At 49.8% G+C, this 102,797-nt stretch overlaps 4 protein-coding genes, 1 long non-coding RNA gene and 1 pseudogene across 5 annotated transcripts; 1 reads left to right on the top strand and 5 right to left on the bottom strand.

Moving 5' to 3' along the window:
- The first annotated feature begins 534 nt into the window (after nucleotides 1-534).
- On the top strand, nucleotides 535-5,673 carry LOC132244906 (uncharacterized). The gene is made up of 2 exons (XR_009456735.1): nucleotides 535-4,485; nucleotides 5,011-5,673. It is a non-coding gene; the product is annotated as an uncharacterized LOC132244906 (long non-coding RNA).
- Nucleotides 5,674-24,014: 18,341 nt separating this feature from the next.
- Nucleotides 24,015-40,852, bottom strand: LOC102559090 (complement receptor type 1). Its single transcript, XM_059717690.1, has 15 exons — nucleotides 40,743-40,852; nucleotides 38,750-38,941; nucleotides 38,376-38,475; nucleotides 37,658-37,743; nucleotides 36,350-36,544; nucleotides 35,319-35,501; nucleotides 34,912-35,103; nucleotides 34,584-34,683; nucleotides 34,172-34,257; nucleotides 32,281-32,475; nucleotides 30,739-30,921; nucleotides 29,096-29,281; nucleotides 28,104-28,286; nucleotides 27,538-27,717; nucleotides 24,015-25,098 (listed from the first exon to the last, which is right to left on the bottom strand). Exons 1-15 carry the CDS (start codon nucleotides 40,795-40,797, stop codon nucleotides 25,070-25,072), a joined length of 2,145 nt encoding a protein of 714 aa, XP_059573673.1. The 5' UTR covers nucleotides 40,798-40,852; the 3' UTR covers nucleotides 24,015-25,069.
- Nucleotides 40,853-42,489: 1,637 nt separating this feature from the next.
- Nucleotides 42,490-54,760, bottom strand: LOC132243168 (complement component receptor 1-like protein). The gene is made up of 9 exons (XM_059717707.1): nucleotides 54,453-54,760; nucleotides 53,948-54,136; nucleotides 49,615-49,711; nucleotides 48,373-48,458; nucleotides 47,313-47,504; nucleotides 47,048-47,230; nucleotides 46,386-46,445; nucleotides 45,426-45,458; nucleotides 42,490-43,568 (listed from the first exon to the last, which is right to left on the bottom strand). The coding sequence occupies exons 1-9, from the start codon at nucleotides 54,529-54,531 to the stop codon at nucleotides 43,507-43,509; spliced, it is 981 nt and encodes a 326-aa protein (XP_059573690.1). The 5' UTR covers nucleotides 54,532-54,760; the 3' UTR covers nucleotides 42,490-43,506.
- A 6,177-nt stretch (nucleotides 54,761-60,937) lies between these two features.
- Nucleotides 60,938-80,421, bottom strand: LOC109285471 (complement component receptor 1-like protein). The gene is made up of 19 exons (XM_059717687.1): nucleotides 80,303-80,421; nucleotides 79,572-79,757; nucleotides 76,194-76,287; nucleotides 75,004-75,089; nucleotides 74,158-74,343; nucleotides 73,849-73,945; nucleotides 73,485-73,570; nucleotides 72,678-72,869; nucleotides 71,489-71,671; nucleotides 70,415-70,600; nucleotides 70,106-70,202; nucleotides 69,742-69,827; nucleotides 68,929-69,120; nucleotides 68,440-68,622; nucleotides 67,450-67,635; nucleotides 66,147-66,243; nucleotides 65,025-65,110; nucleotides 63,823-63,855; nucleotides 60,938-62,026 (listed from the first exon to the last, which is right to left on the bottom strand). The coding sequence occupies exons 1-19, from the start codon at nucleotides 80,358-80,360 to the stop codon at nucleotides 61,983-61,985; spliced, it is 2,358 nt and encodes a 785-aa protein (XP_059573670.1). The 5' UTR covers nucleotides 80,361-80,421; the 3' UTR covers nucleotides 60,938-61,982.
- A 172-nt stretch (nucleotides 80,422-80,593) lies between these two features.
- Nucleotides 80,594-81,448, bottom strand: LOC106739058 (histone H2A type 2-B-like; annotated as a pseudogene).
- Nucleotides 81,449-84,701: 3,253 nt separating this feature from the next.
- LOC106740144 (C4b-binding protein alpha chain-like) lies at nucleotides 84,702-102,082 on the bottom strand. The gene is made up of 11 exons (XM_059717706.1): nucleotides 101,765-102,082; nucleotides 99,397-99,579; nucleotides 98,872-98,965; nucleotides 96,816-96,904; nucleotides 94,926-95,114; nucleotides 94,342-94,530; nucleotides 91,480-91,524; nucleotides 90,070-90,096; nucleotides 88,970-89,042; nucleotides 88,026-88,129; nucleotides 84,702-85,875 (listed from the first exon to the last, which is right to left on the bottom strand). Exons 1-10 carry the CDS (start codon nucleotides 101,823-101,825, stop codon nucleotides 88,039-88,041), a joined length of 1,041 nt encoding a protein of 346 aa, XP_059573689.1. The 5' UTR covers nucleotides 101,826-102,082; the 3' UTR covers nucleotides 84,702-85,875; nucleotides 88,026-88,038.
- Nucleotides 102,083-102,797: the final 715 nt, after the last annotated feature.

Genomic DNA, 102,797 nt, shown 5'->3' with positions numbered 1-102,797 from the left:
CAGGCATGTGGCACAAGTGGGAGGGGGGAAGCTGGGGTTGGTGGCTGAGGGAGAGGGGGTTGGAGCAGGAGGAGAAGTGGGGAAGGGGGTAGTGCAGGAAGAGGAAAGGAAGAGGAGACCCAAAAAAAAAGATTTTTGTTTCTTGTCAAAAAAGTGCTGGGTCAACTGGTTGTCGAAGTGCAAAAAGAACTCTTCAAGGTCTTTTTTAACTCTTTCATCTTTCCCTCTTTGTCCCAACCTCACATCTCCCCACTGTCCCAGGATTCCACCCCCAACCTCCCTCAGCCCCCATCCCAGCTTACTTACCCCCACTTAACATCCGACAACCCTGCAGAGCCTTCTTGGGTGCACCAGGCCACACACACCAGGGAACCAGGAACTCACTGTCCAGTCAGGGGCACGACAGCTCCAGCTTAGGTGGGGCTTGAACCCACCACCTTTGCCACCTAGGGTAGCACCCTTACCTCCAGACTACTGGGGAAGGCTGAAAGATGTTCCGGGCCTGGTCCCTTTGACACGCACCTTCCAGGCCCCTCCATTGAAGGAGGAAGGCACCTGCCCACAGAAGTGGGGGGAGACCTGGACTTGCACCCCTGCCCTGGCTGCTGTGGTGGGCTACATCACACTCGTGGGCTGCCCTCTCCTCTCCTCTCCTCTCCTCACCTCCCTGCCTGGGCAGGGCCCCTCTTCTCTGCTGCTCCCTAAAACCTGCAGCAACAACCAGCGCAGCCCATGTGCACCCCGGGCCCTGAGCCTGGCTGGGGGCTACAGGAGGGGCTCCCAGGGCAGGCGGCTGCCCCGCGCTCACCCGCTCCACTGTGTCCCGGGGTAGACAGTGATGTACCGGGGCATGGCCACCCTCTGCACATTCACCGCCCCCGAAACAGCTGCCGGGTGCAAGGGCCCCTAGCTGAAGTCCAGCCCAACCAAGAGTTTGCCGTCTCCGGACTCCGCACCCTCCTGCCTCGGGGCCTCCCCAAGGGGCAGGGGTTTCGGTTGAAGCGCAGGGAGGGCGGCACGGAGCCGGCTTCGTCCCGGGTCGGCATCTCCGCGCTCCCAGCCCCGCTCCAGCCCCAGGCGGCAGCGCGGAGCCGGCTTGGGTGCCCGCCCGCGTGTTCCCGCCGCAATGCGCCCACGCGGCCACAGGAGGGCAGCCCCGAGCAGCCGGTTTGTCTCCCCTCCGCGGCGCCGCTCCAAGTGGCTGCAGTGCTGGGAGCGCACCACAGGAGGGCAGCACTGAGCCGGGTTCCCTCCATGCTGGGTGCGGATGCCCCGTGACACGTGTGATACCCGCACTAACGACACACACTCGTGTGCGGAGCTGTGCAAGGGTGAGAGATGAACACCTACATCACTATCGCCATGGACAGAGACAGAGAGATCATTGTGTTAATGATGGTGTTTATTACACACCCACACACCCACACACCCACACACACAAATGCATATCAGTATCCACACACAGCCGTACTGGATACATCTCTGTACCATGTAAGATTTCCAAAGTACGCACGCACTGAATAACAACGTCCCTTCAGCTCCCTGTTCTCAGTTTTAAAGTATTTTTGTGTATCTGACATGCTACATTAATCAGAAGTCAAATCAAACACATTTTTGTTTCAATGGTTAAAAAAATATTCATTCCCTCCTTCCATCCAAATGCCCTGGAAGTGCACTACGTGTTTTCCCCAATATTTAAAATAAGAAATACATTTGAAAAGGTATTTTTTTTTAGAAATAAAAATATATTAAAACCAATTATATAATAGTGCTGAGAATACGAGTTTGGCTCCCCCCAAACTGAGAAGCCCCTCAGGGATGACATGGGTAGATCTGGCTGAAAGCCTGCGGACATTACATTAAGCAGGCAAGGGGGGCAGGACCACACCCGGGCTTACAGGACTCACAAAAACCTGGAGACAACTGGGGATCCACACAGTCCTTCTCCTTGCAACAATGCAATGCAGCTTTCCCATCGCAGGGACCCAGCCCTTAGAGAAAAAGCCCGCAACCTATTAGAAATAGCAAGACTTGTACTAAAGGCAGCCAGAGAAGATCTGAAACACCTGAACTAAAAAAAACCCACCAAGAAACTCATAAATCTCCAGAGCATTTTATTTTTATTGGGACCATTTTTTCTTTTGAGACGAGGGACAGCTGAACTTCAACAGATTATACCAAAGCACCACAACTTCACTGGGCCTTTTTTTTCAGTTCCTCAAAGAAATCAGGACTGATGTCCTGTAGTGCATTAACCATTGGAAACTAGGAACCATGTGTTGCACACTCCTTTACCACTGGTCCATCAGAAGGGGAAATATTTGCATTGCACAAGTAAGAACACAGATTGGATCGGCACACTGAATGAAAAAGTTCATCCTTCAGCCAGCTCGCAACAGGAAAGGCCCGCGGGCAAATCTTCTCAGCGTAGAAAAGCACCAGCCATGAGGTGAAGTTTCTTAGACTGTTTATTATTAGACTGTGCGCATCTTAGGCCCGCTTGCTCCTACCGTTTTCACACTGAGCACACCAACTCCCTTTAGGATCCTTTGCACACAGGATGAGTCCTTCATCCTCACAGGTCATGGAGCTGGAGATTAAATGCTTTCAAACACCCACGGAGCCTTAACTACCAGACACAAACAAACTGCACCACAAACAGCCTGAAATCGGCCCCGCAACCTGCAGCCTAAGCAAGCTACAGCCACGCCACAAACAGAAACGAGCACAAACCTGCACTTCTACGCTGACACTGAGAACCGCTCAACAACCCAACCAAGGAAATCCTACACACTGCCTTCAACTGCATCTGTTCTGATCCACTGCTTAACTAACCAAGCCAGACAACCTGCAAAACCCTTCACTGCTGCATATCAATACGCACAACTAGCACAAAGCCTCAACCTCCCTGCACAAAATTGGGGTCAACCCAAGACTGAGTGCACGGTGCAGCTTGAAGCGTGCGGCTGCTTGCCCCTAGCACTTACCCGTGTATGACAACAGCAGGACCTAAGACACAAATCCTGTGTGCGCCTGCCCCAGGGCTCCCACCTTCCACAAGGCGCTCATCACAAGGTCGACAACTTGGGGATGCAACTTGCAGAGGACAGACACCGTGTCCAAACTCCCTTACCTTTCCATCCCTCTGGGCAGGCAGGGGTTTCTTCCCTCCATAGTGGCCAATGCCTGCCCATCTGCCATCCTGTGTGCTTCTCCTTCTGAGGGTTAAAAAACAGACAGACACTGCATTTAAGTCACCACGTCAGAGGACCAGACTACAGACCCCAACTTCTCAGCCCTCTTTTACTCTCACCTGGACCCACGATCACTCTGCCCTCAGAAAGCAGTGAGGGCAGACATCTGCAGGCTCGACTGCTGCCGACATCCAGGCCAGCCAAAAGCTGAGTGCGACGGGCTAGGACTCTGGACAGAACTGCTAGGGCGGCACCATGAACGGTGACCACAAACACTGGAAACCCTGCTGACAGGGTGGTGGTCCCTGCACACAGCTGGCAGCTGGGGCACAAAGCCCAGACACAACCTGCAAAGTCCTGAATGCCAGCTGACAGGTGCCCCAGGCGGTCTTGATCAGGGGTCAAAGCTGCCCCGTGGACAGAAGGGCCAGACAGGACAGAAGGCCCATAATTTCAGTCTCCTGCCACGGAAGCCACAGAGCTCAAAGGGCTAAAGGAGGTCTCGTCCCCCAAGGTCAGAGGGGTGGGGGTGCAGCCCTGTTTACAGGGTGCAGGGGGCATCTCATAGTGCCAGGAGCAGCAGAACAGAGGAGCAGAGACCCCGACCTGAGTTACAGGAAGGTCACTAAGGCTCGGGGTCCCAACGCACTCAGTGTCCCCCAGAAGCCTGCAACCTCCCATGTAGTCTGTGGGTATGGTCTCTGGCCAACCTCAACAAGTGGAACGAGACCCAACCCAACCCGAATCAAGGGGCCCTGGACCCTGCTTACAGGCTACAGGCCGGGGGCGGGGGCGCAGAAGAACGGCTGGCCTAGGGCAGGGCACTCGTCTCCAGGGCCTCGGGCAGGGAATACAATGCCTGCCCCGGGAAGGAGGGCAGGAACCCCGCGTGCGAGGGACCGAGCGGCCGAAAAGACATGCCAGCGTCCCAAAAAGAGGGGGTCTCCCCGCCGCAATGCCCGGCGCGGCCACAGGAGGGCGGCTCTGAGCAGGGCTTTGTCTTCAACTTCACCTGCTGCGGCAATGCCGCGACGCGGCCACAGGAGGGCAGCACCGAGCAGCCGGTTCGCCTCCCCTTCCGTGGCGCCACTCGTCGTGGCCGCAGTGCTGGGAGCGCACCACACGAGGGCAGCACTGAGCCGGAGTTCGTGCGGGGAGTGGCGGCGCAGTGCGCAAGTGGAGCCGGCGGGGACTTGCCGCGGGGAGGAGCGGCCCCGGCCCCGGCCCCGGCCCCGCACACGGGCGCGTCCTTCCCTCGCGGCGGCGGCGGCGGCAACAGGAGCGGCCGGGTGTGAGTGGGGCTTGCGGCGCGGCTCGGGGCGGGCTCGGGCGGCGGCTCCGGCGCGGCCGGGCTGGGGCGCAGGGGAGACGGCGGGAGGCGGCAGCGGTCCGGGCTGCTCCAGCGGCGGCTGCTCCGAGGGCGGGAGCTGCAGCGTCCTGCGCGCTGATTGGCCGCCCGTGCGCTCTCTGCCCCGATTGGTCCGCCTCGGGTCCGGAGCGCGCTGCAAGGTGCTGGCTGCGGGAGCGGTGCGGGCGGGCGGGCCAGTGCGGTGGGCCAGTGCCGGGGCTGCTTTGGGCAGACAAGGGCTTATGTCAGCACGTCAGCAAGGTGACGCTGTGCTGTGACCCTGCCCTAGCCCCTGGCCGGGATAGTGAGAGCTGACGAGTGATCAGGCCCTCTCAGAGGTCGAAAGAGACCCCAGGCTACTTCCATTTCTTGAGGCTCAAAATACAATGCAATCATTTGTAATAATTGTTCCTTTTTTATTTAACAATTGGCTTTCTAGCTTTTTTCTTCTTCTTTCAATCCTGTCAGTGTATCTCTGTGTCTGTATGTAGAACCTCATTTGGAGACAACAACAAAAGTCTAAATTTGAGGCCCTCCGTGGCTGAGAGGCCCTGGCCAAATGGTCCTCCTGGCCCCCCATGTGATAGGCCCTGGTGGTGATGTTGGGTGCCTAAGCGCGGGACGTGGAAGAGCCCCGATTTTCAGAAAATGTGGAAAACCCTGCACCCGTGAGACGACTGTCACAGCTCTTCATGGTGCTTAATGGCAGGCACTCAAACCCACCAGCCCGCGGGGAAAGCTCTGCCCCTGCCCCCGGTGCGAAGATGAAGATGAAGATGTGAACTTCCCGGTGAGAGCACAAGCGACGGGCAGGGGAGCGCAGGGAGCAGAGCGGCGTGTGACCCACAGCTCCTCGGGGCTGCAGGGAACGGGGACGCAGCAAGAGCACCTGTCCCTGCCGGGGCTGCAGCCAGCACTGGGCCGAGCCCCTTGGAGCTGTGTGCGCGGGCACGAGGACGAGAGGCGTCCGCGATGGGGCTTGGGCTCAAGAAGGCTCAACAGCTAACCTGATGTGAACCAGCCAAAGGCAAGAGGGGACATGTATCTTATATGTTACATTAATCAGAAGGCTCTACTTAATCAAATGCATTTTTGTTTCTATGGTTAAAAAATATTCATTTCCTCCTTCCAGCCAAATGCCCTGGAAATGCGATGCGTTTTCCCCAATATTTAAAATAAGTAATACGTTTGAAAAAAGAATTCACTGCTTAACCCGGGGCACAGATGTCCAGAGGGGGTCCAGCTAGGCCGGGGTTTGAACTCCCCACCTTTGCCACCTTGGGCAGCATCCTAACCACCATAAAAAAAGGAAGGCTGAAAGCTCCTGCTGCCGTAGGCCCCTTGAGACGCAACAGCCAGGCCCCTCCATTGAAAGGGGAAGGCGCCTCCCCACAAAATGGGGCAAGGCCAGGACCTGAACTCAGGACCTCAGCACTCACAGGGAGCAGCCCAGCACTGTGCACCACAGGCCCCAGCTGGCTCAGGACCTCACTTCTGGGCCCCTTGACTCTTTACCTGTGGACACACACCAGTTTCCCCAATATAAGCTGATGACTTTTCACCTAATTAGCAGGGGTTGACCTGCAGTTGATCTCAAATGTGACCTCAGGTGACCCCAAGTTGAACTCTCTGTGACCCCTGGTTTCCCCAAAAATAAGTTGGTGACCTTTCACCTAATTAGGGAGGATTTGACCTGTAGTAACCCCATGTTGACCTCTCTGTGACCCTGCTTGCCCTGAAAATTGGGCTGTGACTTGAACCCTCTGTGCCCCCCCACCCACCCAGGTAGGCTGGGGTTGACCCTGCGTTGGCCTCACAGCGCCCCCTCCTCCTGCCGTGACCCCAAGGTGCCAGCCCTCAGCCTCAGCCGGTCACCAGGGAAGGGGATGTCATGCGCTCATGAATGCGCCGCTCCGGTTGCCATGGACTTGTGAACTGGAGGAGGGAGGAGCCGACTCCAAGGATAGAGCAGGGTCCTTCTTTGACTCCGGTCATGTGAGCAGCGAGAAGCCGTGGAAAGGCCATTTTAATTCTTCTCTACCGTCCAGATGAAAAATGCCTCCCCCTCTGAACCTTCATCACTAGGAATAATGAGCCCAGGAGGAAAAGACCCAAAAATGAAGGGGGAAGAGCCCAGGAGGAGGAAAAGACCCAAGAATAAGGAGGAAAGACCTGGAAGAAAAGAGGGAGTCTGAAGAATAAGGGGAGAAAAGAGTGAGGAAGAAAAGGAGGGTGGGAAAGACCCACCAAGGGGAAGGAAGAAGACCCCCGAGACGCCCCCCACACCGCGCAGAAAGGAGAACAGGCCAGAGGCAGAGCAAAGGAAGAAAAAGGAAGCCCCCCCAACCCAATCCCCGCGCTCATGTGGACCCGGGCCCGGCGGCTCCAGCAGGCCATGTCCGGAGCGGCTGCGAGCGAGCAGAGGGGCAGCAGCAGCGGGAGAAGGGGGCAAAGGGATGGGGGGTGGGGAGCACAGGGGGCCCGAGTGGGGCCAGAAGGGACCCAAGGCCAAGGCGAAAGACACAAATACAAAGGGAGGAGAAGACCCCAGAACAAGGAGGAAAACCCCCAAAAGAAAAGGGGGAAAAGCAATGACTAAGGTGGAAAGACCCAAGAAGAAAAAGGGAGAAGACTCAGAATAAAGGGCAGGGAAGAGCCACGAAGGGGGTGTAAAAAGCCCCAAGAATGGGGGCAGCCCAAAGAAGAAGGAGAGAAAGGGGGGAGAGGCCCAGGGAAAAGACAGAAGAAGACAGAGGAATGAAGGGGGACCCCAGGGGAAGCTCCAAGAATGAGGGGGTGAGAAGAGGCTGAAGGGTAAGGAGGAAAGACCTCCCCCCAGAACAGTGGTGGTGGGTGGAAGACACCCACGAATGAAGGGAGAGCCCAGGAGGAGCAAAAGACCCAAGAATGAGGAGAAAAGACCCTGAAGAAAAGAGGGAGACTGAAGAATAAGGGGAGAAAAGGCTCAAGAGGAAAAGTGGGTGGGAAAGACCCACCAAGAAGGGGGCAGGAAGAAGACCCAAGAATAAGTGGGGGCAGCCCCAAGACTGGAGGGGAAACGAGCCGAGGAGGAGGGAAGGAAACACGGAGGTATGAAGAGGGGAAGCCCCAACGATAAGCGGGGGGAAGAGCCCGGAAGAAGGGGGAAAGACCCAAGAAGGACGGAGGGGAGAGAGCCCAGGCGAAGATGGGGAGAAAGAGCCCAGAATGGACGGGGGGAGCCAGGAAAGAGGAAAAAGCCCCAAAATGAAAGTGGGGAAGAGACCCGAGAAGAAAAGGGGAGAGCAGGGATAGGGGGTGGGGGGACAGAAAGACCCCAGGAGAGGGAGATGAGCGCACTGTGACGGGGGGAAGAGCCACGAAGTCACTGGAGCGGGGAGCGGACTGAGGCATGGCGGGGCAGGGGAGAAGAGCCGCAAGCACGAAGTGGGGAAAGAGCCAGGAAGGAGGAACAAGCCCCGGAGCCAGAGGAAGAAGGGCCCCAAGGAGAAACAGGGGAAGGATGGGGGGGAGGGAAAAAGGGAGGAAAAAGATTGAAGCATCAGGAGGAAAAGACCCAAGAAAAAGGGGTGGAGGGAGGCAGGAAGAAGGTGGAAAAAGCCCCAAGGAGAACGGGCAAATGAGCCGGGAATAAAGGGGAAAGCACCTAAAAATGAAGGGAGGAAGAGCCGGAAAGTGAGGGGGAAGAGGCCCAAGAACGAGGGGGGAAGGGCCCCAAGAAGCAGCAGAGACACATGCCAAAAATGAGGTGGGGGATGTGAAAAGGGAGGGGGAAAACCCAAGAAGGAAGCGGGGAAGAGACTGAAGAACAAGGAGGAAAAGACCGAGGAACAAAGAGAAACGAAACCCAGGAAAGGGGGAGACTGAAGAATTGGGGGAGAGACCCAAGGGGAACGGGGCGGCGAGCCCAGGAGAAGGGAGGGGAACACCCAGGAATCAAGGTGGTGGTGGGAGGAGATCTGCAGGAGGAGGAAAGACCCCAAAAAGGGGGAAGAGACTGACTAGAGAAGAAAAGCGCAAGGAGGAAGAGGGAAGAGTCCAAGAAGGAAGCAGGGGGAAGACCCGAGAAGGGGAGGAAGAGCCCAGGCGGGAGGACAAGAGCCCAGAAGAGGGACAGCCCGCAGGGAAGGGAAGGGGCCGAGAGGAAAGCGGGCAGAGAGCAGAGCCCGAGGAGGAAGAGCGCGAAGGAAGGGGGACCCGGCCGGGGCGGGAGCAGAAACGGGGCAGGAGCCAGGAGCGAAGCCGGGGAGAGACGCGGAGCGGGGAGCAAGAGCCGGGCGCGGGGGACGAGCCCAGGAAGAGGGGATTGCCGGGAAGAAACGGGCAGAGCAGAGAAGGGAGAGAGAAAAGCGGGGAAAGAGCCGAGAAGAAAGGAGGGACGTGACCGCAGCGGGGAGGAGAAGGAGCCCGGGGCAGAGCGGACTGACGAGGCGGGAAAGAGGGAGGGGAAGCACTGGGCACAATTGGGGGAAACACCCGGTCTGGCAGGTCATCCCTGCCCCCAACGACCCCGACCCCGGGGGTGCGGGAGACAAACGGACACGGGGTCAAACACCTTTATTGAAACGAGCCACACGGACACGGGGGAGCTTTACTGGGGTAAGGGGCGGGCAGCAGCGGGTCCCAGCTCCGGCTCCGGCGGGTCCCGGCTCGGCAGCGGCCCCGGCCCAGGCTCCTGCGGGGAGAGACGTGGAGCGAGTCAGCCCCGGCGGAGGCACCGCCCGGCCCGGCCGCCCCATCCCCGTCCCCTCCCCGGCCCGGCGCCCCGCGCTCCAGCCGGCACCCCCGCACCCAGCACACGCCCCGCGCCGCTAGACCCGTCTCCACGCACCGCGCGGCGGGCGCACCACGAAGGACACTGTCGCTCCCGCCCGCTCGCGGACATTTCCCATTGCTGCGGCCGCCCTGGGCCAACGTTGTGTCCCGGCCCAGGCGGCCGCGCGGAGCCGGCCTGGGTGCCCGCCCGGGTCTCCCCGCCGCAATGTCCCTTCATGGGACACAGGAAATCCCACCATCCCAAACGCCCGAGGCTCATGAATCCTGGGGTGTACAACTTAGTGGTGGAACCCGAGGAGAGGGCACTTCCTGGGTCAAAATTATCTTACTTTTGCCTCCTGTTAGGATGGCCTTTTTTCTTCCCTCCCGGTCAGCTCACTCCTACTCGCCTGCCGTCTTGTCTGCTTGTCCTTCCAGGGGCGATGTGCATGGACCCCCAAAGGGGACCGGTTTCGCGGGATTGAGGGCTGCAGCCTCAGGTGGCCAGTCCAATCTCCGACACTTGACCCCCAGCGAGCCAAGTCAAGCGACGTCTGCCACTAATCCCTTTTCAGCAAGGGATTCAGCGCCCTGGCTGACCAGCTTGTAGGCACTTCGCACGCAGTGGCCACAAGGGAACCACTGCAGAAATGAAAGAGGGCAGCGGGCGGGGAAACTTGGAGGTGAAATGACAGGAAAGGAGAGTTCCCAATTTACCACAAAAAAATCACCACAATTGTCCTCACAAAACACTCACCACAGTCCCACACAGCTACCAAAGCACCACACTATTTTCCAACTGAAAAGAGATTGTTTCTGGGGATTATTTCATGATTAGAGGTAGTGTTTAGTGAAGCGTTAGTGTTTGCATTCTTCAAGCTCTCTCCACGCCAGCAGGGGAGTCTCCTCGCGCCCTCCCTGCCGCTCCCCTCGGCCCCCCCGGCCTGCGCAGGCCTGTGCCCAGGGACTCGGGCAGGGAATACAGTGCCTGCCCCCAAGGAGGAGGGCAGTAACCCCGCGTGCCTGGGACCAAGTGACGGAAAGAACAGCCCAGCCACCAAGAGCGGCTCTCCCTGCCGCAATGCTCAGACGTGGCCACCGGAGGGCAGCACCGAGCAGCCAGTTCGTCGGCGCTCCGCGGCGCCGTTCTCGTGGCTGCAGCGCTCGGAGCGCACCACACGAGGGCAGCACTGAGTCGGGTTTGCCTTCATGCTTAGGAGAAGACAACTCCCTGCTCAGAGCCGCCCTCCTGTGGCCGCGCCGGGCATTGCGGCGGGGAGACACGGGCGGGCACCCAGGCTGACTCAGCGCCTGGGGCTGGAGCGGGGCGTGGAGCCCGGAGATACCGACCCGGAACGAAGCCGGCTCCGTGCCGCCCTCCCTGCGCGGAGCAGGCGGGGTTTAAAGACAGAGAAAATCACATGGAGGAGACAGGGAGGCTGCCCAGGCGGCAGGCGGAGAGAAAAGGAGCACCAGGACGGACAGACAGCTTCACGCTTCAACACCTGCCGCAGAACAGAGCCCCACAGGCCCCGCGCCCTGGGAACGCGGCGTCCCGCACGACCCAGAGGTCGCCAGAACATGCCGCCGCAGCTCTCCGGCACCGCCCGCGTGTGCGGGGCTGCAGCGGGACGTGGGCTCCGGGCACAGCACACCCGGAAACCGAGACACCGCGAGCCGGCCGGGGCCGCTGCGGATCGGAGTCGGACCAATCGGCGCACAGATGCCTGCACACACCCACCATACCCTGGCAGCCAATCAGAATGCAACGGGGGGGTGGGGAGCCTTGGCCCCGCCCCCTCCTGGCCAAAGCCAATGAGAGAGAAGGGCGGGGCGACTCTAAACCCGCCCATGCGGCTACTCCACCCAATCGCCTCATGTCTCAAGGTGGCCAATGAAAACGCGAGCCTCCGATCCCGGCCCGGCATGAAGGTCCGTGACTCGTGTGTCAGTCCCGGCCGCGGTCACTGCTCTAGTGGCGCCCCGAGCGAGCGAGCGAGGCCGTTTTTCCTCCTCTCTCTCCGCCTTTCTCGCCCGGCTGCAAGACCCACAGCCCGGCCGCACCGATCTGCTTGCTCCGTCTCGGCCCCTTGTCGCCCGGCTGCAATGCCGCTGTGCAGCACGGGGCGGCAGCACCGGGCCTGGTTTTATTTCTCCGGCTGAATTTCCTGGCTGCCGTGCCCAGCGCAAAGCTCCGGACCGCGGCACTGGGCCCGTTTTGTGACGTGCCAGGATCCCCAGCCGCGAAGCCCCGACCGAAACGCGCCGGCGGCCCCGACCCTTTCCCTCCTTCTCCGCCCTCCTCTCCTGGCTGCAATGCGGAGCGCGACCCACAGGAGGGCAGCACTGAGGCATTCCTTTCATACACGGCACCACAGGAGGGCAGCACCGAGCAGCGGGGTCATCTCCCCTGCGCGGCGCCGCTCCTCGTGGCTGCAGTGCTGGGAGCGCACCACGGGAGGGCAGCACTGAGCCAGGTTGCCCTCCTACTGCGGGTGGATGATCATGACGTCACTGCGTGTCTGCCCAGACGGTCCTGGAGCGCTCCGGCACCTCTTGCGGCGACCGCGGCGGGTCCTTGCGCTGCCCGCGGGCCCAGGGGCGAGGGGGAACTAGCTGCCCCAGGGCTCCTTTGTAGCGGGCCCAGGGCACGGTGCCCCCGGAGGGTCGAGGGGCCACCCCCGTTTAGCAGCCAGAGGGAGTTTGGAGCTGTAGCCCACTTGGATCTGTCCCGAAACACCCAGCAGTGGTCTGCCTTCCTGTTTGGCACCGTTTGTGTGTGCCGTGGCAGAGAACTGATGTGCAGGGTGGAAGCTAAAATGCCACTGCTTAACTCAGAGCACAGACAGGCAGGGGGCTGGCCTTCCCAGAACAGCCTCCTTGCACACCCCTAGCAAGCAGTGCCACCAACTCACTAAAACAGAGAGGGCTCCACCTAGGCCAGGACTTGAACCCATCCCCTTTGCCACTGAAGGCAGCACCCTTACCACCAGACTACAGAAGAAGACTGAAACCTTTTACGGCCCTGGGCCCCTTGAGGCACAGCGCCCAGACCTCCATTGAAAGAGGAAGGCGCTTCTCCACAAGACAGAGAGAGGCCAGAACCTGAACTCAGGCCCTGAGCACCCACACGGAGAGCCCCTGCACTGTGCACCACAGCACCTGGTTGGATGAGACTCACTTCCAGGCCCCTTAACTCTTTCCCTGCGGATACGCACTGGTTCCACTACAAGGGGCACCCCAGGAAGGCCACAGCCTTTGCCTGCCTCTTGGCCTGGTGGTCAAGGCCCCGTGCACTCAGGCAGAGCCTGTGGGTTTGACTACACAGGGCCAGCATCCTCTGGGCCTGGCTTTCACTCTTGCTTTCCCCAGCGGCGCTTGCCCAGCCGCTGCAGGCCAAGGGCCATCATATTTGACATGCCAGAGAAGACTTGTTCCAGCCATTCATGTTAAAGTCCAGAGACACTGGGCTGGAGGCCGGGAGGTCTGCCTTTATCTTCCTTTGTTTGCAGCCATGGGAGCTGCCTGGGAAAAGTGAATCCGCACGGCACGTCCCCTAGGCTGCGGGGAACGGTCTTCTCTGGCGGCTCAGCAGGGACCACTGCGGGGTCCCAGCTCCTGTGCAACCCCAGCTAAGGGGGTGCAGAGAAGCGGGGCTCAGAGGCCTCCAGCCACAAGGGAATCCAGACCCCCAGCCCTCACTTTGCAGCACTGTGCCCCAGCCCCCTGGCTCTTGGGGACACCTGGGGCTGGGGGGCAGCTGCGACCTCGGGCTGCCCTTGGAGAGCTGGACAGCCGTGTCCCGCAGAGCGCAGATATGTGGGGACCCAGGGAAGGCCGTCTGCCCAAATACTCTCACTGGGTCCTGGTTAAGACCAAGGTCCAGCTGCCTCTGGGCCCCAAAAGGCAAAGGGCCACGAGCCGGGCGGCTGCTGGGCAAAACCCAGACCAGCACCCCAGGGCGGCTGTCCTCGTACAGGGGTCACCGCGCTGCGCCCAGGACACCGCTCACCGCCACAATGAGCTTGTGCGTGCGAAGGCGCACAGGAGCGGCGCGAGGGGCAGGCCAGCGGCCCCCGCTGTGGGACGCCCTCCTCCGCCCTGCGCTGGGGCAGAGCCGTGCTCCGGCCGGGGGGGCCTCTGAGCCCGGGGACCGGTGCCCCCCGCCCCCAGGACTGCACACGAGCTCCTCTGCCCTCCTGGCAGGGCCCTGCCCGGTGCTGCATCACGACCCCCCGGACACGGGCTGGAGACAGACCCACCTGCAGCCCCCTCCTCCAGCCCCGTCCGAGGCAGGAGCCTGCTCTCCTGGGCATGGCCCCGGTGCCCCTACCCTGCCCTGCCCTGCCCTGCCCTCCCGCCCGGCACTGCCCACACCCCGGGGCGGCAGCACCTGGCTCGGGACTGGGACGAGCTCCCGGCCCGGCGAGACAGGCGGCTCCTCCCGGCCTCCCCGCACGAGCTGCGGCCCCGGGGCACCCACGCGCAGGGTGGAGGAAACCCGGCTCAGTGCTGCCCTCCCGTGGTGCGCTCCCAGCACTGCAGCCCCGAGGAGCGGCGCCGCCGAGGGGGGACGACCCAGCTGCTCAGAGCCGCCCTCCTGTGGCCGCGCCGGGCATTGCGGCGGGGAGACCCCGGCCGGCACCCAAGCCGGCTCCGCGCTGCCGCCCGGCCCCGAGTGCGGAGACGGGGTCCCGCGAGGTGCTGCCGCCCCGGGGTGCGCGCAGTGCCCGGGCGGGAGGGCAGGGCAAGGCAGGGAAGGGCAGGGGCACCTCGTGCCCGGGGCAAGCACTCCTGGGCACAGCGCGGTGACCCCTGTACGAGGACAGCCGCCCTGGGGTGCTGGTCTGGGTTTTGCCCAGTGGCCGCCCGGCTCGTAGCCCTTTGCCTTTTGGGGCCCCAGAGGCAGCTCCGCAGCTGGACCTTGGTCTGAACCAGGCCCCAGGGGAGGGTATTTGGGCAGGCGGCCTTCCCTGGGTCCCCACATATCCGCTCTCTGCAGGACACGGCTGTCCAGCTCTCCAAGGGCAGCCCAAGGTCGCTGCTGCCCCCCAGCCCCAGGTCTCCCCGAGAGCCGGGGGCCAGGGCACGGTGCTGTGAAGCACAGGCTGGGGGTCCAGACTCCCTTGTGGCTGGAGGCCTCTGAAATTGTTGAGCGGGAGCAATAAGAAAGAGGGAAAAAATGAGAGACTGGAGAAAATAAAAATGAATGAGAATGAAAAGAATGAAAATGAAAAAGAAATAAAAATGATTTTTTAAAATTATATAATGGCACTGGTAAAATGGGTTTGGCTCCCCCAAACTCAGCAGCCCCTCAGGGGTGACAGGGGTAGAGCTGGCTGAAAGCCTGCGGACAATACATTAAGCAGGCAAGGGGGGCAGGACCACAGCTGGACCTAAGGGACTCACAAAACCTGGAGGGAACCGGGGATCCACACAGTTGTTCTCCTTGCAACAATGCAATGCAGCTTCCCACTGCCGGGATCCAGCTCTTAGAAAAGAAGACCCCACTATTGCTATTAGAAATAGCAAGACTTGTACTAAAGGCAGTCAGAGAAGAAAGTCTGAAACACCTCAACTAAAAAAAACACCAAGTAGCTCATAAGTTCCCTGAGCATTTTATTTTTATTGGGACCATTTTTTCTTCTGAGACAAGGGACAGCTGAACTTCAACAGATTATACCGAAGCACCACAGCTTCACTGGGCCTTATTTTTCAGTTCCTCAAATAAATCAGGACTGATTTCCAGAGTGCATTAGCCATTGTAAACTGAAGACCAGGAACCATGTGTTGCACACTCGTTTCCCACTGGTCCATCAGAAGGGGAAATATTTGCACTGCACAAGTAAGAACACAGATCGGATCGGCAGACTGAATGAAAAAGTTCATCCTTCAGACAGCTTGCAACAGGAAAGGCCCGCGGCCAAATCTTCTCAGCATAGAAAAGCCCCAGCCACAAGGTGACTTTTTTTAGACCATTCATTGTGTGACTGTGCACATCTTAGGCCCTCCTCTTCCTACCGATTTGACGTCGGCCACGCCAACTACCTTTATGATTGTTTGGACTCAGGACAAGATCTTTGTCCCTGTGGAGCTGGAGGTTAAACACTTTCAAACACTCACAGAGCCTTAACTTACAGACACAAAGACATTACACCACAAACAGCCTCAAAGTGGCCCCATAAGCTACGGCCTAAGCAAGCTACAGCCAAGCCAGAAACAGAACTGAGCACAAACCTACATTTCTACACTGACACTGAGAACTGTTCAACCCTACACACTGCCTTCAATCACATCTATTTTGATCCACTGCTTAACTAGCCAAGCCAGACAACCTGCAAAACCCTTGACTGCTCTATATCAAAATGCACAACTAGCACAAAGCCTCAACCTCCTTGTACCGCCCTAGCAGTTACCCGTGTATGGCAACAGCAGGACCTAAGACACAAATCCTGTGTGCGCCTGCCCCAGTGCTCCCACCTTCCACAAGGCGCTAATCACAAGGTCGACAACTTGGGGATGCAACTTGCAGAGAGGCCAGACACCGTGTCCAAACTCCCTTACCGTTCCCTCCTGCTGGGCGGGCGGGGATTTCTTCCCTCCTTAGTGGCTAACACCTGCCCTCTGCCGTCTTGTCTGCTTCTCTTTCCAGGGCTTAAAAAACAGACAGACATTGGATTTAAGTCAGCACGTCAGAGGACGAGACTACAGGCCCCAACTTCTCTCCCTCTTTTACTCTCACCTGGACCCACAGCCACTCTGTCCTCTGTCTGCGGAAAGTGGGGAGGGCAGACATATGCAGGTTCGGCTGCCGACATCTGGGCCAGCCAGAAGGAGAGTGCGACGGGCCAGGACTCTGGACAGAACTGCTAGGGCGGCACCACGAACGCTGACCACAAACACCAGAAACCCTGCTGACAGGGCAGTGCTCCCTGCACACAGCTGGCGGCTGGGGCATGAAGCCCGGAGACAACCTGCAAAGTCCTGAATGCCAGCGGACAGGTGCCGCAGGCGGTCTCGATCAAGGGTCAAAGCTGCCCTGTGGACAGAAGGGCAGACAGGACAGAAGTGCCACGACTTCAGTCTCCCGCCATGGAAGCCACCGAGCCCAAAGGGCTAGTAGAGACCTCCTCCCCCAAGGTCAGAGGGGTGGGGGTGCAGCCCTGTTTACAGGGTGCAGAAGGGCATCTCATAGTGCCAGGAGCTGCAGAACAGAGGAGCAGAGACCTGGACCTGAGTTACAGGAAGGTCACTAAGCCTCGGGGTCCCAGTGCACTCAGTATCCTCCAGAAGCCTGCAGCCTTCCCTGTAGCCTGTGTGTATCATCTCTGACCAACCTCCGCAAGTGGGACGAGACCCGACCCGGAGAAGCAAGGGCACCTGGACCCTCCTTACAGGCTGCAGGCCAGGGGCGGGGGCGAAGAACAGCTGGCCAAGTGCCAGGGTACTCGTCTCCAGGGACTCGGCTGGGGAATACATGGGCTGCCCCAAGAAGGAGGGCAGGAACCCCGCGTGCGAGCTACCGAGTGCCCGAAAGAACATGCCAGCCACTCAAAAAGTGGGGGTCTCCCCGCCGCAATGCCCCGCCGCGGCCACAGGAGGGCAGCACCGAGCAGCCGGTTCGCCTCCCCTCCTCGGCGCCGCTCGTCGTGGCCGCAGTGCTGGGAGCGCACCACACGAGGGCAGCACTGAGCCGAAGCTCGTCCGGGGAGTGGCGGCGCCCGGGACCGCTCAGTGCGCACGCAGAGCCGGCGGGGACGTGCCGCGGGGAGGAGCGGCCCCGGCCCCGCACACGGGCGCGTCCTTCCCTTGCGGCGCCGGCGGCGGGAGCGGCCGGGTGTGAGCGGGGCTTGCGGCGCGGCTCGGGGCGGGCTCGGGGCGGCCGGGCTGGGGCGCAGGGGAGGCGGCGGGAGCCGGCGGTTGTGCGGGCTGCTCCAGCGGCGCCTGCTCCGAGGGAGGGAGCTGCAGCGTCCTGCGCGCTGATTGGCCGCGAGTGCGCTCTCTGCCCCGATTGGTCCGTCTCGGGTCCGGAGCGCGCTGCAAGGTGCTGGCTGCGGGAGCGGTGCTGACCAGTGCGGTGGGCCAGTGCCGGGGCTGCTTTGGGCAGACAAGGGCTTATGTCAGCACGTCAGCAAGGTGACACTGTGCTGTGACCCTGCCCTAGCCCCTGGCCGGGATAGTGAGAGCTGACTAGTGATGTTGGGTGCCTAAGCGCGGGACGTGGAAGAGCCCTGATTTTCAGAAAATGTGGAAAACCCTGCCCCCGTGAGACGACTGTCACAGCTCTTCATGGTGCTTAATGGCAGGCACTCAAACCCACTGGCCCGCGGGGAAAGCTCTGCCCCTGCCCCCGGTGCGAAGATGAAGATGAAGATGTGAACTTCCCGGTGAGAGCACAAGCGACGGGCAGGGGAGCGCAGGGAGCAGAGCGGCGTGTGACCCACGGCTCCTCGGGGCTGCAGGGAACGGGGACGCAGCAAGAGCACCCGTCCCTGCCGGGGCTGCAGCCAGCACTGGGCCGAGCCCCTCGGAGCTGCGTTTGCGGGCACGAGGATGAGAGGCGTCCGCGATGGGGCTTGGGCTCAAGAAGGCTCAACAGCTAACCTGATGTGAACCAGCCAAAGGCAAGAGGGGACATGTATTTTATATGCTACATTAATCAGAAGCCTCTACTTAATCAAATGCATTTTTGTTTCAATGGTTAAAAAATATTAATTCCCTCCTTCCAGCCAAATGCCCTGGAAATGCGATGCGTTTTCCCCAATATTTAAAATAAGTAATACGTTTGAAAAAAGAATTCAGTGCTTAACCTGGGGCACAGATGTCCAGAGGGGGTCCGGTTAGGCCGGGGCTTGAACTCACGACTTCTGCCACCTCGGGTAGTGCCCTAACCACCATGAAAAAGGGAAAGGCTTAAAGCTCCTGCTGCCGTAGGCCCCTTGAGACGCAACAGCCAGGCCCCTCCATTGAAAGGGGAAGGCGCCTCCCCACAAAATGGGAAGAGGCCGGGACCTGAACCCAGGACCTCAGCACTCACAGGGAGCAGCCCAGCACTGTGCACCACAAGACCCAGCTGGCTCAGGGCCTCACTTCTGGGCCCCTTGACTCTTTACCTGTGGACACACACCAGTTTCCCCAATATAAGTTGATGACCTTTCACCTAATTAGGGGGGGTTGACCTGCAGTTGACCCCAAATGTGACCTCAGGTGACCCCAAGTTGAACTCTCTGTGACCCCTGGTTTCCCCAAAAATAAGTTGGTGACCTTTCACCTAATTAGGGAGGATTTGACCTGTAGTAACCCCATGTTGACCTCTCTGTGACCCTGCTTGCCCTGAAAATTGGGCTGTGACTTGAACCCTCTGTGCCCCCCCACCCACCCAGGTAGGCTGGGGTTGACCCTGCGTTGGCCTCACAGCGCCCCCTCCTCCTGCCGTGACCCCAAGGTGCCAGCCCTCAGCCTCAGCCGGTCACCAGGGAAGGGGATGTCATGCGCTCATGAATGCGCCGCTCCGGTTGCCATGGGCTTGTGAACTGGAGGAGGGAGGAGCCGACTCCAAGGATAGAGCAGGGTCCTTCTTTGACTCCGGTCATGTGAGCAGCGAGAAGCCGTGGAAAGGCCATTTTAATTCTTCTCTACCGTCCAGATGAAAAATGCCTCCCCCTCTGAACCTTCATCACTAGGAATAATGAGCCCAGGAGGAAAAGACCCAAAAATGAAGGGGGAAGAGCCCAGGAGGAGGAAAAGACCCAAGAATAAGGAGGAAAGACCTGGAAGAAAAGAGGGAGTCTGAAGAATAAGGGGAGAAAGAGTGAGGAAGAAAAGGAGGGTGGGAAAGACCCACCAAGGGGAAGGAAGAAGACCCCCGAGACGCCCCCCACACCGCGCAGAAAGGAGAACAGGCCGGAGGCAGAGCAAAGGAAGAAAGAGGAAGCCCCCCCAACCCAATCCCCGCGCTCATGTGGACCCGGGCCCGGCGGCTCCAGCAGGCCATGTCCAGAGCGGCTGCGAGCGAGCAGAGGGGCAGCAGCAGCGGGAGAAGGGGGCAAAGGGATGGGGAGTGGGGAGCACAGGGGGCCCGAGTGGGGCCAGAAGGGACCCAAGGCCAAGGCGAAAGACACAAATAGAAAGGGAGGAGAAGACCCCAGAACAAGGAGGAAAACCCCCAAAAGAAAAGGGGGAAGAGCAATGACTAAGGTGGAAAGACCCAAGAAGAAAAGGGGAGAAGACCCAGAATAAAGGGCGGGGAAGAGCCACAAAGGGGGTGACAAAAGCCCCAAGAGTGGGGGCAGCCCAAAGAAGAAGGAGAGAAAGGGGGGAGAGGCCCAGGGGAAAGACAGAAGAAGACAGAGGAATGAAGGGGGACCCCAGGGGAAGATCCAAGAATGAGGGGGTGAGAAGAGGCTGAAGAGTAAGGAGGAAAGACCTCCCCCCAGAACAGTGGTGGTGGGTGGAAGACACCCAGGAATGAAGGGGGAAGAGCCCAGGAGGAGCAAAAGACCCAAGAATGAGGAGAAAAGACCCTGAAGAAAAGAGGGAGACTGAAGAATAAGGGGAGAAAAGGCTCAAGAGGAAAAGTGGGTGGGAAAGACCCACCAAGAAGGGGGCAGGAAGAAGACCCAAGATTAAGTGGGGGCAGCCCCAGGACTGGAGGGGAAACGAGCTGAGGAGGAGGGAAGGAAACACGGACGTCTGAAGAGGGGAAGCCCCAAGGATAAGCGGGGGAAGAGCCCAGAACAAGGGGAAAAGATCGAAGAAGGACGGGGGGGAGAGAGCCCAGGAAAAGAGGGGGAGAAAGAGCCCAGAATGGACGGGGGGAGCCAGGAAAGAGGGAAAAAGCCCCAAAACGAAAGTGGGGAAGAGACCCGAGAAGAAAAGGGAAGAGCAGGGATAGGGGGTGGGGGACAGAAAGACCCCAGGAGAGGGAGATGAGCGCACTGTGACGGGGGGAAGAGCCACGAAGTCACTGGAGCGGGGAGCGGACTGAGGCATGGCGGGGCAGGGGAGAAGAGCCGCAAGCACGAAGTGGGGAAAGAGCCAGGAAGGAGGAACAAGCCCCGGAGCCAGAGGGAGAAGGGCCCCAAGGAGAAACAGGGAAAGGATGCGGGGGAGGAGGAGGGAAAAAGGGAGGAAAGAGATTGAAGCATCAGGAGGAAAAGACCCAAGAAAAAAGGGTGGGGGGAGGCAGGAAGAAGGTGGGAAAAGCCCCAAGGAGAACGGGGCAAATGAGCCAGGAATAAAGGGGAAAGCACCTAAATATGAAGGGAGGAAGAGCCAGGGGGGAGCCCCAAGAACGAGGGGGGAAGGGCCCCAAGAAGCGGCAGAGACACATGCCAAATATGAAATGGGGGATGTGAAAAGGGAGGGGGAAACCCAAGAAGGAAGCGGGGAAGAGACTGAAGAACAAGGAGGAAAAGACCGAGGAACAAAGAGAAACGAAACCCAGGAAAGGGGGAGACTGAAGAATTGGGGGAGAGACCCAAGGGGAACGGGGCGGTTGGGACAAGGGAAAAAGAGCCAAGAATAAGGGGAGAAAGCCCCAGGAATAGCGGGGGGAAACACCCAGGAATCAAGGCGGGGCGGGGGGAGATCTTTAGGAGGAGGAAAGACCCCGAAAAGGGGGAAGAGGCTGACTGGAGAGGAAAAGCGCAAGGAGGAAGAGGGAAGAGTCCAAGAAGGAAGCAGGGGGAAGACCCGAGAAAGGGAGGAAGAGCCCAGGCGGGAGAACAAGAGCCCAGAAGAGGGACAGCCCGCAGGGAAGGGAAGAGAAGGGAAGGGGCCGAGAGGAAAGCGGGCAGAGAGCAGAGCCCGAGGAGGAAGAGCGCGAAGGAAGGGGGACCCGCCCGGGGCGGGCGCAGAAACGGGGCAGGAGCCAGGAGCGAAGCCGGGGAGAGACCCGGAGCGGGGAGCAAGAGCCGGGAGCGGAGGACGAGCCCGGGAAGGGGGGATTGCCGGGAAGAAACGGGCAGAGCAGAGAAGGGAGGGAGAAAAGCGGGGAAAGAGCCGAGAAGAAAGGCGGGACGTGACCGCAGGGGAGAGGAGAAGGAGCCCGGGGCAGAGCGGACTGACGAGGCGGGAAGAGGGAGGGGAAGCCCCGGGCACAAGCGGGGGAAGCGCCGGGGCTGGCAGGTCACCACTGCCCCCAGCGACCCCGACCCCGACCCCGACCCCGGGGGTGCGGGAGACACACGGACACGGGGTCAAACACCTTTACTGAAACGAGCCACACGGGCACGGGGGAGCTTTATTGAGGCAAGGGGGGGGGGGGGGGCAGCAGCGGGTTCCGGCTCCGGCGGGTCGCGGCTGGGCAGCGGCCCCGGCCCGGGCTCCTGCGAGGAGAGACACGGAGCGAGTCAGCCCCGGCGGAGGCACCGCCCGGCCCGGCCCGGCCGCCCCCTCCCCTCCCCTCCCCTCCCCTCCGCCGGCCCCGCCCACTCGGGGTCCCAGGGTCTCGGGGAAGCCAAGTCAAGTGATGAGCACAAGTCGGAATATCTAACTAAACAACCCACCTCTTCCCATCGGGTGTGAACAGGGGAATCCTCCGCACCAGCAGGCAAGTGGCTCCTACCAGCTTCCTCCCCCCAGCCAGCAAAGGTGAGAGAGACTCTGTGCAGAGAAGCTGGACTGGCACAGAGATGAGCGCTGCTTCGCATGCCTTGGGCGTCAATACTACCAGGCTGGGCTCAAGACTGGTCTCTTGTCTCTTTATCCAGCTCGGGTGGTAGCAATCCCTCAGCTGTACAGAGGGAATGGAGGATCTCTGCGAAACGTGGTTGTATCTGGACGTGGTGTACAGAAGGGGTCATCAGGAAAGGGACTGTCACCACCCCTGAGTTCTGGGTCTCGACTTGCAGACAATCCTGATCCAGCAGGAGATATACGCACTTGTACACCGAGGATAAGGTAGACTCCAGGTTCCTGACTCTGTGCAATGGATGCAGCCCCTTCCCAGCAGGGATCACAGCTGTAGCTGACAGACATCCCAGTGTGGAAGGCTTCTAGGCCCTGGGCGGTGTGCTTCCTATTGTCTAGGGCTGGAGGTGGAGGGCACGGCCCCACTGAGCCAGGGGAGAGAGGAAGGAGAGCGGGTCAGTGAACAACTCACCTTAAAAGTGAAGAGCAGCCGGATTCACAAAGAGGAGGAAAATCCCCCTCCAGGCAGACTTGTTACATCAAACTTTGTTGAGCTAGCAACTCAAGACATGCTAGGATGATGTGGGCACACCTACCTAAATATCGCTCCAGCCCAGAAATGGAAGGACCCCATTGGGCTACTTTCCTACCCCCGGATATGCCCTTCAGTGTCTTTGATATGTATAAAATGTACATGTCTTCATTAACAGCAGGGATTATCCATCATTGGGACACTTATAGAGCTCTGTGTCAGGGGTCGCCTACCACAGGGACTGGTGCAGGAGAGGCAGGGGGAAGTCCAGGCAGAAGTTTGCATTTTCCATGTTGGCCGCTGAAAGCCGATGCAAGCCGATGCCAGGATTCCCAGCAAGTTCACTTACCCGTCCATGCACGGCCCTGCCAGGTATCACCCATCCCAGTGACCAGCCGGCAACTGTGAGTCGTGCTTACCTAGACTGCAGGTTGGGGCAGGAGGAGCCCAGGTGCCATCGTCCCGGCACTGGATCTCATAGCTGCCCTTCAGGACATAGCCATCGTTGCATTCAAAGCTCACTTTATCGCCACGGTCATACACAGAGCCGTGCCCCTCGAGTTTCCTTCCATTCCGGATCTCTGGGTTTGGGCAGCAGGTCACTAAAAATGAAATCATGGTTGACAAAGGGTGTTTCACCTGACTTGCCTCTTCTCCACGCACGTACGGGCAAATCTGCTTGCAAAGGGTGGAGCACAGAGAGCGGGGAAGCAGGAGAAAGACAAGGGAGTGAAACAAAACAGAGGTGCTGGTCCCCTTTGACTCAGGCCACAACATGTCCTGCCCCGCTGTGGCTGGTCCTAGATTGGACCATCAGACCACACAGAACACCAACTGCACACTCAAAAGCTCTTTCATTCCTGAAAACCTACCTATTCTACCTGAGCAGTCAGGTCAAAGAGGCAGCAGCATCACCAAGCACGAGGAACCACGAACACCTGAGAACAGCAGTAATTACCAGGGGACACCTGAAAGGTGAGGCATCTCCTCCCCCGTGTCGTTGCCTTAAGGCCTGTTCTTTCCGCATGCTGGACGCTGCTGCCAAGTCTGACGGAGAGCTCTTCCTAAGGATGTATTTCTGTACAAGAAGTCACCCAACCCCAAAATCCCCCTCAGGGAGTTTTTATCCCTCTCCTCCCCATCCAAACATAACTCAATTTATATGCTGTGAAATACGGTACTCCAGTTCTAAGGTCATTGGAATTACATGCCAAGGTGAGACCAGAGTGAAACCCGTTACGCTTCAGTGTCGATCATAACACCATTAAGGTCAGCTTCCATTCACAGAATGGAAACCTATTTGGTCTACCAACAGCAGTTCCTACAGTCCAACCTGGGCCACGATATACCCGGATTAATTGGTACTTAAGGGAAGAAAATAAAGGGTTGACTTTCTTATACAAGTAAGAAAAGAACTGAGCAACAGTTTAGAAAAAATGGCTTTATTCTGTCAATGAGTGAAGCTATGCCACCAAGCAAAGCCATCCCTGCTATGCAAGGTGACCTGGTCAATGCCAGAAGGATCAAGAAGACATACAAAAACCTAGAGCTCTTGGTTCCAAAATTATACCTTTTATTAGACCAACTGGGAAATCACAAGAACATCGTTCTTTTTTGCAAGCTTTCAGGATCAAAATCCCTTCATCAGGTGGTGGGGAAAGTATACATGGTATAAGATGGTAAAATGTCTCCATAGGGAGGAAATAAACTTCATTTTTGCAGAGAGAGAGCTGAAGATGAAGACAGATCAAGAAGTGCTAACCATTTCTGATAACTTTTAACAACATGTTAACAACTTATTTTATATCAGTTGCATTTCAGGTTTTACAAGCAAGTCTGTGATTTGAGCAATGGTGAGCAGGCTGGGTGCGAAAAAAGCCATCCTCAAGAACCTTGTGTCATTTCTTCACCATATGGTCCCCTTCCAAGGTTGATGTTTTGAAGGTCTGCTACTTGAGACATCCAATCTAGTTCTACTGATATGTTGTGGACTACTAGTTGAATAAAGGCCTGGGTTGTTATGGTGATGAACACTAAGCTGCAGTCTGAACTTGATCACCATGTGCCCAGGACGAAGAATAATCCCGTGGGTTCCCACCTCAGTGCAGTCACAAAGGAAAGGTTGGTTGTCTGAAAAAGATGAAAACAAACTCTTCCCTTTCCCACATTAAAAAAAAATCCAGTTATGGGTAACATTAAATTTACCAGTCAAGGTCATGAACAAGGAATATTATATTCAAGATCAGCTATCCATGGTTTCCTGAAAATAAGCTTCTTGCTCCATTTTGTGGGTGTGTTGGGCTTAGTTAGTTATTTGACGTACCCCTCTATGCTCCAGTTTCTTCAAGTTAATTTGCATTTTCACATAACAGGGCTCTCCCATTTGAAGGGAAAAGGAACGCTTTTTACTGTCTTTTCTTTCTGTCATCGCTCGACTTCCAAGGTTGATGGTATCTAAAGTTAGCTGTGCCAAATGCCGGTTTCAGCTTCTGTCCACTTGGCCAGTTTTATTTGCAGCTGCTAAATACATTGCTTCCAGGTTAATAAAGTTCCTTAGAAATCTGCTGCGGCAATTATTGCTTCTCATTTTGCTGGCACATCCATGGGTCACATTTCGGGAAGTCTCATTTCTCTTTCTGTCATCAATTGAAAAGAGACTGAAATTAGTCATTTCTTGTGGATGGATTTTTTTGGTGGTATCTTTTATTGGACCAAGTGAGAGATGTTAGACAAGGTTTCAGACACAAAGTGCCTTCTTCAAGTAATCCTTTGAGAACTAGGGGTGGTTTTACATCCCGAGCTATCTGATTTTTTGTTCACTTGACTAAAGAACCTTTGAGGGCTCAAGTAATTTTTTCAGCTTGTTCAGAAGCTGAAGCTAGTTATGGCATATGAAATCTTTGTTTCACACCCATCCCTTGATGTGATAGTTTCATTACAGATCCAGTGAAATCAAGTCCTTGATCAGTTCCCTGTAGGGCTTATTTTTAGTAGGGAAAGTCTCTATCCCTTTAGTAATAGTGGTTTTATTCACCAAAAGATGCCTAGCTGCCTGGGATAGTGGGTAGAGTCCTGGATGATTCATTTCATTACCAAGATCCCACAAAATGTTGCCTTAGAATTGGTCATTTCTCCCCATTTTTAGCATTTACAGCAACACAGTCGAAACACCCTTGAACATCTCATGGAATATCTTTGCAATCTCGCCCCTAAGCTGTTCGAGTTCATTTGTCACAGGTGACCTTAATTCCCAAATTTCTTCTCTTCGTTTAGCCGAGACAGCCCAAACCCAGTGGTTTTCAGGTTTGAGAAAAGGATACATTTCTTTACAAGATTTTTCTACCTACTTGTCACCACCTTTGACCTCAGACACAACACCTTTCTTGTGACAAGCTTTTAATTCCTTTAAATCTAGCTATCCCTGCTAAATGCTGGATTTCTCTCTGGCTAGTTGCTATAACCATTTCAACACTTAATTTCCATCCTTCCCCTTTCAGAGAAGCTGATGTGGTTTCTTAATCTGTGCTGTAATTCCAGTGTGATGACTCTGGGCTTTTCAAGTGCTTTTACTGTTTTTATAAAAGTTTTTTTTTTTTCTGTTTGGGATTTTAAAGGCTTTAAAATAGCTGCACATCGTCCATAGTGACTAATGAGCTGCATGGGGAAGCTTCCTCTTTGCCCACTCTCCTATCCAGTAAGCTAAGGCAGAAACTACCTATTTGGGGTCAGAAAAATAAATACGAATGTTTGCCTCGGGGTGTCATTTTTTCATGCATGTACAGCTCCAGCCATTTCTGCAGACCGTGCTAAATTTACTGAACAACTTTTTTACGCAGTGTTTGAAGCTGGACCAGGGAGCTGAGCTTGCTCTACCCTTGACACCCAATCTTTAAGTAGCTTTTTTCTGTGGTCGACCCCTGATAATATTCTCATACTTCCCCAAGACAAAACATAGTTTCTAGTAAGGCCAGCTGTTGCAACCTTCTTGAGCCATTTTATAAGCTTCTTGTCATGACTGGGTCCTTTAGGCCTTGAAGGCTGGAATACGGTTTAGGGGTTTACTGCTTTTGTTAGTGGCTACTGCAAACTTTTCCTTCTCCTTCCCCCCAAGGTTTATTTCCATCTCATCCTAGTCCCCGAGCCTTTTCCACTGCCTCTTGCACTACAGAGATACAGGTGACCTAAACAATACAACTTTTGCTTTAATTTTGGGTGCATCTTTTCAAATAAAAGCTGTTTATAGACCCCTACATAGTTTCTTCTCCCTTCTTTCCCACCACCTGTGGATTTATAGATGTTATACTAATCACAGCACTTATATTAATCAGTAATTCATCAGGAAGTAAAGGGATTCTTTAATTTCCCCCTAATAGGCAACTCCAGCTTCCGATCTTATGAGACAGTGTTAGCTAAAGTTGCCCCAGTTAAGAGGTTGTGTTATTCTGTATGTAGACTATTTTTTTCAAGTTGGATCTATTGCTCAATGTAATATTCAGTGTTGGTCAGTTATCCATCACTCTCTATTTCCAGAAAAGGAAAAGGACATTGCCACAATATTTCCTTGGTCAATATACCCATTTCTCCTACCATTAATTTACCCTTCAGGGTGAGGAGAACATTCCTCTTTCTCAGTTTCATATAACCGGCCATTATACCACCGAGGGCCCTTCTTAACCACCTACTTATAAGTTAACAGCAGCTGTGGGGTCAGGTATGTAATGTATTGTCATGGGGATAAACATGGCCCCAGGTCATCTGGACACTTACATCATCCGATCCCAATCCATTTTCAAGATCAGGCTGGTTACTTGCAAGTTGTCCGCTTTTAGCGGAAAGAGGAAATGTTGTGGTTACAGCTCCTACAATGCCTTGCTCAGAGTTGGGCTTTTGAGGGGGAAATTTAGAGTGGTCTGGGCAGAGAGTGTAGCATTGCACGGCACTAAAAGAGCCCAAGCAGCTTCGCACTGAAACTCCACCTCTCAGGGTGCTCTTGTAAGCAACCGAGGTGCTCCTGCCGTGTCATTCGCAGGGGACGAGAACAGGACTTGGCTGTCAAGAGATGCAGGCACACCTACCACTTTCACAGCTGGGGACTGGAGGGTCCCATCTGCCCCCAAATTGGCACTGAGACTTCTGGGTGCTGGTGGGGATGTAACCATCATCACAGCCCACTTCAACAATGTCTCCGGGTCTGTAAACAGGCTGGAACTCTATTACTCCTCCATTCTCAATTTCTGGACTTTCGCAGCTAACAACTGAAAGCAAAAGTGTAAAGCGGTCTTAAGAGAATCTAAAAGACTCTCCTTGAAGTTTCCCCCTGAATTCTTCTTCTTGGAGCTGGTCACTTCATACCCATTCATACTTCAAGTGCATTTCTACACTATTGCACCTTCTTGCCACCTTTACAGATGGCTGCAGCACCTGCATCGTCCACCTGCACTGGGGGATAAGGGAGGTGGTTTCCTGGAGGCAGGTGGAGCGCCCCTTCCCGGGAGGGACCTCCGCCCTTGCACATCTCACTGGGAGTTGAATCGTTACAGTCATGCAGCTGGTGGCTCGTCTCAGGTTCTCTTCCCTGTTGTGTGTCCAACCCACCCAGAGGCTCAGTGGGCATTAGTTAGCGAAAAGAGCACATACACACCTGTACATCGAGGGAGGGGGCGGCTCCAGGCTCCGGACACGGTACAATAAATGGACGCCACTCCAACCAGGGCGTAACCAGGTTTACAGGTGTACAGAATAGACGTTCCTGAGTTAAAGGTGTCTGTGGGCTTGGCACTGTGCTTCCCATTCGCTATGGCTGGAGGTGGAAGACACTGCATTGCTAAAAAGAGGGGAGAGGAGAAGCAAATAATTCAGTAACAACCATGTATAGGCACAATTACTGCAGCCTGTGTGGCCAGGCCCTAACTAGACTTAAGCAAGGAAGCTGAGGCTCCGATAGCAGTGTATACCTTAAAAAGAGAGGAAAAAAACAAAACCCCCCAAACCTCAAGACGCTTACAACTCTGATTGAAAAGAAGCAGGGTAAAACGGGTCCACTGAGCAGACCAAGTATTCTCCAGAGCTCAGTATGGGGTGCTGGAAAGTGTGCATGGGTTCATTTCCCCTTTGATGACCACATTATAGGTACAGAGCTCTCAAGAGACCTCAGGGCTGGGGTCAAACCTCCAACCCAATTCCCACAGATCTCTGCATTTCAGGGAGGGGGACAGGGGGTCACCTATCAGAGATCAGTGCACTAAGGAGGCAGGGGTTTCTTGGCCAGGGATCACTTGCAAGCAAAGGCAGTATTTTTACAACTGTCCACCAGGAAAAGCCTCACTGGCTCATGCAAGCTGTACAGTCCTTCCTGTACTTTGGGTTTCCCCAGGTGAGCCCCAGGTTGGGAGTGACATTAAACCCATGCGCAAGATGGGCTGGGCCACAATTCATCAGGGCTCTTCTGAAATGTTCACCTCTCAAGAAACCAAAGATGAGAACAGAGGTTGGGGAAACTTCACAGACTGGCAAATCTCAATATTTCCTTCTTCAGCATTTAAAGCTGGTCTTGCAGTGTGGGCTTTTCCAGTCCCCACATACTTGCAACAATGGGATCTCAGCGGACCGGGCAGCCAACTTCAGTTCACTTACTGGTTGCACAGCTGGGGACTGGAGGGTCCCATGTGCCCCCAGCTTGGCACTGGGATACATGGGTGCCCTTCAAGATGTAACCAGGATCACACTCCACAGTCACGGTGTCTCCAGGTCTGTAGCTGAGCTTTCTTACGGCTACTCTTCCGTTCTGAACCACGGGGGCTACACAGCCGATAGCTGAAACTAAAGCATAAGGAAACCTGTAGCTGTCGAAGTGTGTGGCACAGTCAGGAGCTTGTCCACAGAGCCATACCCTTTACCCAGCTTCTAGCTTCATTCCCATACACATTTCCACATCACTACCTCTTGCTGCAGTCTAACGAATCCTGCATCACCCACACAACGCAGCTGCACTCAGGAGGCCTCTAAAAGTCTCAGCTCCAGCTGTGACATGCGTTGGGCAGGAGGCTTACCTTGAGGTTCTCAGTCAAATTCTGTGGTTTAACACACCCAGAAACTTCCCCCCACAAAAGAAATAGCGATGAGCAGAAAAACACAATTTTGCATCAAGGAACAGGGTACCACCAAGTCCCAGACATCATACAATGAATGGTAAAGCAGTAGTGCAGTTCAAAGCTGTAAGCAACAGCTGTTCCAGTGGAGGAGGAGATTGAGATCTGCCTACTACAGTTCCTTTGGTGATGGAGAGAGGTAAGGGATGTGTCAACAGTGAGAAAGGGCAGGGGGAAAATTGCAGGAAATCCCTAACATAAAAATCCCAACCATGGGAAAAGGCATACGGCCACCTGAATCAAATCATTACAGGAATGACGCAGCCCCCCCACCTTGATGTCTCTCTGCCCCAGCAACTCCTTAACCACAGCATGCTGCTCCCTCACTCCCCCTGTTCTTCTCCCCATCCAATATTAGACTCTAAACCTAAATGTGAACAAGGAAAAAAAAAGAAAGACTTGCATAGATTTTGCCCACATTTTTTAGATATTCTTTCTATGTTTCCAGCAGCAACTTCATTCTTTTTACTGCTCGTGAAGGCGGCCAGGAATGGATGGCCCCACTGGGATTAAGAACAGAGGAGGAGGAGAAGGAAGAAAAGTGTCCATGCAAGGACTGGAAAGGGAATCAAAACTTGTGGCAGAGGTGATGTCTTTTATTAGACCAACTAGATACTTGCAAGAAAATTTCGCTGGCAAAGAAGAATTTTTTTGCCAGTATCTAATTGGTCTAATAAAAGACATCACGTCTGCCATGAGGTTTGATTTCTTTTTCCTCTAGACCAATATAACTACAGCCTGGATAGCATGCAAGAACTGTGCACACATTTAACTGAGACATGCTGGGGAGATGGGTCTGCCTGGACATCCATTACCTTCAGAGCCTTTCACACGCTCTCCATAAACATTTCCCACCCCACTCCTCTTCCTGTAACTTCGATCCATTTGCACCCTGGGACTGCAACCCCAAGGATGAGAGTGCATTGGTCCACTGTAGGAACCGGCCCTGCCTCTGCCACTGCGAAGGTGCCACCTCCCGCAGTCACAGGAGGGCTCATCCTCAGGGTGAATATTGCTGCATCTACAAGTCCTTTTGCTCTCGTTACCCCTCTGTGTGGAATAAACCGTATCATGGACCAGCCTCAAGCCTGAAGGAAGAATGAAGAAGCTGAGAGCACCCAAACATACCTTTGCATTGAGGGGCAGGGTGGCTCCAGGCTCCAGACTCTGTACAATGAAGCTGTGCTTCCCCGATCAGAGAGTAGCCAGGGTCACACCGGTAGCGGACAGACATCCCGCTGGTGAACGCTTCCATGGCCTGGCCGTTGTGCTTCCCATTGGTGATGGTTGGAGCAGGGAGGCACTGCACCTCTACAGGGAAAGGGAAATAATACACGGACAAAAGCCTCAGTAGAAAGCAAGCCTCAAACAAAGCACCCCCAGAACGTCCGCCAGCAAACCATGCAGCAAACACATAAAACCCAACACCTGTAGCAGATGTACACTTTTCAGGTAAGTATTTTTAGCAGTTTCTCTTGCTCATGGTCTATGATCAAGGCAGACCTTAGAGTTACCCGCAGCTGGAAACAAGCAGATCTGTCCCCTGTCCCTTCTCCCCCCCGATATATACTGGGTGCCAAAGTGTATTTTCTAGTGGCCACAAGGCACAAGACAGTGACACATCTTAATTTTTCAAACTGCTTCTCATTTACAGCACGTTCACCCCACCCAATCCCAGCTCAGAAGTGCAGGACCAGTAGCTATCGCAGCCAAAAACTAATCCAGTTTGACAATTATTAGACCTGCAGCAGGCAGACAAGAACATGTCTAATTCCAGGGAAATTTGTTGAGAGTTCACGGGATGGCCAGATGAACGGCAGGATTCAACAGAAGAAGCCGAAGAACCGGCAAAAGTCAACGAGAGACGCTGGGAATTTGAGCAGAGGAAAGTGGAAGTGCCCTGCTCTCAGCTGTAAGGAAAGAGCAACAAACCCCGAGCGCGGAGGAAGGGAGGAACCCATTTACTCCAGTTCTCCGCAGAGCAGAGAGGTGCGTGTGTGAGAAATCGCGGCCTCTCGCTATGTTGTGGAAAAACACAAGGATCACAGCAAGCAGCAGGGAAAGGGAATCCTGCAAAAATGAGAGACCCGTGCAACGCAGCTGCGTGTAACCACAGCAAGGTACATCCCTGACCTTTGGGACCATTCTTCTTCTGTGCGAACAAGCAAGCAATGTCAGTCAGTCTGAGCAGATGAACAAGCAGGAAAGGTCCAGCCCAGTTTAGTTTTGGGCAAGTACATGGAGAGAACCCCTGGATCTACCTGAATGCTGTATCCACAGGGAAAATTTTTTCTTCTGTGAATTCACTTGGTTTGGAACAGGATTCCTGACACGCGTGGGCAGAGGAGCACTATCAAACTGCTCACAGGCCCATCCGCTTGTGGGTCAGCACCATCTTTAATGGCCACGTCACACAGCCCTCTCCCAGCCCTGCAGAGATGCCTTTATGGGTGCATCAAATGCATGGCCCCCCCACTCGTAATCTATATCTTCTGCCCCAGTGCTGCTCAGTCCGTCCGCCATAAACCACGGGAAATTCTTCAGAAGGTCTGAGTTGGAATGAGAAGCAAAAACAATGCAACTCTCCTATATGCTGGTTTGTCAAAGCCTGGCCTTTCAGTATGGCAAACAACAGGAAGGGCTGGATTGCAGACAGACGCACACGCCTACCTGTGCACTGCGGGGGAGGCCCGCTCCACACTCCAGTTTGCCCATCCTTGGTGGTGCAGTAAATAAAGTCCTCTTCAATGAGCTGATAACCTTCGCTGCATGTGTAAGTCACGGATGACCCATACGAGAATTCTTCCTTGAGGTGGTGGTTGCGCTTCCCATGGAGGATGGATGGAGGTGGAGGACACAGAATAACTGGACAGACACAGAAGGAGAATTCCAGAAATCAACGATAGCATCAAAGCGTTTTCACTTGACAAGTCTGATGCATGTCCTAGCTTTGAAACACATGGACTGATCTAGACCGCACAATACTGCCCCTGAGTAAATAGCCCCATAGTTTCTTGCTCACTAATGACACATATATCAGCAAGATGAGACGGTCTTAAGAGAAAAATGGACTACAACAACCTTTTCTCTCCAACATACTCTTTAAAGTCTATTTGTTTTATCCCTATGCACTCTAAGGAAAAAAAACAAGAACAAACAAACCACAATTTCCTTTGTGCATCCTGAGATGATGGACAAACTGCAAGGATAAATACAGCAATTAGCTCCATGTTCACGAGGAATATATTAGACAAAGCTGTTATGCGACTTGAAAATCCACAAGCCGGGGTGGGAAGTGACCAGAATAACAAATATAGTGGTGGCTGGCAATATCCCTTCAGATCTGCTGGTGTGCAGACTGAATGCACAGTAAAAGAAGTTTTCTTTGTGTTGAATGTAAGGCTGCTTCTTTAATGAAAGATAGAATGAAAGATATCCTCCTTCTTAGCTGCTAGACTATATTATATAGCGTTCAAAGCGTGGAAGGAATCACGTCCCCCTCCCTAAGATACATGCAAAAATATGGGACACCCTGGGAAAAGGGAAAATGTCTCATGAGGTTAGACTATTAGAAAAGATGAGAGAGAGAGAAATACAGAACACATTCCTGCCCTAGGCAGAGGATAAAAGTTCATCAGACAGCCAACCAGAGACTCTAGACCAATGTTAATGAATGTCATCCTTATGAATATATCAATCAGCACAGGGATAACAGCAGCATAGCGATGGGGCCAGGTGCCCGGGGCTGTGGCAACTTTCCATTGTCCCCATGCCACAGGCGCCAATGCAATCTCGACCGCACGGTAGTAAAGATGTAATAGCTTCAACTGTGTGAAGTCCTGTGCATTTCTCCTCAGTTGGGATTTGCCCCAAATGAAATAAAAATCTACAACAGGCAGTCACCATCCTGGTGGTTCATTTTTCCTCCACCTTTTAATGTTACTTATTCTTAAAAGAAAGAACAAATTCCAGCTGCCAAGAATCTGGCACTACTCCCTGCTGTCCCAACTCCAGAGGACAGTCCTCATTTTAACACCCAGGTCCCAGGGCCTGGGTGATGTGGGTACAATCCCTGGCTCTAATGTGGACACACCAAGTGACCTTCCCACAGATGAGGGAAATTCATCTGTGTGGGTCTCATTACCTAGCTTGAGTGAAAATGACAATTCATGTCTCTCTGCTTACTATCATTTGTGGGACTTTCAGTTCAGGAAGGCATGGGGCCATATCACACCCAGACAGGGAGGTGTGACCAGGGCTGGATGAAAAACATGTTTTCCAGCCCAAACAAAGATTTTGCAACCTGTGTAAAGAATCCAACCAAGACATTTTATATGGTTTTGCAAATAAATAAATAAATTAATAAATAATCGTCATCATCATAAAACTGCCAACCCTCCCCTCCCCTCCCCTCCCACCCAAGAGATTCCACCCTGAAGAAGGGGAAACTCTTCTGGATTAAAGCCACCATTTATTCCATTTCAGTGAACTGGCAATTTCTAGAGGCAAAAAAATGTTTCATGGAACAATTTCTGACCAGCTCCAGTCATGACCCACTTACTCTGGCAGATGGGAGCATCGCCACTCCATGCAACATGCTTAGCAGAAAGCTCACATTGCCTCTGAGGCTGTCCGATCAACACGTACCTGGAGGCAGACAGAAGGAGTCAACAGACAACACCAAGTCAAGTAAATCCGCACCTCCCTCCCAGCCATGGGAGCCTCAGGCAGCACTCCTGACTTTTGAGCTGTTCCCTTTAGGTTATAAGATCCTTTCCGGGCCAGACAAGCTCAGCCATGCCTAGCAGCCAGCTCCTGCTACAGAGCCCTGCAGAGGTCCAATGTACTGGTATTCTTTGAGGCAGGTGGGCTCCCAAAGTAGGTTTCAAACCTAAACAACTTCAAGGTTTTCCCTGCTAATGGCCAGCAAGATTCTTAGCTCCAGACAAAGACTAAGTTGCTTAAAAACTCACCCCTCTTCACATATGTAGTTCACTGTTGAACCAAAGAGAAGATCCGTTCCGACAATGACTCTGCCATTCTCTGGTTCTTCTAGGTGAGCGCACGATTTCCCTTGGAAAGAACAGGGCTCATGTGAGGCTTTTCTCCTCCCATGTCACGTGCATAAAATGTGCAACATGGACGAAACGATCACAAGAGTCTGCCCACGTTTCAAACCTCCCCAAAACAGGAAGTATTCAAGGAAGAGAATGTACCGAGTTGCATGGCTTTCCTGGTCGCGCACTAACTACGCAACCAGATTAGCAACTAACATTTTGTGTAGCATTGACAAAAACCTACTTTTACAGAACTCAGGTGCTTCTGACCACGTTCGATTCTGGAGGCATGTAATGATGTGGGATAGTCTCGGGACTTTAAAATATCCAGGCAGGCAAGCGAAGCTTACGGACTTCCCAACAGGAAAACCATTCTGGGTTTCACTCTCATTTCTTAGCTTAGCAAAGCTTAACTTGGGTGGGTCGCCACAGCCATCTAGCCAAAAAGGAGATGCACACAAGAAATTAGAACCATTTCTAACTGTGTTGGCATGTGAAATATGAGGGTGGCAGGTCCAGGTACATAAGGCAGACTGCCACAAGGAAAGAACTGTTCAGTTCAGCAGGTTTGTTGCAATATTCTCATTGCCTTGATTGAAATCCTGCTCTGTGACTGATGCACCTACAAGCATGAGGAGGAAATCAAGGCACCTGTGCATTGAGGATAAGGCAGACTCCAGGTTCCAGACTCTGTGCAATGGATGAAGCCCCTTCGAAACAGGGAGTAGCCAGGATCACAGCTGTAGTGGACAGACGTCCCACTGGGGAAGGCTTCCAGGGCCTGGGCGCTGTGCTTCCCATTGGCGATGGCTGGAGGTGGAGGGCACTGCACGACTAATGGGGGAGAGGGTTATTTCATGAAAATTCACGCAGAAGCTATATTGCAATGGGAGTTATCACAGTCAGCTGGAGGACTCTGACCTTACTTTCATCTCAAACCACTCCCCAGACCCATCCTTTCCTGGCTAGCCCACAGGTCTTTAACAGGTGATAATCCAACCTGCTCTGAGGGCAGAGTTCCTCAATAGGAGCATCACACAGAACCAGTTGCAAAGCAAACCTCCCTTACACCATTCAGGTCCACTATAGGCTCCCAGTCCTTGCACCTCCTAGGCTATGGGCTCCTTGGCCCCCTCGGGGTCCAGCTTTGAACCCCAGTCCTCAGCTCCTTTCTCTGGCCCTGGCCCTCCTAGGCTTCTCTGGCTCTGTCAGCCTCTGCCTGTGACCCTGCTTGGCCTTTCATCCCCCTCTGGGCCCTGGTCCTGCTCCTGGGCCACTGAGACCTTGGGCTCCTGGGCCTTGCTGACAACCACCCACCCTGGGCTACAGACCTCTGGGCTATAGGATCACCTGTCCCTGTTCCTAGGTCCCTCTCTTCCAAGGCCTGGCCGCTCCAAGCTATGGGCTCACCTGTGTTCCCAGCCCTTTTGCAGCTTACCCCAGCTCAGCTGTTCTGCTAGGAGCCCTGGGATCTCCTCTTTCTCTGCCTAATGGGGATAGACTCCCTGACCAGCTCCAGCCCTGGACTTATACATCACAAGCCTGGCCCCTTTCTGACCAGGGGTCTCCTTAATTGGCCCCTTCCATACCTGCAGGCTGCTTCTCCCACAGCCTTTCCTCTTAGCGATAGGTGTGCCAAGCACCCTGTCACACATGTACACATGCATATGCACAGACCCCACCTGCACACTCAGGAAGTGGCCCGCTCCACACTCCAGTTTGCCCATCTTCCGTTGTGCAGTAAATAGAGGCCTCTCCGGTGAGCTGATAACCAAGGTCACATACATAAATCACAGCTGAGCCATAATAAAAGCCTTCCTTAAGTGGCTGACTGTGCCCCCCATGGCTGATCTCTGGTGGTGGAGGGCATGGGATACCTGGAGAGACACAGAATATTTTAAAATCACCTCACAGAGAAGCAGGTCCAGTTACTTGCTGGAGGAAAAGAAGGACAAAAATAATTTGTCTCAACTATGAGACAACTGGAAGAAGCTGGGATGACAGATGATGCCCCCTTCCTAACCGAACCTCATTTTCCAGGGCACAAATTCTATGTGAGCCACCACGCTGACGTATTAAAGCAAGGTCCTTATCGGGAAGGAGCAGCTCTCTCCCTTTTTTTTAAAACATTAGTTTCCCCACTACAGCACGAAGCTGTGTGCATACTGCAACGGTAAGGCAGGTTATAAGCATTACGTGTATCTTTACATGAATTCATTGGAGGCAACTGTGCTCAGCGAATTAAAAATCCAGAAGTCAAGACTGACTCTGCAGATGTTGATGCGGGTGAAGGGAGCAGTACTGACGGAAGGTTAATCTCTGTCTTTGTATATGGCTTGGTGAATTGGATGCATCTTCAAATGTTACATTTGCTAATTTGAATTAGTTAATAATGTTATTAAAATCCTGAGGGGGCAGGCCACAAAGCATCCTGGTGGTTCATTTCCCCTGTACCCAGTGTCTCCTTTAAATGGCCTCAGATTCAGAGAGAGAACAAATTCTAATTGCCAAGACCCCAGCACAGCTCACCTGCTCCTGGGGTACCAAACCCCCAGGCTACTCTTGTAACTACAACTTTAACTTTTATCCCTTACACAGCTATCGTGTGATCTCTGTAAGCAGCTCCACCTCACTTCCCCATCTACAGGGACTGTGGGGCGAAGGTAGAGAGGGTAATATATCTTCTTCCCCTTTTCTTAAACTTCTGAGATGCACAGAGATCAGAGCACAATGGGCCACACAGCCATAAGACAGGCAGCCAGGACAAGACCCGAAGGGAAAAATCCGTTTCCAAAAAACTTTGAGGTTTTAAACCTTTCCCTTTTCCAGACAGGGGTAATAACAGGACATTGTCACATTTTCTGCTGGAAAAGAAACACAACAATAGGCCTGAGATGCCTCTCTCTGGGTCAGGTTATTTAAATGGTACGTCCCAGTGAGCTGTTATTTCAGGGAACGATTGCTGACCACCTCTACCTGTGACTACTTACGCTGACAAACAGGAACCTCTCCGCTCCATGCAACCCTCTGCTGAGAAAGCTGACAGTGCCTCTGAGGCTGTCCAACCAACCTGTGCCTGAAGTGAGAAAAGGGGTTATTGCTTGACCCCACATCACTTGATTTGAGCCCCCACTTCCTCCCAGGCACAAGAGGTAGCCACCAACCCTCCTGACTTCCGATCCAGGGCCTCAAGGAAAAAGCATCCTTGACATTTCAGACGTGCTAACTAACTGCAAGCCCCAAATATAAAATTCTGGAATCAGACCCCAGAAGTTTGAGAGCTGGGATGTTCAGGATGTAGATCCCCTCGCCACACCCCCATGAGGACAGACAAGGATCTCAAATGACTCAGGGCTGCAATGCCAAAGCAGGTTTCAAACAACTAATACTATAGCTTCCCCTGCTCACTTGGATCCACCTCCTGCAGGACCTTGGCTCCTGTTCCCTCAGCACCTGCAGGCGGGCGCTGAGCTGGACACAGCACCCCTCACCTTGCAAAAGCCACTGCAGAGGGCAGGCAAGGAAAAGAGTGAGATTGTGCTCAGGCAGCTTTCTCTGCAGGGAACAGCGCTACAACTGAGACCAAAACACCTGTCTTGGCTTCCTGTGCAAAAGTAAGCTGCACGTGGGAGCAGGGGGACAAAGCAGGAATGCACTGCAGAGCTCCAAGCTAAGCGTAAGCAGTGCGCTCAGACAGCCCAGACTCACCCTTCCTCGCAGGTGTAGTTCACGGTGGCCCCAAACAGGATATCTGATTGGACGATGACTCTGCCGTTCTGCGGCTCTTCCGGGTGACCGCACGATTTCCCTGGGAAAGATAAAGGTGAGTGTGAGGTTTTTCCCTTTCTGGGTCACTGTGCAGTAAGTACAACAATCTGGCCATGTTTCAAACTGCCCACGGAGACGGTATCCTCAGGAGCAGAGAGCAGGATGAGCTGCCTGGCTTTGCTAGTCACACACTGACCCATTTAACCACAAAACATAAACCCAGCAAACAACCATTACCGTTATGTTTTTGCAGTGTGGGCAAGACCTAGTGCCCGGAGGGCCTTTTCGGACACCAAAGCAATGGAGCTACTCACTTTTACAGATGTCAGGGGCTTCTGTCCACTCCCCACTCTCAAGGCAAGTAATGGAAAATGGGACTCCTGGATGCTTAAGGTACCCAGGCTGGCACGCGTATTTCACAACGTCCCCAACCGAAAAGTTGTTCTGATCCTTATACTCGCTCCTTAGTTCACCCAAGCTTAATTCTGGTGGGGAACCACAGCCATCTGAGAAGAAAGAAGGTACAGATGAACAGTTAGTGCCATAATTTAGAATCAGACAAAAGTAGGGCTGGACAGGATCTCAAGAGGCTGTCTAGTCCAAACCCCTGCTGCAAATGTTAAAATACCCTGGAGAGACCCAAGGAAGAGGACCTAAGGAAGAAAAACTTTGCAAAACTCATGACAGAGCACAAACAAGGAAAAGAGAGAGAGAGAGAGAGACAGATTGTGCTGATACATCTCTCTCTGCAGGACATCATGCCATAACTGGAACCAAGAAACACTATCTTGGCTTCCTATGAAGACTACGTAGGTGCTGGCACTTGGGCCAGCTGAGTGCTCAGCCTGTAGATGTCGAGGGAAGAGAGGCAAGGTCCAGCTGAGGCATGGATCCAAATGAATAGGGGAAACTTTGGTGTTGCTTGGCTATGAAACCTGCTCCAACACCACAGTCCTGAGTACTTTGACACCATTGTCGTTGCTCATGGGACTGAAGAGAGGAGATCTACATCTCAAGCCTTCCAGCTGCTTAATTAAACATCCCTAGGACTCCGCAGTCAGGTCTTGTGGGTTAGTTAGCACATCTGAAATGGCAAGAAACCTTCTCCCTCAGACCCTAGATCAGAAGTTGGGAGGGTTGGTAGCTACCTACTGTGGCTGGGAGGAAATGCAGGCTTGGTGTCAAGCAATAACCCTTTCTTCTGAATTTCAAGCACAGATTGATCAGACAGGCTCAGAGGCAGTGCAAGATTTCCCAGGGCTGCATGGAACGGAGGCGTTCAATTTGTCAGCCTAAACCGGTTTCAATTAGAGGTCTCCAGAAATGACTTGGTGAAATAGATTTGATTTTATTTCAGTTTAACTTTGGTGCTTTTCCTTACACCTAATTATTATTATACGGGGGTCCTCTCTCCAACCGTTACACTTCCTTAGCTTCTTTTCATTCTACCACTGTTTCCATTAGTCTGCTACTTTCTGCTTTAGGGTTTACATTAGCGCTCCTCATCACCTGCCTTCTCAGGAGAGAAAAACCAGCAGAGTGAGCAAGATGTTTTGTGAGCAGGAAAGACTCTTTCCCACTCCCGCCTTCCCCGATTACCGGCCTCTGTTTCTGGAGTGGGAGCTCAGAAGTCATTTAACTAAAGTTACCCACCTGCGTGGCACTTTTCCCCACGCCAACACCTGCAATACGCTGCTGATGGCACAAAGTGATATTCCTTAGTTTGGAGAAAACCAGTGTATATGGAAATGAACACAACTCGAGCCCGAGGGACTGTTTTGCGTCCTTCTAACAGCCACGCAGCTAAAGTTGCGAACAGCCGCGGCTAGCCTACGGGGGGTGGGAAGGGAAAGCACCATCTGGAGAAAGTGAAGAGAGGAGAAACCTGAACCGCTTGCAGTTTCTGAGCAGCGTGAATTCAAGAGGGGAAAGATCCTTGGAAAACAAACCCCTGAAAACCATCACTGCCCCCCCGCAGGTAATTGCTGCGGTGCTTACCCAGCGGCTGGCAACAAGAGGAGAAGATTTTGGCTAACAGACATCCCCCCCAGCCCCCTTACACTGCAGCTGCTGCCAGGGCTTCCCCAAGGAGCTTCCTGCTGCTTGGTACCCACCCAGCCCTTGGCTCAGGGGCTGGGAGGGAAGCCCCAAGCCCATCTCCCCCCAGCCCTTTCCCCTGGGGCTCCCTGCCCTTCTCGAGGCAGAGCTCCCCGCACAGGGGCAGGAGGCAGAGGCTGGGCTGGGTTGGGCTGGCCCGGGGGCTCTTTCCCTGCCAGGGAAGAGCCTGGAGGCTGCTGCAATGCTCACCTGTTGCCTGAACAGCGGCGGCGGCGGCCAGGAGCAGCGCGGCGGTGGGCAGCATCCTGCAGCGCAGCGCCGAGCACCCGGGATCCCTGCGGCTCCGTGCCCGGCGAGGGGCGGGGAGGAGGAGGAGGAGGAGCCGGGGCTTTCCGGGAACTGTAGCCCGTGCGGGAAGCCCCTGCCCAGAGCTGAACCCTGGGGCACTTGCTTGCACCCCTTGGGCTCCAGCTTCACCCCAGCTGCAGGGTGGCACTTGACCTACATGAGAGAGTCGGGGCTGGTCCAGATGTGACCTCCCGAGGTCCCTTCCAGCCCCCCTCTTCTGTGACCCCCTGGCTCCTTGTCATCCACCCCATTCCTATTAAACTCGTCACTCCACAGCGGTTCACCGTCACGGGCTTTATGCTTCACCCCTCCAGAGCGCCGGCTTTCTGCCCCCAGTCACCAAGCGTCTCTTTGCCAGCCCTGCTGACTGGTTGGAGCTCATTCCAGTGATGCTATATCACGCTGTGCTTCCATCTTCAACTCAGGCAGGCCCCTTAGTAAAAGCTCCTAGTTTATTTTTAACTGGAGGGAAAATAGGTGCTGGGCCCTCTGGGATGATGCGCCTCACCGTCTGTACAATCCTAGATCTGTCCGTGTTCCCGTCTCTGACTGCTGTTGCTGCGCTGCCCCGAGCATGCAATCCCAGGGGCCATTCTCCTTCCCCACCTTACGCTGTTCAGAAAAGTCCCTCTGTGCCACCCCTCTGATATCACTGCCGACCCTGAGCTAGTGCCAAGCCACGCTGAACGGCCATCCTGCTTCCAGCTGATGAGGACCAGATGCCAGCAAAGCTTCTCCGTCCAGGCCTCTTCTAAACACCGGGACAGGTACTGTGAAGTGCAGGTGGCACGGCCGTACCCTTTACCCTGCTGCCCTCTCCCCCCACACGGACCTCCAAGGGAGCTGGGGTCAAGAAAGGAACGTGTTAAGCAGTGCCCCTGCCCTTTTGTTCCCAGCAAAAGGAAATGTTTCAAGGGAGTGACCACACTGCAAACCTGATTAAAAGTTCAACACTTATGAATACAGCTAGCACATACTTGAGAATGCAATACAGATAACCCCTCTCATGAATGTCTAGATCTACTCTAAACCCATGCTCAGTTTAACAAAACACAAGCAAGCTTGCAACTTAGTATTGCTTAAGCCTCTAAAGCCTCCAATTCCCAACAGGTGGCCAGCCTCTCAGAAGGATCTCCCCCAAAATCGGAGACTAAGTACCAAGAGGGACAGGATCCTCAAACTCCCTGTAGATGGAAACTCAGCAAGGGATGCAGAAGGAACATCTCTCAGGTGACCAACCCCTCCTTTTACCTGCTCCTCAGGAAAAGTTTCCACCCATACTTGATAGAAACTTCCTTCAAACTTCTGGCAACTATGGTCAGAAAGATGTTCTCATGTCATCCTGTTGGTCAACACACCAACTTGAAACCCTTAGTCAGGATTAGATGTCCTATCTTTCAAAAAGTTTTTCAACAAGTTTCTCTTCCCACAAATGTTGTTCCGTTTTATGCTACTTCCCTTCCCCTAACTTCTGCTAATTTAAGTATACTGGTATACCAGACTACAAGTGCCAGAAGATCTATAAACTTTTTTATAACAAAGGTTATAAAAGTTAAAGAAAAAGTTAACGGTTCAGCAGCATATTTACACAGGGTACACAAAACCACCTCTCTTTCAAAGCAGACAGAGGAGTCAGACTGCTAGCATCTTTATTCAGGGTTTTCTTTATTTAGGAAGGTTTAATTTTTTTTTAAAAGCATTTGCATTCCACGCTTGTTCAGGAAGTTTCATTCAAATTGCCAAATATATTTCTATACAACTTGAGTATATGCAGAAACAGAAATAAATTGATGTTACCAGCATTGACAGCAGAAGATGCGATAATGATGATGATTCAATAAAAGGGATAGCTTTTGTGTATTTATACTCTTCTCCCCCACCCCAGACAGTTTAAAAAAAAAAAAAATCTTCAGCACTCATTTCCAGCTAGATGTTAAATGTAGGCACGATTTGTCAGTGCAGACTTTGCTCACAGGTACAACTGTCTTACTAGTTACATACTCACTGCTGGCATAGAAAAACATGAGTTGCTATTCTTCTCTGCAGAAGCATGGTTTTTAAACGTCGGCATAGATTCTGAGCATCTTTCAAGTAACGTGCACATCCACACACTTCACCTTCTTATGTTCCCATGTACATATAACAGGTTGTAAGAAATAACATTTTAAAGTTAAGTGGAGATGGAAATAAAGAAACATGGACATTCTTACATTAACAGAGGGTAAATTTATAAGGTTCGCAGACAAGACTACAGCACTTCAATACGAGTATCTTTGGTATCATTAGAAAATAACATTGCACTTGGTGGAAGCGTACAAAAAAACCCTCTCTAACGATATTAGCTTAGAACACACCACTCAGACGGATTAAAGTACTCCTTAAAGGATGATAAATAAATAAATAAATATGTGTAGTGTAACACAGTAGAGCGAAGTATAGCATCTGCTGCTTGTTCACAGGGACATGCAGTTCTCTCAGATGTTTCTCCCAGCTTTGTTTTGCTCCAGTATAATGGATCTTCACTTGTATTCTAGTTCATCAGAGAAGAAAAGGGCAGGGGGAAGGCCTGCAGCAAGAGCAAGAGGAGTTTTACTTTGATTATAGTGCATTGAGTTTAAAAATCAGGAGATGAGTCTCTTCAGGCTTTCTCAGCTTTTCTTCCATATTAAATGAGATAATAGATGTGAAAGGTGATAAACAGCACTGCCACCATGAGGGGCATGCTTCCTGCAAAGCCAAAATGAAGAGAGTTAGAACCAAAATAAAAACACGCCCCACGTCTTCAGGCTTTACTCGGGCTGGATGCAGGATTCCTCTCTCCCCTCACGGTCTGCAATACCATTTTTGCCCAATTGTTCTTAGAGTTGCCTCAGAACTAAGAGTAATAATAAGTACTACTGCTACTAAAGTTCTGGCTAATTAAGCTTTATTTAAAACAGCTTTTTTTGAAAACAGAGTACAAGCCATTTCTGTTACAGAGACCGTGTACTAAAAGAGGAAACTGGCAAAGAACCAGCAAACTGAATTTGGTCACTGTCTTTCTGCAGCTCCTGACCAAGAAATGTTAATGGTTGTTATTGCATCAGATACAAATTCTGGAGGATGCCTGCTGCCTCTTCCTCTCTAAATAGAGGCACTGCAGAGCTGGCTTTCCCTACTTCATTCAGGGCACTGCACAGGCGAGGGGTCATCTGTCCACAGTTGGATGCCAGCGTTTTAAGAAAGGTTACTTTCTTTCAAGGAAGAATCACACTGGATAGGAAGTGCATTTCATGATGGGCCTTGGAAATAGGCCAGAGTATTGCCAAGCCCCTGACAATACTGTGCACAGCACTGTCAGGATCCACAGATTCAGAAAGAAGCCTCACTACGAAGTACGGAGACCACCACCTATGCTCTTTGACACTTAGATCTGCCTCAGGCCCTTGCAAAGCCTCCGGAACATTTTGGTTCAACGCGCATTAGATTAGCACATCCACCGTGACTACCGCTCTTTGTATTTTTATATTTTCATGTTTTTCAAAACTCAAGCTAGATTTTCTCCCAGCACATCTGTAGATCATTGCCTAAACCTACAGTGCAAAGAATGAGCAAAATAATGGTTGAACCCCCGCGAAAAATTCTGAATAAAAGCATTTCAGAACTTAAAATTCAGAACAGAAAATTCAAGTAGAATCATTAAAGTGACTCAAATACAAAAAAAAGAAGAAGAAGATATGCAATAGTAGGTGGGAAATTATTTTCCAAGGAGTAACAGTGGTGCCTCAAATGACTGTGGCTTTCCCAACTAGCCCAGCAAAGTGCTAGACGGTGGACATAAGTAAACCACCTTGATCTTACAAAGACAGAAAAGACCCACTGGATCTTTCTCTCTCAGTCCCAAACATGTATTGCTATGAATTTAAAAAAACAAATCATTACATGTTATTCAACTAGTAAACTAGGGGATTGAATAGTAAACTATTCAAACTAGTGAACTAGGGGATTAAAATGACATTAGTTTTTAATTTTTTCCCTACATTTAACTTAAGTCTCATGCAATCCAGAAATAAACAAAGCAGGCAGAACACTAATTTTCCTGTCTCACATGCTGGGCTTTAGCTCAAACTCATATGGGGCCATGGTAAGTATTTCCAAATCACATGCCTTTCTTAATATTAAATGCAAAAGGAATAAATACAGTGTTTGTAATCACTTTGACCCAGATCATTTCTCCTACTAAGTTGCAGCATACATCTCCATTTCCCCCCACCAAAAGAGAGTACCCGGATTTTTTTTTTTTAATCATAAAAGCATTCATAAAACCATGCAAGGAGAAGGTGCTCATTCTCTACAACTCCAGTAAAGAAATAGTCTGTCTCCTGCTCCCTATTACAATTAACCTGCACCTGAATCTTGACCTGGGTTCCTAGCAGGGAACTCGGCTTAGGGAAATCTTGCGAACAAGTCAAAATACAGACAGGCAAAATACAGATTTCTATCATGGCATCTGCTCCAAATTAAGCACCTCACTACTTATGCTTGCTGCTAGACAGTAAAATACAGTAATGTTTTGTATGTGTCAAACTGTTCTCTATTACTTACCAACAGAAACCATGGTAGCAGCACCTGTATTCCCTGGAAAAGAAGAGAACGACACAAGCTAAAATCTGAGTTTACATGACTGCCAACTAGCTACAGCCATCCATCAAAAAAAAAAAAAAATATCAGTGCAGCATGAAAGTGTTATTAAGGATGCAAAGCAAAACTTAAGACAGCGAGATACAGAATAAGCAAGAGTTATTGAAAACTCGGATCTGGCCAATGGATAATCCAACACCAAAGGGCGAAGGAAGCTTTTCCAGATATTTTAAGTACACTACTACTGACCTGATGACCACTGGGTGGCAACTCATTTTCAAAGCTTTTTTTGTATTCTGAATTTGAGGAATGGATACTTCCCTCCTTGGGGTGCTTATGCATCCTTCCAGAGCCAAAGGAACTTCTCTTTCTCGCGCACACATGCTCTTACTTCAAGGCTCTCCTCCACCAAACGCAGAATTGGTCAGATGCATTATTTCTTAAACTACAAGAGCCCCTTTAGCATATAGGTTAGGTATCACAGAACGTGCCCTAACAAGTAACCTGAGAATGTCACTAACCTATGGCTATTTGCAGATGGATTCTTTTTCAGGAGTGGGAAAGCAGAAGCAAGAGAGGAGCAGAGCTGCCTTTTGCCACCTTGTCTGTACCAGAGTCAGTCTCCTCAACCTTAATTATTAGGGAGAGAAAGCTACATTCTAAAGACACCCAGAAGTGGGGTTTGTGCCTTCTGCAGGGTGAGTTGTGGGTGTTGTGTGTGTAGTTGTATCTATGGCAAAAAGGGGAAGAAACCCCGGGCATTAGAGTTTTCTGCCACAGGCACTCAATGTAAGGGCAAGTGGTAATGCTAAGGAGGGACCACTTTAAGTGCAAATTCCTCACAGTTCATTCCAATCCCCTTCTCTCAGAAATGACATCCCTGCAAAAGCTTATACTTTACAGCCCAAAATTCTTCTGACTCACCAGAAGCAGGTTTTGTTCCTTTTGAAGGGCGAGTTGTAGTTGCAGCTTGTATAATTGGACCTATGGCAAAAGGGAGGAAATCTTGGGTAGTACAACTTTCTACTATGGCCACTCTAGGCTACACCTACTCTATTAACAACTACTGGCCATGCTGAGAAAGTGCAATTTATGTGCAGGGCCCCTGCAATCCATGCTTATCCCATTCGACTGGAAACTACATCCTAAAAAGCTGTTGCTTTTGACAGCCCAAAATTTTTCTGACTCACCAAAAGGAGGTTTTGTTCCTTTTGAACCAAAGGGAGTTGTGGATGAAGTTTGCGTAGTTGAGCCTGTGCCACATGGGGGAAGAAGGCAGTGCCATTACCTTGTTCTGCCCTGAATAGCGAAACCACAGAGCGTCCCGTTTCCTCGTAACAGCCTGCAGCCCTGGAGCAACTGGATGCAGCTCTGCTGGTGCAAGTTCATCTCTGCCAACTCTACACCAGCTCCCTTGAATGGCAGATGCTTCTTCCACCGACAGAGCTGCATCCACTCCGGGGTTGTGTCAGAAGGACTATGTGGCACAGACAAAGCCGCAACTGTCAGCTTCCAAAGCATTGCTATTTTTGAAGGCTGAACACGGTTGTTCAAGATGCCCTTATCAACAGACTTGTTATACTTACTTGAGACGCAGGTTGGCAAAGGTGGCACCCAGGTACTGTTTGCTTCACACCTAACTACGTTGTCGCCCTTTATGCGATAGCCAGGATTACACTCAAATACTACTGCGTCATTATAGGAATAGTGAAGCTGAAAGCCGCTCGTTTTTTTCCCATTCACGATGTCTGGATTTGAACAATGGACCGCTGAAAATTAAAAGCATCAGCATAAGACCATTTGGCATAGAGAAGGATAGCAATAGCAGCACATACACTGCACAACAGTCACCTTTGCACGTAGGGGCAGGCCCGCTCCAGACACCATTGACTTTATCCTTTGTTGTACAGTGAATGGAAGGATTTCCGACGAGGGAGAGATCACCGTTGCACTTGTAAGTTATTGATGTGCCAAAGACATAATTTTCTGCTTCGTTCGTAATGGTTCCATTGGTGATGCCAGGAGGCAGGTTGCATGGTATCACTGAAGGAAAGGATGTTAAACAAGACTACTGATGAAAACTTCATTGAAGGATGATATGACACCTCTTTTTTAATAAGAACTAATGATTTGTCTCTGATCCCGGAAAAATAAGAGCTAGATACAGTTCAGTGAGGACAGTTTGGAACCATACCCTTACAACTCTGGATGTTTTCTGCTTTTACTCTTTTACCCAGCATCTACCAAACAAGCCCAAGGACGATGCCCTAGGATTAATGAAATTCCCACCCAGAGTAAACCTCTTCCCAACATGTGTCTTAGGGGAGCCGGGGCCCTCTGCCCTGCTTTCTGCTGGCTGTACTGTTCCACCAGCTAAATATAAGCCACACTTTTTTTTGTCAGAGTAGCTGGTTCCAGACCAGACACCAGCATTATGGACAGACCTCAAAACCCACAGGCTAGAGAAAACTGCAAATGCACACACAAAAGGTCTCTCATTCTGGAAGATCCTCATGTTGCGGTGGTCAGGTCAAAGAAGGGGCGGGATCACCAAATACAGGGAATGTGAAACTATTCTGAAAGCAGAAAGTTTAGGCCCACACCTCCCAGCACGGCTGCATGTCATTGCCATACGACCTGTTCTTTCATTATATTGGAAACTGCTGCCAAGTGAACAGCCCGATGGAAAGCTGTTCTTAAGGATGGAGTTCTGTACCAGGAGATGCCCAGCACCACGAGGACCCTCAGGATGTTTTCATCCCTCTCTTCCCCAGGCAAAAAGAACCACTCCAGCTCTAAGGTCATTGGAATTGCACCCCAAGGTCAGGGCAGAATGAAAACTCCACAACATCATTTATACTCCAGCACCCTCACTGCAGTGATCCACTCTAAGCCATGAAGATCAGCTTACCATCACAGATCGGAAAATTGTTATCCCAGTTGACGCCAGAGTCCTTAATCACACACTTGACAGATTGCACCCCAATTAACCTGTAACTAAAGAAAGAAAGAAAAAAAAAATCAAGTTTGCTTTATGCAAGAAAGCAGAGAAGCAGGCAAGAATCCAGAAAAAATGGGCTGAGATTTCAGTGTGCCCCTAGGTGGTGCCACATCACCAAGCAAGGCGAGCGCTATGGCTTCCTGTTTGAAATCTCTGGGTTTGTTCTGTGAATCATGTAGGTGTTTCCACACCTAGCAGCAGGAAATGCACCTCAGGGAACCCTTAAAAGGAGGTGGCAGCACCCTGGTTGAGAATTACTGGACTGGAGCTAGGAAACAGGTGAATGTAAGCTTGCAAGAAGGTTAAGCACGTGATAATCCTCACCTCTGGTCTTTCTCAGTCACAGCCTTGGAGTTTTTCTTGACTCTTTCCCAAGGAGAAAATAAGGAACCACTCCCTTAAAAAACCTGTGCGACCACTTATTGCCCTCAACTGGTGCAAGAGGGCTCTCACCAGTCCCTGCTACTGGTGACCACTGGGCAGGAAGCTAAAAGTCCTAGAGCTAGCTAGTCAGCTTGCAGCTCCGTCACGTGTACCAGGGGTTCAGAGTTGCCGAATACAAATGTGCAGCTGGTCTTAGGTCTCTGATGTGCATATTTTTATGCTCACGCAATGCTATTGATTTGTATCCTCAATTGCAAATCATCTGTTCAGGCCAAGAAGCCGCATAGGTTTACCCAGGTACACCTAAAGCAGCACCTGAACAAATGCAAGCAAGTGAACTTGACACCAGCCAGGGAAACTCCTTATGTCTGTAAGTGAGGAATGGACAAACCCCAGCATCAGAAGAGGACTACTACACTGACCGGGTGTCATCTTCTATAGGCACCAGTGAACCACCCAGCCCCAGAACCTCTTCAAAACACCAGCAGCAGAACACCAAAGAATAGATGGCACCAGTCAGCGAGTGCCATGTCATCCCACCATCATGGCTCAGCTTTTACTCATGACCCATGGTCCAGCCTTCTGGATGACCTGCCTGGGCTCCTTCGGAAAAGCCCGGGTGCCCTCATGCTTTACTCCCATCGAATGTCACCGTTTGACTCTGACGAAAGTTTGCAGAGTATGTTTGTGAAGTCAAACCAGGTTTCCTGCTCTCAATCGCCAAAAGTCTGCTGCCAGTTTTCCCTCCACCACAGTTCTGCCACTTACCCTTCATTGCAGGTAAAAGAGATTGTGGCACCAAACGTGACATCTAATGCATTCACAAGTCTGCCATTCTCCACTTCGTGACGTGCACACTCTTTGGCTATGAGAAAACAAGGCCAGCATTAGCTTTGCTTCTTGTCTTCTTGATGGAAGGAGAAAAAGGTATATGTCAATTTGTACCACTCCACCTAATAAGAGTCACTCCAGCTCAAACCAATGGCTCTTCAGTCCAGCATCCTGTCTGACGGTGGACAGTTCAAGATGCTTCACAGGAAGATGAAGACCCCACACGGTGGATAACTATGCAATATTATGACTGCCAGAAGCAAGGGGAAAGAAGATTCTTCCTAATCCCGCACAATTAGGCATTACTTGATATATCCTACAGCAGGACAATTTAGGGGCCTTTTTCAATTTACCGAGCGTTCATCCCTGCATATTGCCCGTAATGTTTTGCAGGTCTGGGTCTCATGGATACATTTATTTGTGTGGATACCCAGCAACTAGAAACAGAAGGCAGTAGCATGTAACAACATATAACAAATAGGAAGAGTAGAAAACTAAACTACAGCAATTCATTAATACAAAAAATTATAAGTTCTGAAATGTAGAAAACTAATTAGGGAAGTCAGAGACATCAGAAGCCAATTCACACCTGACAAAAAAATAGGCAAGAAGTTATTTTAGTGCTGGCAACAAAAGAAATGTTAGCAACGGTATCGGTTCATTACTTCATGGAGGTGGAGCAATACACTCTGATCCTGCAAGGGTGAGAAAACACTTCCTGCGCTGCTTGTAAGGGAAGAGGATATTTAACAACATCTGGCAAGAATAAACATTTTAAGATGAATAAGTGCAGGTAACTTGTATCTAGTGCTCTACTCCTGCTTTGGTTGCGGCTCTTAAAACAAATGTTAGTGCTCTTCCTGTTTTCTAAAGGAGCATCAACATTTAGAGAGGGCCAGCAGCACAACCCTGGGTAAACTCAGCGATTCAGAAAAGACCCAAAGATGAACGTCTTGCATTCAAAACCTTGTCTAAGCCTATCCCAACCACGCACTTGGTCTGGCAAATGAGATCACCCGCAACAGTCCTTGTCTTTTGCACGTGTCCTGGATCCAACCCAGCTACAACATCCCTCCAATGCTATTCTAAGTACGGCAGCTACGATGTAGAAGTAAAATAAACAAACCGCTGTTGAAAAAGCGGTTGCAAGCAGTGAACCAAGAATGGCAGAAATTCAGCTGAAAAGAGGACAGGATGCTTACACATAGTGGTCTGGAGCGTGTGGTCAGCCAGGTAAATTTACCAACGTAAACTTATCCGGCAAGGAACAAAGCCAGGAGGCCATACTGCCCAAATGAGGAGGCCACCTCCTGGAAAGCAGTGCTTCTGAAAAAGATTTGGGGTCAGGACAACCAAACAACTTAATGAGATTTCTCAACGCCATGCTGTTCCAATATGGTCAATACAATGCCTGAAAGCATATAGAGGGATAGCTGAGCACAGGGGGCTGGACCTGAGGATCAAGGACAACAAAAAGTCCTTTTTTAAATACATAGGGAGTATGAAGAAAGCACCGGGTAATGTGGGGCCCCTGCAGGATACACTTGGCAATCTGGTGGTTGCACCAGAGGAAAAGGCAGACCTTTTTAACAATTTCTTTGCCTCCATTTTTTTGTGCAGGGACCAGGACTCCCCCACCGAGATTCAGGATGGACTCAGAAGAGACTCTGACAGGCCTAGGGTCAGGAAGGGCCGAGTTAGGGAACTTCTGGAGGGGCTGGATGTGTTCAAATCAGCAGGTCCAGATGCTCTCCACCCCAGGGTGCTGAGGGAATTGGCAAGGGTTATCGAGAGGCCCCGGCACGGCTTTACAAGCACTCATGGTGCTCTGGCCAGGTGCCAGACAATTGGAAGAGGGCCAATGTGATCCCCATTTTCAAAAAAAGGGAGGAGGGAGGACACAGGCAACTATAGGCCCATTAGTCTTACTTGAATCCTGGGGAAGCTCTTTAAGAAGATTATCCAGGAGCACATCTGGGAAGGACCAGCAGGGGGGATGATGCTCAGGGGCAACCAGCATGGGTTCATTAGAGGCAGGTCCGGTCAGACCAATCTGGTGGCCTTCTACGATCAGGTCACAAAATCATTGGATGCAGGTGTTGTGGTGGATGGAGTCTTTCTGGACTTCAGAAAGACCTTTGACACCGTCTCCCACCCCATTCTCATTTAAAAGCTAGGCAACTGTGGCATTGATGCCTACACAGTCAGATGGGTTGCAAATTGGCTGAGGGGCCACACCCACAGAGTGGTGGCGAACGGGTCACGTTTGACCTGGAGGGTGTGGGCAGCTGGAGTACTGCATCCAGTTCTGGGCGCCGCACTTCAGGAGGGATGTGGACAGCATCGAGAGGGTCCAGAGGACGGTCACTCGCATGATCCGGGGACAGCAAGGCAGACCCTACGAGGAAAGGCTATGGGACTTGAACCTGTTCAGCCTCCACAAGAGAAGGCTGAGAGGAGACCTGGTGGCCGTCTAGAAACCTACCGGGGGGGCCAGTGGGGAACGGGAGAAGCTCTGTTCACCCGAGCACCTCCCTGCGTAACAAGGAATAATGGCCATAAGTTGTTTGAGAGTAGGTTCAGGCTGGAACTGAGAAGGCACTACTTCACAGTCAGGACATCCCTTGGAAGTTGATTCCAGATCCTAGAAGTGGTGCTGGCTCCTACCTTGGGGGTCTTTAAGAGGAGGCTTGACAATTACCTAGCTGGGGTCATATGAGCCCAGTATTCTCTCCTGCCCAGGGCAGGGGGTCGGACTTGAAGATCTACGTAGGTCCCTTCCGACCCTACGTCTATGAATCTCGAGAGGTCCCTTCCAGCCCCTAACATCTACGAACCTGAGCATTTGTACTCCCGTTGCTCGCACCGATGGTAGAAAACATACACACTTGTGGAGTTCCCTTTTAGAAAGTACATTGAAAAGCCAGAGAAGGTGCAGAGAAAGTTTTCTCCATCTACCGAAAGAAGCCTTCCAGAGAAACACTTGCAAAACTCATATCTATTAGGTAATTGCTAAGAAGACTGAGAGGCAATTTAATTGCAACCTACAAGTACTTGCAAGGGCAGAAAATACCAGGCAGGAAAGAACTCTTTAACCCAGCAGGGAAGTTACAACCAAGATACAAGGGCCAGAAGCTGAAGCACAAGCCAAGCTGGGAATGAGGCCTGCATTTTAATATTAGTAACCATCAGTAGGGACCTACCTAAGTCATTGCAAGATACTGGGTTTTTTGCACTGTGTAGAGCCAGTTTTGTGGGTTTCGCAGTGGCTCCACACTTGACTGCTGATTGGTGGAGTGCTCCTTCACTTAATTTATATCACTACCACTTTCTTTGCCCTGCCCCGTGTTGCTGATTGGCAGAGGGCACTTTCACTCGGTCTACCTCACCACTGGTTTGGGGAGCGGGGGGGGCCTCAATTTCACAGAGATCGCGGCGATCATAGATAACGCTGGCTTTCACAATTTCCTTGAAATCCACGACACCCTGATTTAGGTAGGTCACTAACCATTAGAGAAAACTACCAGAGAAAGAGAATGAGGAGTGAAAGTAATTCTGTGCATCTTGGGCTCTATAATTTAAGATTGGACGCTTTCTGGAAGATGCACTTCAGCCAAAAAAAGCTTTGGAGTCAAAGGCTGGGATGAGTCAGTGAAAACGTACTGGCCTGTGATAATATACAAGAGATCAGACTAGAAAATCTAATAGATCCTTCTGGCCTCATTTGCTAGAGCTAGAAGGTCAATTGGACTACAGCCTTATTTGCTAGGTCAGTTGGACCACTCCCGGGAGCACGGTGAAACACACACAAAATCATTTGCAGTATTAGGTTGCACACGTCTCATCCTTTAAAGGGCCAAGTTGGTTGCCACGAGATCCCCAGACAAGAAGCTTCACAGACCGGTTTAGAAAGAAAGAGAAGCCCTAGAAAGGCAGAGAGTCAACATAAAGCCCAAGAAGCAGTGGTACAAACATGTCCCTTCTCTCAATACCACTAAACAGTCTTCAATTCGAAAGGCGAAATAACTGAAATACGGCATCGCAGCCGCTCTTGAAACCGGCCTGGAAAGATGCAAGTATTGTGGGACGCTGCTCAAGCATTTCTTTTCAAAAGAAATTCCAGCTACAACGATAACAAAAATCTCAGTCGACTCTGTTTATGCTGTGCTTGCCACCATGAACCAGCTCCCGAATGCAAAAACAAAACAAATCTCAACTGCATCAGGCTGGCTCACGTGCCAGTTGAGAGAGACCAGGAAGAAACACTCACCTGTGCAAAGCTCCGAGGTGTCTGACCAGACTGAATTTGACTGACAAACAATGGTAAGGGACTTCCCTTCAATAGCCTTGTAACCTGGACGGCACCCGTATGTCACAGAAGTCCCGACAGCATAGGGCGGCGGACTGACCTCCCCGGTGGTCTCGCAAGTCCTGAAGTCCGGAAGACTGGCACACTGACCTGGCAGAGGAGAAGCACGGGAAGTCGGCGTTAGCAAGGCTGCCCTGGGAGACAACAGCGCCCATGTTTCAGAAACCGCCTGTTACTTCCTTATAGGCACTTGGGGGGCAAATCCCCCATTAAAAAAAAAAAAAAGCGGGGGGAGGGGGGGGACAATATCTTCTGTGCGGTCGCATCACACCACGGTGTCTTGGGAAGCCTCCCGCCTCCCGCTGCAGCAGTGCAAGCCCCTGGGGTACGGCTGCGCTTTTGGGTGGGAGCCCCCCGCCACCCCCCTGGGTCTGGCTTAATGGGCGAAGGGCAGCCCCGCACTCACCGTGCGCCGTGCCCGGCAGCAGCAGCAGCAGCAGCAGAAGGAGCAGCGGCGCAGGGGCGCAGCGAGGTGCGGGCGACATCGCGGGCGGACTGCGGCGGCGAGGTGGCCCGGAGCGGTTGACCCAACGCGGGGCGGGGCGGGGCGGGGCGGGGCGGCTCCCGGGGCACCTGCGCTGAGAACCGGCTCCTGCGTCAAGGGGTGACGCTGCTCGGGGCAGGGAAGCGCCTTCCCCAGGGATGGGCACCAGCAGCCCCGCTCCCCGAGCCGGGAGGCACCTTCCCCACGCGGGGCGCGGCGGCCGTGACTCAGCACGGTTCTGGCCCACGCCTGCGGGTGGCAGCAGCTCGACTGCAAAGCCTCATGCAAGAAGACACGCGAAAAGGTAGAAAATGATCCCTTGTCTGAGACTAGTCTCCTGCAACGCACGCAAGCACAGGGGCGGAGCAGGGTGCTACTGTCCCCCCCCTCCTCCCACCCCTATTAGTCCTCTCTCCCTTGCAGCCTTTGGGGGCCTCAAAACGCCCCAGACTGGCGATTCAGTCTTTGCAGGTTAATCTGAGCTGCCTAGATTGAACCAATATTGGAGCCATCATTCCCATGCTCAATTGTAACAGATGCCCTTTTCCTCCACGCATGCCCAATCCGTGGATGAATCGGGCTGAGGTCTCGGTTCCCCCCCGCGTCGGGTGGCAATAAGGCCCATCCTTGAACAACCCGCTGGGTGAAAAAGAGCTGCCTGGTGGTCATTTTAAAGGGACTGCCCACTTCGCTTTGTGACCCTTAGCTTATTTTAGGTGCCCGAGGCCTTTAAAATCAAGGAGTTTTCCCCCCTTGATTTTACTAGGAGCAGAGGCCAGCCCTTACAAGTTGGTGCCAAGGTGGGAACAGCCCAGCTCCCAGTGAGGGACGGGGTCCGTGCTGAATACCTGCCTGCTTCTGCGCAAAGACAAACGCTTATTTTTCCCCACGTCACTAACAGCCTCACCTCGTTTCTGCTGCAGTTTTTACCCAACCTGGGTTAAGAACAGGCTTTCCTGCAATTCCAACATACCAACCATGGTGATAAACCTATGCTTGGATTTACTTAATCCACTAGTGCGAGGGAGATATATTGCCACATCTATGGTGTGATGCAAGTCTGCCAAGGGCCACTGTCTTTTTGTTAATCACCTAGGATGTCCTGAGCAACTCCACTTAGAGTGGAGGAACTGATGGTACAGGAAGAACAACCCCAATAAGTTTGGTGAGGAAGGGGTTGAGGTTTCATAGTTTCTAGGGTTGGAAGGGACCTGGATATATCAAATCTGACCCCCTGCCCTGGGCAGGTACAAGTGCTGGGGTCATAATACCCCAGCCACCTATCTATCCAACCTGCTCCTGCAGACCCCCAAGGGAGGGGAGGTTTTTTGCGTTTGTTTTTTTTTGGAGTGGGAGGGTTAGGTACTCTGAAAAGCTCTTTGGCCTTTTTTGAAACCCTCTTGCCACCAAATTCTGCTAGGAACATTTACAACTGAGAACAGCAGCAGTGCACAAAAAGCCCCTATGACTATAAATATGCATGACTCGGCTGCATGCTTAAAAACAGTACACAAGCACGTGTGCCAGCAGGTTCTGTGCTGCCTGCCTGTTAGTGACCCTGTAGGTCTGCTCATTTTCTTTATACCCCAGTTATCTGGAAACATAGCTCGGAGCTTCCGGGTATGTAAAATCCTCCCAACCCAGTTATGAATTTTACATCAGAGGTTTCCTGAGAAGGGCAAACACAAGGGTAGAGTAAAGCAGTTCCAGACTGGGTAAAGTACAAACAATAAAAAGGTTTAAAGGAAGCAGGTGGTACCAAGCGAGTGGAATAGAATACCTTCAAATCAGAACAAGGGAAGTTGGGGTTGGATATTGGGAAAAGCCTCTCTCACTAGGAGGGTAGTAAAGCATTAGAACAGGTTACACAGAGGGATGGTAGGATCACCATCCTTGGAGGTTTAAGACCCAGGTGGACAAAGCCTCGTCTGGGATGACTTAGTTGGGGCCAGTCCTGCTTGGGCTGGATGTGACCTCCTCAGGTCCCTTCCACTCCTCGTTTTCTATGATTCTATGAACTTTCAAGTGCGTCACAGGTCTGTGGAGGAGGATTTAGGAACATTTTTGGTTGAAAGTCTTTCTTAAAGGAATTGAGCTCCTAGAGTAGGAACAGCCTGTAGCCCACCAGGAAACAGCTGCAGCAGGGCGCCTGCGGGTGAAGGCTTGTGCCCGGTAGGCAAGATTCTCATCAGCTACAGGACGGGGCTGAGCAGATCTTGGGCACGGCCCATGGCACAGGGTGCTAGAAGGCAAGTGGCTGCTATGACCGTGTTTTCCAAATGAGCTGTCCGTCTTTAATCACTGCTCTCAGGTACCGCATCATTTCCATTCCCTCTCTAGTCATAGCCAGGCTTTTGCCATTAAGAGTCAGAGCTGAATTATTAGTGCCTAGATTAAGATGAAACTACTTTTCCGACCACTCTGTAGCAACTGCTATTTCACTAAGTTTCTTCTGCCCTCCTTACAGATGACAGCTCTCTAGGGCATGCACAACAGGTAGTTAAAACTTTTATGCCCTTGCCCCAAATTCTGGACTGACAGCCCCAGAGCCTTTCTTGACTTAGGGGAGCCTAGAGGAAGTAAAGTCTTTAAGCAAGCTTTCCTCCCAGCCTCCCTGGTATATGAGCACATTGAACTTCTCAGGCAACTAGTCAAGCAAAGCTTAAATGGTCTGCCTTGTGGATTATACATAGTGCTTCATTCATAGAAGTATAGGGTTGGAAGGGACCTCAGGAGGTCATCTAGTCCAACTCCCTGATCAAAGCTGCTGCAGTTCTTGGTTGGAGGGAAACAGAAGAGAAGCACTGCATACGGTAAGATGTCTTGCTCAGCCTTGCAGGGGTAAGAATGGCGCTTGTTGGCACTAGCTGAATAATTACATTTGCTCCCCAGAGAATTTTGCCCTGCTCCCTTATGAAGTGGGAGCGCTGCTAAAGTATCACTGACTCAGGACCACGCGAGCAGGAAAAGGTCGTGGGTGTGACTGGAAGGGTACAGCCCTGCATCCGAGATTTTCCACCCTCCACTATTGTCCTATAGTGACACACAGACATTAGTAAGGCATGAACAGGAATTATGAACTTACAGTTAGAAGGTAACTGCTCTGGCTAGAGGTAGTATAAAGGTCTCTGTTACTAAATATAAAATTCTTAGTCACTGTTCCACAAGGTTTTTTTAAGCTTTAATACAAAAGCTGTTTGGGCAATTAAAAAAAACCAAACAAAAACCCTTGCTTGAGTAATGGTTTGGGGTTTTTTGTTCCTTAGTTAAAGGGAGGGGAGGGGAAGGAAGTGCAGTCCTAGCCCAATTGCCTCAATTTCCTCCATTACCCAAGTACTGTATTCCATTAACCAGACAACAGATATGTACCCTGCTGCAGGACCATACAAAGCTTGGGGTTAAATAAATATACAGACTCATGAGGAAATAGCTTGCAGTACTTTAGATCTAGCCTGTTTAGCACTTAAACAATGGCAGGAGGACATGAATGTCTGAGGCCAAGTATTCAGGAAAAAAAACAAACAAAAAAGGGAATAAAGTCAGATCTGCCCAAGAAAGGAGCTTCAGTACTTGCACCACAGGTGAGGGAGTAGAATGATTGCTCAGAGTGACACTGGAAAATATTAGGGAAGCAAGATGGAGGCACAAAAGGCACCTTCAGACAGATAGGAAGCCAGGCAAAAAAACAAAAACAAGCCCACAACAGGTATAGTAATTGCTTAAATCCAGCCATGAAGGTGGCTCCTAGTACTAGGAAGAAGTCCCAGCTGCTTAAATCCCAGTAAGCGCAAGTAATTAATGCAAACATACTTAAACTCTCCTCTGCTTGACTGTAAAGGGACCAGCATGCTGCTTGGCAAGTAGTTTAAAAGGGATCGAAATCCAGGCTGGACTCCTGGGAGGATGCCTCCAGACTAGACTAGTGTCCTACAAATGATCCAGGTCATCTCCTGCATTTGCTATCTGTGACAGCCAGAACCAGAGGGATTAATAAGCAATAATGTGTGCTTCTTGGAGGCATTTGGTATTTTACCTAAACAGGTAATATGAGTTAATATAAGCTTGTAAGTTTGTAAACTGCAAATGTAACTTGTCTGTCATAAGCTTAACCAAACTAATAAATTAACTGTTCATGGAACTGGCTGGGCCCCAGAGGCAAAGCTGTAGCTGTGAGATTAGCTGGCCTCACGGTTTTTTGCTCAGGGTTCAGCCTTAGCGATAAAAACTGGATCTAACTGCTTGGCACATCCAATACATTGCAGGAAAGCATCTCCCAAGAAAGCATATTCAATTGAAGCCTAAAAGGGGTTGGGATTTAGGCAGAGCCGTGTCAATTTCAGACCTAAAGGCGCCGCATCATAATTTGCTTATTGGATAAGCCCGAGTCTGGGTAGTAACCTTTTATGATAATTTTAACACCTTTCAATCCCATAGGGTAACGGGCTCAGGGCCACTCGCAATATTGCCCTATAGCTAACAGATTAACATAAAACTAGGTATAAAAAAAGCATCAGGTAACCAGCAGCAAGGAGGGAACAGAACCGTCATTTCTGTCCCACACCCGGGCCCCAGACTCCTGGTGTGAGCGAAGATCGGATCCTGAGCGAGGGACCTTCCTTGGTAATCCCTCTGACAGCGTCGATCATCAGGGACACCTGACTTGGCTAGAATCACTTGGCACACGCCTGGCATCGAGGGACTATCGATACGTTGCCAACCCATGTCTGTCTGTTTATTGTTTTGAACAGCCCAGTGTGGCCAATTCCTTCGCAGTGCCCAGTTGGCCTGTGACAGATTGGTCTCTCTCTCCGTTATTATTATTTAACATTAGATCTTTTATACTGCCTTATCTGCTTATTGCATTAATCTTTCTGTTAACTGTTGTATGTGTGTAAGCTATAATAAATTTGCCTTTATTCCACTCCCAACTTTTGCCTCCTTGATCCAAAACTGAATCGAACAGTCCAGCTAGCCTGTGATAAAATTGATACATTCAGTGCCCAGCTGGCCTGTGACAGCTATCTAGTCTTGTATTCCGAGCTGAAGTCCTGTCCAGTTCTCCACACCCTTGGTGGGGGTAGGGGTAACTTAACCAACATGAGGGTGGACTGTAGGCTTGGCTTTCCACACCTTGCTTCCAGGCCTTCAAGTGAACCACTGCCTGGCATCATGCCATGTTATCCTCCTTAGCAACACCACCATAAGAGGCCACAGTTAATTCATGAGCACCCAGTTGTGCTGCTCTTCAATAAGGATTGTGCAACCCTTGCATTATCCCTATGGATCCAGTTGGAGGCATATCCATTGGACCCTGCCTGTCAGGTGTTCCTACCTATTAAAATCAGGCCCATCCAGGGTCCGAGCCGCCACTCCATCCAATTTCTGGATCCTACTGGATCTTACTTAATTGTTCAAGCCAGAAGGATTAAAAAAAAAAAAAAAAGAGACTAGGAGGCTGCCAGGCCAAAAACAGGGGGACTCCTAGCAAGTTCAGGTAGCTTCAAGGTAAAAGCACCTACCTGAGTTAGACACTTCTGGGTCAGTACTTTGGACTTTGATGTCCAAATCCAGTTTTAGACCTGTAAGTCCTTTTCTAGATAGGGATCTGGGTTCTAGGCAGCATCTGAACATTCATGCGTCTGCCAAAACAAGGGGTAAGCAGGGGACTAGTCGGAGAAGCAAACAAATAGTCTAAGCACAGGTGCTCTGGCTAAACAGTCAAGACAGAATCCACCTCTTCTGTTGCCCGCCCCTGTATTAAGCTTTCCTTGCATTGCCCCTTTCCACCTGATCTATGAAAGCCCGCTTGGAGCGGTCAGGTTCACCATTTCCCTGCAGTTGCTGAGAAGGGATTACAACTCCAGTGAAAGTGGAACAGAACAGCCTGGCTTTTCTAAATGGATGACAGGGAATACGGATGCTTTCCTCACCCTCCCTGCACTCAGAGAGAGCTGGCTCTGCTCTCTCTCTACATGATTGAAAACAAAACAAGCTGCCTTGGTGCAAGGAAGAGGCTTATACATCTACAGTAGGGGCTTGAATAAACTGGGGCCATCAGACCCATCCTATTCCCTTCCAGGGTTAAAAATCAGAACAAAAACAGCACTTTTGCCCATTTTAGTAAGCATAAGTCCTTTTGTATTTTACATTTTAGCCTACCACACTGCACAAGTATTTTCCTGCAGGCATGATCCTATAAAGCCCCTGTAGTTTCACTTGCCAAGTTTGTGTGTGTGGGGTGTTAAATCTTTTCCAGAAGGGGGTTAGATTTTAAAACAACAGAGCTTCCACAGAGTATCCCAACTGGTTTAGTGCACATAAAAGGGAGTTAGTACTACAAGTCTTTAGACAGGATTCTTTTAGGACCACCATCTCATAGAAAAAGAAAAATAATGCTAGAACCCCAGTTTCATTTGAGGAAGTTTCATTCAAATAATTAGAACTCTGTACAACTTGTATAATACCGATCTACAAATAAATTATACTGTAAACAGTGCAAAAGATTTCCACATTTGCTTATAAACATCCTCAACAGGAAGAGCAAATATTGCATTATTTAACATCTTTTCAAACAGTGAGGTGCAATATTTGCTTACAAACCAGCTTTCTTGCAGAGAGAAGCATTTAAAAAGTATATCAACTCATTTTCTGCTGCTGAAATACCAGAGATTTAATTTAGGCACCAAGTCACTGAACATCTTAAAAATACAACCATTTTGCTGCTTGCTTATCAGAAAGGGCTGATCATTCCTATGGACACAAATGCAGTTTGTTTTCCCTTGCAGGAGAAGCACGTTAAGATAGTTTTGATAATACAGATTCTGGACATCTTTCAATGTCAGAAACAATACCATTTGCACATTTCACTGTGTTGTACTTGAGGACAAACACTAAACTGAGTAAGAACAGATGCGTCAGAGCTTAGTGGTATAGGAAGCAGAGGAATGCCAATTATCCTGGGAGACCCTGAAGCAAAAACCTCAAAGTCCACCTGAAGTGCAAAGTGCACCCAAAAAAAGAGCCTGCAAGATTTCAATCCAAGTCTCTTTGGCATCAAGCCATTAGAAAAGGGATAATATTGCACTTTGGAGGTCAAAACCTCCACATAAATCTAACAACTTGCAATACAAATAAATGGCTTAAGTGCCCTTTAAGAAAAAAAACCCAGCACTGTGGAGATAAAGTCTAAAGTTCAAATGTTGTGAACACATGGGGTCTTGATCCTTTGCATCGCCATGTACATGCTCAGCTGACAAGTGAGGCACAACGGGTAGAACTGGGACCTCATTACCGCCATATTAAAAATTTACCAAAAGAAGAAAACAGCAGTGAGAGCCATGTCAACTCCATGCCAGCGAGTTCAACACCACCTCAGAAATTCAGTGCAAGTCAGATGAATTCAGGCTTTTCAGGCTCTTCCAGTTTTTCTCCATGCCAAATCTCTATCTGATTTCACAAGTGCAGAACCAGCAGTGCCAGAAGAAGAGATATGCTGCCTGAAAAAGCCAAAATGAAGGGAGTTAAAACCAGCAGGCTCATAAGGTCAAGCCCCAGCACGGATGGGGGATTGCTATTCCTAAAACTATCCCAGAGATGTTTATTCCGATGCTTCTGGGAAGCTTCTGGCGAATGCAAATACAAAATGTCAGCACGCATGCTTTTGAGACTTCACTACAAGCAAATGTTTTCCACTTTAACAGAAGACACTAGTCTTTAAGTTACTTCTTTCAACTAGCTACCTTAATATAGTAAGAAAATTAGCCTGGTGGCTTGTAAAGGGAAGACAAGCCAGTTGCAAATGGAAAGATTCAGAGTCAGGTGCTGCAGACTGAAGTGACAAGTCAGTCATACAAGCATAAAACACAGAGAGCTGGACTCCCGCTCCAACACGGGAAGGGTAACTGAGAAATGCACACTTCATTTGGATGGGCAAGGGGCCAGCTATGCAAATTAGGCTATACTAATTTAAAAGCACCACCAGACTCCACTTCACTCCTCCCTGCAAAGTAGTCACGCTACAGGGCCCGTCCACGACAGACCTTTAACACTGCAGGGTAACGTCAGTCCCTTCACAGTACTTTGCATAGTATTACCAAACTAAAAGGCCTTGACAGCAAACTTCACTAGGAAAAAAAAAAACAACACAGACCAGCACTTGAGCTCTCCAAGTGCACAAATCTGCCTGGTATCCTTGAAAGGATTATAGGCAGACTTCCACCCTTCCTGGTTTACCATCTGCACCACTGCTCAAGGATCGTATTTGCTTGGGTTTCATCATTTATTCAATGTGTGTAGGCTTGCATGCTTGGGTCATAAAGAAATACCCAGGACAACTGGATAGTATTATTTTTCTTTTTTCAATCTGAAGTTGGTTTTTGTTAGTTTGTTTTTAAGACTACTCACTGGTACCAACTGTGGTAACAGTGTTGGGCTCCCCTAACGAGACAAGTTAAGAGGCAAGCTAAAACCTGAATTAAAACTTCATGTTAAATTTTATGAAGATAGCATTAAAAAAGTTTAAACAAAGATCTGTTAGAGTTGTATGTCAAGGACAGAGCCCTCATTGCTAGAATTGACAAAACAATCTTATCTAGAAAAAAAGATTAATGGATATTAGTGGCACATGTGTTACCTCTGTTCAAGCCAAGGGAAAGAAAAAACAGAGCTTTAAAAAAAAAAAAAAAAAAAAATGCTGCATATTTATCCTACTCTCCAATGTTTCACCACACATTCAACTTCTCCTTCATGTATCTATAGACTGGTCACTAGATTAATTTATATACCTCATTAATTGCTGGTGTGTCATAATTACAGATTAGCAAAAAAGGAGAAGGCTTAACTTGATAAAAGCAATTCCAGATTTTTTTTTTAATTGATTAAAAATAAGCAGCCATATCTTCTTAAAGAAGGGATAATTAAAACTAAATGGTTAAAAACAAAAACAAACAAACAAAACCCCACAGGAAATCTACATGCTAGAAAATCTAGACCTAGGCTGAGAAAAACTTTTGGTTTTTTAATAGTATATTTTGGAGGTGTCCATTAATGAATTTTTCCAGTTTACAATAAAAAGTGTGCCTTTTCTTGACATCCAGGTAGACAGGTTCAGGTTGCCAGAAGGCAGATGAGCTCAGAGGAATCCGCTTGCTGTTACAGCAATAGAAGCCATCTCAGGCACGAAAATAAAAAAGTTCACAATTGGTATTATATTGTACTAGCTTAAAAAGTACAAAAAGTTAGCTTTAAACAAAAAACAAAACAAAAAAAAAAAAAACACACAAAAACTACTTACCCATAGCAATTGTTGTAGCAGTGTTGCGCTCCCCTAGGGAGACAAATTAAGAGGTAAGCTAAAACCTGGAGTTGTAACTGCTAACTAGCCATCAATAAATTCAAGCTAAACAACACTTAATATTCAGGCCATACCCTGTAAGGATTAGAATTAAACCAAACAGAAAGGAAGCAACTGGAAGCCATGACCCAAAATGCTGACAGACCAGCAACAATGAATGAAGAAGGGCAGCTTCTCCAGGAACTGTATGTGCACCAACATAGTCCTGACAGATTTTCACTAGATGGATGATCACAGTATGATCCCGTGTCCCAAAAAAACCCCACAGGATTCAAAAGAGGGCAATATTTGACGCTTTGTGCCAACCCACGATGTATGAAAAAGTATAAACTGTCCAATGCCCATTACAAAAAAAGTGTATGGTTAAGGAGGAAACAGCTTTCTACACAGGAAATCAATAGGAAGTCCCACGCATTATTCTTTATGGGGGGGGGGGGGGGGGGGGGGGGGGGGGGGGCTGTGCAATTCTTCCACATCTTTCAGAAGCCACACATGCCTTGCAAATTCAAAAAACTGGTTTTCAGCTTTCAGTCTTTTATCCAGCCCCTACCCCCCCCCCCCCCCACACACACCCTCCAGCCAAGTGCTCTAGGGAACAAAGACTCTAGGAAACTGTTTAAGAGCATGCTCCTTCCCCACCAGTCTAAAGGCCAATACCTCTTGTTTTGTGTATTTGGTGGCAGTATTGTGTTACCAGCCAAAAAACACAAACCAGAGTTGATCTTGTAACAGTAGCTCATTCTAAGCTGGAAGTCAGGAGCATGAAGGGGAACATACAGTGCACCATGACCTCAAGGATGGACAGTAAACACAGGAGTGTGAAGGTAATCCATCTTCTCACCACAACAGCAGCCTGCCAATGTGTGTCAGTACCATAAGATCTGTTCGTTATTAATGGACGCTGCTTCTCATGCCGAAAGGGAGCTTCCCTTACAAGAGTTTCAGTCCACAGTAGTCACTGAACACCAAGATTAAATGATGTATTTTCAGTCCTTTTCCCAGTCAAAAATAACTCCTTAGTTTTTACTGTCACTTGGACTTCACAACCAAGGTATGGAAAGAATGAAGCCTCTAATATACCACTTACAAGGCAGTGTTTCTAGACATGCCCCACCCCTTGAAAGCCATTAAAACCAACTTACGGATACACTTTGGTATTGGCTGATGCCACACCACGTTGCTGCCAGAAACCACGCACTTGACAGATTTTGGCCCTTCCAGCGTGTACCTGGAGGAAGGAAACAAAAGTCATTAGACTTGAGCAAAACAGGCAGAACATTTGACCATAGCCCATCCCATCTCTTCATGCTTTTATTCTGCCAGTTGGTAGAGCCAAGCACCGAGCTTGCACCCAGCCAAGTACGCTGCCAGAGACGTTTCCCAAATCCCCAGGCCTGTCACACACATTGTTTTTGGTTCAGCTTAAAAACCATTCCAGTTTCCCTCTTCCCACTTTTATCAGGGCTACGTGTGCCAGGCAGCAGAGACAAGCCCTTTTCAAGCTGCTCACTGTACATCTCTGGCTAAATCTAGCCCAGAAGACAGCAAGCCTGCTAGGCGAGACAGCCCCTTCTCTGTGCTACAGAGTGCACCAGACGCTCCGCTGCTGAAGTGGCTCCTTCCAGTTCTCCTGATCTACTATGGGAGCAAGACCCAAATAAGAGAGAAACTAATAGTGTGAGTAGCTTGGCCAAAACCCATGAAATATTAGAAAGGGCTCACACACGCACACAAGCCCATCCTAGTAGTAGCGATGGGAGAGAAGACGGGTCAGAAGAATCATCTTCCCCATCAGGTTCTCCACTATCCTGAAGTGGAAGCACATCAGTGTCCAAGACTGGAATAGCAAGCTTAAACCCAAGCCGACAGGTCCTGTGCAGTTATAGACCTAGCAGCCCCTATGGGATCCTGCATAGAAAGAAGAGGGTGGGGATTCCCTTTATTACCCCCCAAGTCAACCACATGCTAGGAGGGTTTACTAAGAGCTGTACATTGGGTTGGGGTCTTTTGGGAACGCCCAAGTGCATTGGCACTCCACTCCCTATCAGTCACCGCAGGCGTCAGATGGCCAGCCTCCTTGCACCCCACCAGAAGTGCCAGACTTAACATGTATTAGACACTCAGCTTGCAGCTAGAGATCTACAGCACTAGCTCCAACACGCATTGGAAGTCAAGCCAGGTTTTCCTGCCTCATTTTCCTAAAATGTATTGGTTATTTACAATGCAAAAGTTCTGTCAGCCAGCACAGATGACATGACGCTTACCCTTTATCACAAGAAAAGTTGGCTGTTCCACCAAGCTGAACGCCAGCTTTACTATCAATTTTGCCATTCTGTAGCACTGGAATTTCGCAACTTTTACCTATGAAGAAACAAAGTCTTCGTGTTACTTTGACGGAAAAAATATATACATGTTAAAAAAAGTACACCGACTTCTACATCTCAACCTAGTACATGTCCTTCTGGATAAACCAGATGATTCAATCGTCTAGAACACTGTGTGGCAGCAGCCGGCTGTACCAGAAGGTTCAGAGATGGTCTAAAGCCATCACGTGATTATTACACAACCCAAATTACCAGCAATTCAACTTGATGTAGTTCCCTACATCCTAAAGAGCAAATTTGCCCATAAGACCTAGATTCTGAAAGCACTTCCTCATGTGTATATAATCCCACTGACTTTGGCCGTCAGCAATAAAGGAAGAAAAGGAAAAGAAAAACGAGGGATTAGAAGTTAAATAAGGCAAGATGGTGATGGTGCATAGTTGCAAGGTTTAAATCCTGCTTCTCTCTTTTTTCTTTTGAAAAGGGGGGGGGGGGGGAATGTCACCTTCATAATGGATATAGGCCCACCACCAAATGAAGGCCTTTAGTTTTAAGATTAGGAGGACTTTCAACTCCAAGGGAGGCTTTGGCATTGGAACAGGCTGCCTAAAGAAGCTATGGAGGGAAATCTCTGACCCTGGAAGTTTAAAAGCACATTTGACAGACAGTTTGCTGGGTTGGTTTAGTCAAGAATACTCCTTCCTTAAACAGGGGGACTGAACTGAACAACTTTGCGAGATCCCTTCCAGCCCTATGGTCCTAAGCAGGGCAGCTTTTATAGGTTTAAGAAAGCAAACTGGGTGCAATAAAAACCCAGACCAAAAACATTAAAAAAAATGAAAACAATTAACAACCCAGCTATTTGTTTTTCTCAGTACAAGTATTGCTCAGCCTCACACAAGACAGTGTTTTCCATTGTATTAGTAAACAGGAAGGATGTTAGACAAAGGTCTGCTAGGCAAACACCTTGAAGTCAGCAGACCCAAACAACCCACATGCAAAAACCTCCCAGAGAGCTGGTTGATGAGATCCATGGTTTAGTCAGGTTACTGCTCAAACAAGACTTGACACTTGGAAAAAAAAAAAAAAAGCATGAAATTCCCTACCACCAACCACAGCCAGTCAGGAGAAGTTCCTCTTACTTCTAAAGAAAGGTTTGCAGTGATCCCTTAACCAGTTGCTCCACTGGAAAGCGGGTTCGAGTGGCGCACAGATCAGGTGATACAGAAATGCAGATACTCACTGAAACAAGACTTTGGGGCTGATGACCAGGCGGCAGTGGCCAAACAGGTAATTGTCTGAGGTTCGCCACCAGTAACTGTATAGCCTGGGCAACAGTGGTAGACGAGGGTGGTCCCGACAGGATAGGACTTGTCCGCAGTCCCATTAGCCTCTGTAAAGTTGACCCTTGGAGGGGGGCCACAGTGACCTAGCATTAGAAAAAAAAAAAAGGAAAGAAAAATTGAGAGTCGACAACTTAGTGGATCATCTGGAATAGACATTACTCAGCATTCCCAAGCCACAAGTTGCTTTTTGGACACTGAGCAAGGCGTTCTTAAAGCCAGGGCCTTGGGAGTTGCTTTGGTACTTGTGCTAAAAGATGTTCAACTTATGGAGCCAAGTTTCCACTCCACATGCATGAGCCTACAGGGAGCAATACAAGCAAGACCCCCAGATTCTCAGCCACATGAGCAGCAACTATGCCATAAGCATAAGAACCTGGTAGCAAAATTCCCTGAGCTTTCAGGGTACTGGTCCTTCTGTAGCCACTGAAGTGCTATTCAGATGCATCTTCTGGCAGCTGCTAAAAAAAAAAAAAACCTCCCTAAAGACCCCTCAAGGAACAGGTTACAGGTTTAAACTTGTCAGACTAGGAACTACTAGAAGCATATCTAACCATCACAAACACTTTGCAGGGGACAGCAAACAGATAATGCTTCTTTTATTTGTCATGGCACAGAACAAGTTTCTCGAACTCACTATAGGAAACCGATCCATTTGTTTGCCTTCTCCGGGAACCGTATCTTAAAAACCTCAAGCTTTGCACAAGATCACATTCTTTCACCTCTGCCCGACGCAACCGTAGCTCTCCTTCTGCTCATAACCGTGTCCATGACAGCACAAGGGAGAACAGCAACATTGCACCCGTCTGCTGAGGCCACTCACACTTGAGCTTCCACCACGTTACTTGGTGTTACTTAAAATACACCGGTTAAATGGACAGCTCACTCACGTAGATCACATGTCGGGACAGGAGGACTCCAGGCACTGTTCGCTTCACACTGAATCAGACGGCTGCCATTCAGAGCATAGCCAGTGTCGCATTCAAAAGTTACTGTATCTCTGTATGTATAGTGAGGTCCGAATCCAGTCAGCTTCTTTCCATTTTGGACCTCTGGGTTCAGACAACTGACCACTGGAAGATAAGGAAGTGGCACAAGCACAGTCAGCACCAAGAAAAGGAGTCAAGGAAAATTATTTGAAAAAACGTGGAAAGCAGTTTGCAAGCAGCAAAAAACTGTTTCTAGAGACGAAGCCTGGCAAACTAGGCATCCAATTAGAAATCAAGCTCCCACCAGTCATTACTAGCCCTGCTGTGTGACCACGACTCAAGCCCAATTTAAATATCCTTCTTCTCTGTATGCTGCCAAGCCAGCAAGCATGTTTCGCCGAGTGTAGGGGAACAGAGCATGACAAGAAGCACCTCACATCCAATAGTCACCTTTGCACTCGGGGGAAGGCCCACTCCAGATGCCATTCATTTTGTCTTCTGTTGTACAGTGAATAGAGGCATTTCCAATGAGGGAAAGACCATTGTTGCACTTGTATGTGACCACTGAGCCAAAGGTATAGTCGGTACTCGTATCACCGTACGTTCCATTAGCAATGCTGGGAGGCGCTGGGCAAGGAATGGCTGGAGGAAAGGAAGCCAACATGATGGTTAGAAACCATTTCAGCTAGAGGGGACTCAAACCAGTCCTATTAGGAGAGGATTCACTCAAGGGTCCAGAAACGAAGGGGTCTATTGGGATTGCATGTGTACGTGACCACCGAGGCAAAGACAAAGTCCCCACCCATGTTGGTGTGCTCTCCATTGGAGATGTTCGGAGGCGAGCTGCATGGAATTGCTGGAGGAGAAGGAAGCCAACATGACTGTCCTGGACCCCTGCTGCCAAGGGTGACCCAGATGCTTCCCACTATGAAATGAGGGTTAAGGACCCAGGAAAAAAAGTGCTGCTGGCTGGAGGGCCCAGCAGGCCAGGCAACACCAGTCAGTACTACAAAGCTTGTGGGTTGGGCCCTTTGAGCGCTGTCCAAACAGCCTAGAGGCAAAGGATTTCCTTAATGGTTCAGTTCTGTAGGCCACCCAGGTCTAGGACTAGTCTCAGGCCATCCTCATTCCCTTCCCTGGCTGAGCCCAGCATCACTGACATTTCTGGTTAAGGGAAAATGTCAAGGACAAGTTTCTGCTACTTGGTTACACAGCCCTGACTTCACACAGGACTTGCTCCCACACCTGTTACCATCAGCTTACCATCACAGATTGGAAGCTCCTTATTCCAGTCAACATCGGTACCAACAAGAACACACGTAGCTGAAGGTGACCCAACTAGTCTGTAGCTAGAGAAAGATAAAACAAGACAAAAAAGGGTCACGTTTCTTGCACAAGGCCTCAGAGAACTGGGGAAGGAGGCACAGCCCAAGCATGCTGGTGCCCCACTGCCACCAGACGGATGCAGCCAGAGGGTCCCAATGTCCTAAGACCCACTGAAAGCCCCACCCTTAGCAGATGCTAAGGCACCCAACTCCACCCTATGTAGTTTTCCCAAGTCCCCATTGCCACCTCCCATCAACCCAAGGCCTGTTCCTGAAATCAGCACAGATACTTGGACACTCACCCATCATTACAGGTGAAGTTGATTGTAGCTCCAAACCGAGTATCCGTTAGGACCACGACTCTGCCATTTGGGATCTCTGGAGTTTTGCACAGCCTCCCTAGATAAGGCCACCAGTGTTAGCACAGCTTTACCATTACCTTTGCTCAGCCCCTCAGGCACTCCCAAGGGAAGAAGGAGAGACTCTCCAACAGCAGGGTCATTAACAGTGCTGATGGGAGCCAGGGCAAGCCTCATCCCAGGACAGAGAGGCTCAGCTGTGGGAAGATGGCTCATTTCTCCACTGAGAGCTGGCAAGTAACAAGCACTCACCTTCACAGAACACAGGGGCCTCGGACCAGGAGGAGTTTTCCAAGCAAGTGACAAACGGAGACAGTCCACTGACATGGCTGTAACCAGGGCGACACCGGTACTTGAGGCGGGTCCCCACAGGATAGGACTCATTCACGCTGTCGCTTGGCTCAGCAAAAGTGAACCTTGGAGGAGGTCCGCAAGGCCCTGGTGTTAGAAAAGGAGACGGGGCACAGCAGGTTTCACTTCCAAGGTCAAGAGATACCAGCACCACTTAGACACTTCTGCAAAGCAGTGCATTTCCTCTGGCGAGGGGGATACGCTTTCCTAACTAGGCCGTTTGGGAGCCAATTTAATGAGTGGCAGTGTCTCTCCAAATGACTTCTTCACACACTTATTGACTCACTCAAAGCTAGGGAGCACTCCATACAAGTTGATTCCCTTGCTTGCAAATACATGAAGAGCAGAGTCTTCACCATAGCCTAAGAACAAGCTTAAAGCTTCCTTCCCCTGATCCTCTACCTAGAGGAGCCTGAAAAAGAGAGTCACAGGCATCAACTGCCACAGGTGCCCAATGCCCTATGTAGTCCCCTGAACTAACAGGGGGTAAAACCCAGCTACCACTCACCCTGCTGCTGATCACACATATCCAACAGGGTCCTGTCCCTGAACTCCTGGTCACTACAGTAGCTATGTGCTTGTCACCCGTGCTCCATGCGTTTTCCAAGTCTGAAGCCATGTAGCTGTGGTTGACATGCGTCCCAAGACCTAGCTGGCAGCTGCCAAAACTCTCCCGGCCCCACAATAATGAAGGCTATACAGGTCTCTCAAGCCAGAAATCCATCAAAGAGACATGCCCACTGGTTACAAGCTCTGTGCAAGGCTAGTGCAAGAGCATGCTGGTGGGAGCAACATCCCATCTTGCTCCTAGCAGGACTTTGCACTTGGCACAATATCAACTTTTGAGCCAGGTAGAGGGAGCAGGTACTGTCATGCCTATGGCAAAACAAGGAACAAGTGCCACACCTTTCCGCAGAAGCCACCCAATAGCCATCACTCCACATGCTGCTTAAGAGATTAAGCGCTCACACTTACGTCGGACACAGGTCGGGACAGGAGGACTCCAGGCATTGTCCGCTCCACACCGAATCAGATGGCTGCCAGTCAGAACATAGCCAGCTTTGCACACAAACGTTACTGTGTCTTTATATGTATAGAGAGACCCAAATCCAGATTCCTTATTTCCGTTTGGGACCTCCGGGTTTGGACAACTGACCTCTGAAAAGAATTGGAGCATAATCATAAGAACATCCATCTGTCACAGGAAGAAGGGAGGGAAAGGACGCATAGCCCTAAGTTTGATTGCAGGCAACAAAATAAGGTACGTCATAGGAGGACACTACTCCGTACCCTTTGCTTTAAAAAGTTGTTTGATCTCTGCATACCACAGTGCCACACAGGATGGGGGCACGATCAGGAGCAGAGACGCTCCTTGAGCGCTGCCCATGTCTGAAGCTATTCATAGGAGGCAAATTAGGAACAACCCACCACACCACGCTACATCAAGATAGATGGAGAGTCACCAGCCTGCCACACCACGCCTGTGTGGCTCAAGGCCACAAGTGTCAGACTGAGCAACGCACTAATGTTCAAACTGAGGATATACAGTCTGCCCGAATAACTTACGTGCACCCACCACACACACCCGCTTTGTGCTACATGCACTTGACTGCCACAGTAAAGCAAGCATGTTTTAAACATTACTCCATCACCCCATTCAAGTTTTCACCAGGGCAGCAGTGCAAGACTTTAGGAGGACTCCGATCACCACTGTTGGAGCAATGCCACTGATGTTTAACTCTGGTGATAGAAGAGGGGTCGGCAGAATTGCAAAGTCTGTCTCATCCCTGCTGAAGTTTGTAGTGACTACAGCCCCACAATTAGTAGTCAGGAAGGGCTCATCATGACAGATCCATGTTTTCAGATGGAAAAATTAATCTGAGGGCCAGTTACTTGTCCGACACCCATGCATCTCACATGAAAGAACATGGAAAGCAGTTTGCAAGCAACAAAAAACTGTTTCTGGAAACAGATGCCTAATTTGCCAGGCTTCAATTAGAATTCAAGCTCCCACCAGTCATTACTAGCCCTGCTGTGTGACCATAACTCAAAGCCCAATTTAAATATCCTTCTTCTCTGTATGCTGCCAAGCCAGCAAGCATGTTTCGCTGAGTGTAGGGGAGCAGAGCATGACAAGAAGCAGCGCACAAATTGCAATAGTCACCTTTGCACTCGGGGGAAGGCCCACTCCAGACGCCATTCATTTTGTCTTCTGTTGTACAGTGAATAGAGGCATTTCCAATGAGGGAAAGACCATTGTTGCACTTGTATGTGACCACTGAGCCAAAGGTATAGTCGGTACTCGTATCACCGTACGTTCCATTAGCAATGCTGGGAGGCGCTGGGCAAGGAATGGCTGGAGGAAAGGAAGCCAACATGACCATTAGAAACCATTTCAGCTAGACGGGACTCAAACCAGTCCTATTAGGAAAAGCTTCACTCAAGGGCCCAGAAATGAAGGGGTCTATTGCGATTGCATGGGTACGTGGCCACCGAGCCAAAGACAAAGTCCCCACCCATGTTGGTGTGCTCTCCATTGGAGATGTTCGGAGGCGAGCTGCATGGAATTGCTGGAGGAGAAGGAAGCCAACATGACTGTCCTGGACCCCTGCTGCCAAGGGTGACCCAGACACTTCCTACTATGAAATGAGGGTTAAGGGCCCAGGAAGGAAAGTGCTGCTGGCTGGAGGGCCCAGCAGGCCAGGCAACACCAGTCAGTACTACAAAGCTTGTGGGTTGGGCGCTTTGAGTGCTGTCCAAACAGCTTAGTGGCAAAGGATTTCAGTTCAGTTCTGTAGGCCACCCAGCCCTAGGACTAGTCTCAGGCCACCCTCATTCCCTTCCCTGGCTGAGCCCAGCATCACTGACATTTCTGGTTAAGGGAAAATGTCAAGGACAAGTTTCTGCTACTTGGTTACACAGCCCTGACTTCACACAGGACTTGCTCCCACACCTGTTACCATCAGCTTACCATCACAGATTGGAAGCTCCTTATTCCAGTCAACATCGGTACCAACAAGAACACACGTAGCTGAAGGTGACCCAACTAGTCTGTAGCTAGAGAAAGATAAAACAAGACAAAAAAGGGTCACGTTTCTTGCACAAGGCCTCAGAGAACTGGGGAAGGAGGCACAGCCCAAGCATGCTGGTGCCCCACTGCCACCAGACGGATGCAGCCAGAGGGTCCCAATGTCCTAAGACCCACTGAAAGCCCCACCCTTAGCAGATGCTAAGGCACCCAACTCCACCCTATGTAGTTTTCCCAAGTCCCCATTGCCACCTCCCATCAACCCAAGGCCTGTTCCTGAAATCAGCACAGATACTTGGACACTCACCCATCATTACAGGTGAAGTTGATTGTAGCTCCAAACCGAGTATCCGTTAGGACCACGACTCTGCCATTTGGGATCTCTGGAGTTTTGCACAGCCTCCCTAGATAAGGCCACCAGTGTTAGCACAGCTTTACCATTACCTTTGCTCAGCCCCTCAGGCACTCCCAAGGGAAGAAGGAGAGACTCTCCAACAGCAGGGTCATTAACAGTGCTGATGGGAGCCAGGGCAAGCGTCATCCCAGGACAGAGAGGCTCAGCTGTGGGAAGATGGCTCATTTCTCCACTGAGAGCTGGCAAGTAACAAGCACTCACCTTCACAGAACACAGGGGCCTCGGACCAGGAGGAGTTTTCCAAGCAAGTGACAAACGGAGACAGTCCACTGACATGGCTGTAACCAGGGCGACACCGGTACTTGAGGCGGGTCCCCACAGGATAGGACTCATTCACGCTGTCGCTTGGCTCAGCAAAAGTGAAATTTGGAGGAGGTCCGCAAGGCCCTGGTGTTAGAAAAGGAGACGGGGCACAGCAGGTTTCACTTCCAAAGTCAAGAGATACCAGCACCACTTAAACGCTTCTGCAAAGCAGTGCATTTACTTTGGCAAGGAGAGGATATGCTTTCTTAACCACGTCCTTAGAGCTAGTTTGGTATGAACAGCATTGTGGTCAAGCTCGGGGAGGGCTCAGTACAAGCAGACTTCTTACTTCTCAAGCATGAGCAGGGACATTTGTTCACTATGGGTAAGGTAATTAGAGGATGAGGAGCTAAAGTGTGAAACTGGCTGATCCCATCAGACTGCCACCATGCCAGGGACAGGGCTATCTGCACCAGGAGACCTGGGGGGGGAGCTTAAATCAGGCATTGCCCAGTACATGACGTGATCGGAGCATCTCTCCGGTGTGATTCTGTAGACAGGGACGTATTTGTTAACCGTGTCGGCGGGAGACCAATAGAAATGCAAGAGATCTAAAACACTTGGTCTAATAAAAACCATCATCTCTGAACCAAGCATACTAGATATTTGCATTTTTGTAGAGGAGACTCAATGCCAAACCTAGTCCCAGAAGGCTTTCATTCCCCCTGCTGATTTACCCTGTCCTTTGAGACTTCATGCTGAAGCCCAGCGACACCATGCTCAGAGTCATTAAGATCAGCTTACCTCGACAGACTGGGATGTCCCCATTCCATGCAACAGCACTGCCCACAAGCACACACACGAGGGAACTCTTCCCACTTAGTTGGTACCTAAAGGAAGACAGATCATGGTTCGCTCTCTCCTCTTCAGGACCCAGCACAGCTAGGTTCCAGTCCAGGCTGCACTACAAGGCTGGGGCTTCCCTCTCCATCCAACCACCAGTAGATGGTGCCAAAACCCCAACAAAGTCCATCCTGCTCTAAAAAACCTGGCTAAAAGCAGGAGGTGCTGAGAAAAATCAACTAGGTAGGGACAAATTCGAGCTAGCCAGCAGGTGGCTCCCAGCTTGCAAAAAAAATATCCAGAGAACCCTTGCCCTAAGCCACTGAGATAAGTGCTGTAAGTCTCTGGCAGCAGATCAAGTTTGAAATTACCATGCTGCTGACTTCCCCATTTGCAGAAAAGGGCAATAACCAGCTCCTGCTGCAACAGCTGTCAAAAGTCCAGCAAGCCAGGGGTTTGGGGCACTCACAGTGCACTGCCACAAGTGACAAGGGTTTTGCCTTGCTGAGGACAAAGCTTGCAACTGGCTTCACTTTTAGGGCAGGGTGTGAGGGAGGAGCGAGCCACATCTTGCTCCACCCTCGAGCCCCGCTGCTTTCTGCTTTGAGTAGCCTGCACAAAGCATTTCTTTGAGCACCCAGCTCCAGCACCTTGGTTGCTGGTGGCTCAGCTCCAGGGACTCCCTTCCTCTCATGTGAAGCTTTGTGTAGAGGTTATGAGGATCCCCATAGTACACTGGAAGAACCCAGTTCAGAAAGGACAGGTTTTGGCCCAGCAACTGATACCCAGAAATCAGTGGTGAAACCACATCCCCCTCTAATCCCATTCCTGACTTGGATCTTATCAGCTGCCCAGACACAACCAGGGAGCTTAAGCCCCAAACCCTCAGGGGCCTTCATTTCCAGGCTCTGTCACAGCAATGCTTCAACTACCACCACACCGTATGATAAGCAGCTGGCCAACTTGACGATTCTGGTGAAAGTCCTAATCATAAACAGTTGCTAGGGGCACAGTCCAGGGCTACAGACATATAGCACCGGCACCAGCTCTCTCATGTCAAGCCAGGCTTTCCAGGCTCCAAACTTCCTCAGAACTCATCACCTAACATAGCCTTAAAATTTAAGAATCAGCACAGGTGACTTCACACTCACCCAGCATCACAGCTGAAATTCGCCGTTTCACCAAGCCGAAGATCAGTCACGACAACTTTACCATTTAGGATCTCTGGAGTACTGCACTGTTCTCCTAGATACAAAAGAGCACTTGATGAGCAGATTGTAAACTATTTCTCAAGAAGCAGAAGGGCAATTATGGTTAATAAGAAGCTGTACTCATTTTCTGCAGGGATCAGCACTCAGCTTGAGGATGTATAACCTTATCAGCAGGAGTTTTAGAAATATTTTTAGATTGTGGCTGGGACAGGTTTTCAAACAACAGATTAGAAGTGGTAAAAGACGCTATACATTAAGGAACAAGGAATGGAGACTACGCACGCAGAATGGGGTGGGAGGGGGCATTTCCTGAAGAGCTGCAACCCAGGTGTAAGCAACATTGCCCTCTCCCTCCGAGGACATACAATCCTAGCATGCCCATAAAAAAAGAAAGAAAGCAAGAAAAACACCCCCAGAGGCTAGCAAAGATGCAAAGAGAGACAAAAAAGATGCAAAAGACTAAAGAAATTTTCTCCAGCCACTGAATCATTCCTTCACAAGGACTTGCAGAGCTCAGGCTCTTAAGCTTATCACAAAGAGGATTAGGAGGCACTTTCAGGTCAGAAAATATCAGGTGCTATAGGTCTGTAATCCAGAGAAAGAGATAAACAAGAAAGAAAGGCTAGAAGCTGAACCCAAACCAAGTCAGGTTAGCACCTGGGCACAAGGCCTTTAAAACACGCTGGCCACGGAACAAGCTACCAGGGAGCCTGGCAAGTTCTCACCTTTGTGTTATCAGATTAAAGACTGAACACCTTTCTGGGAAAGAGGCTTCAGTAGAACAAGTAATCCATCAGACTCAATGAATGAAATGTAGTGGCCTGTGACATACAAGAGAGCCAGCTAAATGATCTAACACCTTCCAGCCTTTTCTCTGAATCAATGGGATTGCTCAGAGTCAAATTAAAAATGCAAGCTAAAGTGTTTGTGGAACGGCCACAAGCATCTTATCCTCCCTTTTAAAAGTTCTTTGCTTTATCATGTTGTGACAGCGTATTGTACTCATCGGGGCAGTGAAAATTCCTCCTCTCCAGCTTCATATGATTTGCCCCCACACTCCTGCAAACAAGATAGCAAATATGCTCCAGTAGTAGAAATTACTCTAGAAAAATAAAGTTTCACGCAGAGAACGAACGGCACTAAAAACTCCTCACCTATGCATGGAGCTCTGCTCCGAGACAGAATTAGCACAAGGTGCGATAACTGAACCGAAAGATTTCCATCGCTACAGATACAGCACATAAAAGCTACCACCCTGTTTATCCAGAGCCTAATAATTCAGCAAAGCACGTACGTGTACGCACAAAGTACTAGCTGTTTGCTTAAGACAGATCAAAGTACACGTGACAGAGGCTAGGCACAAAGCTCCTATCACAAAGGCCCACAATTAATATTAGAACAATATTGAACCTGTATATTAATACAACTTCCAAATCCGTGCACCCCGATTAGTCCCAAGAATACTGCATTAAATTAGGTTTTGTTCCATGGAAGGGAACAGCTCCATCTTGCCAAAAGCCATTTTGCAAAACAACCAACAAAACAAACAAAAAAAAAACAAAATAAAAAACCGCACACACGGTTCATATTCATGTATCCAGTAAAATTGATTATGAGTTGCTATTTGTCGGATTCTTTAAAATACACACTGATGTTCAACGTTGGGTTTAACTTTTCTGAGCAGGGAAATAAATATGGCAGAACTCTGTGTCTTTACCAGTCCTATTGCTACTCTTCACAATAAATTCACTGTGGCAAAATACATTACTTTACTGAAGGTTTTTTTTAAAAGATGCTAGAGGAAATACCAGGAACTCAACCAACTGAGCGACAGGAAGGCCAGAGATCTAAAGTTACAAGGGTTTGGGTTGTAGCCGTGTTGGTCTAAGGACATAGCCAGACAAGGTTCCTTGGGTGAATCGGATATCTTTTATTAGACCAACGCAAATGGTTGGAGAATCGTTATTAAGCAAGCTTTTGGGTTTAAAAACCCTTAGTCAGGCTAAGGAAGTGTCAGCAGTCCGTGTGTGCTCTTCCTGGATGGGATGAAAAGTAAAGAAGCCAGGGGCTGGGCTGGGGAGTCAGTTGTCAGGCAGATTATAACGCATCAAAAATCCAATGTCTATGTTTAGTCCAAGATCTCCTGTATCCAGGAGGTTGATGAAATGGAGCTCACAGGCTCATCTCTGGGAAGCGTTGTGTAAGTTTCCCTTGAGGATCAGGACTGAGAGATTGGAGAGAGAGTGGCCCTCCCGTGAGAAATGTGTAGAAGGTATGTAGGAGAGACCAGACAACAACTGCGCACCAGAATGAACGCGCACCAGAAATCCATCAAAGACAGAAACACCCAATTACCGGTGGGGGCACATTTCTCACAGGAGGGCCACTCTCTCCCCAATCTCTCAGTCCTGATCCTCAAGGGAAACTTGCACAACGCTTCCCAGAGACGAGCCTATGAGCTCCATTACATCAACCTGCTGGATACTAGAGATCACGGACTAAATATAGACATTGGATTTATGATACATTATAATTTGCCTGACATCTGACTCCACAGCCCAGCCCAGCCCCCAGCTTGTTTATTTTTCAACCCATCCAGGAAGAGCACACACCGACTGCTGACACTTCCTTAGCCTGACGAAGGGTTTTTGAACTCGAAAGCTTGCTTAATAACTATTCTCCAGCCATTTGAGTTTGTCTAATAAGAGATATCACATTCACCCAAGGAACCTTGCCTGCCAGAGATCTAAAGCACACTTATCTTCACAAATTAACAGATGGGACATTATCAGACCCTCACTGGAGGAATCGAGCTTAAACTCAGAATCGCTTTAGTTTTACACCTCCATTTAAAAGCTGATAAAAGCACCCATTTCCACTATCAGGCATTCAGGACCTATCAGTAAAGGAGGAGTATCACGTCAAGAGTGGATTCTCCTCTAAAAGAAATTAGGCCATTCTGGAGTTTCTCTCTAGAGACCATGATACTTGATGTACCAAGACCGATGGTTGTTAGAAGACCTAAAAACTAGCCAGAACTGGGATGTGTGCATTGCTCTTAGAATCATAGAGCAGAAAAAAAGTCACAAAAAGTAGGGCTAGAAGGGACCTTGGGAGGCCACATTTAGTCCAACCCTCTGCTCAGAGCAGGACCATCCCCAACCAGATCATCTTAACAGCATTCAGTTCAGACGTACAAAGTCACTGGAAGCGAGGGCTGAACAGTAATCTAGTTACTCCGTTCAGAAGACACAAGTCCCAGTATTGCAAAGTCAGTATGGAGATCCTTTGAGAAAGCAGAGGAACAACGAGACTCACCCACGCAAAACTCAGGATCTGCTGCCCATGTTGAATTTTCCAGACAAGTGACGAGAGGAGACTTTCCAACAGCCACAACGTAACCTGGGAGACACCTGTAAGTTAAGTTGGTCCCAACGGGATAGGACGCATTGGTAGTCCCACTTGGTTCAGCAAATCCAAATGTTGGATGAGGGCCACAATCGCCTAGCAATGAAAACAGACAAAAAACAAAAAAAACAAACAAATAAGATGGAGATGTTCAGCTACAAAGACACAGCTGGCAAGTACACACATTAATGGCATTGGCCAAAACCAGGAGCTTCCTCCTGGGCATTCTCACTAGACTCGTTCCGGTCCCTGCTTTAACTAAAGGAGCAACAGAGTAGGCAATGCCTCCCGTTTCAGTTTGGTAGGCAAACAACTCCCCATAGGGGCACAAGAGGAGGCAAGCAAATAGGCTGGGTGAATTAAGAGTCTTTCTTTCCTCCCTTGCAACCCGGAAGGCTTGTAGGTGCTCCATGGGGAACAGTGCTAGCAAGGGCCTCTGCTACAGAAGAGAGGAAGAGGCAGACCCAGAAGAGGGGGAGGCAGGGGCAGCTCAGGGAGGCTGGATGCTCAGGCTGCCCAGGGGGAGAAGGGACCCCACAGTAGGCTGGACAAGGGGCTTGCCCCAGCGCCGCCCCCACCCTGCCCCGGGTCCTGTTGCAAGGATGGGGCATCTCACGCCCGGGATCCCACCCCACACTCACCGCGAGCCGCAGGCAGCAGGAGGAGGAAGAGAAGAGCGAAAACGCTCAGCAGCATCATGCCAAAAGAATGGGAACCAAAGCGAGCTGCAACCGCGGCACTAATGAGCCGGGCGGGGGCAGGGCCCGGCTGCAAGTGCAGCAGCTCCGCCCTCGGCAGCACCTGACCCGGCTGCTGCCCTGCCCTGCCCTGCCCTGCCCTGCCTGGGGGGGGCTTCCCCGTGCAGCGGGGCTGGCCTGGGGTCCCCCCATGTCTGCTCCACGGGGACGTGCAAGGGCCGGCAGACACATCCATCAGACACACGGTTTTCCCGCAGCCTTGCCATGCGAGAGGCTGCACCAGGGAGAGGATCACAGAAATCATAGCAATCACAGACAGTGAGGGGGGAAGGGACCGCAGGAGGGGTCACATCGAGTCCCACCCCCTGCTCCAAGCAGGATCAGCCCCAACTAGATCATCTCAGACAAGGCTTTGTCTAGCCGGGTCTTGAAATAAACAACCTCCAAAGGTGGAGACTCCACCACCTCTCTGGGGAGCCTGTTCCAGTGCTTTACCACCCTCCGGGGGAGAAAGTTTTTCCTAATCTCCAACCTCAGCTTCCCCTGCTGCTACTGGAGATCCTTCCTTGCTCCTTGTTCTGTCAGCCGGGGATGCCCTACTCAGACCCCGCTCACTCCCTGCTTTGGCCTCTGAGTGACATCTGGGAGCTGGCTGTCGCATTATGAACATTTTCAAGTCTAAGTCCCAATCCACACAGATGTCAGTGCCCTTGGGTTGGTGGCTCTGGGTTTGCTTAGGCAGCAGCACCGCCTGGACGCTGGGCAGCACCCCAGCCTGAGCAACGCTGCCTCCCCACAGATGACTGTCAAGCTCCTCATCCTTGCTGACTGCCAGCTGGAGGTGGCAGGGGTAACACAAGGTTTCTTGTCATCACAGGCGGCGTTCCCAGCTGATCCCAGGATTTCAGCTGCCAGATCTTCCAAAACTGCAGCCAAATAGACAGGTGCCCCAACTCCCACATGCTCAGCATAATTGCCCTGGCAAAGCGAGCAGTGCACATGGCCTGCAGGGAACCGCAGCCCTGCCTGGAAAGACCTAACCTACGCCCTTGCCTGAACCTAGCCTTCCTGCTTGCCATGACAGGACATGATTTTACTCTTAACTGGAGCTGCCCCTCTGCAGAAAGGAAAGGGCAAAAGGGACCTATGCTCTGACCCAGTCTATGGCAGTTCTTACGTTCCAGGTAAAAATAGTCTTCAGGGCTGTGAAGAGGAACAGGGAACATAGCAGCAGTGCAGAAAAGAGGATAGGGGCACATCAAGCCTATTAAAAAAGGGGCGAGGGTCATAAACTCTTCACTCTGCAGGTGTTTAGAAGGAACTGGTTAGATTATACTGAGCCATGATGTCAAGGGACTTCCTTGCTGCTGCCTCAGTTAAAATGCTGCTGCCACTGCCCACAGTTGGTGTTAAACTTTGGATGAAGCAGGGATCAAATTGGGGTGCAACTGCACAGGTGGCCTCCTCCACCATCCTGTGAGAGCTCCCAGCCATTCCTAGGGTAGTATATTGGCAATGGTACTGTAGTTACTGAGCCATGATGTTCCTGTGGGAGTGCAGGAGGGAGCAGGGCGGCGGTGATAGGCTCCAGGTTCAAAGTCAGCTCAGCCTGCAGCGGAGTTTCATTAGCTAGGAGACGGCAGTGCTCTAGCCAGCCAGACTCCAAAGGGGTAAGGTGTGCTGCAGAAGCCCCTGGGCACTTCTCTGCATTTACGGTCTCATTAAAGCAGGAGGTGAGGCTGTGTAACCTCCTCCTCAGAAAAAATAAAAAATGGACCTATAAATAATCTGATAACCTCAGTCCACATCCTCTCTGAGCCATAGTTTACTTTTGTGGTCAGGTGGCAGCTGTGACTCAAGTCTAAAGTCCACAGGGAGAAGTCTTGCAAGCTGACTTAGCCTCATTGATGAAAGGGTAACTGAAATAACCTGTGGGGCTGATGCTCAAGTAGGCATGCGGCCCCACTGAAGTTAGGGACACTCTGTGAGCTCAGGGGCATGGATCCATTTAGGAACAGGGCTGCAGACTGTACAAGTGTGCCAGGACCTCACCTCTGTGAAGCACCCCACCTTCATATAGGGACCTTAAAATAAAATGGTGATGGTACAGCAGTGAAAGTCAGTGAAGCAAGAAACAAAACCTCTGACCCCGATTTTGCTGCTGTTTCTTAGCTCTGGCACATTTCTTACCAAAACAGCTATGACCAAAGGGTTGAGAAGTCATCTGAAAACTTGGACGTGCTGTTGGCAAATAGGAGCTAAACACATCCATGCGGACAGTGTCGCACAGCTGGAGGAAGTTTTACATAAAAATTTATCTGTCTTCAGAGTCAACATCAGTTGTGCTCTTCTTATGAGCGTGTTTCCTGGGGTAAGAGAATGGTGAACTCCCCAGAAAGAAATGCAGAAGTAGCTTTTGTTAGTATTTGCCACTTCTTTTATTTATCAGCTACAATCTCAGTGTAGGCATGTGCGTCACATCAAACAAAGAAAATATGTCAGGTGGGGCACTTGATTTACAGCTACACACGCCCCACTGTCCCTTGGTTTGTGCTGAACACTTGTTGCAGAGTTCAGCCCAAATTGAAAGTGGTGGTACACTGATTTCACTACCCTAGTTACAGAGTAGAAATCAAGCATACATCCTAAGGAGCAAAATGAAAGAGGAGTAGGCTTATAGAAATATTTTTAGAAGCCTTTTGGAAGGAATTGAACAAAAGGTAGAAGAGGCAGAGTTGAATTCAGCATGTTGTAGTATAACATTAGCAACTCACAGAGGAATGTACTTGGTTCAAAGGTTACTTATGACTAAGCACTAACAAATCATTGAACTTCCATATCATAGAAATGCTATTTCCAGGGAGCACTCACAGCTTCCAGGATGTACCCTTCTTGCAAGGCTATAAAGGTAATATGACATCAGAAGGGAAATCCACACAAAAGCCTGAAGAAGTGCTAATATAACAACTATTTCTGATGCACAATCGGGTTGGGCAGATATACGGTAGTCCAGGAAGATTTCTGCCCCACCCCATGTTCCTCTTGTATCATTTCCTGATTAAACAGGAGATATTTGGCCATAGGGCACACACACCCCATTCACATGGTAGGTAGACAAAGGGGCACTAAATCCTCTGCCCATAGCTGTTCTCACCAAGTGTACAGGGACATTTTACAATCAAATGTGAATTTACCATTTTCAAAAAATGTTTGCACAAATCATTCGTTCTGCCTGTGGGACAAATCAGATTAGGGCACGTTCACTAGTGTTTGTGCAAGCAACTCTTTGCCTACGTGCATGCTTGCAAAGCAGAAAAGAGGCTTTCTGTACATCTGCAGCTAATGTCATTACCCTTGGTACATTCCCTCATTGTGGCCTAATAAACTGACACAGATAATAGCATATGGCACATCCCATCTTCAGAGGGGAGGAGACTGGGTCTATCCTCACCAGACAGGAGGCATTCTGTTCCCATTTTAAAGATGCAAAAGCTGGAGACACAAAGCAGGTGCCACCCACCCAAACCTCTGCCATGAATCCATACAAGGGCTCCTCAAAATTCCTGCCCATTCCAGCTTTCCATTCTCACATGAAGTCCGTAGTTTTATGGCACCAAATACACCCAAACCAAAAACTTTGCTTAGGTCCCAAGTATCTACCGGGGGATAGACTCTGGGCATATGCACCATCAGCATCCCCAGAGCAGTTTTGAACTCTTATTTTTTAAAGCTGGTTCTTGCTCAAGCAGCTTTCACAACAGCGCCATATGCCAACACTGCACCGGTTATTCATGGGCTTGTAGCATTTTGAGGGAAAGGGCTTCCAGATAGCAACAGGAAGCTGGTTTTGCTTGCTTGAGGGGCTCCTGCAACACAGAAGGTTAAGACACACTCATCACATAAGTTCAGAAAGGTCTGCAGAAATCGGGCAGCCGCTGCTGGTGACGCTGCCTGTGCAGCATGGTTCAGTGCCCCTACTCCAGAATCCCAGTGCACACAGAGATGGGGCAGGGACTGCAGCATGCATTGCCTTGCCTATTTCTGTACACATCCAAAAGGTCTCGCCAGCAGACCTCCAAGGGACAGCTCCATGTTCTGAACAGGCGGGCTGCAGTCAGGAGCGGTGTCTGCACTGGAGGCCCACTGGTACCACCCAATAAAACCGAGCAGTGGTCAGGGCCAAGGAGACTGCGCACAATGGCAGGCTAACCAACCTGTGCCATTAAGGATGACATGCTATCCCACAATGCAACACACCAATTCCTAAAAGAGCTCTGCTCCCTTTATAAGCTTGGAATAGCTCACGAGAGTTTCTCTTCGCAGGTAGAGGAAGAGAACCAGGTTCCAACAATTTATCGAGGATTTCTTTATTTAAGAAAAATAAATTCATAAAAACAATGTAAAGGTCACACGTTCCTTCCGTCACCATTGCTCCACACATCAAAAGATGTGTTCCTCTTGCTAAGCCACGCAGCTTACAGTTTAAAAAAAAAAAAAAGGTAAATGCTCTGTATACCTTTCTCTTTATATATGACAAAGTGCTCATGCAGACTATGAATCCCCCTTTTATGCAGTAGAGAGACATTTCCTGGCTTAAAAAAAGCTTAAGATCTGCAAGATGTTCTTGAATATGGAAACTACAAAAATAATTTAGGCACCAAACCACTTGTTGTGGAGGCTGCTTCTAATTGGATTACTTATCTTTTATAAAGAAAAGATAGTTAATAATGAAACCAGTATTTTATTTTTTAAGAAAAAATTTTCTTCTCCCCCCAAGAGAACTAAAAAAAAATTAAAAAATTCAGTAATACCTATCCCCACAGCTTTGGGACACCCATGTAAATTCACACACTTTTCTCTTTTCACGTTTGGGAGACACACTAAATAGCAAGTTTGTGACAAAAATCAGTGCTAGGGAACAAAAGGCCAATGTTTCTGAAGAGTGTAACTTGAAAATTATATACAAGAGAGAGAAGTGAAGTGTGCATTCAAGCAAAATAGAGCAAGGATTAAAAATCTTCCACACAGGTTTCTTTGGTGTCCTTAAATGCATTTAAAGAACGTAAAAATGGAAACCTGTCAATGGGCAGCTGAATAGGCTAATTATATCCTTACAGCTAAAACCACAGCTCGGTTCACATCACGCCACATCCGGCTGGCTAGTGATTTCACTAGGGAAAAGCATTTGGCACTGTGACAGTGCCTACCTACATGTGACCAGCAAGTCAGTTTGGAGGCTGCACGCCCCCTCACTTGTCCCAAGGTCCCGTTTTCAAAGGCAAGAGGGGCCATCCGGGTCTTGTCTTTCTGCTGTTCTTGTATGCAGAGGAGCCGTACTGTAATCCCATTCAAAAGAGGAAAGAACTTATAGTGCAAGTACCAGCAGTAGCCTTGGAGAGATCTCACTTCACTAGACAGACTCAGTAAGCTTTTCCATTCTTTTCTGACAATTTTGTGTCTCCAAAATGGTAAATCCTAGATAATCTGGGGACATTCAGCCACAGATCAGACATTCCCTGCAAAAGGGAGATAAACTGTTAAAAATCAAGTGGTTACATACTCCTCCAGTCTTGCATCTTTTGATATTAATCTAAATGAACATTTAAAACTTTCCATTTACCGGACTATTGCTACTTGTGGAACAAGTGCTAACTTTTCATTAAAAATCCATAACTTAACCTTTTTAAATGAAAACATTACTTTAACAAAATCATAAAGAAACCATGAAATAGATGTGTTTGTCAAATCTAGTTTGGGGTGAAAACAGAGGTCATGGCATTTCCTTTTAGTTGTAAATCTCTAAAAAACAGAAAGAAGAAGGAAGAAGTACACAGCAGAGATGCTAGACATCTAAGGCTGTTGAATTAGCAGAGTGAGTAAGTGCAAGGACAAACCATGACAGACGTTAATATTTCCAAGGGCTAAGTAATAAAGAACTACACCATGCAGGAAACCCCTCCTCTCCTATAAAAGAAAGATGGGTAAACAATTATGGGACTTCCCGGGGTGTTCATCTATATGGCCTTACAAACGCTTCATTTTTAGCCTATGAGGTTTTTAGCGACTACTCACTCAGCAGTGAACCTTGGAAGGACCATGAAAGAGGACAAAAGTCCTTTTCAAGTCAACGTGTGGCCCACTCCATGATCCGTGCTGAAAAGAAGCAAGCTCTCCGAGACAGGAATTTAAGCTTACCTATCTGCTCTCGAGCGCCATCAACAGCATACTTCTGATTCTAGATAACCGCCATGAGGAACTACCACGTATTATGCTGTATCCTACTGGTTGAAGACTAATATTAACATGATCTTTCTATGGTTTTAGATGGTGGTCTGGATGAACACTATCTTCTTCCTCTTTCATTCTTAGATCTAGAAATATGGCACACTACCACGTGCACATCAAACCTCTCTCTACTCTCACACGGGTTTTGTGTTGAATTCCAAAATCAAATGCAAACTCTCAGTCCTGTTTTGGTGGTGGTGGCTGTAGCCACGCTGGTCTAAGGACACAGGCACTGTATTTATGACATGTTATAACCTGCCTGCTGTCCAATAACCCAAGAAACGTCTCTACATTTTACCAGCGAAATGCTATCACCAGGTCAACATTCTCCCTTTCCTCCCCCACATGTCTCACACCTATAGTTTCCCATGGCCTCTGACCCTCACATTTGCACTTTCACACACCTGCATTTTGCATATTAGCTTCTACTCCACCAAGGTGAACGCTTAACACCAGCAGACTCACCCTACGCCTGATGAAGGGCATTTGTGCCCCAAAGCTTACAAAGAACAATTTTTACAACTATTTAGTTGGTCTAACAGAAAATAGCACATCTACCCAAAGAACCTTGTCTGCCTAAGTCTCAGTCCTTAGCTACACAGCTTTCCATGATCATAGAAAATCATGATGGGGGTAGGGGAGGGGGAGAGAAGACCAGGACATGATATTTTTTTGGACTCCTAGTTCTGTGACCAGATTTTAATGATACTGAGGAGAGCACAGTGTTCAGCCGAAGATTGCGGGTGACTCACATTCCCTCGGCACAGCAGAGCTCTCTACGCCAAGGGCAAAGCTCCTCAGTGTGGCAGACAGAGCCTCTTTCAACAACAGTCAAAGACTACAGAATTACCTCCCGCACCAGTAGGGACCATCACAATCCTTCCCACTTCCCGCTCCAAGTGCAGGGTCCGTTTCTTTGACTCTGCTTTTTTAATATGGGCACAACATGCATATTTTAAGATATGGCATAGCCTCCCAACCCCCAAAATCAAGATTCTCCACTAAATGTGCCTGTCCCTGGTGGGAACGGTGAGGAAGGCACGACATGCACCACTGAAGCCGCTCAGAAACTTCAGAAATGGATGCTGTAAAAAATATACAGGAGAGAAGTACTGAAATAGAAGTAAATGTCCGTACATAAATACCTGTTCTTGTAGCTAAAAAAAGCACACAAAGAGTGTAAGTCTGTTAGGGCTGCAGAAACACATAAAAGTTAGTGTGTTAGAGGATAATCAAACAATAGCATGTAGTGTTTATGACAAAGTAGTAGTACTTTGAAGAAACAAGAACCCATGGAAATAGCTTTATTCTCTATTCTTTTTGAACAGTTTACAATTTACCCTGTCTTCTCGTGGTATTTATAATCAGAAAGCCATCCTACCATCAACAGATTTTTATTTCAAGGTGTCATTTGTTTTTCTCGTCACTGAATTAGAGTCTTCTTGACGTGGATCTGTCGTGGCGCTTGGTGGTGCTTCATAAGTACTGAACATTGAGAGGGGAAAGAAAGGGAACACCAGGACATGATTTTTTTAGGACTCTTAGTTCTGTGAACAAATCTTAAGAAGACTGAAAAAAAAAAGAATCACTTTAACTTTCTTAAAGAAAAAAAGACTGAGGCCACATGCTTGGAAGGTGATTTGATGAATGAGCTGTATTAAGCAGAACTCATCATCTCAAAAGAGTGTAAGGTTTACTAAGGGGGAATTCCAAAACTAGACGAGAGGATACAGATAATGCCCACTAGTCTTCAATGGAGCAGAGGTGTTTCTGGCGTGCTGAAACATCACAAGGCAGAGGTGGATCCAGAGGGGCTGAACTGGCACAGCTGCACCCCCACTGTCGACCATTCCTGTGGAGCAGCAGCCAGGGACTTAAGTTTCAAAGCAGGTAGGCGTTACCGCCCCCCTCACCCTGCCTCCCCCCAACTTCCCTTCTATGCTCAAAGGCAAGCCCCCTTTCCCATTTCCACCGCCCTCTCCTTGCCTGCTGCAAGGACAGCACGCAGGGGTGAGAGGAGCTCCTGCCCATTTCAGCTTAGCTGCATGGGGGCTGCATTCAGCCCAGGACTGCGGCAACAGGCAGGTACATTCCCCCTTTCCCCTGCCAGCTTGCAAGCAGGCATGTTCCCCCTTTTCCTTGCCAGCCCTGACGCAGGCATGGGGAGAAGGAACATGCCCCTGGCCACTGCCCCTGTTGCCACACTGCCCAGTGAGTGCAGCCCCCACGCAGCTGGAAAGGAAGGGCTAATCTCACAAAGTCGCTCTCGTAGCAATCTGCTGTGGAACAAAACTCAATCTCAAACACTATCTTAGGCTGACTTACCCCTTTTTATTATTCTGGTACAGAAGTACACCTCCAATGCAAATGACACAACCCACCACGACTGGTGCTAGAACTAAAAAAAGCAAGAAACGGCAACTGGGAAATGAAGTTACACAAAACACATCAGTTTGCCCAGATATTAGCAGCACCTTGTACAGTGCTGGAACTGCCTCACTATCAACAGATCATCTCTGACAGACTATAACGATGGAGGAGCCCTTTCCTTTGCATCCCTGATCAAAAAGCACAAGTGTTCATTTCTGCATCCAGAAACTGGTGCTCAGTCTCATGCTGCCAAATAAAAACTGGTAGCAATCATAAAAATCATAGAAAAGAAGGGACCACAGAGCTCAACTACTTCTCAAGGCAGGATCACCCGTGCCTACATCATCCTACATGACTAACACAGTGGTTATCGACTTTTTAAAACTCGAGGCATCCCTCAAAAAATGCTAGCTCTTAGTTTGCACGCTTGTTTTGACTATAGGAAAAATAGAGCACTTTATTTCTGTTGCAATAAATTCAAAAACCACAGCTAAGGATTCCTATTTGAAATGTCTGGGTTAATCCTGTGATTCATATTGCAAACCCAATGGTCCTAACATCACATGGCATCCTTGAGAGGATCTCAAGGCATCCCAGGATGCCATGGCACCCTGGTTAAGAACCACGCGTTTAACGTGTTCTTAAAAACTTTGGGAACAAACTCACCTGACTATCAGACATAATGCCCAAAACATCAAAAATTCCCTTGGACTTGGGTAAAGCAAAGGGAGGAGGGACGCTGAAGGTTTTAAAAACTGAAGAGCACTGACCCTGAGTGGGGTCTCTGTCTCTTTCATCAGATCATTTCAGATAAAACCATGAACGGGTATAAACTGTTACATGGCAACACTGGGCACAATGGTATATCAGTAGCAGAGAAACCCAAGAACTCCAATACCAGGGGCGTTACTTGTTACACCAAACCCCCCTCCCCCCCCCCCCCCAAACCAACCCAACTTTGTTGTGGAGAAAGAGGAACATGGACTCTGGATATTGATGTACAATAAGCGCTTCAGCATCTGGAAGTATTTTTTTTTCTCTTTGAGGTTACTTACCACCAAAAGCCATTTTATATGCATTCCCTAAAGGAGAAAACCAAAAGAGGAGTTAAAACATGAAGCCATGCTTGTATCAGCAGTTTGCAAGGAATAACACCATAATCCACACAAGTGGTACAACATTTTGTACACTACATTATGTCAAAATAACGGTAAATATAATAATGTTGTCTTTTGAAACAGAACAGTGTAAATTGGATAATTGTTAGTTAGTGGGAGCCATGTTCCAACTGCTGGAACGTCTAGCAACGAAGAAAATACTTTTTCCTAAGCCTCCATGTATAGGTACTCTTTAATACAGTCAAGAAAGCCATAAAACAAAAAAAAGGTTCAAGGTTTTTGGTTCTATGAAGAAAAGCACATTAAGGAATATTGTCTATAATCTTCTATGCTCCTTTTCTTACTGGGGTAAGGTCATCCAATGACACAAACGTGGTGCTACCTTTTCTGAACAGCTTTGCTGTGTCCAGTGAATAAATAAATGACTAAAGCAGCACCTGCTCTAACCACACTTCACTTCTCCAGGGTTAGGGTGAGCCTTTGCAAGGTGTGCTAAAGGGTGTCAGCTGCAGGGACAGGTGGACAGGGACAGCTGCAGGAACACACATGCACACCAGAAGTGAAAAGAAGAGCAATAGCCAATCCACTCTTGTCACAGGAACAGCCAGCGCATTATCAGTCTGGCTGCCGTGCATACTGCAGGCCAGATCTTTTTTTCGGAGTAGGAGGAAGACCTCTAACAATGCCACGGTTTGTAGAGCGGGTGAGAAAAGTCAAGCAGAGCCCCCTGCTGTTAGTAACTAAGTGCTGAGCCCTGTCACAAGCTAGTAAAGCTCAGTAGACACACTTCTATCCTCTCTGAACGTTGCATTCCTCAAAGAGCATTTCTGCTGAACACTGGAATTACAAGAAGGTCAGCTGGAAAAAGCCAACTCTGTCTAAGATCCCCAACAAAGGGAAAAAGAGTTGGCCACGGGAATAGCCTAACTAACTTTGTGTTGCAACATAGCTTGGGCTACTTCTCCATCTCACAAGAGAGAAATGAATGGATCAAGATCAGGGCAGCATGAGAATCCCTTGGAAAAGGGCTATGAAAGAAGGGCATACCAGAACAGCTGGTTAATGCACAATGAGAGAGGTAAGAAAGTGCTTAAGAAAGGTGTGCCAGAGGGTCACAAGTAGCTAGGAGAAGGACAGTTAGAGACCCTAAAAATTGGCCAGGAAGAAGATGTCTCTGAAAACAAGCAAAAATAAATAAATAAATAAAATCACTCAATGGCTTGAAATCCCAGCAGACTTCAGCATATGCACAACCCATCCACGAATATATTCATGAAATACACAACTTATTTTACAACTGCAAACCTCAGAACATTTGGAGTCAGTAAAAGGATTTTTTCTTTTTACCTGATTTAGGTTGAGCTTCTTCTTCTGTTGAATTTGCCCCCGGCCCTACATAACATGAGACACGCGGGTAACTACATTAAAATGAAGAGATGATATAGGTTTAATCACAGTTCCCCAGCACCAAACTGCACCTCAGTTAAATCCACAGAACAAAAAGGGTCGTTCCAGAGCTCATCGTCTCAGACTCATACACAGTCTATCCAAGAGCAAGCAGCCTAAAATGCATGGTTTCATTTTTCTGGGGTATATACCATGCAATCTCTATTACTATGTGCCTTTGATAGAGAGCTGTTTTCCTAACGATCACTCTCCAGTGCCATTTCACTCAGCCTTTACACCCCCAGATGCAGAATTTCTTTGTGGGTACTTCCAACGCCTTTTGCCTCAGGGACTCAAAACCCATCAGCTAGTGATGGAGCATGGCACCAGTAAAGGCTATGCGGCATGCTCACGGGGGTACAGGATCTCTTCGTTACACTGCTCCCTTCTCCCTAGAGATTTCACAGTTCTGGGCCCACTCACTCGTGGCTGGAGTGCAGCACTATCTTCACCATCAGCTCCTAAACCCTCCCAAGGTCTACACTCAGCACGCCTGCACAAATCAACCCCAAATGATCACAGACATGTAAAGCTAGCGAGCTATGGGAAAAAAGCCAGGAAAAGAAAATCCTTGCAATGGATGTCCAGAAGGGAGCGTGCAAAACACTGTCTATTGGTACTTCAGAGCAGCACTGACAGCACAGGCCACTTCCTGGAGCTGCTGAAGAGCAGAAGTAGAGAAATTACAAGGAGCCTCACGTGGCACACCCTGTTTTGTTTAGCATGGAAATGACCTTCCCGAGCTCTGAACTAGAAACAACTGATGGTTCTTTTTACCTGAAGGACTAGTGCTTACATATGCACTATACAGGCATGGCTCACCTATGCCCTATACATGCATGATCAAGTACTTATTAAAAAGTAGTATACATAAAAAAGATGAAAGAGGGGTTGTAGGCACTCACTCCAAATGGAGCATGTATTCGGGGATGTGCAAGTGGGGCCGCTTCAGGAATTAGGCTAGCATCAGGTGTCCACTCAGACCTTTCCAACCATAATCCGGGTGATCACCAATTCTAACATTACCAGCCAAAACCATCGGCCAGGTCCAGAAGATGTGCATCTCCACCCCAGCAAACACCAATAGGTATCAGAGAATAGGAAAGGAAGACTTCCCCATGATGGGTGCAATAGACCTGGCCACTGATACAGATCTCCAGATCCTAGTATGCCCATGTCCCTCACACTAAGGGGTGAGGCAGCCACAACCACTATTCAACCAATTCACCAGGAAGGATCCCAGGCATTGGGACTCCGAGTCATGAGAGTAACAATCAGGAAGAGCTCTAAGGCTCTTCTAGGTTGAAACCCAGACTGTATGCACAGGTCCAGTGTCCCGGGTGAACAAGGGAGGGGCTCCTCTGAAAAAAAACAAAAAACAAGAGAACTTTCAAGGAAGCAGGAATCACTTTACTGGAAATGAAGCCCCACTCATCTGCCATTGTAGGTCCCAAAGTGATTAGGTACCATGAGAATGTGCCAGGGGAACAAGTTGCACAGATTGAGAAGAACACAGCATCTCTAAATTTCTTGAGATGCTGATTCAAAAGCAGTCATCAGCATCATGATAGGCCCTCATGTTTTTATTATGTGGCTCCACTTCTTACACTTAGATAAAAATGTACAAGCTGACAGCCATCCAACCTAGGAACAAAAAGTGCAATCAGCTATCACAAGAACCACCTCGCAGGTGGTGTGCCAGGACCACAAGGAGAATCACAAGACCAACATCACTAACTTACCACACTACACATCCCACACTGAAAGAAATACTCTTCAATGACCTGAACACGTACCAAGGGAGGCAACCTGGAAAAATATATGAAACCCCTCTGCAGTCTTCCCCTGAAAACGCGCATCCACACCCACCTCTAACAACCTTCCTGCACAACAGATAAAACAAAGAGTAACAAAAAAATCTAACTGGACACCTCTCAGCAGAAAGAGCTACACACTGGACTACTATATTGACTGTTTCAGGAAGAAAGCTAACAGTGATATCTTCAACAAAACCAGGACCACCACAGCCTCCTTCCCTCAAACCCATCATCTCTAGTATCCAGGCAGACAGGCTTCCCACAGCCAGAGGTTTCAACCAACACCCGTGGTGGTCTGCACTGGAGTTTGCCTAGCAGCAGTGAGACCGATCCTGCTGCAGAGTACCAGAGCTGCATGGCAGGGCTGGCTCAGTAGCCCCAAGTGGCCAAGTGCCCACTGCAGGACCAGCTCAAGGGCCAGCCACACCCCGCCCTCCACCTCTACCTGCAGCCAGGTAGCTAGCCAGCATTTCAAGTCCTGCTTTGCCCCACAACCCACAGACGCTGGGCTCAGAGGAACACAATAGTTGTCTCGCTCCCATCCACAAGCCCCAGGTTCACCTGGGCTCTCTTAGGGCTGCTTTTAGTTTAGACGTTGCATAAAGAAAGGAGCTTAGTGCCAGGAGTGGCGAGCAGTCCACTCCTCCACATTGAAGACTAGACAGGCGTGCTGCACCACACATGCAGCAGCACCAAACCCATCAGACAAAGCAGGCTGGCATTAAAAGCCGTCACCTTGAAATTATGCCTTTTCTCTCCCAGAAACATTTCAAGTGCTGCCTCCTAACACACAAGTGAAAACGCCATTGGACTACAGACTCATTTCATAAGTTGTTTGTACTTGCACAGGTCACGTGTTGGCACAGGAGGCCAACCGTCCTGCGGCAGCTACTCAGTGCTATCCCATGTGCCACTTCAAACAGGTGAGGACACAGCTAATACTCACCTGGGTCACAGATTGGCACAGAAGGCTTCCAGGTGTTATCCTCTGCGCATCGAATCACACCATCGCCACCTCCCCTCAGCAAGTAGCCAGGATTGCACTCAAATATTATTGTGTCTCCATAGGAATAGACAGCGACTGATCCAGACTTTTTTTTCCCATGTGGAACCACCGGGACTGGACACTTCACCTCTGGAAATTAAAGCATCGACAAGAGTGTTTTGCAGAGGGAGGAGATCATGGGCGAGAAGGGAAGGAAAGGAAACGAGTCCATCCTCTGGCCAGGGAAATCACTGCAGAGTCATTTCCCTATTAGACATTATGTGGTGTGATTTAAAGGGTCTTTCAGCAACACTGAAGACACCGAAACTGCAGCAAATGCAAGAGGCAATCTGCTTCCCAGGATGCACATTTGTAATGCATCCGTCACTCTACATGAATTAAGCTTCCCCATGGTACCTAGGTGCTTATTCCCTGACTGACTTCCTCAACATTCATGAGTTGTCTGCCTAATTAAATATGGGTTTTCCCTGGTGGACAAAGGTGAACAAAGGCAACAAGAGCAAGATACAAAACACAAGAGTTACCTTTACACTGAGGGGCAGGGCTCCAGACACCGTGGAGGTTATCTTCTGTGGTACAGTGAATGGAGGCCTCTCCAACCAGACTGAAACCACTCTTGCATGTATAAGTCACTGAAGAGCCAAAGACATAGCCTTCCCCCTCACCAGAATGGGCTCCATTGGCGACTTCAGGGGGTGGCAAACAAGGGATTTCTATAGGAAAGTACACCAAGGTGAATACTGGATGAAAATACCCAGGTAACGGTGAACTGAGAAGATGTTACTAAGCAGGAAAGGCTTCCATCAGCAGACCACAAAACAACTGGTTCAGGAGTACCACTGATATCCCCAGAACATACTCAAGACCATACGATGATAGAAACAAGTAAAATGGTAAATACCCACTTAAAATGCATTTAATTTGTGCAGTGAAGTCGGAGGAGAGACAGGACTACCTTGATTAAATGCAATGGTGACCATTTCAAGGATCGCAACCATTAGGTTATGAAAATGAAAAGGGAACCATCCTCTGTCCCCTACATGCCACAATAGTAGGTAGGTGCCGTTTGAGGTATGGTAGAGGCATGTGGTGTGCGGACGTGTCATGTTTGAAGGAAGTCAAATACCTTTGAAGCACTCCAAGGGTGACCCAGACAGACGGGCCCCTTGAAGTGCTCTGGGACCAGCAGGACTGCCCCGAAAGCAACCCTAATGGAAACCATTACTACTTAGCAGCACTTCCAACTGAAACACTTCCTGCTACCCGTGTTGCAAGCAGCTAAGGCAGCCAGGCCTCAGCCCTGCATGGGTTGTCTTCGTCCCTGGTTTCCTCCATGCAGTACTTATTAAGTGTAAAGAAACAACAGAGCAAGTATAAACACAAAGCCTTTAATCCCTGTGTTTGCTTCATTAAACTGGGCAGCAGAGGGGAAACGTTCAGGGGTTAGTTACGTGCCCCAAGTGGGAAAGAAGATACATGGTTTAGATTTTTGTTATACTATAATGATTGCATGAGATAACCAACCACCCGATACCACACAGGTAGTCATGCAGGTGTGCCCTAGGTTACTACCTTGGTAGGTGTACCCATTACATGGCGCTTTATTAACCTGTTGCCCTGGTAGACGTGTCACCTACCTTCCAGGTGTCATCTGCAATGGTGCTGAACACCTGGCGCTGTGGGAGGAGGACAGTGGCACCCTGTATCAGCGAGCACTTCCCTGTCAGCTCCACCTCTGCTCCTCCAGAGCACATCCCCTTCTCACTGGAATCGGGAGATCCCACGTCCTCCCCACTGCAGCCAGGAAATCCTGGAACTGGGAGGCCAGAGCCCCACGTTCCCTCCCATGGAACGGGGATTCCTGCTCTCCAGCCCCCAATCCCAGTGTCCCTCCCCACACCCACTGGCCTGGCTCTGCTAGGGGGGTGGTGGCACAGGGCTGCAGCAGAGCAGACAGGAGCGCTCTCGCTGACACTGGCTTCACATCCCCCTGATGCACTGCACCTGCACTGTGAAGTGCTCCAAACGTTACATCCATCCCTATCCTGAGATGATTAATCCAAAGGCAGCATGTTTTGTACCATGGCAAATCTAAAATGAATCTATTATTCACTCCTCCCCAACAAGGTTTGGAGACACCTGTGGCTCAGTAGAAAGGAACAGTTCTCTACTCTACAGTTACTGCGGTGCTTTGTGAGGTCTTGGCCACTGTATTCTACGTCACAGGTGTGAATGCTCACGGGTGTGTAAAACCATTGTGTACTGGGGCCTACACCTGTGCCCAGGCTACCTTCATCCTCCTATGGCACAAAGAGGAGAGAGAGAACAGCTCCAACTGCTCTTCGGTTCCTTCACCAGACACAAGCCCACATGTATCTAGGGCAAGTCAAAGACATTACATGTAATCATCTTACTTTCACAGGAGGGAAACTCGCCATCCCAACGAACATTGCTTCCGACATCGAGTACACATCGAAGAGAATGGCTGCCAATTAATCTGTAGCTAAAGACAGAGCAAAGGTTCAGGTTTCTTACACAAATGTATGAAGAACTAGGTAACTGTTAGCAAAGATGGGCAGCCAGCTCTTTTTGCCAGACTGGAGAAACCATTGAACAATCCCAAATATAAAACAAGATGTGGCTAAGGCCCAGGGAACACGAAGGAGTAAGAAACACCCAGTTGTTAGTGCTAACGTGCTTCTATGCTTCCCAAAACATTAGCTGGGAAAACCCTGTGTCTCCGTCCTCTCCCGGAGCGGAGTCGCATACTTTCTAATCCCTTGCTGAGGGCAATAAGCAGCTCTTCTACCAAATTAGACATTTTTTTCTCTTTATTCCTCTTATTCCCAAAGTGCTGAATTAGGGCAACTGGTCCCTGCTGAGGGATCTCACCAAAGCCCAGGAAGCTAACAGCACTGTGAGCCAAACAGCAATCGCCAAAAGGTTCAGACTTGTCCCAAGTCTCTAAGGTGTTGTTACACATTACACTTAGACCATAGTAAGGGCATCTAAAACATGAGCACCTGCCTGTTAAAGCTTTCTAAGTCATGCTTAGTGCCCTCAAAGTTATGCCACTTCAGGTGAGGGTTAGCTCTGTGCCGTGCTACCTATCTCGCGTTAGGGTAATTTCAGTCTGCTTTCAGCGACGAATGCCTGGACCACTCTGCAGCCCAGAGCAGGGCACTGCTTGCTGGTCTTTGGCAGCGCCTGCCAAACTTCCTGTGGGGGCACAGACCAGGAAAGATGGGGCTGACCAGGTTTTCACCAAGCAAAGAAACTTTGTTTCTAAAACCAGCCCTCCCCTGTGGTGACGGCACTGATGGGAGAGGAGACAGCTGTCCTGGGCTGTTGTGCATCAGGCCTCAATCCGTTCCCAAAACCTGAGCTTACCAAAAGAAACCTAAAGGACTAATGCAGATGTTTAAACCCAAAGCACAATTCCAAAACCTACAGACCCCACAGAAACTGTAGCAACAACCTTTCCACGTTAGTCAGCGAGACTGCAGACCTATCTGTGCCTCTTCATTCAGAAAGCCATCGGTTGACTTGCCTGCAGCAAAAAGCCCTGAGCTCAGCTCCTAACCTCTGCCAGGCCTGGGAAGGCAGCAGCCCTCTAAGGAGCTCCCTCCACCCCAGGCCCCATTAGTCCTATGGGCAATGGGGCTGGCTCTCCCTTCTCCAGAGGCTTGCCCTGAACACTGCTCTTCTACCAGAACAAGCCACAGAAATTAAACACAAATCCACATCGCCTGCAAGGGCACAAACCAGTCATCACGGAAACGCAAAGCGTTCCATTACATTACCACATCTGGAAGTGCCTGTTTTGTGCAAGGAAGCCAGAAGCCACTGAGACATGGCCCATGTGCATGAAAAAAACAATAAGTGCCCTCAACACTAGCCTGAGCAACTGCTGGATCCTACAAGGGATGTCCACAACTTCTTTTGTTTCTCCTGATTGCTCATTTTAGAAGTAGCCTTACAGTTGTAATGAATAATACATGAAACAAATAAAATCACCATTGTCAAAGACTTGTGCTCAGAGCAGGAAGAGGTCTGCATTCATCTGCTGCTAACTTTTATTCCATGTAACGGCACCAGGCGTAACCAACAGCTACACCCGATTAGGGGAGATGTGGCACTGGTCACAGGAAGCCAGGTGAACCCGCTCCCACTCCAAATGTGAGGCTTCCCCCCATCACGCACAATCCACCACCTGAGGAGCCTGGGCTGCTCTGGCAAGAGAGACCGAGTGCAGTGGTGTCCCCCACCCCTACTGCTGTCTGCTTGACCAGCCTCCTCCAGCTCTTACTGGGGCGCACCCCTGCTGTCCATCAGCACCAGCCCCAACTCGCTTCTAAAATCCAGCCAGGTTTTCTAGTCTCTCCCTGCCCCCAACTCCCCTGCAGTTCACCGCCCACTTTCTACAAACCAACACTCAATTGATGAGTCAGTACAGGTGACTTGACATACCCGGCAGAACAGGTAAAGTTGACTCTCGCACCCAACCGGAGATCAGTTACAATAGGCCGACCATTCGGTATGTCTGGAGCTGGGCACTGTTTTGCTGGAAGAGAGCAAGGCTGGCATTAGCAGTGCTTCAAGTTACCTTGGTGGAAAGCAAAAATGTACACTGTTCAACTCAGTAAAACATAAGAACATAAGAAGTGCCATGTTAGTCAGACCAATGGCCCATCTAGTCCAGTATTCAGTCTCTGACGGTGGCAGAAATAGATGCTATTGAGGGAGAGCTTTGAACCAGATCTCTCCAGAGTGATTACCCTCTCTGGCATCCCACCATCATTGGTTTAGAGATGCTAGACAACACTGCTCCAACCATATTGGCTAATAGCCACTAATAGATCTCTCATCCCTGAAGTTATCCATGTCCTTTTTGAACCTGACTATGCTGTCTGCTTCTCTCTCTATCTGTTCTTATCCCAAATGATGTAAAGGTGGCCTGCAGGTCAATTGAGACAGAACCACAGAGATACTAACCCATACAAAACTCAGAGTGTTGTGACCAGGTAGAGTTATCTTGACAAGTAATGACAGGAGACTTTCCACCAACACGAATGAAACCTGGCCGACAGCGATAGGTCACTTCAGTCCCAATGCGATAGGAATCCAAACTTGTGACTAGCTCAGCAAAACTGAATCTGGGAGGGGGTGCACAATCACCTAGGAATAAAACATAGAAAAGGATGAAAAACTAATCTATGAAAAAGTATGCAAAATTATCTGCTTCAGGAGAGCACAACTTGGTTTTGCAAAGCCACATTTTCTCTCTTCTGCAACCGCTGCAACAGTCTAGTTCTCATCAGAGTCTTGGAAGCAGTTTTGCTGTATACCTGCAATACCTGGACATTTTAGCTTATAAAGCGACCATCACCAAGTGTATGCTCAGATAAGCAGATCCTGGGAAACAAGGCAGATTGCTTACCCCAACCTTTCCTTTTTTTTTTTTTTTTGACTAGTAACACACAGAGGTATAACACAGGGTTTCTTTCAAGTGAAAAGGGCAGCATGAACTAGGATAAAAAGACCAGAAAACCAACCAAAGGAAGCATGAGAGGCAAGTCGGAAGTTAGAAACAGATGAGATCGAGAGACAAGCTATCTTGGAGGCAGTTTGTTTTCACACTTGCTATGCAAAGCAGGGAAACTGTAGCACTGCCCGGACAAGGGAAGTGTATTTCCACAGAGTCAAACCCAAGTAAAAGAGGTTGTGTAAGAAATCACTTTATGATCCTGGGGTCTCATGCCTGGACGCCTCTTTGTACTGATGTTTGTCAAACACAGCTTTAGGCTGGATTTAACTTCAGCCACCTAAACCCAAAGTGACATTTGGAAATGAAACTTAAATAAGAAAACAAGAACAAGGGGAAGCAAACACGCACACTTTATTGAGTAGCAACAAGAAAATGTTTATGCTGGGCTATTGCGTATAAAAGAATAAACCCCTAATTAGATGCTCCTCAAGTGTCCAAGAGAGTTGAGCTAGTGCTTTAACTCCTTAACTAAACTCAAGCCATGTGCTCACTGCAAAAATAAGGCAGTTTTACATGTTAGCTGACAGCAGACTGTACAGCCCGCTGCTCTGTCATGGGCATTTTTCCACAAAGTGACTATAACCTAAGTCAGGTCCTCGGACAGAGAACAGGGTTGAGCTCAACTACCTACAGTGAGGTGAACCCCGCGCTGTACCCTTTCTCCACTATCCCTGTCCATTATTTCTGTGCCCAAAAATTCAGTGCAATACATTTTTAGGAATGTCACCATAACAGGCGATTTAACTTTAGGACCTGTTACTCCATTTCCCGCCTCAACAATTATCCAAGAAAAGAAGTGAGCTAGTCAAAACTAGCTAAAACCCCCTTTTTGGATTGCGCAGTGCCACTTTTCTGTGACCAAAGCTATTTTTTCTGGGCAAAACATCAAAATACTGCACTTCCACCTGGGGTGTGCACATGTAAAAGCCAACCCAGAGCAAATTGGGCTGCAATCATTGTTCACGTAGCACAGGGACACTTGGGCCCCTTGTTGCACATTACATACATTATACAAGTCACCAGCAAACCACGCAGTAAATTTTGACCTTGCTACACGTACACAGTTAAGCCGGCCATGTGGGCAAAGTGATGATCACACAACGCCCTGCTGAATGGCCCAGTAAATTTACACCAGCCACCGGTGCAAAAGTAACGATCAAAAATGCCAGCAGCTATCAGAAGGACCAACCCCTGCTATAAAGTCAGTGCTTAAAAAAGGCAAGGTTCTTCGAGTAGATGTAATATCTTTTATTACACCGACTGAGTAGTTGGAAAAATGTTCTTAGCAAGCTTTCACCCTTCTTCAGGCATCAGGTCTTTTATCTTCTCTCATTCCTTGGATTCTCAGACCAGCAGAGACTCCCTATGCCTGACGAAGGATGACTGTGCCCAAAAGCTTGCAAAGAACTTTCCCCAACTACTCAGTTGGTCTAATAAAAGATATCACATCTGCCCGAGGAACCCTGCCCGCCTACAACACCCCAACAACCAAGAACCCAGCGTGCTTAAAAAAGGTACAACAACCCTGGAGCCAGTTTCTCTGCGACTTGCATTTGAGCAGGTAGCGGGGTCCTTGCAAACGGAGGAGCCCGCAGCATCGCGGGGAGGGTCCCGGATGATTTAAGAATCCGCATGAAAAAGGCCAAGTCCCGCCATTAAAACAAACTCTGCCTGGCTCCGCGCCCGGCCTGCGGCTCCTAACCATCCCAGCTGGAAGAGGAGCCCATTGCCTCCCTCCCCCGCACGGCCAGCACCCGACTCCTGCCTCCACACGTGCCGGGAGGGGTGCCCCGGGGACGGGACGGGACGACTCACCGCGAGCTGCGGGCAGCAGCGGCAGCAGCAGCGCCAGGAGCGCGGGGGCTGCGCGGGACATCGCTCCGGGCTCCGCGCGCGCCGGCCGGGGAAGCGGCGCCGCCTCTTGCGGGAGCCCTGCGCTGTCTGCCCGGGCTCCGGCGCGCAGCCCCCAGTCTAGCCTGCCACGCACGTGTGATGACACCCTGGTCTCCGATAGCAGCTCCCAGCCCGTTCCGGGGAAACAGGCTTCGGGCAGCTGGTCTTATCTTGCTCTGCCTCGCCTTTGCGGAGCAGAGAAGCTCTCCAGCAGTGATGGCGTCGAGCAAAGGATGCACAACAAAACAGAAACTAAACACAAAGTGTCCGCCCCACTCCTCTCCGCCAGGCACTGGATCAGATACTGCCTGGCAAAAGGTTCAGGATCCCGTAGAAGCAGCATCGGGCTGGATGGGATAGTGTCGAGTAAAATGTTCAGGATCTCCACAGCAACAGCAGCTTTGGAGATGCTGAAATGCAGTATTGATTCAAGCAGACCGTGTTCTTTGGGTAGACCCGATCACTTTGATGAGACCAACTCCAATAGTTGGACACAATTCTTCTTAGCGAACTTTTGGGTAGAAATCCCCTTCGTCAGGCCGAGGAAGCATCCGCAGTTGGCGCGTGCTCATCCTGGACGGCATGAGTGTTGATGTGAGCAGTGTTTTTCAACCTGTGGGGCAGGACCCAAAGGTGGGCCACAGGTATATATGAAAGGGTGGTAGACACATTTAAAAAACTGGATTTTCCTTTCAAGGAGAAAACCATAAGAAACCGTGGCTTTTCCCTTGCAGGCTGGCGGAGTTCCAGTCTGCAAGGGGCTGCTTGGAATCCCCCCCCCGGCCCACACACCCGGCTTCTGCTCCATGCACAGGGCGACTGGGGAACTGGCTCAGGAGTGAGGGGCACGGGGAAAGCCATTTCATTCATCTCTGCTTAACTCAGGGAATCCCTACTCCAATTCCCACGCACAAGAACAAAGCGATAAGAAATATAACACCGGTTGCCTGAGGAT

Source organism: Alligator mississippiensis, chromosome 14 (assembly GCF_030867095.1).
Source record: "Alligator mississippiensis isolate rAllMis1 chromosome 14, rAllMis1, whole genome shotgun sequence".
NCBI classification, from domain to species: domain Eukaryota; kingdom Metazoa; phylum Chordata; order Crocodylia; family Alligatoridae; genus Alligator; species Alligator mississippiensis.
This window is presented reverse-complemented; position numbering and strand designations above follow the sequence as displayed.

Bases quoted from the DNA above. Each gene is read 5' to 3' on its own strand.
- LOC102559090 (XM_059717690.1), bottom strand. From the start codon at position 40,797: ATGCTGCCCACCGCCGCGCTGCTCCTGGCCGCCGCCGCCGCTGTTCAG. The intron at 32,476-34,171 runs GTAAGTGGGTCA...GTGTCTGTCCAG, and splicing joins CGATGCTCCCATCTGCCAGA to TTATTCTGTGTCCTCCACCT. The intron at 30,922-32,280 runs GTAGGCGTGTGC...CTTTCCCTGTAG, and splicing joins GCCTCCCCCGCAGTGCACAG to AGGTGCAGTGCCTCCCTGCT.
- LOC132243168 (XM_059717707.1), bottom strand. From the start codon at position 54,531: ATGTCGCCCGCACCTCGCTGCGCCCCTGCGCCGCTGCTCCTTCTGCTG. The intron at 49,712-53,947 runs GTGAGTGTTTCT...GTTTTCTCATAG, and splicing joins CACCTCGGAGCTTTGCACAG to CCAAAGAGTGTGCACGTCAC. The intron at 47,505-48,372 runs GTAAGCTGATCT...CCTTTCCTTCAG, and splicing joins CAATTTTCCGATCTGTGATG to TGATACCATGCAACCTGCCT.
- LOC109285471 (XM_059717687.1), bottom strand. From the start codon at position 80,360: ATGATGCTGCTGAGCGTTTTCGCTCTTCTCTTCCTCCTCCTGCTGCCT. The intron at 69,121-69,741 runs GTAAGCTGATGG...CCTTTCCTCCAG, and splicing joins GGAGCTTCCAATCTGTGATG to CCATTCCTTGCCCAGCGCCT. The intron at 68,623-68,928 runs GTGACTATTGGA...CTTATCTTCCAG, and splicing joins GCCTTCCCCCGAGTGCAAAG to TGGTCAGTTGTCTGAACCCA.
- LOC106740144 (XM_059717706.1), bottom strand. From the start codon at position 101,825: ATGTCCCGCGCAGCCCCCGCGCTCCTGGCGCTGCTGCTGCCGCTGCTG. The intron at 96,905-98,871 runs GTATGTCAAGTC...CTCTGTCTTTAG, and splicing joins AACTTTACCTGTTCTGCCGG to CTACAGATTAATTGGCAGCC. The intron at 94,531-94,925 runs GTAACTCTTGTG...TTTAATTTCCAG, and splicing joins CCCTGCCCCTCAGTGTAAAG to AGGTGAAGTGTCCAGTCCCG.